Consider the following 135004-nt stretch of genomic DNA (forward strand, 5'->3'; position numbering starts at 1 on the left):
GGTCTTGTTTTTTGAAGAAATTTGTCTGCCATGACTGAATCGCCGTCGTCAAAAGGAAGCATCAAGAAGCCGCTCTTCCCAACCGTGTCTTTGTCCGACTAGGCCCCGCGTGAAAAGCTGAGACACAAAAGTCACCGCTCCGTCAGGGGAAATACCGATGAGTTCCTTACATGTGTTAGTCGACTTGTAGGTCGAAAAAGTTGTCGACTCCTGTACACTTCACACCAGACTTCCGTGGTGTCGTCCACTTCTGCTCGGGTCAACCAGGGGCTCGGCTAGCCAAGGTGCACAAAGATATAGTTGATCAAGGTTATGCACACCTTCGAGGCAGTGGCCACGGACATTTTGAAATGGTACGCAAGGTCTCTCTCAAAAAGAACAAGGGTCAGACGCACAAGCACTAAAAAGGAGTGTTCCTTTGATGACAGGAGTGGATTTCTGCCAGCATTCGTGGTTTTTTCGCTGTACGTTGTGGCCCATACTTTGTTGTTTTTCCCATCTTCCCCTGAAGCCAAGAACCCCCAGAGCTAAAAAAAATGTCAACAACTTAACATTCCAGTGTAAAATTGCACATCCGCAGGGTGGGCTTTAAAGAATTCCGTCGAAATATTTTCGACTCGCTCCTCTAGAGTCCATGCACCGTGCTTCCGCGAACTCCCAGCTCTCGTTTTCTTCTGAAAAGAGCCTGCTTTGTGTCTTGAAGCATTTTTTCTTGTCTATCAAAGCGCTTGCACTTGGAAAGAGCAGTACGAAGCTCTGAGCGGGCCTTGGACAGTGCATCTTCAGTGCCTCTCAGTGGCTCGTTACACCTCTGGAGCTCGAGCTCCAAATCTTTTATTAGCGTTGCCTGTGACTCGGTGAGCTCTTGTAGGTCTTGGAGCATCTGTGTTGAATCAAGCAGGCCACGAGTGCCAGTCTGGCATGAAACTTCATTGCCAGCCCGGTCGACAACTGCGCCGCAGTCGTCGATATTACAATCGTTCGCTATGCTGTCTTCATTGGAGACTGCAAAGCGCCTGAAGTTTTCGGTGAAATATCCCATACAGCGTTGACAGTGACTATTTCGCCACTTGCTTTCTTCTGGCTAGATGCCCCGCGTGTCGCGTGTCCACCCGTTGGATAGGCGAACGCGTTCCTTGCATTTTCACTAGCGGGTTCGCTCGTCGCGTCTTGACTGCTCAGATCGGCGGTTGCATCATTCGTCACTATGGCATCAGCGGCGGTATACTTCGGCTTTGACGGCGGCACCTGTCGTACTCGCGGTTTCTTTCTCAGTGGCCTTTTTCGCGACCTTGAAAGCGAAGATGCTCGGCACTGCTTCCTGTCTGAGCTAGAGACCGTTACTAGAGACGCTCGGGGAATGCAGTCACCCTCTTGAAAGTGTCCTGGGCAAATCTTAGTTTACTTCGGTGAAGTTCTTGCCTTCGTCACGTTTTATCGCGACAACCTTTTTTTTTTTTTCCTTTTTTTGTTTTGTTTTGGAGAGCGGGATCGGATTGGACGGCGAACAAAGGTATTTGTAATGAAGAAAGTATACTTATTCGCGAATGGTCACATGAAACGACCGAATGCTGGCGTTACCTCGATACCCCTAGCCCAGCAGCATCGCGTCTGTCAGCGTTACTAAAACACTCAGTTGGGAAACTCACCCTCGAAACCTGATCCGCTGGCGTCCACCGAGAAAGAATTAAATACTATAACAGCGCCACCCTTTAGCGACGAGTTGAAACATGAAAGTTGCTTTATATGGCTACTGCCATAGTCACTGAATATTCCCAGAGTACGGAAACTCCTAGACTCAAAATGTCAAAATAGCAACTCATTTCTTTTTACTGTGGTTATTACGAGATTTTGAAATCATGCTTTAGCGTAAAACCAAACGGACAAGAACTTTTTTTGTAGGAACGTTTATTGGAGATTAGTACAAAATATAACAGGCGTGTGATGTTTTCTCAAATTTTTAGTTCACAAGATTTTGCGGCACAATTAATATTGCTTTTATACAACCATGCCTCACCGGTGATTTCAGGTAGCGCGTCCCAACCTGGGCGCGTCCTAACTTCGGTAGTAATTTGCGGCGCGTATGCGCTTGGGGGACGGAGGTGGCATCCCTGAAACCCCTTCGACCGCATACATTCGGCGCCAAATATGGCCGATTAAAGCCAAAATAGAACAGTCAGAGTGGACGCTATCGAATGCGATACTCCCGAACCAATACAAGCAGCCGTGCAGTTCCCCGAGTGGTCGCAGCGGAAGAAATGGCGGCGTTGCGGTCGGCATTAGCTCGGTTCTCGAGTACGCATCGGTGCCACTTTTTCAGTTTCCCAACTGAGTTGTTCTCGTAACGTTGGCGTCTGTTTACAAAGAAGAAAAAGGCGCAGGTGCATGCCCCCTTTCGTCACACTAGCGCTTGAAGAGCAGCGCGAGACGGCTTATATCATTCCATGCTACTAACCTGGCAGGACCTCATCCGTTTCGATCGTCTCCGCGGTCGCGTGCACCACTCAGCCGCGAGCGCAGCGGCCCAGCCGGGACGCGGGTTTAAGCGGGCTCACCTTGTTTCCAGAGGAAGCTTTGAGTCCTTTAACAGCGAAGGTGTCTATGGCCACGGTTTCGTGGATTTTTCGTGTGCGTGACAAAAAACTCTACGCTCGCACCGCAGCACGCGCCACCACATGCCGCACACCTTCCCCGTATAAAAAGATTCGAAGTAAATAGGGAATTGTAGTATACCGTTTCCGCAGCCCGCTAAGCACCGGGATAGCGCTCCGTAATCCGCCACAGGACCTTGAACTATGCAGAGAAGGCTGGCGGCGCGCATGCGCAGCTGCGCCGTTTTCTTCGGGGATACCGTAGCGGAGGAGAAAAACGATATACTACAACTCCCTATTGACCAAAATAAAGCGTTGACGAACGCGAGTGCAAGATGCCATTTGTTTTGGGCTTTTGCTTTAGAAGAGTTACTGCTGCAGACGCCTGCACGTGTGGCGTGTGGAACACGTAACAGGCTTGAGCTGAGCTAGTTGGTTCATAGTTCACTTACGGCCAGCTGAACTAGAAAAAACATACACATAAAGAAAAGACCATTCACACCGCTGGTCTTTTCTTTATGTGTATGTTTTTTTTCTAGTTCAGCTGGCCGTAAGTGAAGTGTGGAACACCATCCCCTGCATTCTCCTTGATGTTTGGGTAATTTAGTAATAGGCCTATTAAGTAGATTGGTTATCAATAGGCACCATTTTCAAGATCAGTAGACTCTCAGGTAGATAAAAGAAAGGTTTCTCAAAGATTTGCCGCTGTGGGACCCGCGTCGGCCATTTCTACGCTCGCAGCGCCCTCTCTTTGTCGTCGTTCCAAGCCCGCTTGCGTGCCTAGTTTCCTTTCCTTCCGCTCTCCCGGGGTGGCGGTCCCGTCGGGCGTGTCTAGATTCCTCCGGCTCCTCGGGGCAGGTTTGTGACGTCTGCTAAACGGCTTCGCTCGTTCAACTTGGTTTGCATTCGGACATGGCGTTTCGCAAGCCATGATCGCGAGCAGTTCCGCCGTGCCCGCTGAGCAGGAGGATCGGGGGATCCTCACTAGAGCACTTCCCGTTTCCGCCGCGGGAGGGCGAGCGTCGAGCTGGAGACGCGAATAGTCTCTAGAGTCGCGAATAACCCCACTCCATCCTAAGCACGGTCCTAAGTCTAGGCAGGCCCTAGACTTCACGAAGTTCACGAAGATATTGAATGGGTGCATTGCAATATACGAGCTTGCGCTGACTTTGTTTCCATGCTGTGCCGAGATGCACCGTCAACGGGCAGAACGAAACCGAAACCACGTCCCTCCTCTCGATGGACAATCAGGTCCCACAATGCAACGCACGCAGTGCTGCGCGCACGGCTTTTTGGGTGTACTCTATTAAGGCGGAAACCGATCTTCAAAGTCCTTGAGCGAAAACACGTCGACGACACGAAAGCTACCAACGGTACCAAAACCCACGGTTCGCCACTGGACCACGACATGGCGTTACTTGAGCTAAAATCGGTGAAGGCGCTATATTCCTCCAAAAAGACTTTTCGCTCTTGCCCCTCGGCTGGCCCAGCGACCTCTCGTTCAGTAGTCCGACGCGGTACCGCCACATCCGTAAATCATGTGTTCTGTCATTAATTCATCGGCGCTTGGGCTAAGAGACGCCGTGTTTTTTCTTCGATGTTTTGTTCCTCTTGCACCGCACGCGAACGGTGGTTCACGGTCGCCCTCACGAGGGCAAGGGGCTCGCGTCTAGGCCGAGCTCCATAACAGCCTTGCCGGTATACGCGAGTTTGTGTACACACTCACCGATGGACCTAGTGTTCCTTTAACCGGAGCCATCCATAGTGGCGCGTTTGTTATCGGCACCTCGTGGGCGAGGCGGTGTGTGCGTACAGCGCCGCCCCGCATGGGCGGTGCTGGTATCTCCGTCGTGGGAGCAGGAAACCGCGCGCACCACGCAGTTTGGGAAATGGCGAGTGGGCGAACCGGCAGAGATCAGTTTGCCGCCGCACGCACCGCTCTCCTGTGTATCCGCCGACTTTGCGCGCATGCCTAGCGTGGGCGAGACCCAACGGGGAAAGAGGAGGGGGGGGGGGGGGGGGGGGGGGGGGAGCAGTGGCGTCACGCGTGGCTCGGTAAAACCACGTGATCGTTTCTTTAAAAAAAAAAGGAGGGGGGGGGGGAGGTCTCCGCATTTTGCCCCCACCGACAACATAGAGCGGCGGTCGGCATAACCTAAATTGTTTTTTTTTTTTTTTTTTATTTCCCTTCTTCAAGGGTATATGATATTACCATATTACTCGGTTCCTGCAGTCACATACGTCATACGAAAGCCTGTCTAGAGACTGACTGAGTGTCGTCACACGTATGTATGAATCAAACGTGGTTGAGTAAAGATTCTGCCATCGTGCCCGCAGCGAAGACCGAGTCTTTTGTTGCCCGAGGTGTATGGGCGGAGTGAGCTAAGGCTCAACATTTCAGCTTGTACGTTTTACGAGAGTCCACGACGTGCGTACTGTTGGTTTGTAGTGTCACAGTACACTTTTCTCTCTCTCATCAAATTGAAGAGTATTTCGAACTGCCTGAAATAAAAACGGCGCCGATGACTTCATGCGGGGTCGGTTATCAATTTTGGCGCATTTATACGGGGTATGTAATTTTAATTCAAGCCTTTTTTTTCTTTCTTTAATCGGAGGTGAGAGTTAGGCGAGTTCTGGGGTCTTCACCATGTATTTGTCAGGCTCGGCGGACTTCAGACGAGGGCACATTCGTCACGGTACGGTGGGTGTACTTAACTAAAATGTCTTAATTAAGTTTTTTTTTTTAATTATTGGTTTTAGGGGTTATTTTGGAACCGCAGTGTCGACGCAATTACTATCGCATGCCAAACCAATTTAAAGAATTGGCAAAAAAAAAAAGGGTAACGGGTTTTGAGATGTTAGTCTATCAATTTTCGCGTTTTCGGGCCCGATTTAAAAATGGCGCCGAAAAAGGGCGTCAAGAGCCCTGCCCACAATCACGCTTGGGAGGGTGACGTCGTCGTTTCATGTCGTTTCGGCAGCGTGTCCACGCGGCGCCGACGACACACGTGACGACGTGACGTAAACGTGACTCTTCCAAGCGTCATTATGGGCAGGACTTGATGCGCTCCTTGCGCGCTCAAATTTTATATAAGGTAAAAAAAAAAATTGCGCGAAAATTTTACGAAAAATATTTCAAACACCATTACCTTTTTCCGCAAGTTCTTTAAACTGACTGGTCTGGCCTCGAATAGCAAATGCCGTCAGTACTGCAATTCCAGGATGACTTCTAAAACCAATAGTTAAAAAGTTAATTAAGAGATTCATTAGTCAACTTACCGCGATTATCCCCTCAACTAATGCACGCCGGGCCCGATAAATACATGGTGAAGACAGAACACGTCTAACGCTCACAGCCATTTCTTTAAAAATATGTTTGAATTAAATCATATTAGTTAAATTAAATTAAAAATCTAATTATCGGAAAAAGCAGGAGCGTAAAAGACCCACCCTTAGTTTCTTAAGCTGCCGCCAGGGTGGAAAAAAGAAATCATGATTTTTTAATCAAATAACTTTGATCGATTTGATTTAAATCAGATTATAATTTGAGTTTGAACCACTGTAGCTAGAATATATTGATTTTTAGCTCTATGTTTATATTGTTCAACGTGCCAGATTGATACTATCCATAAGTTCGTTCACTGATAACAATGCGGAAAAAGAGTTATTGGGAATGTGAAGTAAAGTTTAATTAACAATGTTTTGTTGTGGTAATCCCCTACTTGAACGAAATCAGCTTGATTGTTTTAATTAGTTATACAACTTTATTTCATTTTTATTTCGAGTTCTGACTGGATTGCCCTAGAGCATTGCTTCTCTAGTTTTCATTTCGTTTCCGTTTTGATTTCGTGCCATAGGACGTTACGAAGCCGACGTACTAAGAGTAAGTTTGAGATCAAACTCAGCGCTTCGATTTGCTCGGAAGAGTACTTCTTTTTGCTCGTGTAAAGTTTGATATGAATCTTGCTTAATAATTCTTTGGTTTAAATACCAAAAAAAAAATGTACATAGAAAGCAACAAACGACAGGCAAACGTTAAACTAAATAAGATATGTTCGGTATTATTCTGGTGGGAAAGGTTCGATCTAAAACATCAGAGTAAAACTGGTCTAATTTAAATAACGATCTAAATAAGAATGCAAATAACCACTGATATCATATCGATTTTTAATCTCCACCCCGGCTGTAGATATGCATCTGCTCATGGACACGGTGCGCTTGACTGCAACCATAAATATATAAAGTTTTTGTTTGTTTGTTTAAAGTGTGATTAAAAACTTTATTTTATTCTTAATGCGTCATTAGAATTCCTCGATTCGTATAATAAAATGGACGATGCCTGACGCGAACGGTGGAACGTTGCCAGCTCCTGACGGACACCTTCACGTATTGCACCGACTGTGGCACAGTGAACGTAAATTCGCAAGATGTTCTTAATTTCCCCCAGGAATCGTGCACGGGCGACATCTCAAGCCCCCCTCCCCCCTTCCCCTCTTTCCTGCGAAATGTCGTATGTCGGTGATGTCAATATGAACGCGCTTCGCCTCATGAATGACTCCGAAAATGAGTTCATCGACGCATTGCAAAACCACGCGGCGAGGTACGCAAAGCGTGCAGGGCCGTATACAAAGAAGAAAAACAAGTGGAAACTCGAAAATGTGCGTCGTGTTTTGAGCTGCACGGGGGTGTCTTTGAGCTCTACTGAGATCGTCGTACTTACATACGACGAGTGCAACGGGTGTAACAATATAGCAACGGGTGCAACCAATTGTTCTCGCTAATTCTATCGTTAGAACTCCTTACACCTGTTGCATCTCCGTTACGTACTACTACGATTTTGAATATGTTTGTTATCAACCGCCAACCCAATGTACATTCCGTGTAAAAAAATCTTTTTTTGTTTTCGTTTCTATCGTACGGATTATGTTTGGACGGCGGCAGCGCCCGTGACCTTGACGGCACGGTGACACGTTGTGACGTCACGAGACGTGGTCGCGTGGTTGGTGTCATGTGATTACGTCATGTTGGTGACGTCACGTGACCACCGCCTCGCTGATGTCGTCACGGGGCCGATAGACCTAGCAGATGACGTCACTTCCGTGTCGCTTTTTGATATTATTTATACCGATATATTGATCCAAAACCTATTCTACCTGAATATGAAGTATTAAGTTCTGTGGTGCCAACGTTTTTCACAGTTCAAAAAAGAGATTACTTGGAAGGTAAAAGATGCAGCTCACACACTGGCGTTTAATCGACCGAAATCACGGCAAATCTACGCAATAGCTTTAATAAATTGACACTTTTAACATTGTGAAAATTATTGCGTACCCACGGTGTACAAAATGATGCGTAAAGTGAATGGATGGAGCGTAAAATATATGGAGATCGAAATTGTTCCAGGGCTGCTCGATGGATGGTGCCAGTGTGTTGATGTTGATGTTGAATTCGTGCCCAAACGCACCATTCGAAGCACGAATCCGCTATTTAGAGATGAAAAAAAAAATTGTGCTGAACATGACTATTGCCAAAACTTCGAATTCGATGTAATGGTGATTCTTCAAATTGCTTGTCGAATATAGAACGTTTCGCAATGCCGCGTGAATTTAGCTGGGATACGCATAGCTTTGTGCTGCCCAAAAGGTCCGGTACATCAGTATGAACTTGAATGAGTTTCTATAAAAAAAACATCACATCTCGGTAATTCTTACGGTTAGTTTAAACTGCTGAGATTCAAAACCCTAACAAGAGAATGGTATTCGAAGTATATTGTCTCGTGAAAATGTCTATTATATACTATGCGAACCAAACGCCTTTGTACAGCTTCAATACACTTACATCCACTTTCCGATAAATTGTTCCACACGGCAGAAGCAAACTGAAGTCGGGGCCCAACTGATGCACGAAAAAGACTAAAAAGGACACCTAAAAAGATAAAAAGACACTGACAGGGTATTTATGCTCGCCGAGGGTTTTACTTGTGCGTGACATATGAGAGCCCAACTACCCAGAACAGAATTCGCGGCTCGAAATTCAGTTTCTTTCCGCCCGAAAACCGCCGATCGAGAACTGGCCGGTTCGAGTCTCGCTCACTCTCTTTTCCGTGGTCACGGGGCCGTTTTCTAAGATTTAGACACGACCACCAAATTTAATCAAAGTCGTGGGTCATTGAAGGCACACACTCAATATTAAAATAGAAAAAAAAAATGAAACCAATTTTTGTTGCTTCTAAAAAACTGAAAATACATTGATTGAAAAAAAAAAAAAAAGTTACCCAGAGAACCGGGAGCATTCTGTGCGTTCACTGCGTAATTCTCAACATGGCGCCGTATCGCGTGTCGTGGGACTTGTGGGCTGGACGGCGATGGTCGCGGACGACGGAGGTGGGACCTCACTTCAGAACTGTCGTTCGCGGTACCGGAGAATTTGTCTTCCTTCGAAAGAGAACACGCCCCACCAGCAAGCCGATTCGCACGAGCGCGTCGCCGAGTCGTCGCCCCTTCTCGTGGCTGAAGACATCGCTCGGGCAGTTGCCCCCTTTTTATAGACCTTTTCCGCATAACCTCAAACCAGCCAGTAACTGACGTACCCTCGACCTGGTGCATTTTTGGATTACCCGCTGACACAGGGTATGCAACCGCCAAGGGTATGGGCGAAAAGGCTTAAAAACGGACGTCGTGCATGAGTCAGTTCCGAGTGCTCCTTTTTACCGTGCTGCAATTTCCGGAAATCTACGCTTGTCTGGCTACCACTGCGCGGTCGATGGAAAAATAATTTTAAAAATCATAAGAACAATAGCAGCAAGTGTGCCATGAGCACAAGAAGCTGCAGCGCGAGTGTGGCTGCAATGTTATCAAGCTTCGCATATTCCCCAAGAATCCTTATTTATGAAGTCAGTCGATTGAGAGCTTGAATCGCGAGAGATTCGTATCAGAATCAACGTCACGTTTAAGCTCACGACCACTTCGCCTACGACAAGAGGACCGATTTGAATTCCCGGTGCAGGTGGTCCAATTAGGTTATCGCTGCAAGCCCCATGGTATGTGAAAGGTATGAAAAAGTGCACATGACACCACTCAAGATGGAGCTATCAAATGTCGAGAGCTTACCTCCATAGACTACATTAAACTACTCATATATACTAGAGTCACTAAATGAGCTGCGCTTAGAGTATCGGCACTCCGTTCCCCGGCATTGTTGTGGGCGCCGCCATTTTGGCTCGTATGCAGAGCAGACGCAACTGCCGATCGTCATGATTGAAAAGTGCGACTTCCTCAGATTTAGATTCGTTGTTAAGAAGGTCACGCAATATTGCTTTACTCTGTTACGAACTGTTTAAACATTTGTGGAGGGCGGAAAGGCGTTTCCTGTGATTTCAGATAAAGCTTCAGATAACTGGCAACCATGATTTTAAGACACAATATGGCCAAGTGTCGTTACTCTGAAGCGTAGCTTATTTAGTGGCACTAATGTATACTTCGCTGTGGAAACTCAATCAGAACACCCCACCGTCTTCGTCCTCGTTTTCTCGAGGAGGCAAGGTGATGGCCTGGGAGTAGCCAGCTGGATTCAACCGGACAAGCTCCAACCAAGTTATTGCAGCTCACCATAGCCAAGTCTAGCCAAGTTCCCCCCATACCCACACCGTTGCCTATACCCAGATAGCTGTGCTGCCAGAACTAGCTGGTATTTCTTTTTCTAAGCCGACGGCGTCGTCGGCGCCGCAATTCTCAAGATGGCGGCGCCGTTAAAGAAAACGTTTATAAAGTGATTTGTCGAAGCGACTATTTAAAACTGTAGAGTAGCTCAGTGGAAAGGTGTCCGCTTCACACGAAGCGGACCGCGGTTCTATCCAGAACCTGAATAAAGTTTTTTTTCGTTCTTTTTTTTTTTTTTTTTTAAATTTTACAATGTTTACATTTTTTTCTTTTTTTACAATTATCATTGAGAAAAAATGTTGTGGGCGAAACGTCGCTGAACTGAATGGTGTGGGATTCCCTTTTTGGCACCTGCGAACTCAATGCAGTCACTTGCCACAAAATGCAAGGAGCATATAAATCGGGTAGAGTCCGCTTTCCGAGGTGCCCGTCAGCAAGACATTGATCCCCATCCCGTTGACCTTTCGGAAAGTTGTGCAGACTCTGCCGCACAGTGACACTTAAGGATGCAGAACCTGTGAGGCAGCTCTTCACACAACATCTTGGGGTAATTTTTTCGGAGCCCATCACGGGCATTCACCACGGGCACTCACTACTCATTTCCAACTCTTCAATGTATAAAACAACTCATCTTGAAGTAGAGAACAGTCAGCTGAACAAACATAACTGCAAAGCAATCGCACGGCAAACGGTACCCGCAACGGTGTAATAGAGAGTTTTCGTAGACCGCGTTTCCCTCTCCGCTAAGCCCTCCGCAACGAAGACGTTACTACTGCACCTGCGCGCCGATAGCCACGACTGTAGAGTTCTGGGTATCGTAGCGGGTTGCGGAGGGCGTTGCGGGACGGCGAAAACCATCTGCGAAAACTCCCTAATAATGTCTGCTGCGCGCGGCAAAAAAAAAAAAAACTGAAAAAACTGAAAAAAAGCGCATCGGGTGTAGCCACGTGACTTCCGGCACTCTCTCCTCCTCCGTGCGCAGGTTTCGGTTTCGAGCAGTTGCGTTTCTTGGCTTTATTAAAATATACGTAACTCTGTAGCAAAAATATTAATTGGGTAGTCTTCTGACACCATATTAAATCGCCTGGCAAAAAAAAAAGTTAAAAAAAAATGTGGGGTGTGTTAGTGTCCTTAAGACTGCTCACGTGTAGGAATGCGAAAGCATTCCTGCACGCAGCACATTCCTTCAAGCAGCGCGCCACGTCTTCCCTTTTCACATGGAGCTTTGGCGGTGACGTCACTGTCCCCTACTGCGCAGGCGCCGCGAACCCCGCCGGCTCCACGGCTTCGGTGACGATGCATCCACTTGCTGTGCTTTTCTTTGTGTATTATTTCTAAGGAGCGACCGCTTTGACCTCGAGCGGCCTCGCCGGCTTCCATGACCAAGCACCTGCGTTGCTGTGCCTTTGGCCAATGGGAATTTAAGTGCCGTTTCGCTGGCCAATCGGAATTCAACTGCCATTTCGCTGCTACAGATGGTTACAGACAACGCTGGCTTCGCTCTATGGGACAGTTGATGCTTTCGCTTCAATAAGCGCAACACAGCATCGTGTGCACGAAAGTACCGAGTCATACATGAAATCATGTCAAGCAATTTAAGAGCGGTGCTACAAATGTTAGTGACACAAGATTTGAACGTGAGTTGGCAATCGACTAACACACCAAGGTCCCTAATCCATATCAGCTCCAGCAAATTTCATACAATTTGAAACATCATTCGTAAATACGAGGAACAACAACGGATCTAATGCTGAGCCCTGAGAAACTCCTGGGGTGGGATAAAAAGTCATTGATAAAACATTTTCAACCCAAACGCAGTTTTTTTTTTTGTTGTTGTTGTTTTTTTTTTGGTGACAGATAGTTAGAAACGTGACCACAAAGCTTATGGGCTCCAAGTGTTCCAATTTTTGTGCAAGCACAAAATGGTCAACCTTATCGAAAACCTTAGAAAGATTGAAATAAATTGAGTCAAGCTGACCTCTATTTGAAACAATTTGGGCTACGTAGTCCACAAATGAACAAAGGATAGTTTCAACCGAACGTACTCTAATAAAGCCATGTTGTTGCTGCGTCAGGTACTTAGATAAATGAGCGATACTTTTGCATAGCGGTTTTAAATACCTTAACAAAACCACCGAGTAGTGACACAGGACGGTAATTCGTTGCAATACGGGCATCACCATTTTATGACACGGCAATGGCTTCTTTCCACACCGCGGGAAATACACTTGTACGCCAGGACAGGTTAAAGGTGTGAGCTAAAGATAGGGGCCAGCAACCCACAACAGCCTTTAATAATAAGTGAAATTTTATCCGGGACAACTGACCACCTCTTCGTAAGCAAACAGGAACCTTGTACTACATAATAAAAGTATGTGTCTACACAAGGATTTTAAAAATGCGGGTGAAGTCACGCAGAAAAAAAAAAAAAAAGGTTCATGCCGTCGTGGTGTGTGCCAAGGAGCACATCGTGGAAAATTATTAGCGTTTAGTAAAATTAAGTAATTAATTAATTTTCACTAATTAAACTTTTAATTATTAGTTTTAAAAGAACGGTCTTGATTAGAAACTTGATGCGAACCATCAACAATTACTAAATCCACCCATATTACAATGATATAAGGCAGTGGTTATCAAATTATGGTACGCGGACCCTTTGGGGTCCGCGAAGGCATTCTAGGGGCCCGCGAAGGCATTCCTCGTCAATTAAGCCCGGCAATAAAAGTTGTCTTTTTTTCCGATTGAGAAGAAATTTTCAATTCTCGTGTGTATGTCGAAGAAATTTCCAATTTTCGGGGGAGTTTTCTCGTATGTATGTCAATGGGACAAGTCTACTTCACACCAGCCCTTAGTTACATTTACTTATTAAATCATCATAATTAACCTATACCTTTCCCTTTCCCTCGCCGCAAACGGGGTCCTCCATCATCTCTGTAGATTCACAAAGGCTCCGCGAAACGTCAATGGTTGAGAACCAAAAGGCAAGCGCAGCATTTTACGGCGTTCAGAAGAATTGCTTTTAATTTGAACGAGTATCTGACGTGGAGATCCTCTCCGATAAGAAACAGAAACCGAGAAACACGTCTAAATTGAGGATTTTTTTTTCGGAAAGCCGTAAATGGCAGCGCACTCCTTAAATCATTGTGGGGATTTAGTAGTTTTCGATGTTTCGCTTCATGTTTCTAACAAAAACCACACCATTACAATTATTCGGTTAAAATCTAATTACTGAAAAGTATTTCATTAACCAATTATACTGATTGTAATCATTTTTTTTAATGGGCCGTTTGGCATAAACCACTAACATTGTTTTTCTGTGCGATCTATAGTTTTTACAAGACCGATTTGACCCGCGTTTCCAAAAACACCCTGTACCCTGTATATATATATATGTCACCTTTGTTCCCTCTCCCCCAACACCGTTTCAGATGACTACAATCAAACGACACGATGGCTCATTTCATTTTCACGTAAATAAAACGTTTAAAAAGCAGCAGTATAGTCGGAAGCGGTTGACGGCAGTCGAGATCACACTTTATCGCGAATGCATGAATCATGCCTTCTTGTCTATATATACTTTCAACAAAACAGAAACCTCGAAGAAACCGCTCAAAACAGCAGCACGTGGTAACCCCGGGTCTTCTAAACTCGGCTCTGCCGGTCGTGGCGTGGGAGCAGAAGGCGACGATGGGAATTCGGCCGACTGGCACACTCGGCCAGATCGATCGATCCACGGCCGGACTTATTTCGAGCTCTAGGTCGAGTCGAATTTAGACAGGCGGGCTTTCAGCACGCGTGTCGCTCTCACGCCAAGCTTACGGGTGCGCGATAAAAGAAGATAAAAGAAAGAGCGAATCCCGGGCACGTTTTTACGCATGTCTCACGACGCGTGATAATACGCTGGGTTCGACGGGTTGTCGTAAGGAACAGGGGGGGTTCGGTAATCGAATGCACGTGCTAACATATGCCTCAGTTCGGCGGGAGACACACCGCCTGAGCGAAAGGGATCATTGGTTATTTGAATGAACCGCATGAATCGGCTTCGCACCCTATCGCGCTAGAAATCAACACAGAGGTGCTTGAAGGGGGCGGACTTCGTTTATCTAAATTTCACCGAACAAACTTACCCGAGTATAAGTTGGAAATTAAAAAGCCTCGAGGTACACCTATTAACCTTTCCAAAAAAACACTCGACCCCAGGTTCAACAAAACGTTTTCGAGCCCAGTCATTGAGTTTGAGGCTAGACTCTCACCGGCGTCCCTCGCAACCCTAACCGAGTGGACTGTGATTTCAATAGGCGCAGCCTGCGTAGGCGCAGTTTCAAACGCTGCTGGCGGCTAAATTCTCGTCTTTTCCCGCTATATTTTGTGTTTCGTTTTATATGTATTTTCCCGAGGACATTGAGAAAGCATTGTGCCACATTTGAAAAAACAAAAAAAGCAACAAAAAAAACTGTAAACTATTTTTGTTGGGTGCGCGCGCGACAGACCGAATGCGACTGGAATGTATAGGTCTAGTCCTTTTTTTTTTTTTTTCTTGCGATAAGCTTTGACGGCGCCGCGGGATTCGCCGCATGGGAAACGACAAAGCGCCTTGCTGTCAAAAATAAATTGAAACAGAAGAGGGCCGAAAGGCATGCATCTGTCACGCTCACAAATAACGTGTTTACCGATGGACAGGACACGGACATACAATAGACCTATCTCACTAAGCGTTCGGCGCATGCGTGACGCCGCCATAACTTTAGTTCAAAGGAGGCAGACGGCAGTGAACGAGAGGGCTCGTGCCGTTTCGTGCTCTACACGAGCAGTGCTCCAGCGAGGTTGTCGCATGTGCAAAAAGACTAACGTTCCCTCGATGCATTGCGGCAGTGGTGGCGTAGTCAAACTGGCTGGTGAGATCGGCCTATTGAGGAAGTGTTAACATTCGAACAATATATCGTACGTACCACACGATGCAGCGTTATCCGAAAAGAATTTATTTGAGAAAGATCTCAAATAACACAGTCACAGTCGACGACAGTCACATCTCGAGTATCGGACGGAATCCGAGATGACTTCGTTTTGGGGCATGTTTTGGGGAGAGCTTCCTTTTTTCACAACCGCACCAAGGCAAAGAAACGAACCCGACTGACCCGTTTCTCACTCCCAACCCGAACAACTATTTTTGGAGATGACTGTGGATTCTACGCGGATTATCTCTGGGAGGGGGGAGAACAATGTTCGCAAAATCGCGTCGAGGGTCGTTCGACGTCCTTCACCCCCTTTGCTTCCCGTGAATGTCGAGCAGAAAAGCTTGAATCGCAGGCACTTACCAGCCTTATTTCTCACAGTGGAAGATAAAACAAAAAGGATACGCAGCACGCATAAAAAAAAAAATTAAGTGGAAACTTTTAAGAGGGGCGAGAAAACGTCGAATGCAAAACCGCAAAAACGTAGGTAGGGAACCGCGCTGAGCGGGTCTTCACAGTTCAAGAGAGCGGCAGAAAATTTCTAGCTGATAGAGGGCGCGAGAGTCGCACCAGCCGCATCAGCATCAGCAACATGGCGGCGGCCTAGGAGCGTTTTTCTTTTTTTGGAAAGGTGTATAAGCACTTATGAGTTGTGAATGCTAAAGCACGCACGCCGCTCTTCGCTTGCTTCTTTAATGTGCGGCGTACAACGCGCTGTCCTTGGGCGTGGAACGATGGAGCCGTTGCCTTGCGGACACGCCGCGCCATCGGGTGAGCGATCGTTCAAACTGTTGTGTGCCTTGCGGCGCGAGGAAGGAACAGACAGCAACGTAGTTCCCAGCAGAACGAACCGCTTGGTTTATTCCATGCGCCGTATATATTGCCACGCGCCGTACAACCGATAAGAGGCGAGCGAACGCGGTGATCACTGATAACACAACAGCGTGATAACACAGTCAGGATGACAGCGCACAAACTGACGCGCAGCGGCCAATGGGAGCCTCGTCGACGCGCGCCAGCCAATGGGACCGAAGTGTAAAAGGTGCCGTTGGCTAGCCGACGTCATCAAAGCTGATGACGTCGGCTCGCTCCATGAGACAGTTAATGCTCTCGCATTAAAACTAACCAAAGGCGCCTGATTAGTGCGACTGCCGACGGACATGTCATGAAACACAATGGCGAGTTTTGGAATAGCGTACGCAAACAAACAGCGTCGTCACCTCTGCGCACACGCCGAGCCCAAACCGCGTTTTGGATTGGTGCACGGTGACGACGTCATATTTTTTTTTTTGCCTACACAAATTGTGTTTGTCCTTTGTTCCCTTGTTCCCCTTCTCCAGGAATTATTTTCGTCATTCTTGTCCAGCTCGCTTCCACCTTTGCATTTAATTGCATTATAAACAAATCTTTTTCGTACGCTATTCTCGCTAATAATAACGTCTGCACTTGTTCTCGTGCATCCTCTGTCTTCGACTATAATTCGTCGGATGATAATCTCTTGATTCTTTCGTGCCATATTCCAAAGAAAGAAACAACCTACGGATGACAAAAAAAAAAAACATATTTTTCGTGTGATCGTCAAAATATGAAATGCTGGGAAAAAAACAGCCATCCGCGCTAAGTCCTTATTTCAAACTTTTTGTTCCCGTTCTGCCCCTTGAAGAGTACGGCGAAGAAGCACAGGTACGCACCTCTCCTCCCGCACGATGAAGTCCGTCTCCTATGATCACCGAATGCCAATAGACGCACACGCGAACGCAGCGCCTGAAGAGTCGCGCCATCTTCCGAATGCTATCATGCTGCCGAGTCGGCGTCGCGCTAGCTTGGGCTCCAAGCTATGCCGAGCGAAAGTTCGTCTGCTTCTTGCACAGGAGTTTGGATGATGTCAGAAAAAGGATCATAAAAAAATTAAAAAAAGATAGTGGGTAGACTTTAAGGCATCTAGCATTGAGATCTACCCACTATCCTTTCAATCAAAGCCAATCAGAGATGGGCGTCGTTCCGAAGTCACCGCAACTCCTGCCCAAGAATTAGACGACTTGGTCTCCGGATAGGGTTCCAAACAGAGCGCGCAACGTGCATTCACTTCTCTCTCCGCTTCGCTCGGAGAAAATTAATTATAATCTCAGTCCGGAGCCTGCACCAAGTCCCCTCTGAACAGCCAACTTGCCAGGCGACCGGTTCCCGCTCTCGGCGTCGACCTCTGCAACGGGGCGTCCGACTTTGGGTATAGCGTTGCCGCGTTCAGTTTAGCAGACGGCATATAGGAAGATGGCGCCTGCCGTTGCTGCCTTCGACACAGTATACGTTTCAGCGCGTTCGTCCACGAAGAAGACGCGCTCCATTACCATATGGCCACGCTGACCATAGCAGACGGACTTTATCTTGCGGAAGGAGATGGCGGGGTGGCGGTGCATACTCGGGCTCTTTTGCCGTGATTTTCAATGGTCGGAACTGGAACTGGTGTAGAAACAAATGGTTCCGGAACTAATTGTCCCGAAACAAATTGTCCCGGAACAGATGGTCCCGGAACAAATGGTCCCGGAATAAATGGTTCCGGAAATACTGGTCCCAATTTCAAGGTAGGAAAAAAAAATTGTCCCGTAATAAGATCACTTAGAAAATATAACACACTCATTGCACTTTATCTCTTTATGCTCTCTACGTACTTGTTTGACGGTGGAATGAGGAACTTGGTCTCCTAATTTGATACCGGTTACCTAAGAGCAAGTTGATAAGGCTTCTATAACTCTTTTATTTAAAATTGCCGGAATATTGTCAAACAATAGAAGAGTCAGTGTTATTTTATTGTAATATTTAGTGATCGTATACTGAAGGTGTCACTGCTATTAGCATATAACGAGCATTTTGCTAGTTATGTTTTCAATGCCTCGTTTTGATAGGGAAAATAAGCACTTTTATTCATGTCATTGGTGCTTTGCGACTTCAATGGCATTCATCTCCGCGTGTCTCTTGGTTACGGCCCACATTAGGAGCGGAGTTGGCCGCCTTTTGAGGTGCATTGGGTGCGTGTGCACGAGTGGCGTTCCTTCTTGTCTCTCTAAACAAGTCAGTAATTACACCACCTAGGTCGAAATATATTTCACGGGAAGGTGTTCAGAGCTCGAACATTTTATTGATGCCACATATATAAGCATGCACAAATCTTACGTCTGAAAAGGTGAGTACCGAATGGTTAGGCTCACACTTCGAAGGAAGTCCTACATGGTTTTCAAACCGTGGCTGTACTGGCGGAAAGATTCCACAGCTAAAAGTCGAAAACTAATAATTTTTTACGATATCTTTCGAGTGGGACGCCATTAACATTTTTTTTTATAATGATGTGGTCTGAAAGAGCACAGCAAATTACCGCACTTTCACGCGTCATTCGTTAACTAAAGCTAAATCATGAGGTCAATCGTGAATGTCTGTGTTGTCGCTTGTCTCACCAGCGAAATGAGAAAGCGCCCCCCCCCCCCCCCCCTTTCCCGCCCTTTTCTTCCCCTTTTCCGTTATTGGATTTTAGAAGGTTCTAGTGGAACAATTGGCACGAGCACCGTTACGAGGCTTTTAAAGGGCCGATACTTTTTGGTACCATTTCTTCCGGGACCATTTGTTCCGTTTCCCAAATGGAACAAAAGAATTCGAAACAAGGACTTGGGTCTTGTACACGTTACTAACAAAAAGTGATGGATTACAATTACAAGTAGTCTCGGTTAAAAATTATAAAATTAGAATATTTGAAAGGAACAGTAATTGACGATGACTTTTCCAATTACTCGAGATTTTAAAAAAGACAGATTTTTTTTTTTTTTTTTTGCCGGCTTAAAAAACTGGCTTTTCGTACTGTCCATTGTTAGATTAGAATTACGGAAGAGAGGAAAAAAAGAAAAACGCGGGCGAGCTGGTCTTCTGTAGTAAACCCGAGACCGAGGAATAACACGAGAAAACGAACAGAAGAACAAAGTCTCGGGGAGTTTGTTGTTCTATCCGTTTTGTTATTATTCCTCCGTCTCGGGTTTCCTATGGATGACTCGCTAAGAAGACTCATTTGGATCGCCTTAGCGTCGGCTGCGGTCGTACTTCGTGTGAAACGGAGCATATGAGGAGTCCTTCTGTAATCTCTGGGGAAGGCTATAGAAGAAGCAGATACTCTACGCGGCATTTGCTGAAAGCGTCGATACGCACTTCCGGTCCGCGTTTTGCCGCTGCATCCACAGCTGCGTTATGATAACGTAACCCGCCGCCCCCCCCCCCCCCCCCCCCCCCCCGCTCATCTCCATCACCACCACCGCAATCATCGCAAAGAAAAAAAAATCCCCAAATGAAAAACCCGTAACACAACGTCGGATTGTTTTCCGATAGTGCTTCACCGCGTGGAAAGACAGAGCGAAACGGAGATTGGCTCAGCTGTTTTTTGTTCCTTTCCGTACGCATAATGGAGATCACAGCAGCGAGTTAAACAGACAAACAATAACGCGGAAAAGTTTTTTTTTTTCTAGTTTTGTTTTTGAGTACGGAAGCCGCCCTCCTCTTGTCGTCGCCGCCACCATTCATCCGCAAACCAGCTTATCAGTCTCGAACTAATCTCGCAGGAAGGAAAAGATCGCCGCGTCGGCATTGTCGTTGTCGCATGCCGTGGAAAAAGACCTCGGGCGACGCCGCTGCCGCGTTCGCAGTGGCAATCGGCCTCCGTTCGCCCCTACGGCGACGACAGTGCGCTGGCAGCTGTACGTGCTCGCCCGACCAATCGACAGCCTCCTTTTCGTCGCATGACCCCAATCTCCGCGCGTGGGTGCGGGAGGGAGCCTGATCACGGGGCGAAAGCTTAACTCCGGACTGGCTCAATAGGCAGGTAGCATCCACCGCAGTGACAGCTTAGGGGTGAACACCCGCAATGGCGTGTTGCCAGCGTTTTATACAGTCCACGGTAGAAATCTTTCCCGTTTTTGTTTGTTTGTTCGTTTTTGTTGTCGCTTCTTCTCGAGTGAGGCGAAGCAACGCCCTTGCCTCTTAACTGTCGAGTGGTTGCACCGGAAGCCGGGTATAAATTGCCCAAACTAAGCGGTCGCCTTATCTCGCCGAGCTTTCTGGCTGACTGAGGTGTCGGGCAGAGAGTGCGTGCGTGTAGACCGACGAACACAGATTTCTTTTTTTAACCGCCGTCACGTAGGAAATAAAAACGGCTTCGTAACGCATATGTTGTTTTGTAAAGGCGAGGCGATCGAACTGTACGGCGGGCAAGTGTACTAAAATGCGTCTTTGGCCAACACCACCTAGATAGAAGGCCTCCGCATGGTTTTCTCTTCTTCTATGAAACGTCATCACAGTCGGATCGCGCTCGGTCGGCTATTGGACCCGAGCCCGACCTTCGACGCGCTGATTGGCCACGAGCCGCAGCCGAACACTGACGCAGCACTCGTGCCCAATCTCTCGCCTCGATCGATCTGACTATGATGACGCGTGTGGAGGCCTTCTGTCTAGGTGGTGTTGCTTTGGCGCGCGTCGAAACGCAAAGAGGGACACGCCGACCACGGGACAAGGTGGAGAACGCGCGTAGATAACGCTCGATGAAGAGGCCACCGCGCCTTTCTTAGTTGAGGTCGGGGGGGAAACAAACGTACCTGACCGCATTCGGGGTGCTAAACGAACGCACGAGGTCCACAAGGAGCAGACGAACTTGCACGTTGTATACACCAACTCGACTCTATGACGTCACACCGCTGCTTTCATCTCGCGCGAACCTGATTTCTGCGCACGCGCAATGCCCCGACACCTGGTTTTGGACAAACGCGGGATTGTTTGTAACCGGCGTGTTGCGTGTTCTTCTATGGACGCTTCTAGGAAACTGTGTATGGGCGCCGCCATAACTGACCTTCACTTCTGTTTCCTTTCATTCGATTCGCTGCGCTTCGTCACTATGGTCGCACGACAAGTCGTTGACCTTCTAAACATCACAGTGTTTTTCTTGTCCTTGGGGCAGGCTCTGTATATAGATTTGTCCCTGCCTATTTCGTTGGCTGGGCATCTCGGCGAGACTGCAAAAGATCAGTTATGGCGGCGCAAATTTCGATATGGAGGCCGGGTGTCTCTGTCTAGCTTGATTTCACACAAAGCTGGGTCTTTACCAACGTTACTAAACCACTCACTTGGCAAACTGCCATAGAGGCTGCTCTGAAAAGTGGCCCCGATCTGTCCTCGAGAAACGAGCTAATGGCGAACACAACGCCGCCATGTCTCCCGCAGCGGCCACTCAAGGAACTGCACGTAACTTCTAGTTTGGCTTGAATCGGCCATTTTGGCTCCAAAATAGATACAGCGGAAGAGGTTATAGGAGTCCCACCCCCGTCTCCCCAGCGGACGCGCCGCGTCTTACTACCGAAGTTAAAATGCAACTCGGTCGGGACGCGCTACCTGAAAGCACCGCTGAGGCATGGTTGTAAAAAAACAATATTAATTGTGCTGCAAAACATTGCAAACTAAAGATTTTAAAAACATCACACGCCCATCATTTTGTACTAAACTCCAATAAATTTCATACAAAAAGAGTCTTTTCCGTTTGTTTTTGCGCAAAAACATGCTTTATAAAAACCTAAGGTGTCCACAGTACAGAGAAATGATAAAGAGTGGCGCTGTTGTCGTATTTAGCTCGGTCTCGGTGGACGCCAGCGACCCAGGTTTCGACGGCGAGTTTCCCAACTGCGTGTTTTAGTAACGTTGGTCTTTACGCAAGGCATGTAGAGGGAATATTTTTAAATGTCATCTTCCGCGGTCGAGCGCGGAGCACATAACATTGACGCCGCGTTCCGCAATACGTCAGCCAAGCGCTGCGTCGCAAACACGGACAAATAATTCATCTGGTTGTCGTTACACCTGTTTTACTTCACATTTAACGACCACCAGTTTAGTTTCGAACCCCCTCGTTCAGCCCTGACCCGAATGATAAAAAGAAAAAAGAAAATAATGTGACCACCCGTGACCGACTGACTGACCAACAGCGTGCCACTGTCCTCCAGGGCTGCTGTCATTCCACTGATACGGGACTGACAACACAGGCCTTGCTTGGAGTAACAATTTCTAGAAAGCGGTGTTTTTCGGTTTTGACCGATTTTGTACCTTTGACACCGGCGAATGTTTGTCGGTGTTTTTCGGTTAAAATAGCAAAAGCTACTGCCTATAAACCTATCATTCAATGTTATCAAAACGCTCGACGGTGCATTATACTGCGTTTAAAAACCATGGCGGAAGCCAAGCGTAGAGTGTATTACATTCTATTTCCGTCAGTGAAAGCAGAATTGATCACTTTTAAGACATCATAGGCTGAGTTCCAATTCTCGCCCAAATAAATCCGAGTTACTCCGGCGCGGGTCGTGTCACGTGACAACACAGATGAAGCTACGCTGGACTGAGCGGGTAGGTTTTCGAACGTGGAGGTACAAAACCCTTACCCCATGGAGTAACCTCGAGTAAATATTGGAAGACGGCAATATAGCGATTGTTTGGCGAACTCTGTTTGAAAGGAGAGTAAGTAAACGAAAAAGCCTGTTGCCTTTGTTTCTAGTCACTTTTCGAACGCGAGACACAGCGAGGAGCAGACGACGCTCTTGTTTGGCCCAATTGGAGGGAGACAGTGGGTTGGGACAAAGGCAGCTAGCCTTTGCATGTGTATACCCCTCCTAATCATTCCATTCAGAGTTCGGCCCTACAATGCAATACCTCCGAGAGGAGAAGGAGGCCTGCGCATGACTTCACCACGAGTGGGTCTCCGACGCGCCCCCAGCGGCAAACGCGCTGAAGCTCAACTAAGAGACACAGCAAAAGCGACAGACGCGTGTCCATTTTTGGCGTCGCCGTGTGCTGGCGTCGCGCTCATAGGGAGGCACTGCGAGACGCGCTGCCGGCGGCGCACATGCAAGCGACGCGGCGCTGATCCACTACAAAATCATAAATCAAAAAGAGGGGAAAAAAATACTGGCTAGGTGGCGCAAGCCGCCGCCCAATTCAAACGGTTGAGCCTCGTCTATCCATCCATCCATCTACGCAGTGATGACGTTTATAGAGGAAAGGCGCTGGCCTTCTGGGAGGTGCTATATGACGTCCCCGCGCCCTTTAATCTCCCCCTCTCCTTCAATTTCTCCCCGTACAGGCAACAAAGGCTCGGAAATTTGTAGGCGTTCGTGGGATTCTTGGAACGACCGCGGTGACTGCAACCCGGGCACATTTTGTTGCGATTCTAGAAAGGCTCGAAACATTTATAGGCGTTCCAGGAATTCCGGAAACGTCCGCGGTGACTCGGGCCACCACCTGCGACAACTGCTAGCCGGCACCAGAAGCGCATTCCTTCAACAGCCACGCTTGACGTCACCATAAACGTCACCGCCCTGTAGACTGCGGATGCGGTGTGTCACGCGCAGCTGCACCGCTTCCTGTATGCCTATCTGTCATCGTTTTCCGTTCCGTCCGAGGTATGATGATGCCGCGTCATGAACCTGATGTCGGCCGTTTGCGGAGAACGAATTGTATTAATGGTGACGCTTTGACACTTCTTGGACAGAGTGATGATCGCAGATCGTCGACACACTTTTTTATGAAACCCCATAAGGTGAATTGCGAAGTCTAGCTCGTATTTTATTGCGTTATCGTTTCACTTTCAAGACGTAATTCATGGTTTGCTTTACGCGTGTACTAGTATATCTCTTTCCAAAAGTCGCATGAGACCTCGCGGTCGTCCCACATTGCAGTACGTGGTGAGGGGAATTGTGGGGCTGTTCCGTACGCGCCCTCGGGATTCACTTGGACGCATTTTGTATCCTGGAAGGGGCACGATTCATTGTATCTCTTTAGTGACAGTTCAGCTCATCACGTATACATTAATGACAAGGTTGTATGCTTTTCTTCTTCCTTCTTTATGTACTAAAACAAAACAAAAAATATTGTTACCAAAACTTTGTTTTCTATTTAGACCATTCCAGAAATACGCAGGGCATTCCATTTTCTCCTCGACACATTACGGCACTCCGATGTTGGGCACGTGAAAGAGTATCCACCACCAGAACAAGCGATTCGTGTTCGTTTAGTCCTTTGCGATTTCAGGACGATAAGAAAACGGGGCACGTATCGACTTTGGTGTGTGTTCGTTGTTTCCTTTATGTTCTGAACTCCCTGTGGTGAAGGAAGTTTAGCGTTTTCAGGACGTGCGGGGCTGTCAAGCCGGCTTCGAGTGTACATCGGAACGTCCCCACAGTTCCCCGCGCGGTACAATGTGGGGTCGACGAAAGGCCCTGTGGGATTCTCCGAAAAGGTCTGTTCTTTAACGGGATTGTCGTAATGCGTCAAGCAGACGGTCTTTTCACCCAAGCCGCCAAGCGAAAGATGCCGACTCACTTGACTGTGGATGCATGCGCAGTGTGAAATATTACGCGGAAGAAAGGTCTACTGTGCATCCTTAGAGTGATTAGAAGGTATCAGAGCCGTATATGTAGAGAGTTTGGTCAATGGGAGGCGCGGGCAGAGTCAGGGCATGCGGCAGAGTCGGAAAGAGGGCTTGGCATGCTCTCTTGACCAACCAGAAGCCGAAAAGAATCCCCTAGCGGTGGTAGTGGCAAACAGTTCTGATCAAAAGTCTATGTTCGTATATGGTTTTAATAAGTGCGTAAGAGTGAAGTGTAGTAACTCTTTGTGGTTAAAAATAGGGTTCACGTGTTGTTTTGATCATGATCATGCAGAAAGATGTAAGAAACGAATGCGCCGCGAAACTCTGTTTTGCGGGAACAGAGTGTGACCGTTCGGACGGCAGATTCCCGGCACTGGGCGCCTGGCGTAAGGATTATATCGATCGTTCCGCTAGTCGCACTCTTCCACCATCATTTTGGATTAACGTGATTGAAACATCACGTGTACCATATTTTCAGCCATCGAGAGTTACTTCAATGCAGTTATCAGGTTTCCTTCTCGCGACCACCGCCAGGATATTATTTCCGGCTTCTGGTTGGTCACATTCAAATTTCCGAAGACGCCCTGGAACACGCCCAGCCCGCTTTCGGCCAATGGCGCCTCCTCATTTGTCTCCTATACTTCTCAACGAATGGCCAAACTCTCTACATTTACGGCTCTGGAAGGTGTCAGAGCACACAAGGCGATTGGTCACTGATCTCTATGACGATTGGTAGGATCGCTGATGCCCGCTCTGGAGACCATTGTGGCCACCGGTCAGCCATCTTACGTCACCTACATGGAGCGTTCTCAAGCCTGGAAAGCTACCACCTGTAGGGCACACTTTGTGCTCAATCGCCATCGTTCGACGAAGTAGTTTCGTAAAACTTGTAAACTTTAAGTGTAAATGGACGAGCTACTACACGCACGTTCATTCGACCAAACGCGATGAAATCCGGTAGCTTTGCAGGAACATTGTTAGTAAAAAGAATTAGTAAAGGAAATGGCACTGTGATGAACTGGTTGTAATATGCCGTGCACAAACCGAGCAACGACGTCAAAGACGGCGTCTAGGACGACGTAGAGGACGACCTCTGGGAGGACGACCTCAAGAACGACGTCGAGAACGATGTCAAGGACTTCGTCGAGGACGACGTCTAGGACTTAAAGGCACACCAAGCTCCCTATAAGGTCGTCCTAGAGGTGAACCTCAAGAACGACGTCTAGGACGACGTATATGATGACGTCAAAGACGAAGTCTAGGGCGACGTCGATGACGACCTCTAGGACAGCCTCTAGGGCGACCTCAAAGACGCCGTCTAGGAAGACGTCGAGAATGACGTCCTGGAGGAAGACGTCAAAAATGACGTTTTCGACGACCTCAAGGACGACCTCTAGGGTGAACTCAAGGAAAACCTCTAGGACGACGTCGAGGACGACGTCAACAGGTCCCGTCAGCTTCAGCTACCGGTGCTTCCGAGCTTACGCGAACGGAACTTACGCCACCGACGCTTACGTGACCTTGATTAAGCGACTTTGCACTTCAGCCACGCTCGGTACATGATTTTGAGGACATGCCCTGGAGTGTGATTAAGCCTATAAAGCTCACTGGCAATGAGTGTTGTTGATCAATCCAGTTTTGCTCGAACCTGAGGTGAAACTATCTCAGGATACCAAAATGCTTCGGTTTTCTTTGACAGTTTAAATAAAGTTTAAACGAAACTGCTTCGACAAACGACGGTGATTGAGCACAAAATGTGTTCTATAGATGCTAGCTTTGCAGGCTTGATAACGCTGCGTGTAGGTGACGTAAGATGGCCGACTGGTGGCCGCATTTGCGGAGGTGCGATCAGCAATCTAGCAAATCGTCATAGAAATCAGTGAGTAGAAGGGTCAATACACCCCATAGTGTTATTATAATGTACGCTAGAGGTTCAACTGGCGCTAGTGTGCTGTGGCAAATAGAGCTAGAAAGTCGGAAATTGACAATCTTGGTTTAAAACAACGCGACAAGACAAGTGCAAAGTAAAGACGAGACAGACGACAGCGCACTGCGCTGTCCTTATCTTTACTTTGTCCTTGTCTTGTCGCGCTGTTTGAAACCAAGATTCTCATCAAGCCCAAACATACATTTAGCGAAAATTGACTTCCGGTAATGTATTTCTATAGGAAAAAGCGAGTGCATGTTTTCCCTGCACTTGGTTATAAGAGCAAATATCACGATTGTTCGTACTAGGTAGATTGAAACATTTCCCAGTCACGCAAACGAAATAATTGATCAGTTACAGCGGTTTTATCTTAAATTCATGGCATTAAAAACACTCGTAGTCCCCTCCGAGCCATAGCAGTGAAACGCTCCGGGGGGCTCCCTGCTCAAACGGATTCGTATACATGTATTTATGTGCACTGTCGGAGACTGTTAGCGCGAACACGTCGTCGGCGCTTTCCGGCATGGCGAATGTACGTGCCAAACGAACGAAAGACATGTGGAAAACCAAGAGGGACGGCAGGAACTACGCAGTAACACTAGATAAGTAACTCCTTGTGCACGTAGACGATCAACATAAAATGAAAGCCACGCAATATAGTCCAATTTGCAAGAAATAACTACTGCATGATTTTTTCTGCCCGTGCATATGTGTGAAGATTCCTGTTCTGCGTTCAAAGCATCACCCGCGCATGCTCGAAATCTTTTTAAAATAGGGAGAAGCCAAAGAGTATGTTCCCGATAAAAGCTGCCCGACATAAGAAATAATGAAACGACACATCTTTCATAGCCCACGTACTTTATCCTTTACGTTTCGAATGTTTTTCAACCACTCGTAAAGATACACGACGAGGTCATTTTTAAATAGTGACAGTACGGCCTATGAGCAATATATAAGCACCACCGGAATACTGGCAAACCTTGAACACACTCTACATTCCTTTAGATCTTTATTTTGATTAGAATCCTCGCTCGTTTTTGCACACCTGCCATGGAACAGGGGTTTAAGCCTGAAAATATAGCGGAGTTTAACATCGTTCAGAAGAAAAACAAAGCTGTAAGCAGTTACACTTTTACAGCGCGGTAATAAAGGTAGACACTATTCTGCCCGACCCAAATAGCAAACGTTATCCGAGTTATTTTCTGGCGAAGAGACAAAATGCACGAGCGTTTTCCCATAGGAATTAAACTACAGGAGCACCGCAAAAGTAGACTCGTTGCTGTCTGCTTCAATTTGCGTCACGGAAGTCGCATAGACACTAGCGCCAGTTGGACCTCTAGCGTACATTATCGTAACTCTATGATAGACTCCTTCTGAAAGTGACGTGTCGATTATTAGAAGGTTGGAACCACTGAGCAATCGCGGAACAACTGACATCGTGGAAAGTGCAAGTCATTCCGTAAGATGGCGAACGTCGGAGCGCGACCAACGCTAGGAGCCGACGAGCCAACCATACGGCGTCGAAAGTGCCGCGTCACTGCGCTCATCACATTTTTGTTGTGGGTGCGTTTTGCCTTCTAATTAAACAACAACAAAAAAAAAGACGCACAAGTGTGCCGTGTCGTTGCAATTTTAGTCCGCCACTGTGCAGGAATTCCACAGCTGCCATCATGGGGCAGTTTTTAGAAAAGGGTCTATGCGGACTGCAAGTTCGTCTTGCAGTCCGCATAGACCAGGGATTGCGATGATATCAGAACGGCCGAGGCTCGTATTGGCTAATTACAAAAAATAGTGGGTAGACCTCGAGGCATCTGTCATTGAGGTCTACCCACTATCCTTTCAATCACAGCCAATCGCAGCTCGGAGTCGTTCTGACGTCACCACAATCCCTGCGCAAGAAGCAGAGGACTTGCTGTCCGCATTGACCGAGGGCTTTTTTTTTTTCGGATAATCACTCGCTGAAGCGTGCGCGTCCGAGTTGGCAGTGGACGCTGCTTGAACGCGAAGCACCGGGCTCGAACCCCGCGAGCCTGGTTTTCACCTCACCTTTCACTTATCTTCTCGATCTTTCCAGAATCATCCTCACAACGTATTACGTGTTCTACTCTCCAATGTTCTCGACAATATAACCCTTACAAGAGTAGCTGTATCTGACAACATACAATTAGTCGCACTTCCGCCGCCGTCGCAGTACCTATATATGTTTGTTTTTATTTACCCTCAATGTACAAAGCCTACATATGTTTGTTTTATTTACCCTCAATGTACAATATAAATGACAGAATGGAGTGAACACGCGAAAAAAAAGAGGCAATTAAATCAACTAAAGAGAGCTGCTAGTAAGACTTCGTTTAAAATGAGCAGTGATTGAAGCGGGAAGATGTGCCGGCTTGCTAGAACAGCAGCATGAGACTGGGTGAAAGAAAGCACTACAAAGGCTGGGGTGCGCGAGCGTCTTGAGTTGCGGTTTAAGTCCCGCTCAGCTCGTGCGCTGGCTTTGCCAGTGTTTTCTTTCACCGACTCTCAGCTGAGACGCTGTTTCTAGCAAGCCTGCCCTGGTTCTAGGCATGTGGTATTTGAGGTATAAAGGAGATGTTGAATATGTATACATCTTTCTTGTTTTAGTTTCAGGCGCAAGTTCGCCTCATTAAGCCTTTATTTCCAGTTCTACGTTATTATTTGTTCATGAAAAGATGAGCACGTAAATAGCGGGTGCTTGCCGGGAGAAAATGCGAGCGGTGTTTTTCTCACAATGGAAATAAACTATACGCGTCGCTATACTCTTGGTCTTCCAGGTGCAGTGCTATAGCTGGTGTTGTCCAGGTGCCTAACTTTCAGAACTTGGCGTTACCTGATTCAATGGTTATAAACGATTTATGGAAATTTTTCAAATAGAACATGGTTGCTCACGCGGCCCGCGTCTGCATGCATGGAGATGACAGGGGTCTGCTATCGGGAAATGGGCTTTCTTCTCAGTGGAGATGACAGAACATTTCTTACAACTTTTTAAATCAAATGATATGCAGTTGTGAAACTTTTGCGCGCTGCATTTGCGAGGAGTGTTCGGCAAGGCGTAGCTTTTTGCCGGGGTCACACTGATACATCATACAAAAACTGTCTATAAACACGGGTCCATCTCACGTGAGCGAATGACGTTTTAGCGAACATCGTCATTTGAGCGAGTCGACGTTTTAGCGAATGACGGGGGCGCGTCTTAACCCAACCCCTCATTCTGCGCGTTCGCGACTTCGCGGCTACAGTCCGCGGTGGCTCATGAGTCATAACAAAAATCTGAACCCACATGGCCCGCCCGTAAAAGCCGCTTCACGGCGGCCAACTATTAGCTAAAGTGCCGTTCGATGAAACGTGGGCTTTCGCTAAAACGTCATTCGGTCAAGTGAGTGCCTCCCATGTAAATCCGAGTCAACGCAATACCCGTGGTTCGAATGCCGCGTGCAGAGTTTTCTCCTTGAACTCATTGCCATGCGGTATTCGAAGGACGGATCTCGAGGTGACTCGCATTGGAATCTGTATGCAGACTGTAATTTGTTTGATGTTTAAGCAATGTGACCCCGTCTTAGAAGGATACTTCAACGAAATTTGAAATATACCCGTCGTGTTCAGAAATGGGTTGAATATGATCCACAATATCCGTAAACGACAACCGTACGTTTGTATTTTGAGCCTGATGGCTGTATTTTCCGGTATAAACGTCCCACTCTGGCAAGCACTTGGAGAGCAGCCAGTGGAGAGCACGTCACATCCGGCGCAATCGTGACGTAGTCTGTCTCGGGAGGAGCAAAGCAGCGGCGAGGCTGACGTCGTCAGGATGCCCCAGCCGTTCCAGCCAACGAAGCGGTCGAAGCACGCCGATCATAGGCCGACGCAACTGACCGCAAATCTGCTTTTGTGTGAATTTTGAGTGTCGGGTTAATCTTTTATAATCTTGTAGAGGGAGAATAGCGACGTCTCGGACACACGAAAATGAGTCCCGTTGAATGGGGAGTTCCTCCTTCCCAGGGTGTAAGATAGACACGTGGGGAGACGGTCCATAGAAGCCTACCGCAGCGCCGTGACCGGATTGTGTACTCGTCTGCTTGCGGGTACCCCCGACTTGCGACAGATGGCGCTGCGGCGAGATGAAAAAAATCGGAATCGGATTTGCGTGGAACTTTATGGGAGAGTGCGCAAAATAAACCGAGAGCACAACAGTCTTTCATTAAAAATCCACAAAAAACCATCTCCGTCAGCTTAGCTGGTCGCCACCGGTCGCCCACCCGGAGTGAGAGTTCGCGGTGCTCCACATAGATGGCGCCACAGAAAAAGAGAAAACCAAGGGGGACACAATGCGGTCACTCATTTGGCTCTCGTTTCCCCACCTATCTGTCTTACACCCTGCTCCTTCCCCTCGTCTCTTGTGCTGGCCGTAGAGCTGTCGGGATGACGTCAGGTTCGAAGCGCCACTACCTGTCAAGGTTCAAGGGCATTACAAACGAGGCTTGAGCGACATCCACCAAGTGCTCTTTGCTGATGGTTTAATTTGTTTTAAAATTACTTTTCGTGTCTTTTTTTAACAAGATAATTGATGTGTCCGAAATTTCGTTGTAGTACCTCTTTAAAACAACGGTTTTGTTTTGCCTAACACAGACTTACAACCACGCGTACGCACAATATTTTTTTTTTTATTTTTTTTTACAATTTATGTTAGAAATTTCTGCGTTTAAAGCATGCCGAACCCTTAAAACCGGTGACACACTGCAATAAAATCTAAAATTCTAAATTAACTAAAAAAAATACATTTCTAAGATTTGTGTCAACTGGGACGCGAGAGCGTTCGGAACCAAAAAGAGTGGACCGTCTGTTGAACCAGCTAATACATTTTTCTACACAGACCTCTTCTACGGAACTTCTGATAGTGGCATTTACGTAACCCTTTTGAGACTGTCCGCAAAAATCAGATTCTCAACGTATCGCGCTGCGATTTACTGCAAAGGTCCGGTGCATGGTGGAAGCCTTTAAATTAACGTATCGACAAATCAACTTAACTCGTTCAGAAAAAAACAAAAGAACTGTTTTAGGTCATTTTTGATGACTTTCGCAGACGGTGTCGCGAGTCAGGAACGTGCTTGTTTATGCGTCATTGACAGATGTTAGAAGCGTCGGGCTCACCAGACGATCTTCGGAAACTTGTCGCTATGCGCGTGCGTCTCTATAATGTACAATTATAAAAATGAAATAGTTCATTCATAAAAAGAGAGAGAACCCAATAAGAAAGCAGGGATTTATTTTCCTCGTGGCTCGCCATTTTTGGCACGGAGATGATCGGTCAGGGCGCCGCATTGTTTTGTATCACGTTGCGCCACCTTTCGCAGCACAGACAGCTAGGCGAGCACGGTCATGACACCGTCTGCGAATGTCGCCGCACATTGTCCGAAACTGCTTTGTTTTGTTTTTTTCTCTTTTTTAAACGAGGTAAGTTAATCCGTTGAATTTTTACTCCAAGCTCCCACCACCTAGCCAGTAAATCACTGCGCGATACGCTGAGAAACTGGTCTTCGCGGACCGTCTAAAGGCCCCAACGTACAGTTACGTTTGAAAGCGTTTGAGTGTGTTTGATTGCGTTATGTCAAGAAACGAAAGCGACTCACCATCGACACATCTCCTCTCCGTATGAAGTGTAGAATACGATTCAGGGAATAGCTTGGGACGCGACATGAAAAGCAGGGATGTCCTGGTTTCTCGCAGCCGCAACGCAGTCAAACGCATTGAAACGCTTGTGCATGCTACGCTTAGTATAACGCGAGCAGTCGTAGTTTAGACCAACAAACAAAATTATATTACGAAAGTGATTAAAAAACGATCCGCGGTTCGGTTACATTACTACTTCTGTTGGTCGCGCTCTCTTACTCGTACCTTTTTAAAAGTCCGCAACATCGCATGTCCGCCATTGCCCGATCACATACTCTGAGCATGTATTGGACACGAGGGTGACGTCAGCGTTCGGCGAGGACTCGGATCCAAACACACGCTTCGTGTTCATGCAATGGCGACCACCAATGTTGCTCGATGGATTTCTGGAAATGCTCTATTAACGGCGCTTTTCGTACTTCGCCCTTGCCTCTCCAGTCGCTGCTGTGCAGGTTTCAACGTGTTAAGTCAGTTCAGTTGCGAGTCTTGCGACTGCGGTGCTTAAAACAATGGCTGCTCCAATTCGCAAAAAAAAAAAAAAAAGAATACAACTTGCCGTAATTTTTTTTTCTGTTTCTTTTTTCTTTTTCTTTTTTGTGGTCTGAGAGTGTGTATGGAATCGATATTTTGTGCACAGTGTGGAGAAAGTTTTGCTGCCAAGAAATTTCTTTGAGTGGGTGCAAATGTTTAAGGAAGGACGCACAAGTGTCAGCCACGAAGCAGGCGGTGTCCGCGTCCATGACAGTTGTCAACATTTAGCTTGCACGGGAAGTAGGTGGCGCAAGCTACCGCCTGTTGTGAGAAACAGGACGTTAACATCCATCTATCCATCCATCCATGATCCATTCTGACTGTGTTGGATATACGAGTGACGGTAGATGATGCGGCAAACCATCTTCAAATCAGCCAAGGATCTTTTTATGCAATAATCCACGCCAGACTTGAATTTCGCAAAGTATGTGCGAATAATTTTTTTTTTGTCATTTTCGTAGTAAGAGACTATTTCGATTAAAAAAAAAAAAAGAGTATGTCGTAGACAAGAACGCGCAAAATCGCGCTCCTGTGCTTTCGATGCTTTCATTTGCTGAAACAGAAATAGTATAGCTGCAGACAACAGACGCGAACTCGCTAACGTGTTGTCGTAATGTCTCTATTGAGAAACAAAACAGTAATATGCAGCCAACTGATTTGCGGATCACGTGCAATAATTATGTATATGTCGTCTCTAAAAAACAAAAAAGGAAAAAAAAAAGCCTTTGTTCAGAGAGCATGGGAAAATCAAATGGGGCAAACGATTGCGGGTGTAGTTCAGACAAAGCGGGGGAGACAGATGCGAGTGTACGGCGCCAGGAAGGTGCAGAGCGACATCGTTTTGCCCTGTCGCAGGCTGTTTCTAACATATATGACGTACGGAAAAACTGTTTTCTTCGATTTCGGACAGAGCTTCCGATGGTGACCGCCAACAATAGACAGTTTTTGTGGACCATACACTATAGCTTTGCGTACGCAAGGAGATTGCGGGTCGTGAGTGCGCATGCGCAGAACGCAATAGAAGGGCTAGCGTATTGCGTACGCACGCAACGCTGGGGATTTTGCGTTGCTGGCTAGCGGGCCTTGCGGGACGCTCTCGAGAGATCTCGGACCCAACGAGAGCGCCAGTTTCAAGATGGCGGTGCCTCGACTGGCGCAGCAAGGGCAACGTGGTGTTTTCGAAGTTCTGTGTTACGTGACATTGCGTGGTGTTCCGCTCGGCCATTCTTTCTGGGACCTACCGCTGTCGAATCAGATCGCCCTGCAGCTGAAGGAGTGCACAGTGTAAATGTTCGCCGCTCGCAGTGTGCGTCGACGCTGCGATCTACTCTACGCTAAGCCTATTCCCACAGTTCATCGCCGACGGACGAATGACTCTAAAAGAAATCGCCGAAGGTCTCGCTATGCACTGGACATCGGGGTCATGAATTTCATCCCGCGATAGCATTGATAACAGGTGCCGTTTCCACGGGACGACTGACGGAGGCTCCGTGATCAAACTTGGCTACGCACTCGTACTCGTAGCCTCTGTACCCCGCAGAAAAGCGCGCTTGACGGAAAAAGTAAAACATTTGTTGGGCGCGTATTGCATAAGTGTTTCGCATTACTACCTAAAGGAACCATTGAAAGTACCTCTGTATATATTTTTTTTTTGTTTTTTTTTTGTATCGTGTAAGCATTAGATATCACTCATAGACTTAATGAACTACTTTCTAAATGATATGTTTCCGAAAATTCGTATTTTTCGTGCTCTTCTTCAGTTTACTTTGTGTTTATCTCAGTGTTAGACAAAATACTCGATAAAAGTATTTAAGTTGCTACTAAATGCCTGCTTCATAAAGTGTTTAAAATACAACTCAAGTTGCTTTCCCTGTAAAGTGTCTTGAGTAGAGTACAAATCCTTAGCGATGTAATTCAATTACTTTTGAAGATACTTTCACATTGCGTAATTTGTATCGACGTCAGTGACAAACACAGTTTCATTTCATTTATTTAACCCTTAAATGCCCACAGGGGGCTTTACATAAGGGGACCGGGGGGGGGGGGGGGGGGGATTTAAGCACCCAAAAAAAAAAAGACTAGGATGTTTATGAACGCGTGCAAACTGGATGCTAGGTGGTGACGAGAGAGGAAATGGCAGATCTGAAGTTATTGCATTCTGTGATTCTCACAATAGGTTCCGGGAGGTTGTTTCAATCAGTAATAGCCAATTGTAAGGGAAAAAAATTGAATAGGTTAGTCCTAGGCGTAGTCAGTTGAATTTTGAGTGGATGGTCAGTGCGGGGTGAGATGTGAATGGCCGGTGGGCAGTATTCATCTTTTTTTTAAAGGAAATTTATAATATATTTTGTGCAGGTGGGTAAGACGTGATACCTTTCGCCTGTGTTTTATAAAAGGTAGGTTTAATTTTGTTTTCATTGCGGTAACACTTGTAGACTGATAATTGCGGAGAATGAAACGCGTAGCCCGGTTCTGTACAGCTTCCAATTTTTCTGCCAGATACAACTGATGGGAGTTCCATACAATGGATGCATACTCGAGTTGAGTACGGATGAGAGAATTGTATGCGATGGGGGGAAGTTTTGTTTCTTGCGTGGCCTTATAGAGATGGTGCTTTAAAAATCCCAAACTTCTGTTTGCTTTCGCAGATATGTAGTTTATATGAGGCTCCCATGATAAGTTATGGTTAAAGTTGATGCCAAGATACTTGTAGGATGTTACGGCTTTAATTGGTATGGTAGAAACTGGATAGTCAATCTAAGTAAATGTTTTTTTTTTCTTGTAGTGAAGTTAAGAAATTTTGATTTGTCAACTTTGATCTCCATTTGCCATTCTCGACACCATGCTTGAATTTGTGACAAGCCATTTTGCAAAAGGGTACAGTCGGGTTACACTTATTATTTTTCTATAAATCACGCAGTCGTCCGCGCAGAATCTAATCCTGGAATTCAGAAGATCCGGCAGGTCATTTATGTAAATTAGAAACAACAATGAACCCAGTATGGCTCCCTGCGGCACTCCCGATTTAACAAGTTTTTGTGAAGAACAATTGTTGTCTATAACGTACGTTATGTGTTCTGTTTGAAATTGATTATAATGCAATTAAATGTAAAGGTTCAAGCGAGCTGGACAACAATGACGAAAATAATCCTTGGAGAAGGGGAACAAGAGGGACAAAGGACAAACACAAATCTCCAAACACATCTAGGTGACTGGTGCGCGACCGAAAAATCCGCCTGGTCCAGGTATCGAACCCGGGACCTCTCCGGTGGCAGGTGATAAAACCCAGTCACCTAACTGTGTTTGGAGATTTATGTTTGTCCTTTGTTTTTCTTGTTCACCTTCTACGGGGAGTATTTTCGTCATTGTTGTCCAGCTCGCTTGCACCTTTGCATTTAATTGCATTATAATACTACCTTAAATTGCAAGCTTCACCCTTGTTTGTGTTAAACTGGTGGCTGCTGATAAAACCCGTTTACTCTCCTGACGTCTAACCCCTGGTTAGCTCAGTTGCTAGAGCGCTCAGCCTGTAATGGAGAGGTGCCGGGTTCAATACGCGGTAAAGGCGTATTTTTTCGGTCGCGCACAGGTCACCTAGCTGTGTTTGGAGATTTCTGTTTGTTCCCCTTGTCCAGGGATTATTTTCGTCTGTTTGAAAGCAAGTTTTCAATCCATCTTATAACGGTCGTTTCTCCTTCAGTGCTTTTAACTTTTTGGATAAGACGGCAATCTGGGACTTTATCGAACGCATTTTTAAAATGAATGAAGATAGCATAAATTTCATGTTCTTTCCCGAAGGAAAAATCCATCAATGTAACCCTGTTTGGCAGTCAATGTTTTCTAGTGGACCGCTGACTGTGCCTGACTGTACGTCAAGCATGTCTGATTGGCCAACAAGTTACTCTGACCGACAGTCAAACTCCAGTCAGACTCCACTTGTCGGCTTTCTGATGTTTTCCTGGTGGCAGTCGGCCGCCGCGAAATGCCATCAAGATGTCTTGGTGGCGATTCTGATTGTACATCGATTGTCTCTGAATGTACGTCAAAAAGCTTGGACGTGCAGACAGACGTACGGTCAAGGGACGTAAAGTCCGTTCGGATACCACTATTTCGTCAAATCTATGAATACGAAAAATAATCTATGCACAAGAAAACGATTTCGGGACGTGAGCCCATAAAACCGCTGATGTTAGAGATATGACACGCAGCCGACCGACAACCTTGATCAGAAGCCCGCCGAAACGCCGAACACGTCACTTCGCTTCGCCCATAGAGGCTTCGCCGAGCTTTCATGAACGATCGCTCTCGACTCGTTTTGTTTGCCCGCTTGCTCCAACCTGTCGATCCTGCCCGGGCTCTACAATGTCTTATGTTTTAGTAGAACTTCTACTCGACAAGACCCAGCCTGTTGTGAGTTCCGACGATGTAAGGGACTTTAGCGGTGTAGTTGAAGACGACAAGGTGTACCAGGTCTACTGGGCCGGAGACGCGCGAACAAAAGGATCGTTCTACTCCGCGAAAGTACTCTACATGGCAGGTGAGTAGAACTGAAGTACGGCGAGTGATGTACGAGTGCTTTGCATAACATGCTGAAGGCTTAACTGCATTTGCAGCCGAAGCATCTCGTATAAAACGAATAGTCAAATCGAGTTTCGAAAGCGGTGGCATAGCATAGGGGTTAAGGTGTCCGATGTGTACGCAAATGGTCGCGGGTTCAATCCGCGGCAATCCTTATTTTTTTTTCTCGAACATTTTGTTTTATCGAGGCATTTGGCGATATTTATGAGTGCGTATAGCTTTACTCTTATATAAATGCTGCCCTTGTTGATGAAATTCCCTTGGCAGTGGCAGTCAGACGTCATCTGATGGACCATCAGATGACGTCTGATGGCCCATCACGTTCCACCAAGGCTTCTGACTGGCAGTCAGTGTTCCAAATTACGTATCTTGATGGAATTTTCAATAGGGCTATGTAGGTTATGGTGGAGGTCTGTTAAAAATTCAAAAAACTGAAATTCACAGGAGTTCGACCGCCGGAAACCGTGCTGGTTTGTAAAGAGCATATTATTTACACATAAATAATTTATTACATTAGAATAAACGACATGTTCTCTCAATTTACTTACAACAGAGGTTACAGATATGGGTCTGAAATTGGTAGGGACATCTTTTGCGCCATCTTTAAAAATCGGGAGAACCATTGCTGATTTCCAGTCAGCCGGAACAACACCAGATGCAAGGGATTTTTTAAATATGCGGTGTAAGAGTACACTTGATATGTCACTTGTAATCTTGAGCAACTTTGTAGTTATAAGGTCAGGACCGGGAGCCGAGTTAAATGGTAAATTTGATATTAATTTTGAAATTCCGTCATTTGTTACAATGATCTGATCCATTTGGGTGGTTATAAGATATTCTGGGCAGTAAGAGGGTAATGGAAAAACTTCATCAGTGAACACTTCACCAAATAAAGTACAAAACAGCTCACAAGTCTCGGCTGTATAAACTTTTTCCATGGGCGTCAGTCAAGCTGACCAAGTCCTTTACCTGCTTTGGATTTACAGCGGACCAAAACTCTTTGGGGTTTGTTCTCAGTGTATTACAAAGATCATAGTTAAAAAAACTTATATTTCGCATTTTTTATTTTATATTTGCAAGTTAAATAACATTCCTTGTACCTGAACCATGAAATAGCAGTCTGAGACGCTTTTGCCGCGGAAAAAAGCCTATTCTTTTTATTTAGCAACCTCTTCAACCGTGTTGAAAACCACGGGTTCAAAAATGACGTGTGAATGGTTAGTTTCGGAATAAATTTGTCACACCAACTCAAGCAACTTACACTTAAACAAAACCCAGTTTTCATTCAGAGACCTGGAGTCTAATTCCTCTAAAAACCAAGCTGAAAATAGCGAAATGTATTGGTTAATAGCGTCGAGGTTTGCCCTTGAGTAACTGGAAATTGTTTTTGCCCGAAGAGGTTGCTCACTTGTTGGTATGAAAAGTTCAACATTAATAGATATGTGATAACTTAATGGTTTCATATACACAGTATTTGCAACTAGATCGGGTTTTGAAATAAGATCGGGTTTTGAAACAATTATACTTGAAGAAGAAAACGAGAAAAGACGGACAACCACAAACTTCGCTCGTTCTGTCCTTGCATCGTGAACGTGAGCCTTGTTTGTCTCGTCCTATGTCTCTGACCAGGCACGTAGCCATGGAGAGCCCCCCCCCCCCCCCCCCCCCCCGAAATCTTCCATTTTGCTGGGGCCTCTCTCCCCCCCTCCCCCTCATACAGCATTTTGTCATGCACTCCCCCCTCCACCCCCCCCCCCCCTCCCCCTTCCCGAAACAAAATCCTGGCTACGTGCCTGTCTCTGACCCCAAATGGAAGTTCGTGGTTGTCCGTCCCTTCTCGTTTTTCTTCCTCAAGTTTAATTTTCCGTACCAACCCGCTCGTTCTGTCGCTAAAGTTCTACGATTGCGCAAATCTGGTTTACCAGAGTGGTTTATTAACACGCAACAAAACAAATTGCTAAATAAATGAGAAAAACAACAAACAACAACAAAAAAACAAACATCGTAAGATGATTCTATGCGGTCCAACTATAAGAGCAGGGTAAAAAAGTCAAATTTGGGTGTTTAACGTGCCAAACCTACGACGGGCATCTTGCACGCCTTAGCGGAGGACTGAGGAGTAATATCGACCACCTGGGGATCTTTTGACGTGCAACCGAACGCTCGGTTACACGGCGCCTTCTCCGCAATAAGCCTCCGTCATATTGCGGGCACCTCGGTCGGGGTTCGAACCCGCCACCCGTAGGCCGGCGCTCTCGCCTTGGAGCTACCGAGGCGGCACAAGAGCAGGATATCAGTGATGCATGGTACAAAGCATTTCTTGGACAAGAAAAAAAGAAAGAAAAGGTCAGTTTGCTTCAAATGACATCGTTGAATATCACGTCCTGCGGCGAAGCTTAGACGCATCGTTTAACTACAACCGATATTCCCTATATGGGGAGTTCACTATAAACTAACTTGGGTACTGAAATGATAATTGGATAACAAAGAGAGCCCATATAATAGCCACAGCACTGGTCACACCTTCTTCAATTAGGTTGCGTTTAGAAAGGCACTCAACGTTGGGGGACAATTTGTTGGCCTTTTGAGAGGTCTTCCTGCTTGTAGTTCGTTTCTTGTCTTGTTCTTTGCTTATCGATGTTCGCATACAGACAGTGTTGGCGAGAGCAATAAGTAATGGACTGATAACAAAACGAAAAAAAAAAACTGCACGTTTTGCCGTAGCGGGGTCACATATACAACAAGCAAAAAAAAAACGTGTTTTTTGTGTCCACTTTTTATTATCCTATCTGTTATTTTCTTGACACTGAAGTCCGCAGTGCTGTCGTGGGTTCTTTCCCGTTCTGCGTTGCGCCTCAGTGTGGCAATATTTACTTCCGTAAGACCACCCCTTTTGTTTAAGGATTTTTTGGGAGAAACACTATAGTCAGTTACAGGTTAAGAAGGTAGCGGCAAATGCCCCTCTAAAGGAATCAGATATCCCTCCGCCACCTCCGCATCCAATAGCGTCCCAGCGTTTCCGTGACGTCGCGGCCAACGCGCGAGGAAGGTCTTGCCTTTTTGTACATATTTGCTTTATCTTTCGACTTTGACTTAGCATTGTGGAAGCCACGAGAGGGAGATTAGAGTTCTCCCCCACCGTCAGAAACAAAATACGACTTTCGGGGATTAGCTTCCCCCCCCTCCCCGATGGATACAAAGGCTGCTTTCAGGGGCACGGTTCCCTCTCCAGTGAATACAAAGGTCGCTTTCTTAAAAAGTGGGATCGGAGACAAGTTGGAATCCATTGAAGCGGAACAAGGAGCGTTTCCAGTGAACTCTTCTTTCGACTGCGGAGGGATTTGAAACGGGCGCATCACGCTTGTGGGAGGAGCTTCTCCTACCTTCTTGACTTGTAACCGACTATCGGAAACAAAAGGCTCTTTAGGGAAGGCGAGGGGAAAACCTCCATTGTACGAACTTTGGGGCGAAATATGAGTCACAATCGGCACGAAACCGATATTTTCGCGAGCTCAATCTAACTCACCGTTTCTTATCGGAGCTAGCAACAGGATATGGTTCCTCGAAACAATGTTCACGTTTGCTCGTCCACGCCCAAGCCATTTCAAACCAAAAAACTCGGAAAATGGCGGAATGTCAAAAATGTATTTGAGACAATGAGTATAAGATACTCAGAAATGTAATTAAAATACAGTACCAAATAGTCTAGATCAAAAGTATTTGCAAGATACCAAGATACATCAAAAAGTATTTGAAATGCAGTATCTTTAGTAGAGTATTTGAGATAGGCACAAGCCTGGTTGATCCTTTGGTAAATCTTCAGTTGGCGTTGTTTTGATATTTTATTATTAATTTTTCCCCCACTGAACTGCCTTGCTTTGTTTTTATAAAATATTCCAGTATATTTATGTCACCTCTGTTTACCTGTTAGGGGGCTGGGAGCCAGACAAGCTGCTTAGATAGCTTTTTTCCCTCAGCCCCACGATATGTCTTATGCATCTAATAAATAAAGATGTTATATTATATTATATCAGGGGGATCGGTGGCCGAGTGGTCTAGCGCACACCAGCTCGGAGCACGTGGAGCGATAGCTCGCGCTGCAGAACCCAGGGATCCTGGGTTCGAGCCCCACCCCTGCCCGTTTCGATCTGGATGAGCATCGTACCGGCGTGCGGTCGTGTATGACTACTGCGTGGTGCACGTTAAAGACCCCAGGTTAGCAGTCGTTCTGCACTGGCAAAATTGCTCATCTACAGTGTAAACCAGTGTCGCCTCTACTGGCAGACCAACCTTACGCTGTATAAATCACTAAAACGTCCAATTTGACAAAAAAAATTATATCATATCATACCATATCATATTAATACAGACGCCGGGAAACGTTGTCCATAAGCCAAACTTAGTCGAAATTTGCAAAATGTTCGAAGGTTCGCCGAATCTTCGAATATTTTGCTCATGCCGCAAAGCTGATTCGCTACAGAGCTAGAATGAGATGTTACCACACCCTGCGTTGCGTCTGTTTTACATCTGGGCCGCAAGCCCGCGGCGATTTTCCCTGCACATTTAAATAGGAAGTACCTCCCCACTTCTCTGCTTCGCGTCTTTTCCGCCGTATGGTGTCCCCTCCTATAAAATGACAAAACTGGTAAACTTTCATGTGTAAAAACTACGAGATGAAGAATGTACACCAATAAAAAAAAGCCAAATTAAAAAAAAAATGGAAACGTTAAACCTTATTTTTGAGGCTTTAAAATGAAAAATCTCGAAAGAACTGCTCCCTTCAGCGTGCGCGGTTAAATCTAGTCCGAGGGCCAGTGAAAGCAGTGTCGAATAGGCGTCGGAAAAATCACACGGTCCGACTTTCACGTTCAATCCGGAGCGTAATCTCTCTCCTAGGGAGTTCCTCGTTCTTTCTTGCATCCTCTCACGCGCCACACCGCGAGCCACAAACCGCCACCCGGTCTGTCAGCTCACCACCACCCACAAACAGGATAAGGCCCGCGTATGACATCATCGTTGGTGCATCTCCGACGCGCCCCCAGCGGCGAACACCCCGAAGCTCGGCGAGAGACGCCTCAAAGACGCGTTCGTCTTGGCGTCGCCGCAAAAGGCCATGCGAAGCGCAAGTTCGTCTGCTTCCTTTGCGGACGTCAAAACGCCGAGGTCTGATTGGCTCCGCTTGAAAGGGTAGTGGGTAGAACTCAATGCTAGCTACCTCGAGGTCTACCCACCATCCTTCCAAGCGCAGCCACTCAGAGCTTGGCGTTCTGACGTAACCGTAACCCCCGGTCCAAGGAGCAGACGAACTACCGCTCCGCATTGTTGCCTTTGTGTCTTTCAACTGCAGTCGTCGAACGCCTTCGAACACGAAAACCAAACGCCGGACGCCGGCGTTCCGCGTTCTAAAGCGTTCGACGTAGGTCTCCCCACTAATCGTTCCAACCGGGGCGCGGCGTTCCCTATCCTCCTCTCCCTCAGTTTCTCGCCGCATAGGCGGCACTGCGTGGATCCACGGGTGATGACGTTTTGTGCGACGGAAAGACGCCGGCCTTCTCTACCGCAGGCGACATCGGACAACTCGGTTTCACTTTCTCTTTTTTTTCCTCCAATTAAAACTTTCCCACGTCGCCTTTTATACGTCTCCATAACCGCCTTGTTTTCGCACACGGTCCTCCTTATACGGCGAACGGGGGCAGTTTGCAAACGCCGTAGGCGAAAAGCCGCCCAACGGATACATATACAACCGCCACAGTCCAACCGCACTATGCAGTGGCCGTTTTCTTCGTTTATTCATTTATTTTTCTAAAGTGGGCCGCCGGTCTGGCGATTGCCACGCTGGCCGCCGGTATATAATTACACCGTTTCCGCCGGTCAGCTAGCCAACTCCACCGCTTGGTCAGTCGCAGTACGTGTCTTGTGGGCTGCGTCGTTTAAAAATGCAACCCCCCCCCCCCCCCCCTCCCCCGGTCTTTTCTCTTAATTCTATTTTTCGTTTTACAGACATACAAGGACCCATATCAAGACCGTCATCGAGGTTTTAGGAGGTAAAAAGTCGTTGTCTAATTTGTGTGCGTTTAGTCAGCGGCAAGTCAGTCAGTCCCAATGGGCGTCTGGTGTGTCGGTTGTAGATGGGGAAAATGAGCTGACCGTGCAGTACCACTGCCATACGGCATCTGCTGTGAGCCTGTGTCCTGTTTGGACTGTCCTCCAGTCAAGCGACACGCGTTTTTTTTTTTTTTTTGTTTCTCCCTCCCCATTTTCCCAGGAGGGAAACAACAAAAACGAAATTCAATGTTGACACACATACACACACGCGCACACACACACACACACACACATGTACGGATATTGATTCTGCCGTACAGTGCACAGTCCTGCAGTTGTCCCATTCGACTCAATGAAGTGTCCGGGCTCTCGTCACGTGATGCTTTTGGCGGTCACGTGGTACTCTCCCCCACCCCCCCGGCGCTGATTGGGCGGGGGGCATTATTTATTTTTAAACTTGCGCTAGAGGACCGGCCGGTCGGCGTGTCCACTCGCTAGGTAGAGAAAAGCGACCGCGTTAAACCGGAAGTCACGTGCGCCGACTTCCTCCCCGTCACTTCCGGTTTCCCACGGCCTCTCGTTCACTCAACATTTTTCGTTCGTGTTTTTTTTTTTTTTAAGTTGCTGTTTTTGAGTGCTTTTACGATGATGGAGGACGGTTGTTGCCGGTACAATGGCGTCGAGATTCCGACTTTGAAGAGACCTTTTTGTCGACGTGCTTAACGGATAGGCAAGTACTCCGTTGGAGTTTTCGGCAATCCGGATGTGAAAAGGGAGGAAAAGGGGGCCGGGGGGCGGTGTTCACAGATTACAACTACTGCCAATTTAAGAATGCTTTTAAACTCATTTTTCTGGAAAAAAAAAAAGAAATGATACATATCAGCCGACACGTTCCTTGAGCGGAAGCAACTCACAACGAAGCTATTTCCGGTGCTGCACCACTGAGATGGTATGGTTACGGAACCTGGAAGATGTCTCCCACTGGTGGTTCCTCGACTTGGACGTCATTTGTAGCTCCTTCGGGACCACTTTTGACGTATTAGTGGGACGGTACGCTAAACACACCCGTCGAGGTACCGTAGTACGGTGGGCTAGATGGAGAGGGCTGAGGATCACGCGGGCGAAAGCGGCACTCCGCGATTCAAGCTATACGGAGTGCAGCATAATTTGTATGCGGGGTTGTAGCGTCACCTTGCCCAGAAAGGCCTAAAATACAAAAAAAAAAAAGCTTCCACGAAGAAATGGGCGAATCGAGCATTTAGGTTCAGTCGTAAGACTAAACCTAAATGCACTACCCTTATATATCTCACACCTACAATTACTGAAGGGGTCGTGAAACGTTTTTGAAAGTTCTGACCTTTATGCTTATTTGGATTCATGGCCCTTCGTTACATAGACCCTTTGCAGCAGCTGTGCATAGGCGCCGCCGTTACCGACCTGCAATTTTTGTTTCCTCTTAAATCGTTTGCTTCACTTCATCATTATCGTAGCAGCCCAAGTTATTGCCATTTTAGATTCTACCGTGACCTTCTGACTAGCATTGGCCTTTGTTAAAGCCCATCAACGCCCGCATCACTGTCTCGACACCTGGATGTAACAAGAGAAAATCAGCAATGGCGGCTGTTATCTGGCACATGTGCAGAGCATCTATGACGCATGTACATTCCTTTGATCATCCGGATGCATCTACTGGCATAAAACAGATCATTTCGGCTTCCGGGTACCTTCCCTCTCAGTTGTTTACATACGTCACTATATGTTACGCAATCTGAAATTCTGTTGGCTGTGCAAGATGACGACGTTGACCGGACTTGACGAGGGAAGTAAGAGCGTCAGATATCGCTCCAACGGAGGAGCCATGATGACGTAGCGCATTCAAGTACAAGTCAACGGGTGACATCGGACGACCGCTCTATTTTGCTCGGATTGTTCTGAGATGGCCGACGATCTCTTTGAGCTGCAGCATGGCATGTTGCACCGAAGATGGCTTTCAGGTTTCATTCGAGCCGTGCGCCAACCCCGATGTTGCTTTCGCTGTCGCGGAGGAAAGTTTGGGGGAACCGTTTGCAACTTGGATCGGCCGAGCCACATCCACGATACGATCGTCGAGTGACTAGCCGCGAAGGCGTCCTTACTTCGACCGGAAAAATGCCGCTCCGCTCGCAGGAAAAGAAACGAAGAGACTGAAAAATACGAGCGAAACAAGTTGCTTTTGCGTCAAGGCACCGCTGAGGACGATCGCGGAGAAAGAAAACCACAACGCCGTAGATCGACGAAAATAGAGCATATTTGTCCTGAAAGACCAACAACCAGTTCGCGCCTTCCACTTTTCCCCCGCTTCCTCCTCTCCCCCCTTCTACCCTGTCGACCGTTGCCTGTTTCCTCCTCCCCCAGGGGGAGGAGGATCTTCTGCCTGGCAGAATTTCGTGTTTGGCCGTCGGCCTTTAAACCGCTCAAACTGAATGTGCCGGTGTTATTTCGCGGTCACACTCAGGAGTCAACAGCTTTTTTTTAAAATGAATATAAAGAAAAATTAAGACCAAAAATTTATTTTCTATTCGAAGAACTATTTCTTTTTATTTTATTGACTGGTCCTTGTAGTTTACCAATGTGATTGCGACTCAAGATACCTGCGGACCACTGGCGGTCGCTGTAAGAATCAACCCATCCTCCCCCCCCCCCCCCCCCCCCCCCCCCTCTTCAGAGACGGTGGTTCAAAGATGTGAATACGCTGTGACGTCAGTTCATCGTGACTGTGTAATCACGCACGCGCAGATGACTTCTTCTTTAATAAAACAGGTTTTTGCGCACGCGTGGAGCCCACGGTTCCTGCGGGCCAATACGCATGCTTCTGAAAGAAATACGTTGAACTTCTACAGTTGGTGACAGGTTAAGTCTTCGAGGAAGGCTCCTCTCTCCTCTTTAGCAAAGTTGACGCTGGAGAGGAGGCGTTATAGGACTGCTAAAGCGGAAAGGGCTGGGAGGAGGAATAGATTTAAGACGAGCGTGTTGGTGAATCGATACGAATACACGAAAGGATAAGACATCGAGGACGGGGTCGGAAACAGGACATCTTTCAGCTCGAAAAACGATGGTAGTAAGAATTGCATTTTTAATTATTACTGCCAGCGTCTTTTGAACTAAAAGAAGTCCTGTTCCCCCGAACTCCTCACCTGTCGCCGGCTATACTTATTTATGTACTCGAACTCTTTAGACTCTACAGATTCAGTGTTTAACCAAAATCCGCCAAAGAAAAGTCTTACATTTGCGACAAGCATTGGCCGGTAAAATTGCGTTGTTTTTTTTAAATTTTTATTTAGGGTTGAGTTAGGTTTAGCATTGCGTTCAGTCACAGCGCTTGTCCTGTATACGTCTTTCACTTGTCCCTGTCGTTTGCATTGCAGTGTGTATGAAGTGACGCCTACTGCTTGCATATTTGCTCTGTTTTTTCTTTTCCTGCGGGCTCGTACTATTTATGAACAACGCCCTCGCGTCCACTTTCCCGCAAAACATGAATGGATGTTAATGGCTGTACCCTTTGTAATGGGCGGTAGCTTGCGCCACCTAGCGTACACTATGGGGGGAACCCTTTCCGGCGTTTTCCGTCGCCTTCCGTTTTACCCCCTCCCACGCGGCTTCACCTGTTCGCGCCGCCTGACGTCACATCACCTTGTTACCGAAAACGGGTTCACTACGGTTGATCGAACGCCATTTCATCACACCGTTTCAAAAGGTTTGATGAAATGCCAAACCGTTTTAGAAAACGGGCACGTTTTATTGAAACACGGTTTAGAGAAAGCGGAGCCTCAGTTTACAAAAACTCCTTTTATCGAAAAGGAACGCTGTTTAAAAAAGGCTTTTCTGCTACGAACGTGTATCACTCAGGCGCTTGTTAACACACGCCCCCCCCCCCCCCCCACACACACACACACAAACACACACACACACGTTTACGCCGCTTCGCGGCGGCAGTCGCGGCGTGTACGGATTGTTCAAGTGAGTTAACATTTCTAGTTAATAAAATAACAGCTCCCTTGAGTTAACATTCTAAGGCATTTGGTAGGGTATCCCATACCCTACTGTTGCTTAAACTAAATCAAATTCATATTCTACCATCAGTGATCTCATGGATCTGGCAATTTTTAACCAATCGTACTCAGCACACCGTAGTTAACGATTCCTCGTCTTGCTATCGTCCTGTAACATCCGGAGTCCCCCAGGGCAGTGTTCTTGGGCTCTTACTGTTCATAATATTTGTAAATGACCTCCCTGATCACGTAACATCCTGCATACGGACTTGTCGCAGATGACTGCCTAATTTACAGATCCGCGCCTCACCTGGACGATCGAAAATCTCGACATGCTGACCTTAACATTATTGCCGACTGGCGTAAAACGTGGAAAATGACAATTAATTCTTCTAAAACGCAACTCATTTCCTTTACACGTGCTCATAGTCCCTATCACTTCTACGTATACAACCTGCAACCAGCCCATTACCAGGAGTCCGTCCTACAAATATCTCGGTGTACACTTATCTAACGATCTCGCATGGAACACGATCATTTAGCATACATCCTGTCTATCGCTAACCGCTCTTTGGGTTATCTTTGACGCAATCTAAAACTGATATTAGTAAAACAACTAACACTAAACTTGTGAGGTCCATACTCCACTACGTGTCATCCATTTGGTCTCCTTGGCGGCATTCATTGGTAACAAACGTAGAGGCAGTTGAAAATCACGCAATCAGATTCATATTTTCAGTCTGCTCACGAGACGCCAGTATCACTTCACTAAGAATAACCTTAACATCGTTCTACTTTCATCCAGAAGAACATTATCAGGCCTGTCCCTTTTTGACAAGATCTACTATCATATAACAGTGACATCAGAACTTCATTGCTATTTCCACTTAATCGCCTATTTCCTCGCATTGATAACGCGTGTAAGGTACGCCCGATTTTCGCTTCATCTGTCTGGTTTCTTAACTACAGTTTGCCGTTAACAATAGCAGACTGGAATAACCTGCCTAGCAGTATTGTGACCCAGATGGATCATACCACGTTCATATCGCAACTAAGTAACCATCTGCAACTGCACTAATAGTCTCCTTTTTTTTTAGTATATTATTTATATGTTTGTTTGAGTGCTGATTTCTGTTTTGATATGCCTTTATCGAATAATGTTTCAATGCCCCCTTACCTCTTGTGTAATGCCCGTAAGGGCCCTCAAAGCTTAATAAAGGGTATTGATGTGACAACCGTGACAACTTGAAGGAACACAGGCGTCCATCATGGTTTTTCGCTCGTTTTTAACCAATCAGGAAAGCACCGGCAGCCCTTTCCATTTTTTCTCTTGCCCTGTTTCACTAAAACGGCCTATACGTCACAACAGAATTCAACGATAAATTATGAAGGAAAAATATCAACATAATTTGTCACGAATATATACTGTAAGCGACGAAATCTCTCTGTTTACCACATTATGGTGGTTTTGGTTAAACATTGTGAAAGCAGATGTAGTTTAATGTTTGTTAATCCTTACATGATAAAAAATATCAGTAGAAGGTTTAAAGGGTTAAAATCGCTTTTAACCTTTTAAATCATCATGGACCAACTAGCTCGAACCAAACACTTAATTCAGTAGAAATCACGTTGGTGTTATACGAGTTTTTGGACGAAACTAGAGCGTTTTCCGACATGTATCTTTTTGAAAGCGCGCTTTCAAATACAATCTCCGCACCATTATGTTTTACGCTGTTTTACTTCCGCCTTCTAAAACGAGCTCTCTCTCGCAGCGACCCACGCTACAGCCACCACCCCCGTACCGACGAGACCGCGAGCCTCCGACTAACGTCACTTCCCACGTCACCCGTCCTCCTTATCTTGGCCAGATAGCCTCGCCTATTTTCAGCCCCGCAGGGAAAAGAACACGCCGCGACGACAGGAAACGGATCATGTACCACGTGACGTCGTCCTAATGAGTCATCAGAACCTCCGGTGAGCGTTCGATACGTCGCCCCCACGCGTCCTTCCGACTCTCCCATCACGCCAGACCGAATCACGAAACAAGGAGCGTGGTCGTATCAAGCCACGGCTATGCCACGGCCTTCGTGCACGCCGTCAGAGACGTATCTCGGTCGTCGTAGCTCGGGCACGCCGACGACATTCGACGTACGCGAGCTCTTCCCGTCAGATTTCTGTCCGGCGACGGCTGCTCGTGTCGGTCGTGTCGCCACCACCGACCGGTCGTCCCAGACAAGACGACGTCGCCGACCTCGTCTGTGTCCGAACGGCCCGTAGCAGCGGCCACAAACAACGTGACGCAGCCAACGCAGCCAGCGGGGAGCTTGAATGGCTTCCGCCTGTACTCGTTCATTCAGGAGAACGTCACTCCATTGATGGGCAGCGCCGCCTCGCGGACGCACCTCGCTACCCCTCGCCCACTCTCTTTCTCCTCCATCCGCTCGAACAACCTCCCCACCCCCACGCCGAGAACACTGTCCTGCTCGTCGTTGTGGGGCCGGCGCACGAGAGCCGACAGAACCCCACGCGCTCCTTTTATTGTTGGCTTCTAGCCGCCCACACCCGCACCCGAGGCAACAACAGTTCCCCAACGAAACAAGTTGAGGGGCGCGTCGAAGGACGTGGGTAGAGCTACGCGCAGAGCTACACCCCCGGACGCCTACGCGCGCGCCGCCATCTTGAATTTGTTTTTTTGCTAGTTTTGCTTTCTCTTGCTACTTCTCTCTCTGAAAACCTTTCACCCTTCGTCTCTCTCTCTTCCGCAGTCGTGACGTCGCGCGAGCGGCGTCCAATCGGAGGGCGCGCTCGTCCGCGCGCCTCGCTCCCATTGGCGGAGCGCGAGAAGCAGACAGCAGCGCTACTGCCGTCTGCTTCCCGAAGCACGCGTCGGCGTCGACGCTGCCGCCGCTGCCGCCGCCGGGGAGGACGACCAACATAGCCCATAGTCGGAGCAGCAATGGCGGTGTGGTGATGATAGCGCCGGTTGTTGTGTCGTTCCCTCGCGTTGCCTGAATCCCGCATCGGACTCGAGTCGGGGCCTCCCATGCCGCCGACGTTCCCCGCTCCAGAATGCCGTCGCGCGACTACTGTACGACCGTGATGAGCGGCGGTGGCGCTTGCCCGACCGTGGATCCCGACTGGGTAGCCCGGCGAGTCCGCGAGTCGGCGTCCGAGCTTCTCCTGCTCGACTGCCGGTCCCCGGACGACTTCGCCCGGTGCCGCGTGCGGGGATCCCTGGGCGTGAGCCTCCCGGCCTCCGTGCTCGTGCTTCGGCGGCTCTCCGACGGCAAGCTGTGCGTTTCCAGCGTGCTCCGAGAGGCTCGCCAGCGGGAGTGCTTTCAGTCGCGGTACCGGGACGTGCCCGTGGTGCTATACGACGCCGACGGCGCGTACGGCTGCGACGGACAGGTGACTGGAGTTCTCGTCCAGCGATTACGTCAAGATGGCTGTCAGGTGTACTGCCTGAGCGGTGAGTGTTCTTTTCATTTTTTTGGTGGTGGTGTGTGTGTGTGCATTTGACCCGACTCCACGGCCGCACTCGTAAACAGATCTATTTTACGCGCACTATAAGAATCTGAATGGAGGAGGGGGTTGTGGCTTATCAACGCAGCGGTCGATCGTCCTGCGACGCTCTTTTATCTCTTTTTGTTTTATTTTTCTCCGGTACTGCTGATTCAGGAGCGCTGGGCGAGCGCGTGTGTGTGGTCTGTGCGTCTGTCTGTTGTTACGGTATCGTCTTGGGTTCGTCCCCGCGTTGGTCGAGAGGGACGGCTTTTCCATTAATGAAAGTCGAGCCTCACTTCCTTTCCTCGCTTGGCGCGAATGCGGACGTGTGGCCTTGGGCTGGGGAACAGAGCGAGAGAGCTTAGCGTATCGCGTTGGCAGCGCGATTCTGTCTTTCTTTTTTTTAACCACCTTCTTATATTTTTTCTTTGTTATCCACTTTGATTTTCGTCCTTGCTGTACAACCTACCCGGCGGAGATAGAGCTAAACCAGTAAACATCGCCGCTCTTTTTTTTTTTTTTGTTTACTTTTGCAGGTGTGTGTTTTTGTTTTAATTTGTTCTTTTTTAGCAGCGTGAGTGAGCGGCTCTGAACAGCAACACTTGTCCCTTCGCCTAGAACGTATTTTTAAACCTAACCCCCTTCTTTCGTCGTTTTTTTTTTTTCTTTCTTTCTGTTTGCGTGTTTGACTTTAGGCTAGGCGCGCAGTTGTTTAAAAAGAAGCACTCAAAGCTAGAGAGAAGCAAATAGACAAACGGTAAAATGACGAAAGAAGCTTTTTCTCCGAAGCGAAGGCTTCTGTCGTCTCCTTCCATGCAAGTTGTTCGTTCGGAATTTCTCGAGTTATGTCACCCATTCACTGAGAGGCTCCGATGGGGTGAATGCACGCCGGCGTGCGGCAACGCGTTCTCGACACTCCGACGCGCGTTTTCGGCGAAAATCCGCGCAAACAAGAAAACGACGCGTTCGCGTTGACGCCTCTCTTTTTCAACCGACGACGACCGAAGCTGCGTGTCGCACTTTCTCTGCGGAGCGCTTAGTCTATTAGTTTTAGTGAACTGGCGCCAATTAAATGTGACAATCCCAGTCCTGCAGGGTGATTCATTTTAATGTGCACACCGTCGGTTTCTTGCACTTCATCTGGTAGATCGTGTATTTAATTGAGCGGTTACTTTTTACTCCAAGGATTTCGACGTATATTTGTTGAAACTTTCAACGTGGCAGATATAAGTTATAGATAAACAAACAAAAAAAAGGTTTTGTTTTGGTTAGAGGTGACACGGGTGCTAGGCCATTTGATACCGACCGGATGCTGTTCGCAGCGTCACTTCCGGTCGCCAAATTGGCGCGTCGCTTTGAGCGTGGGTGTCTATCTCGATAACCTTTCTGTGAGAGCTGAAAAGCCATCCGAGCGCCCAACACGTCGCCTTTTTCTTTTGCGTAGCATACCCGCTAAGACGCATATTTGAAGGGCTCGCAGTGCCAATAATAGATTTTTTTTTTTTTTTTTTTTGGCAGTGAATCAGCAATTGCTACGGCCTATCCAACCTGAAGGGGTACGAGGCCCCGTTCCCATATCTCGAGCGCCACATACGCCATAATTAATAGTTCCATGCAGTCGACTCATTCCCGCTCGAAAAGGAGCTCTGCTCATATAACGTGTTCACACATTTTGCACTGTTTTTTTTTTTTTTTTTTGTCGGAGTATTACATTGTTTGAACATTTGCTTCACAGCCCTTTCTCATGTAAATCAACCGAAATGGTGGTATCAATCAACCATGGGTAAATAATAGTGTACTTTCAAAATGTAATTTAGTCAGAATTACTTTGCTTCAAAAATAAGTTAACTACAATTACTACTGCGTGAAAGTAATTGATTACAAACTTTTAAAAATAATGCAATACTTTACAATTACTTATTTCTGAGAGTGACCCGACTTGGGCTATTTAACTTAAACGAGTTGTATAGAACGCAACATACAGTATTTGTTCATTTCTTGTCCGAATGTTTGAGGAGGCTTAAGCATCGCTGCATAAGTGCCCCGTATTGTCCTTTCCGTTTTGTGAATTTTGTTGAATTCATGATAGAACTTGACAGTTTGAGGCAATAAAATACTACTTATATTTTTTTTTTTATAAATAATAAATTACTTCATATGGGGGGCTAGAAGACGCATGGTCGCTAAAGAAAAAATTGGGTTGACAGTTATCTTAGCCCGGAAAATAAAAATGCGACAATTCTTCATATTATATTCGACAAGTGTTAATATAAAACTAAAATCCACACGCGCTAAGACGGCCACATTCACTTCCAAACATCATGGTATTGTCAATTATTTACACAGGGTTGAAATAATAATTGCTCAGAAATATATAATAACCGAATCGAGGCTCCCGAATCATTGGTGGCAATATTCACAGGTGCGAGGTCAGTTTCCAAAATGCTTATGCAAAAAAATATACGAAGTAAAACCAGCAGGGAGTGAACTTGAAAAAATTTCAGAGATACAAATATGCGACAGTACCGAAAGAAAGACGTAAAAAAACTGGCAAACAAATACTTCGTAGATAATTAAAATTCCCTAGCTCAACTAAAAGCTGAAGCTCAATTTTTTTTCTTTTATTATTTTGGCATGTTTCGGCTATTGTTTTCTGATCGCACAGCAAACGACGCAACACGGCGCCGTTGAGGTAGGCTCCAAAAAGGATTGTCTCTCAGCCCGCAGTGTAAGCAAGGAAACAACCAATGCGACGCTAATTATGTTTTGTGTGTGCGTGTCGTTGTGCGAGTGTTTCACCGAGAGCTAGGCCGCTTGTGCGAGCGCTGAGGCTTTTAGTGAGGATTCGTCGGCGCTGCAGTCTTGCAAAAGTAATTGTAATTGTGCCTGAAATATGGCAATTACTGACGCTAGAAAGTAATTAAAGTACAATTATGATTCCTTTTGGCGGAAAGTAAATATTTACAAAAAAAAAGTAATTAAATTACCGTAATCCAATCACTGTAATTCAATTACTACCCAAGTATGATACCAATACTAAGCTACAAGGGCGAGATCTTTGCTCAAGGAGGCCCCTCGGCTGCACGAACTCTTGCTTGCTCAGCACAAGCAGCTGCCAAAGATGAATTTATAAGCTCGGGCTTGTAGCTGTGTTAGAAAATACCTCTGAACTACATGAATTTTCTTGTAATGCTGCAATAAAAATGGCGACGAAAGCAAAAACTGCAGTATGAAGAGATATTTTTCTCTATGCCTGTTGAGCACAGTGAATTGTGCGACAGGTAAAGACGGTGTGCTTGCTTTCGTTCTATCGAAAACTGCCGGTACGTTCGCGTTTTAAATCTTCTTGTGACATCAAGTTTGGGCCCAAACTTAGTCACATATGCAAGTGAAAGCTAAAGATGGCAAAACGGCGAGCTTACAAAAAAAAGCAGAAAGCACGAAGTTCCTTCTCTAGAAAATTTCTGGGATGTTGCTGGGACAGTCGGCTGCTTTGCAACGTAAAACACCTTTGCTCCATGTCTGTTTTTGTTCCACAATAGCAAACCATTGCACCCTTCCCCCCTTCTCCGTTGGCCCTCGTCTTTTGGGGGTGAGCTATCTGGCCCCCAGACTCTGATCAGTTTGAGACCCCGCCTATACCTTAAACCGGACGTTGGTCATCTGCGCACTGGTTTGTGAGCTTGCTCCCAGGTGGTAATTGTCCGTATATTTCGTTAAAAGTATTCGTTATCGCGACTCACTCATCGTCAGCCTCTGCAATGGAATTTCGGCGTTTTTTCGCGTTCAGCAAGCCATCCGGGAGCGAGCTCATAAACCAAACACACGGCCTCCAATTCTTATTTATTTTTTAATATTTTACTACACCAACATTGAGCTCTAAATAGATGGACATAAAACTTCTTGCGAAACTAGATTCGCGTGTTTAATTTCACGTGTGTGCGTTTGGAATTCGAATTTTACAAGGCGTGCCAAATGCGTTGGTCCTTGTTTGTTTTTTGAGCCGTGAGTCAATGTTTGTTGCTGAGTTTGCGGCTCACTTGTTTAGGACGCACCAGATGTTTGTGTGTGGGGATGGGCAAAGGCATGACGTGTTGGTTGTATTTTTTTTTTGTGGTATCTCGCCGTTTCTGCGGATTTTCCACATTCCGGTGGTGCTTGATTTTCGAGAACTTCCAGTTGAATATCGCGATCTCCTCCTTCCCTCCTGGTTAAACTAAAAAAAAAAAAAAAAAAAAAAGTTACGTACATGGCTTGCATTAGCGTGACGTCAGCGGAACATTTTGGTGACCTCGCTGCCGATTGCGTACCTTATGCGAAGTACAATTCACACAATCGTTTTTTTTTTTTTCGTTTTTTTGGCAAGTAGCAACGATTGCCAACTTAGCGCTATGGCGGCACGTGCGAGCCATGTATTTGAACTGACCACTTGCGTTCTGGTTAACATTGTTTTCGTGTCGGGTGCAAAAAAAAAATATATATATATTATTTTTTTTTGTTTTTGTGGTGCTCATTGCGTCGTTGAACTTGCATCGTGTGCTAGAAGAGAGAGGGAGAGAACAAAGAATTTTGGAAGTGACCGCCGCCAGTTGTTGTACCGACGTGCGTTCACGCGTGTTTCGGCGTGAGGAAGTGACGTCATAGGCCGCTTTAAGACGATTACAAAACTCCCATCCTGCGGCCAAGGTCCGGCGGCGTTCTTTTTGAACGGTTTCCAGGGGTTAAGCGCATGTCCAGTAGTGTAGATGTGGAAAAACGTTTGTAAACGACCGGGTGCGGCTGAAAACGTCGTGTACGTTCGTCAGAAGAGGCATGCACGCTGAAAAACCGTGACACGTGTCGTATATATACCCCCCCCCCCCCTCAAAAAAAAAAAAAGGAAGACAAAAAAAACCTGCGCAGTGGCGTTGCCAGAAACCTTTTCCGGAGAGGGGGGGGGGGGGGGGGGGGGGACTGCATTCAGTTAATTAATGTTAATGCCTATACCCTTTGTAACGGTCGGTAGCTTGCGCCCCCTAGCCTAAGTCTCAAAGGACAAACATAAGATTCCTCCCGCCCTCCTCAACCAATTTTCTCCCCCTATCACGAGGCAGTGTGGGGTATCAGCAGGATGACCTTCGGGGGATCGGGCTGAGGTGGCTGGGATGTCCATGACTTGGGGTGCGAAAAGGGGGGGGGGGGGGGGGGGGGGGTCAAAATGCGTGTGTATAATATAGACCGTTGCAAAAGAAGCTCTCTGGCCGCCGCCATTTTGCGAACCGAGCGACCCCTATCAACCAGAAATTTCTGCCACCTGCCTGAGCTGTGGAAACCCGGTCAGCGTGACTCTCCACCTGCATTGTGCATCAGGAGTTCGCCGGCTTGGAAGTGTTTACTTTATTTGCCTGTTTAGGATGCTTACCCTTTGTGTGTTATCTTCCACTATGGAGAACCAGAGAATACCAGGGCTCGTAGCCTGCTCGGCCTTGGCAGGAAACGAACGAAGAGAGCGAACGTCAAGCAGCCCGCGACGTGGGCCATTCGACGTTCTTGGAGGATTATTTCCGTTGAGATAATCTCCAAAAAGCCTTCCCGGCTTGTGTTCCGGGTCTTCGCGAAAAATAGCTGGTACGGCTAGAGTGCTTTCATGTCCCTAGCAAAGTGCACATGAAGGCTCCCTAGGTAGGGCGGGTCCGGGGTTTGGGGACGGAATAGACTAGGGTGCCTACATGCGGAGCGCCGAAACATGTAGGCTAGAGTGCCTTCGTGTGAATGTAGGCACCCTAGAATATACACGTTTGTTCATTTACTTTGAAGCTGTACAAAAAAGCATCTCTTTTCTACATGTGCTCAAAGACACGCCGGATTCCGTCCGATCGTCGTGAAGTGACTATCGTCGACACTGTATGTTGGATGTGCTGTGTTATTTCAGACCTTTTTCAAATCGTGTTCGGATAACGCAGCACCGTGAGCTACATACAGTATATGCTGTTCAATTGATGAGACTGGTTGAATTTCATATTGTGGGCAGAGGATATCTATGCGGTTCGAATATTCTGTGTGGTCAAATATTTTTTTTGGTTAAGACCTTTGTAGATTGACACGGCTGTGTGTATGGTGCCGTAAAAAGATTGACATAAGATGAAACAAACATTTCACTTGCATTTGTTTTGTCGCGCATGGACTCAGCAAAAGAGCTTTCATTTCTTTGTTTTTGTTCCCAAAAATAGTAATATGAATTCTTAAAAACCCCGAGAAATTCTATTCGTCATAGAACACGAAAGAAAAAATAGAACGCGACATTTAAGCCTCCAACAGCGTCCGGAAGTGCGCCTACGCAGGCTGCCAGAGCCCGCTGACAAGAAACTCCACAGCCCAGCGCAGTCGGGCAACACTGACGTACCCTCTCAAACCAGGGACACGCGCTGTAAATCGCTTCGTTCGAGACTGCCGCTGGATTTCACCAGGGGAGGGGGGAGGGGGGAGGGAGGCGGGGGGGGGGGGGGGAGGCTGAAGTCCCATAAGTCTCTCCTCTGACTACACCACTGAAGCTGCAGTACTGCGATTGACAGTCTTTCACTGTTCGGCCCTCCATATATTGTGGAAACTATGCTTGTTGTCACGTCATGAATATACGCCATCTACATGCTGCAAAACTGCGCCACTAGAACGATAACACGCTTCACACAGTGGCACACACGCAGAAGAAAAAGTATTGCGGTCAACGAACTTCCATTGTTTGTTGCTCCATAAATAGTAGTAACAATGCTCGTTGCCACGTCACAAAAAAGAAAGAAAAAAAAACAAGTTTTTGCTTAGTTTGAAGTCAAATTATACGTCAGTTGTTTAGACAGCGTGAATTTAGCGTCTGCCTTCGGGGTATGGCGGCATTGTTACACGCCATGCATGAGAAATTTAGCCAGTGGGGTACACGCCGCTCGTTCAGATCAAAACGGGCAGGGGTGGGTATTGAACCCAGGATGACTGGCACATAGTTCGTATACGCTGGGCATATTACGTACGTTTGACTGTCGGAGAGGTATTATAGGTGTGCGCGTGAGCTTATTTATTCATTTATTTGCGGATACGACAAAATAGGAGGAGGCAGGGTATACGAATGGACAAACAACTGTTTCGTAATCAACAGAACCGTCCAACGGCCCACGTTAAAATGCAGAAGAAAGGGTTCTCGAGTGGCACGAGTGTAACAAGAAAGGATGTAACCCCGTGGGGGTGAATATGCTACGAGTAACTGACGAATTAACTTCGCCCGGCGGCACGCTCGCCTTGCGCGCGACGCAGCAGTTCCTGCGCTGATGCCACGTTCTCGAAGCAAAGAACGTCATACTCTAAAAAATGCCCGTGCGTTTGCTTTCCCGCACAACGATGCGAATGACGATGCCGAAACATGTTTCGACCGAAAAACGTAGCGTGAGTTGTGACATTAAGCAATGCAAAACGTCACTCTTGCATTGCTTAATGTCACAAACCAGACTGCGTTTTTTTTTTGGTCTAAAGATATTTTCGGCATCGTCATTCGCTGAGCTGCCTCCGTAAGTAGCGGTGATTGGCTCTCCGAGTGTTGTGCGGGAAAGCAGACGCACGGGCTTTTTTTCTAGAGTGCATTCTCTTCGGGGATTTTCACGTTGCAGAGAAGCACGGACAGCGGTCAAACAAAGTCCGGGGGGGGGGGGGGGGGGGGGGGGGACTTTGTTTAACCGGTTTAGTCATGGACATGTTTGATACGTGTGTGACCATGTTGACTTGACCCCGCGGTTGTCGGACACGCTCGAGTATTGTAGGTTCTCGACAACGAAACTTCTCGTGGCGCCCCTATTCGATCCTCACATCCCGCGGTCGAACAACACAGGTTTTGCGATAAAAATAACCGTTTCTTGGTCACAAATCGAAGATCGCTCACTGGTGGGAAACTGCTCTTATCCTGAAACTAGTCGGACGTTCAGCGATGACTGGGCTTTTCTATACATTTTAAGAAACGAATTGTCCAAATAGCAAGGAGCGTGCTTCGAGTTGTGCCTGGGTAATTTTCTCGCATAGTGTGGCGGAAGGTCTATCGAAGACGCCCGGAATGTTGGTTACAATCCTTAGTTCGGGTAACAAGCTCCGTACGAGCAAAACGATCAAAATAAACAATTTAAATCATCTCCGAGGTGGCGGTACAGGCACCCAGCATCATCACTGTGTAGATAAAAGCAGCTCCCCTCTTTCCAAAACTAAAATCTGTTCCAAATTATTATTATTTTAATTGCTCGTGCGTGTTATTTCGTTGAATTCACGGCAGCTTACTCGGGTACCGCGGCGACTTTTATTACCCCCAAAGCACCATCAGCTGGGGGCGCTTTTTTTTTTTTTATCTCCAACAGGGAGGTAGAAACTACATGGGGAGGGAGATGCCGAAAAGTCAGACGACGACTTGGCTGGCTCGCCTCCGCGGGTAGCTTTTCTGGTAGGCTCGGCGGCGTTGGCTCGGCTGGCTCGCTCGCTCGCTTGGCTCGCCGCTTAGCTTATCGCCAACTGATGTCCTTCCTCGCAGGGGGAGGAGAAAAATGAGAAAGAACGAGGGAGAGAGACTGGTTCACTCGGAAAAATTGTGCTTTTCTTTCCTTTCTTTGCAGTCGAGGAGCGGATGTTGTTGGTACTACGGCGGCGGGAGGGAGGGCAGAGGCGAAAGCAGAAGTCGGCTGAGTCGACGCACTGGCTTCGCTTTAGTATTTCGCCTATCTTCGTCTTTTCTTTCGGTTTGTTTGGGCGAGCTGCTGTTCGTCGAGGGATGCGCCGGCGCATCTCTCTCTCCACTTCCCTCTTGGTTTTTTTTTGCTTTCTCTCTGTCGGTCTGTTTTTATCTTTTTGTTTATTGCGAGGGAGATAGAGGAGGGGGAGGGTGTTGTTGTAGTTGTAGGTCTCCGAGTGTTATTCCGGAGTGAGAGAGGGTGGCTTTGGCTCCTGGCCACGTGCGTTGCGTTTGGTCTTGCTCGGCTGCAGTCCTTGTGTTTATTTTTTTTTCCTCTTCTTATTTTGCTTGTATAGAACACATCCGGTGTTTTTTTCTTTAGTTTTTTTTTTTGGTGCTGCATCTTCTGGAACTTTTTTTTTTTTTTTTCCTTGCGCGTAGCTCGGTTTCTGGGAGTCGTTGGATGTGCGGCGGACTGAACTGTCGACTCGATTGTGTCCGGCGTTTTGTTTTCTGCTTGGAGTGGTGGTGGTTAGACGGTGGCCATTATGCCATTATATATAGTCTGGCCCCTCGACACCATTTAGTGCCTGGTTGCGTTGGTGAATGAACTGCGAAATAATGAGTCCGTCGCGCCGACACGACCGAGTTCGACTTTCTCGGAACTTTCAACGCCAAGTTCGACAAGAGGGGTTCGGACTCTCGTGCGCGTGCGCATACATTTGAAAACGAGCTGACGCAGCCTGGCGGAGGAAAATCGCTGGTTCGCATTACTAACCCAAGCATTACAAGTGCATGGGTGGTTACATATTTGAAATGTAACACTCGTGTCGGAGAGGCTGTTTTGATTTACCTATATATATATATATAGGAGCCCCGCTACCGCAGTAAAAAAAAAAGTTCTTCTAAATTTTTTTCTCGAAAATTTCTTTCTTTTTACAAAAATTTTGAAGTGGAACAAGGTGAAATGTTATATTTCAGCTGTTTCATTTTCGTGCCCAGTTCTGTCAGTTTATAGATGAATAAAACGAAAAGAAAACACTAATTTTTATATGTCTAATGCGCGGCTTATTTTAGTTTCAATTAAATTTTTGTTTTGTATAATTCATGCCAGAAATATATATATATAAAAACACATGGCACCTTTGACTTTGTGGTGGCACATTTAAAGCCTTGTATCTTAAAAGATTCATAGCGCATATTGCTTACTGAATACTGTACACCTGCAATCGCCTTCATGGGCAATAGACTGGTACCAATTTAGTTAATTTATTTTTGCGAAGTAATTTATACACATTTTTAAGTTTGATCACAAATTAAATTTAGCCATATTTGTATTTTCTGTGGAAGAGGAGCGTGTTATGGTGCACGTGCCGCCATACCTGTCCAGTTTGCATCTCCACTAGGTCCGACCCCCCCCCCCCCCCTTTTTTTTTTTCCCCGGAATTTGTGTGTTTAGTTAGACGAACTTGTGACTGTGACTACTTAAGCGCATGCGCGTAAATTAGAGACCGATCTGGCACCGCCTGGCGGACGAGGGGCGCAGCCATTTTAGGGACCTGAACTATTAAAAGAAAAGTTACGTTTTTTTTTTTTTTTATATGTTGCGTAAATATTGGTAATTATTCCGAGATTTAAACGGACTCCGAAAACGTCACTCTCTTTGTACGCAGATCGTGAGTGTTACACAACTAGCCGATAGATGGCGCCATTGTGCTCTCTCGTCGTAAGCAGTGGGGCTAGATAATATTTGTCAAGAAACCCTGACGTAACCCTTTCATAAAAAAAAAAAAAAAACGTTTAACTACCACCAGCAGTGGGGAGCGGTTGCAGCGCAGTCGGATCACACTCAAACGCAAATGTCTGCTCCACCCTTCGGGGTTTCGCGCTTTTAGCTTCCTCTCGCGTTCCCGACAAGCATTTGACCCTTCTAGCTTTTGACCGGGATACCAATAAAATCTAAAAACTATCGTAAACCTATACTCCCCGTCAGGGTTGCCTTTGTGGGAAGTTTGAGATTTTTTCGACGCGTAGTTCATTTCCGCGACGCGAAACACCCTGCAACGTTTTCTTCGACACACCCTGGTACTCTCTGGACTCGAAGGAACCCGAATGTTTCTAGCCGGTTGGCCAGCCGTCGCTTTTATGTCGGTGGTCTCCGGCGTTTCTCTCGGTCTATTATGGCGAGAACTGCGTTGCTGTCCGTGTCTCCACGCTCACCAACAGAATGAGACCGCCCTGTTGTTGTCCTTCTGTCAGTGACTGTAGTGGCGTAGCAGAAATCTACTCGTAGCTGTTCTTTTCCACCGCCGCACGTGCCAAGTTGATCCCTGCCTTCCCCCCGGGGGTGATACCAGATAAACGCGGCGAAGTGGCGCCAGGGGAGCTTTTATTGTCGGTCTTTTGTTCTTTTTATACTTTCACGTGACCGCGAATAATGGGACGCTGGCCGCTTTACGGTGTCCAATCGAAGTGCCTATTCCTATCAGTTCGTAAACCGTTGCCCCGAGTTATGCGAGTAGTAATCGTATGTCATCAAAAAAAGAACACTATGCGGTATGTGCAGGTCTATGCTCTTCGCCACTTTTACGAGGCAGCTTGCGGTTTTATTTGTGTTGTAAAGAAAAAAGAAAACAAATAGTCGTAGGAGAAGGAAGCATTTGACATTTGTGTACATTGTAATAAGTGATAAGATTCGATGAAAGTTCGAGGGCTATCTGAAGTAGAATAACAGCCGTGATACGAGGCAGAAACATGATAAACTTGCTGTCAAGTTTCAAGTGCCGAGTTTTTCGTTTTTTTTGGGTCTGTCCACAACGCGAAGGAGTTGCCCCCGATAGCATTGCGAGCGTCGCTACATTCGAATCTTGCGCTAGAGCCATAGATGAATTGCTTTAATTACGAGTGGCTAACCATGTTGCCAAGTTATGTTCCCTGTAAAATAGAAATTCTGCAGGTGTTATGCATTTCTGCATGATTCACGCCTCGATCTTGCGTATCCACCTCTATGCCTTGACCAGCAATTGCCGGCCGGCGGCATTTTACGAAAGAATAAATAAACAAATATAAAGGCCTTCTACTCCTGCACCGATTGCGCCATTTTCCGCCAAAAGGATTTCTGGCGCTATCCTGATAAAAATTCTCAAAAATGCCCGAAATTGCGCCAAACTGCTCCGAAATCGGGGAATGGGAATTGGACGGCGTCTGGCGCCACCTATTCTTGTCAAGGTGAACTTCACTGCAGCAAACTGGAGCGCACCTAACGCTGCTCCGAAAATTTTTCTTCAAAGCGATGGGCGAGACATTTTGTGCTTTGTTTATTGACACGAAGGTTCGTCGTTACAGTCCTTGACGAGCGCCGCTGTCGTAGGTGCTTCTTCCTGTTTTTAGTCGAAGTGTTCATTGCGTCGTAGCGGCCGCCTTGTACGCCTGTGAGTACGGACGATTTTCGTGAGGACAGAACGGTGCGGACCGACGCTATGAAAGAGGGTGAGCCTCGGTGGCGAGCCTCGCTGCTTTGCCGAAATTTTCTCCCATGTTTCAGTGACCGTTCGGGTCCACCTGTTGTTGAATTAGCGCTCAACAACACGTCGGCTCCCTGTCCAAGGTGTCTAACGACCGGGAAAACCGGAAATCGTCAGGGAACTCTTAATTACGGCGAAAAATCGGGGAATTGTCAGGGATATTCTCAAAAAGCGAGCCCTGTCAGGGAAAATGAGCCGGAAATGCCACCGAGTTCTTTGAGCAAAGACTTGACGACTTGGGGGCAGAAAAATAAGCGATAACTTCTGCTCAGAGCTGAGCGCGGGCTCTGCTCACCCGATGTAGAATATGCCACCCGATGCAAAGGAAGAGCCGACGAATTGAGTTTTTTTTTTTTTTTTTTTCAGGGAAATATTAACATGACATTCAGGCACTTACAGTGCTTGGAACATTACAAACTTTTCCCAAGAAAAAGCAAAAAATTATAATTTTGGGAATGTAGCCCATAAGATTCAATGAAAAACAATAAAGAAAGGTGTGAAAACAAAACCAATATAGACGTTATTAAGCAGCTGTACATGGGCGCCGCCATAACCGACCTTGAGTTTTTGTTTCCTGTTAATCAGTGTGCTTCACTACACCATTATCACAGCAGGCCAGGTTATTGCCATCTTAGATTCTAATCTATCGTCCCCAGCACTGGCCTTTGTTGAGGCTCGTCAACGCCCGTTTCAGTGACTCGCCATCTCGATAAGACGAGAGCAGGTCAGCAATGGCGGCTGGGATCTGGTGCGTGTTTATAGCGTCTATACGCGCCCGGAAGTTTTAATAACTTCTCATTGATGTTTTATGACTGTTAGGTAAGACGTTCCCGGAGAACATCGCGACGTTTGTTGCTGTTCAGTTGAAATTATCATTTCAGTGCATGTGCGCCGAGGCGTTGATGTCCGAGAAAGTTGGGGACGTGCCCGAAGACTGCTGCGCGCGCGCATCGACCGTGCTGCCCTCTCTTTTCACGCTACAAAATTAGTTTCGGTGGGCTTCTCGGTGGCACCTCGTACCGTCTCCGTAGACGTACGCGCGCGCGTGTCGCGGACGAAGAGTATACGTTATTAGCGGATGCGGGAAATCGTACGCGCTGGGAGGGAAAGAGATGCGCGTTCGGTCCCCTGACAGCACAATGGAGGCGCCGCGCGTAATGCCCAAGGCCGCGTCTTTCAGGAACTTGGGGTGTTCGACTCGTCTGACGCAACTCTCGTTCAGACGCGGCGCCGCTTCCGGTTTGGGAACGCGCCCGGTTTCGCGTAGCCGCGCCACACGACGACGACGACTTCGGAGGAGCCGGGGATCACACTGTGCATTCGTCGTTACAAAAGACGCGGCGTTCGCTGCGGTCGTTGGGGGGTCCGGTACGATCTGCGCATGTCACGTGCGCAGTTCGTACCCGACGACCCATCGCGTTACCGTAATCGAATGTGCAGATACGGTTTCCTGAAACTCCCAAGTGTCTGCAGCCTGTATTTTGTGGGACAGCAGTTTGCACCGCGCGTTTTTGGCCGCGAACCGCCGACGACACATCGCTTTGCGGCGAGAGGGTTTATCGACGACGACGACGGGGGGTTTATCGATGAATGAGAGTGACTTAATCTCGGTGTCGTCTTTTTCTATACTGGTGTGTCGGGCGACACGCGATACTCCAGCTGATAACTTATTGCTGGGCTGTTTGGCGCCGACGGAGAAAAACAAACTGATTACGGAGCGCACCGCGGCGCCTCCAGTGACGCCGCGTCAGCACGTGTGCTGGAAAGTCTCCGCTTCCTTTCTTCGCAGCCTCCTGCAGGAGCGCGTCACGGTGTAGTATAATTGTTGAACGTTGTCGCCGCACCTCGAGGGGTTATTGTTTTATTTTATGTTGTGCGCGCAATGCGTTTGCTTTGAATCGTAATCTACTCATTGTCAGCGAGGATGTCGCCGACTCGTCGAATCGCGGGGTTCGACGGCTGGTTTCGGCGAACCTTGGAGCTCTCGTCAAAATTTGATTCACTGTTCGACTTCTCGAACGGCGTGTTGCCCGACTACGCAATTTTTGTTTTATTGCAAAAAAATGATTTATTTAGTAGCTCGTTCTAGACTTTAGACTTACGCAGTTTAGAAGCTACCATATAAACAGTTGACGTCGTAGTATGATATAAAGGAAATATTACACGCATGCGCGTATTACCCGAGCATTTGTCGAAATTTTGTCGAACTTGGCGTTGAAAGTTGCAAAAAGTCGAACCTGCGTGGGCACGTTTACTCGTTGTTTATGAGCAGAGGTGTGGTCAACGTGACAGCCGCGAGAGCCGCGCATGCCCTGGAATCTAAACTATTGTGCCTGGATCGCGTCTTCGACTGGTGTGTTTAGCGCCCTATCCCGCCCATACACCAAAAGTGGTCCCAAAGTGGCAACAAATGACGTCACAGAAGCCGGAGTGTCATGCTGTTGCCTGTCGCGATCCTGGCGGTTGGCCGTAGAAATGCTGGCGAAAAGCACGAGCGAACGCGAGTGTCGCTGTCGTCACGGCGTCCCAACTTACGGCTGCTCTAGCTTCCGCGAACTACCACAGTGGAGAGCGACCTGCAGCAAAACAGCGGTCTGCTATTTGTACTACAACTGTTGGGACGCCGCCAGGGTCGCGACCGGCGAGAGCATGACACTTCTATGACGTCATCAGGCGGAAATCGAGGGACCACTTTTTTTGGACACGGTAAACACACCAGTCGGAGACGCGTTCCAGGCACCATACCTAAACGAAGCCATTTGGGTTAAGCATGAAACGCCAAAGAAAGGTTATCATACTATTATTTACGTCTTTTCTTTTTTTTTTTTTTGTGGGGGGGGGGGGGGGTGGCGACAGACGATTTTTTTTTGCTTTGTCACATGGAATTGCTACGAAAAGCTATACACATAACTTTTTACGAAAAAGAAAAAAAAAAAAAACAAAACGGAGGGGGGGGGGGGGGGGGGGGGGAGAAAGCAAGCGATAATTGTTTGCATTGTGTATCGTTCTCGGAAGTTAGTAATGTACCGGGTCATTACCCCCTACAATAATTAATACGAATCAGACGCAAAAAAGAAAAGGCTGAGTCCGTCCTTTTTACGATTATTATAGTGCAATATATGGCGGTTGAAACAATGTCAAACGGATGTAAAACTGAAAAGAAACGTTGAATGAGGCGAACTCGTGCCTACCAACTAAAACAGACGGTATCGAGCATCCTAAGTCGGCAACTGAAGGCTGACTGCTTACACACACGGTACGTTTGAGCATGTTTTGGACCTTAGTAGGGGGACCCAGTGCTGAGGGTCCTTCCACGCGTCGATCGGAGGCGAGGCCCAGCCGCGAGCGCTGAAGGTAGCAGCGCTCGTATCCAGTCGGTGTCTTCGACTCGATCTAGGCGTGATGACGTCGAAATTCGGGTGCACCTAGACTTCGATTATTGTTATGTGGTGCGAACCTGCCGTGGGGTTCAAACTCCGTTCCTCCTCCTCCGCGTGGCAGCCGCGTACGTTGCCAAGTCCGGCCCACGCGCTCGGCAGATGTATACGAGATATGTGGGGCAGTGATTAGGAAACGTGCGCTGCTACCAAAAGCGTCGCCGTGATCGGCTTTCCACGATTGGCCAAATTACGGGCGTAAAAGAGCGCGTCCCTCGAAAATCGGTCCATAGGGATGCGAGGCCCCGGGCATCTATGTGCGAGGGTGTCGTGGTGTATGTCCGGGCGGCTCGTCCACGGCACTGGCCGCTTTCCTTTTGCAGCTGCGCCCCGAAAACACTTGCCCCCAGCGCTGCACTTGCTACCAGCCAGCACAGGCGATGCCCCCGCGAGGACCGGTCGCGTCCGTAACGTTGGCGAGGGGGCCCGTTTCCCGAAGGGGGCGATTCAGCCCACTCGCATGTCTCACTCTCTCTCTCTCTCTAGCCATATACATATATACAATAGAGAGGGTAATGCCAGAGACCAGTTGCTGCTCTCCATATCAAACAACTCTCCTCACTCCACAACATTTGCGTTTGTCTATATTTGTGTTTGTAGGCGAGGGTATTTGAGAGGGATGGGGGTAAAAGGGAGAGAAGGTCGTTGCGGTGTGGTTTGGATTTGTAGGGGGGAGGGGGGATAGGGAGAGAGCGGAAGGGGTTCTTGCTTTGCGTACTGGAGTGGAAAGGAAGAAAAGTGAATTCGTAGACGGCAGAAAACAGGAACCAGCGTGAAAAGGAAAAGCAAAGGAGGGCGAGGGTGGTGAAAAGCGAGAGCGGATGGTTTCAGGGGTGGCAAGGGGCTGTGCATTTAAAGGGTGAGGGTATTCGAAGGGAATGGGTAGCATCCGTGCGCGTGTTCCTCGGTTTTTGAGGGTTTTTTTTTTCCTTGTTTTTTTTTTTTCTTTTTTTCTGGGGGGTAGCAGGGTGGTTGAGAAATGCGTGTACGCGGAGTGCGTGAAAGATGCCGAAGATGTTTTTCGGGCATGGGCTTTTTAGTTTCTCAATTTTTTTTTTATTGTTGCTTTTTTGGTGGACCGTGGCATGTTTTGGCGAGTGATGTTTCTTGTTTCGTGCGTTTAGTTGGGCACGCCAGGGAGTGTCGAGCGGCCGGCTGTATTTACGACGCGGAACAAGGTCGTTTCTCTCCAGCGTGTTTTGTGTCGTCGAGCAGATAAATATACACAAGTAGTTTCCAATGGTCAGCTTGTAAACACGTGACATCGTGCGTGCACCTTTTCTCCGTGCGTAAACCAAAAAGAAAAAAAAAGAAGCGGTAAAGCTGCACGTTGCTTTCCGTCGTTGTTGTCGTTCAAACTGGTGCGTAACCAAGTTCCCCAGGACCCAGGCTTGCGCTTTCCTGATTGCGCTAATTCGGGGTGACGTCGTAGCAATGGAACCTTTCCATGTACTGAGAAAGCGAGGGAGAGGAGGAGAGAGCGCGTGGTGACTTCAGAACGTCGAGCTCTGGTTCGACCGATTAGTGGGTAGACTTCAAAATAGCTGCCTCTGTGTCCACTGCACTCGTCGAAAGCGTTCGAAGGCTAAAACCGGCGTTCCGCGTTCTAAAACGTTCCACGAGTGGAGACCAAGGCAGCTTTCGGTCTACCCCGCTCATCGTTCCAACCAGAGCCCCGCGCGCTCTCGTCTCGGTGCACCGAGGTGGCGCAGTGACGTCATTTCTTTTTGCTAAAGTTGGCGGGGAAATTGGTATCACGTGACCTGACGTCACGAGACCTATACATCAACTCGGTTTGCCCGCTACATCTGGCGAGGAAATTGATGTCACGTGGCACTTTATCCTTTCAGCTGAGTGTGCGGTGTGGCAGATACGCACTGGTTCCTCCGTTTCTTGTACACGGGTTGTGGTGATCACGGAACGCCGAACTCTTATCGACTGATTGAAACAGAAAATTATATATAGTGGATGGACCTCGAGGCATGAAGCATCGAGGTCTACCCACTATTCCTTTCGATCAAAACCATTCAGACGAACTTCCGTGCAAGAAGCAGACGACTTGCTCGATCTCCGCGTCGTCTGGTTTGCGGAGAGCAGATCGTCTGCTTCTTTTGCGGCAGTTGTGCTGACGTCATAACGACGCCGAGCTCTTATGGGCTTTTGATTGAAAGAAGAATGGGTACACCTGAACCCTAAATTCTATTTCTTTTCTATTCTTCACTCTTTTTTCCAATCAGCCAATAAGACCTCTGTGTTCTGGCATCATTGCAACCGTCGTGCAAGAAACAGAGGAGTTTGCGGTCCGCGTTGCCGCCGAATGAATGTGTATGCGTGCCCGCGGGTGTAAAAGGGCTATTCCGGGTCGCTTCGAAAGCTTCACGCGCGTCACTGGAGAGTTGGTGGGGGTTGCGCCCTATAGTATGTTTCGTAACGCTGCGCGCCTGTGTGTAAGCTGTGCGGGCGCGGCGCTGACAGGACACTGCGTGTGTTGGCAGGTGTTTTAGTGTGTGCGTGGGACAGACCGCGAGGGCGGGCTCTTACGTTGATGTTTCATTCGGGTGTGTGTGTGTTTTAATTTTATCCTGGTGATGTATGAGCTACGTTTACGCGATCGACTGGAGTTGCGTAATAGTTTTGGTTGTTTCTTAACGGTATTATTAACCGAATGCCTTAGTTCATTCAGCTTAAAATTTTTTTTTCAGATTTCTTTTTTTTTCCACAGATTGCATGTGGGACTGGTGTTATATATATATATATATATATATATATATATATATATAGCGCGCGAGAGAGATAGTTAAAAGTTAAGTGTAAGACGGCAAAAGTGGAAGCGGACTTAGGCCCCGTTATGTTTAGCTGGGAGCGTTTTCCAGCTAAATTTAGCGGGAAAATTGAATCGATGTGTAAATAATTATACACCGATTCAGGTAGTTTTCTACGATAATCTTAGTGTGTTTGTGGGTATGAGAGGGGGAGGGGGAATCCCGTTAAAGGCCGACGACCAGACTCGAAATTCTGCAAGGCAGAAGATCCCCCTCCTCACCATGGGGGAGGAGGAAACGGGCAACGGTGGATAGTGTAGAAGGAGGGAGAGAAGGAAGCGGGAGGAAAGTGGAAAGCGTGAACTGCTCGTCGGCCTTTAAATCGTCGCACTCACTTCCCTTCACATGAAGATGATCTTAGCGCGACGCCCAAGCCCAGAAAAGTTCGTATAGACTAGACCAGCTTGACTCTCGACGTCACTGCAGTGCGATAACGCTGCTGTCTGCACTGATCATGCACAGACGGATCCCCTCGTCCGAATCCGGTTTTTGCGCACGCGCATCACCCGGTGTGGGAAAACGCGGGCGTCTCTATAAGCGGTGTGTTGGTCTATAGACCATAAGGCAGCGTAGCTCAAAACGTTTCCGTGCCTTTCGACTGTTCATCCGTAGAACTAAATAAAATGAATTTTTTTTTTTTGTTTTTAGTCTATGCACGGCGTCGTTGTAAACAAATTACGAGGCCTCATGTTTTTCTTTACGGATTACGCCTCTGTTAAAAATAGAATGAGATAGATGTAGGCTGTTCTCCACTGCCACGTGCGCTGAGTTTTTTTTTCCTTTAATTGCAGTTGTTTTCCGTTTATGTATCTTTTTTTTTCCCTCGACTTCCCTCCGCTTGTTGACGGGAACACTAAAAATAAGAATTGTGCGAATGACTCCGATGTGTTTTCTTCAGAATAATTAGGAGTTTTTTTATAATTTTATTTACGTCTTTTGCAGCTCGGGCGTGTTAATGGTATACACTGTTTAAGTAGATTGCTTAGCTGACTCATTCCTTCGGCGCTCGAGCTGTTTTTCTTGCAAAGCCGCTCGAATTAAAAAAAAAAAAAAAAGAGAGAGACGCTGTGACGTAAGATTGGTCGTGTTACGTCACGTCCTCCCACGCGGCGAATTCTCTCGGAACTGAAGCGTAGGCGACGAAAATATGATTTTTCGCCGCTGAAAGCACGTCAGGGCTGTCGCGGTGACTCACGCGACGGATTTAAACCCGCTTGCTCTTGCCCTCCCTTCAAAACATGGTGGGGCTGTTTACGCGGGTGGCGTTGCCGCTTTTCCCAATTACTGGCTTTATATAAACCTGGAATGCTGCGTAGTGACGCGCGTAAGCGAGCAGAGCAGAAAGGTTAAAACGGGCTTATAGTTTACATAAATGTTGACTTCCGTTTTTCGCTTGTGTCGCAGAAATAAATTGTGTTTAGGTTCATACAGCCGGAAGTTAGTCTGCCTCAACGGGCGACTTTTCACTCAGCTGTTGATGAGCGAATGCGGTACAACGGCTAATCTGGGGTTTTTAATGGCCGATTCACACGACGGACAGATCCGCGGACGGGTTGATCACGTGACATGTCCGCGCGGTCCGTCCGCCTCACGAGGGCATCCACACGAGGGAGATGGCGAACAGCGAGGACGGACCGAACCTCTTCGCCACCGCACACAGTGCCGCGAAACTCCCAACATCGCACCGTGGCACCGTTGTCTAAGAGAGAAATCGACGTTTGCTACCGCGATAATGAATCGTACGCCGCTGTTACGCACAGATCGAGACAAAACACCGTGATATAGACTTCGCGCGAAGCGCCACTAGCTTTACTAAACCGAGGCATGACAGTGACACAAACATGGTCCTGCTCGAGAAGGGTTCGGCGTAGAAGCGACGAAGTTCTGGGCTCGCGGAGGGGCGTTTGGAGATGCCTTCACGCACTCCGCGCTCGTGCGTAACACTAAAGTACACCACGGTCTCAGGAAAGGTCTTGATCAGTGAAAGCTCGTTGCACGTGCAGGAATTATCGCGGCGTGCTGGACGAGTTTCGACGGAAGCTTCTTGACACGGACCCGGAGGACTACGTATATGTATACCGGAGCCTGCGCCGCGTCAGCCGGGCATAGCTTTTGCAGTGTCTTTCACGCGCGGAACCAAGAATTGCGCGACAAAATTATTAAGCGAACGCACAAAGCACAACGATGCACCTTTTTTTTTTATTCGTCAAGAAAATAAATAAATAAGAAAACATTGTACCGTTTCCTGACTGAACGCTTTTCGAGTCAGTCTCCCGGCAAAAATCGGTGAGTGAAAAGGCGCTCGACTTTGTCACTCCACACGTGAGCGGACGAGGCGCAGATCGCAGGAATCAGTGACGTACCGGTCACGTGGTACACGGTCCGCTCACGAAAATCGCGAATCGGTCCGTCGTGTAAATCGGTTGCATAAAAAAAAATAAAAAAAAATAAAGAAAACGGAATGCGGGTGAGAGCCACACGGTGTGCCGTCTTTCATTCATTCTATGTATCAATCAATCCATGTGTACCCTGAGAAAGAAAAGCAGTGTCACCCAGTGCTTGACAGGCCTCGTCACCCTACGGGGAGCTGCAGTAAAACGTGGTACAGAAAAAGTAACGGAATGTTTTTTATAGGCAAGTTTGACTGGTTGACAAACAGATTTTTATCGACCCTTTTTCTGTTTACAAACGCTCACCGGTCGCTCCATTTCGGCAGGCTTTCCGAGCCTGTGTGGATGTCGAAATTCCTCGGACGTGGAGGTTCCACGGGGATCACGAGGTTGGGGACGTGGCGAGGTCCTTGCGTTGTGCCATTAAACGTATAAGAGGGAATCTGTCGTCTTACGGAAGTAATAAAAAAAAAATTTCGAGAAATCTCTCGCCCTAACCGGTCTATTAGCAATAACCACCTGCAGAGCTGGTCATAAAATATTGCCCGAATTGACGGAAAGAAATGTGTATTTATCGAACTTCATGTATTTATCAGGATTGACGGGCATTACACGAGAGAATAGCCGTTGGCATTTTGAAAGCTATTTCAATAGGCCAATCTCACTAAGTTTTCCAGACCCGCGTGACGCCGCCATAACTGCATGTGGGAGGCAGGCGACAGTACGTGCACGAGGACAGTCCGTGCCTTCTCGTGCTCCGCCCGCGTCGCGCGTGTATAGGGAGTATTCGCTAGGCGGCCATATTTGTGGGTGCTGTTTAGAGCGCATGCTCAGAACGAGCACACGTCAATAGGCTGCTAAGACCGGCACATTTGATAATGCGAAATGCACGTTGCAAAAAAAAAAAAAAAAAAAACTTTGGAAGCTCGTTATCAGCACGCGTTCAGCATTCGCGCACACAGCCATGGCCGCCAGTGAATACTCCCGCATGGTGGCAGTGGTGGTGTAACGCAACTGGCTGGTGAGACGGCCTGCAAAAGAAGGAGACGAACTTATGCTCCACATTGGTAAGCCACCAATCGTAACTGCCGTCTAGGCGGCATTCGGAACGTTACCCGTAAAAGCAGTACTAAAAAAATAACCAATATATATATATATATATATATATATATATATATATATATATATATATATATATATATATATGTTGGCTGTCCACCTGTGTTTGCAGTGTTGTCATAGTCTTAGGGGCGCGTGCTATTTTTTTAATTTGTTTATATCTTGGACTGAAACACTTTTTCGTGGTGTAAAATGTTTAAGAAGCAGCCTTTGTTTACCCCGATGTCATTGCAGAATCAGTACGTGTTGTTCCGGTTTCGTGATTTGTTAACGCGAATTTTTTGTATAAAAGAAAAGAATAAATAAAAGTTAAAAAAAAGGCTTCGCGATTTTTTTCTTTTTTCGTTGTATCATTATCATTTTTTATTTTACAACTTCAAAGTCGTAAAGTACCACAGGAAAAGAAAGAACGCAGTTGAAAAATTCAGTACTTTCCGTTTTTAATATTCGCTTTAAAGTTCGCGTCGTCCACGACCTTTCTGCACCAGGGTCAGTACATAAAGTTTATGCGTAATCCCCCCTCGCTTTCTTCCTCCAAGGACTTTGCGACGAAGCGAAAAGCCTGCTCTTAAAAAGCTCTTTCATCATTACTTGTTGCTTGCTGCAGTGAAAGGCTGCGTTTGAATGGCGGATCTTGGTTTTGATAGCGGCATCACCGCTTCGCTGGAACGATGCTACGCACCCACTTATATATACATACACACACACACACACATATAAATAAAGTGAGAGAGAGAGAGCGAAGAAGGATAGCTAAAAAGGGAGCGCATCTCCCGCTGGGATATTACCGCGCAATAAGCTGACCTCGCTTTCCATAACAAAACCACTAGCCTCGATATCTTTTTTTTTTTTTTTTTTTTTTCTTTTTGGTGTTGACGAGTACTCTGTCTCTGCTCGTACGTGTGAAGCGCAGTAAAGGTTACGATACACAATAGAGGACGTCAGCCGTCTTCGTTCGCTTGGTCACGTGGCACGTTCCCGGCACCGGATTGGCTGGAACGGTTAGCAGCGTACGCTAAGGACCATTGTTAGGGAAAACGGAGTCGACATCGTGCAGTCAACGCAAAGAGGGTCGAAAATTTAAAAATAAATCAATAAATAAAAAAGAGAGCGTATGATGGATGCTTTTGGGGGTTGTGCGGTTGTTTATGGAGAGGGGGGGGGGGGGGGGTATATAATAGAACCATGGAAGGCAGCCCGTGGTGTCGGCCGCAGAGCGGCGGGTATGTTCCGGTGCTAATCCGACGGTGAATGGGGCGTGACGAATGGTTTTGGGTGCGAGAGAGTCGCATGCGATTCTATCGCTCTTCGGCTGTAGAGGTCAGTCGTCTCCTGCGGGCTGGTGGTGGAATATAAATATAAAACTATTCGTTTTTTTAGTACTCGAAGAACGGTGACTGGTGGAGGAGATAAAAAGCTATTCAATGTTTTTTTCCGAAAGTGCCGTATATTCCGTGGACTCCGCTTTGTGTTATCGCTGGTGGTCGGCCCGTTCTGAGGCGACACAGTTTCGGATCGGAACTGAGCTTTATTATAACTTTGAAACACTCTCGTTGCTATCGAAAGTTGGAGTTTTGTACCCAAGCGCGAAAAATTAAGAAGAAAATTGTGCGTTTTTATGAACTAGAGCATTTGTCTCCGGGAATTTGAGAGCTAAGCCTCTCACCTTCTACGTTGCAGCTCTGCTCGTTTTTCACCTTAAGAACCGTAGTAAACGTAGTCCGGCTAGTCGCGGAGTGTTACTAATTTCCCCTTTTAAGAGATAATTAAAATATTTGTAAGTCTATTTAAGATTAGGTGTATGTCCCCTTATCAAGACGTACACTTTCAAGCCCCAAAAGCATCGCTTCTTACACCGACAACCAAATCTTGTTAGAGGTACTTCGCGCAACGCATAAACACTGCGCAAAACTTTTTTTTTCTCTTTTTCTTGAGGTTGCAGTAAACCGCATTCCTACGTAGCAGAATGCTGCTCTGAACCCTAGCTTTGTGGCTCTAACTACCTAAAGTCCAGGGAACCTACAAGTTCCGTCTCATTCTTTTTTTTTTGCCAATTTCTATCTCTCCTACAACTGCTTGCAACCGTGACTTTTTTGTTGTTTACATTTTTTTTTATCTTTTTCCTCTTCTCTGGTTCAGTGTTGATTCAGCTGATTTAGTGAATTCGCAGAACTCATCAGACCACTCCTTGCAAAGTTGCTCCCCCCTTGCCTGATGATGACGCTGTCTCGTGGCGCGGATGACTTGGGCGCTCTGGGAATGCTTCCCGGGCCGGCCGGGATTCCCGGAGGTCTTGCTTTGGCCTCTTGCGGTAGTCGTCGCAAGACCGGAAGTGTCTCATTACGGCCGAGGGAGAACCGCCAAGCGGCCTTCGTCGTGTCCGTATCTGCGATTCGGCGGAACCCGGGGTTTACTCTTTTCTTATTTTTTTTCTCTCTCTTTATAATGCTGTTTTTGTTCGTCACGGTGAATATCCGGGTCGTCCCGATGTTAGTGTTTGGAATGAAATGTTTCTCTTTTTGGTGGGTTGCTGCGGAATGCAGAGATACCTGTCTCCATTATGTCGGACTGGAAGGTGGGCGGCAGAAAAAACAAACAATCTGAGAGGGTGTCTCAGATAACGTAATAAAACCGATAGTGAAAAAAAAGAGAGAAAAAGAAGGGGGGGGGGGGGGGGGCTAAACGAGTTTTTGCCCATACTGAAAGTTACACGATTTTTCAAGATGGTGGCGCCCTTGTGGAAGGGGTCTATAGTAAAAACAAAACGGGTCATTTTTTTAAAATAAAAAGCGAAAAAGTTGTTATTCAGGTTATAGTCCAAGCTTAAAAATTGTTCGGCAAAACTGTGTGTAGACATCAATTTGTTTATTACCGAAGGCACTTTTTTTTTTTTTTTTAATTGGAGGAACATGGCGCCTGCTTAGAGCCCCGCTTTACTTTTAAAAAAGCGAAGTATCTGCGCACGTTGCGTTCGGCCTCTTAGGCATGACGTAAGAAGCAGAGGATGACGTCATCACGCCGAGGCGATAACTCACTCTTCAGGGAAGCACACACAAACGCTTCGCCCGAAAAAAAACACAAAAAAGTGGTTTACGGGCTTGCGTTGAGCACACAGTCCAGGTGATTAGACGGGCCTGTTCACCAACAACGAGTTATCAACAATGAGCGGCCGGAGTTACTCCCATCGACTCCGGAAGAATCGTCAGCGCCATCTTTGTGTGACATATGGGGAGCACTCACTACTGCCGGCCATAGCTGTGCGCGCGACTGCTGAGCGCGTGTTGACGGCGATCTTCCGCAGTTCTTTTTGCAACGCGCATTCCACACCGTCGACATTGTCGGTCTCAGCGTGCCTATCAGTGCGAGCTCGCTCTGAGCGTACGCTTGAAACGGCGCCCTCAAATATGGCGTCCAGTGAATATACTCTATATATGGGCGGAGTGAGCTGCGTCTTTTCACACGTAAGAGAGAAGGGCTACTGTGGGACCGCCGGGAATCGTAACTGCAATTCCGTGTTTTCGGGTTTTATTTTGCCTCAAATTTGAAGAAGCGTTTTTGCCGTTTTTCTTTTCTTTTTTTACGGGGTTTGTGTTTTCTAAAAATAATTTGGCGGCGGGCAAAAGAAAAAAAAAAAAGTCGTTTATGGGAACTTTTGTCGAAGGCCAACTCGTCGAAGGTGATAATTGTTGAATAGGACAACTCGTTGTGTGCCAATTTTGCAGGATGGGCAACTGGTAGACGGATGCAACCTGTCGAATTGCTGTTCGTCGAATGGACGTAAGAGGTTTCAAAGGGGAAGAAAAAGTTCGTTTTATTGTTGTCCTTCCACTCTCTTGCCTTCAAGTTTTTCTTTTTTTTTTTTTCCTATTTTTTTTTTTTTATTGTATGCCGCGTGTAGACCGTCTGTCAGAGTGTAGCCAGCTATCTAAAAATGCAAAAAATCGGTGTCAAACGTTTGGCATTCAGCCGTGAAATATGTGGCTCGATTCCTGGAAGATTCGGGAGTTCAGCTAACAAGAATCAACACTTACGCGGGTTCGTGCCGAATATTTGAAAACGTGGTTGCGTTTATAGACACGGTCACAAGGGAAAAACAGGGTCCATGGACAAAATTGACAGTTTTGACCGAGCGTTTTTGTCATTACTACGTTTGCTAGTGGACAGATACGGGAGCGGTTGCCGTCATTATGTGAAGCAACGATACAGCTTGCAGCGCAAAGCCCGCAATTTACAGTGTGCGCAAACCTAAAAATCGTCTATACGTGGTGCGCAAAATGGCGGTGCAATACTATGTTGTTTTTTTTGTTCGTGCATGAAAACTAAATCGTCACGTGTGTAAAATAAAAAAAGAAAAAGTGTCGACGAAAGGGCCTGTTCGACAAACTGCTCTTTGACGAGTTAGCCGCTTCGACGAATTGGCCTTCGACGGGTTGGCTGTCGACGAGTTCACCTAGACCCGGGTTTCCCCATCCTCCAGGCAACGTGCACGTGACCCGAATGCTTCACGGTACCGATAAGAGAACAAACTGGGAGCGTTGTTCCCTAAAGAGAGTTTTAGTAGATCGTTCAGATATCTCCGATACCCCCGATAACGATCCGATGCGTGCGTAGATGCGGAAGCGGGTTATCGGGGTATCGTTATCGTAGTCATTCGGAACGATCTACCAACACACTCTGAACGAAGCTGCCTCGCAGACAGTTCGGTGCGGACCGTGTTCCGAATCGACGAAAAATAAAGCTGCAGATCAGGATGTCCTCCCGTTATGTTCTTCTCGTGCAAAGACAGCTCCCATTCGGGCTTTTTTTCGGTCTTTCCCGAATACGAGAGTTCGGGTTTTATCGGTATTTACCGAGAACACGGGACCTTAGACGTAACGCCGCGACCGTTTGTTTGCCCCCTGCAGGCGGCTTCTCCGAGTTCCACTCCCGCTACCCGGAGTGGTGCGACACGAGCGAGTCGGACCTGCTGTCGTCGCCGGTGTCCTCGCTGACGACCACGACGGCTCTGCTGGGCCTCGAGACGCTCCGGATCTCGACGGTTCTGGGCCCGGACTGCGGGTCGCCCAGGGACTCCTCCGTGGACGACCCGGACCGCTGCGACAGCGGACTCGCCAGGGACGACAGCCCCGGGGGCGCCGACCCGCCGTTTCCGGTCCAGATCGTGCCCTTCCTCTTTCTAGGTGAGCCGTTTGGCGCGTCGTTCGTGCATACCGGGCTATAGATACCGGGTCGCTTTTTCTTTTCAGTCGTCTGCGGGATTCAGTTGTTCGTTGTAGGGAATTCGTTATTAGTTATGCGTTAATAATATGAATAGTTTGGTGCAATCCTTCGTTATCATTCATTCCTTTGAAGTAATTTGTTATCAGTCATTCGTTATGGTCGTTCATTATTAGAGCTCATTCGTTAGTATAGCTCCTTTGGAATCAGTTACTTCGTATCAGTCATTTTGGATGAGTCTTTTGGTGCCAGGCATTTGGTATAAGTCATCTGATGTCACTCACTCGGTGTCATTAATTCAATATCAGTCACTCCTCGTGAGTCGTTTCATATAGCTTATCAGTCAGTCATCATAATTCACTCGTTATTAGCTATCATTTACGAGTAATGTGCCGTCATCGATCTGACATTAAGCACAGCAGTTTTCATCGGTCATCCATCACCAGTCTTAGTCATACCTCATCGGTCATCTGCCATTTGCCATAAGTCACGTTTTGTGGTTTATCCGCCACGAGCCATCTGGTGTCCTTATCAGTCGTTTTCCATTCTTCGTCAGTGAATCGCCATCCGTCATCTGTCACCTGCCATAAAAGACGCACATTTTTCTGTCATTGATGTTCCACTGATTATTAGCCTTCCCTTTGACAATCATCGCCATCAGTAATCATAGGGCGAGGAAAAGGCAGGCCGGGGAAGAGAAAGTAGACAGAACTTTGGAGAAAGGAGTACTTTCCCCTTTTCTCCAGCGTTCCGTTTGCCTCTTCCTCCTGAGCCATCGTTTCCCTCGCCCTACCTTCTTGAGCGGTGACTTACCTTATATCAGTTCATTCGCCATACTACCAGCGTCGGGCATCATCCAGCCAATTCAGTAGAGGGACGATGCTAACTCTGTGTGAACAGGGTATGCAGTTGACCAGTTGTCTACAAACGTCCGCAAGAAAAGACCCTTTTGCATTCGATCCGACCATCGCATTGTGCCGGTGTCAATAGGAACGCGTCTCCCTACTGGTGTGTTTAGCTTCCTATCCCGTGATGTCACGAGAGCCAGGTTAGAGTGTACTTTTTTTCTAGCCAGAACGCCGTTGGACGTCGCGATCTTGCGTCGCTGTCGTCGCGGTGCCTCCACTCCTGGCCGGTAAAGCTTTTGTGGACTGTCACGCGGCTAGAGAGCGACCCGTAGCGAAACCTGCCACGACCGCTGTTGTGACACCGCCAGGATCGCGGCGGGCGACAGCGCGACACTTCTATGACGTCACGAGGCGGAAACCGATGGACCGCTCTTTTGGACGCGTTCAACTTCACACACACACACACACCAGTCGGAGACGTGTTCCAGACACCTTAGAGCTGAGTTGGCGAATTGTGCTGGTTTTCTGGCGAGTTGGTGCTGAATTTGAGATACACGGTACATGTGTCTGAATGACAGATTACGTGAACAGAATCTAAACGACCATCGGGACGGTCATTACCTTTCTGTTCATTGTCACGACTGTGACTGCGCTCCCGCGTCCCCCCATACCGTGCACTGTCCTTGTCAGACATAAGGATGAGATCGTAAGGACGATTATTAAAGCTCAGATAAGAATTCATAGGGTTTCGTGTTATCTCTAAGACGACTTGAAGGCGAAAGCCCAGGCGCCGATGCATTAAAGACATACACCCTCTTAATGTGTGGAGTCATCCTCAGTGTGCTGAGTCATCGTCTTAATTCGTTTAGTAATCCACTTAATTCGCCTAGTCATCCATTTAATTCACTTTAATTCCTCTTAATTAGCTTTGTCGTCCTTCTTAATTAGTTTTGATTACTCTTGTCTTTAATTCCTCCTAATTCACTTTAATTCTCTTAATACACCTTAGTTCTCCTAATTCACTTTGATTCCTCTTAAATCACTTTGATTCCTCTTAAATCACTTTGATTCCTCTTAAATCACTTTGATTCCTCTTAATTCGCTTTATAGTCCTTAATTATCGTTGATTTCTCTTCCTTCTCTTTAATTCCTCGTAATTCAATTTAATTCCCTTAATTCACTTGGATCCCTCTTAATTCGCTTTGTCGTCATTTTTAATTCCATTGCCTCCATTCGCCTCAATAGTCACGTAAACGTTTTAGTACCTTTCGTGTCGGCGACGTGTTTTCGCTCAAGGACTTTGAAGGTCGGCTGAACGATAAGACATATAAGGATTTCGCCTTAATGAAAAAAATCCGGCTCAGCATAGCCTCCATTAAACTTGCAGATAAGGAAATTGTGTGCTGGCAAGTGGGGGTGGTGAGGCACTGGATTGGCTGACACTGGTGCGGTGGCACAGCGTATGTATGGTGTCGTCTCTTCCCGTGAATCAGCAGTTGAACGTCAGCGCACAGTCGATTCCAGCTCGCATTCTTTTTGTCCTTGTCTTTGAGCGCTTACCGTGTGTTCCAGGTCGGCTTTGTCTCGGAGACTCGAGGAATTAAAAACGTGTCTCGTCGGACGCAGGCAACGAGGAGAACTCTACGGACCTAGAAGCCCTGGAGCGCAACAACATACGCTACGTGCTGAACGTGACGCACAATCTGGCCAACACGTTCGAAGGGCACGGCTTCAAGTACATGAAGATCCCCATCGAGGACCACTGGTCGCAGAACCTGGCCAGTTTCTTCCCCCAGGCCATCGCCTTCATCGGTGAGTGCCCTTCTCCCATCGGATAGATCGATAAACGGTAGGGCTGTGAGGATATTCGAATAGTACATTCGAATAATACGCTATTCGATGTTCGCTTCAATGTACTTTTCGAAGTGTTGATCGCGGCGGGTTAGCCCCGTTGAGTGCGCTTCGCACCGAGCACCTGTGCACAGCGGGAAAGCAATACCCGCGGAGGTCGCGAACCCTCCGGGAAGTACTTCCCGGCAGTCCACGCGCGTTCGGCGAGAAGCGCACTCGACGGGGCTAACGCTCCCCGATTAAGCGACAGTGTATGTTAGGCAGCGATGTCTTGGCATGCCCCGTTCATCATTCTTGCTTTTTATTTTTATGACATGTTTAGTACGTCCGTAGTTTTGTCAGACTATCCCTCGAGACACGTGCCCAGCGGCTGTCTGTCTCCGTGTGTCCGTCTCTTGGGTAAAGCGTAGATGTGGTCCGTAAAAGGGCGCCCGTCGCGTGTCCTCGTAAAATGCGTTGCGCCACCTAGAGTGCTCTGCGTGCCGCCGTCTTGACGAGGTCGCGTGGGCGGCTGTGAACGAATCGATACTGCGAGAGGAGCGAGCGGCTTTCACCGCGGGCACGCACACCCGTCCGGAGTGTCGGCGTCGTGCTTTCTCTTCTGGCGCGTTTTTTTTTTTTTTTTTCCCGCGCCGCGAAAGAACGGTCGTGCTACGATGGTTAGTCGTAGCAAGGAAAGTAACAGAGTTGCGTTGTCCCTGGTGGTAAGGATAATTAAATTGTCAAAGGTGGAAGGGACAGTGGAGGAGGGTAGGCTGTCATCGTCGGCATTGAAAACTAAATAAACGCATCAACTAAGCTTTAAACATCCTCTCCTTTTATTTATTGATTTCTTCTTCTACTTTTGAATTTTGGCGTTCACCTCGCATTATACTCTCGGGTCGCTATTTTGCGTCGTGATAGACTTCCGCATGCTGGCCTGCACTTTCTTTTTCTACTTTTTGAATGCGCAGTGTTTATGGGACTGGCTTTTAGCGCTTTCCTGTCGCGCGGAAATCATGATATCACGTGACCCGGTGCCCACGTAGTGTCACGTGGTCACTTGGCGTAACGTCTCGCGATACCTTGACGCAAGGTGAGACGGTGACGTAATGGAGGACCTATAAATGCAACCCGTTTGGAGCGCCTTTGGGATATATCCAAAAGAGGCAATTTATAAATTTTTTTAGTGAAATTTACAGTTACTCGAGTTGAAATATAACGAAGTGAAATGCACACGGTCCCACTCTTATGACGCTGCCTTTGTGTCGGTGACTTTTAAACGCAGAAGCGTAAATAAGCTCTCGCGCCTTCTTTTTTTTGGTAACGTTTCTTGCGGTTTACGTGCGCTGCACCTATGAGGGTGTTCATTTCGATTTACAACAGCGATCACGTCAGGGGTTGAGGTAGTAATGTCATTGACGTTGACGCTAAATCAATGTGAATTCGCGTATTTTATTGTCAGCAAAATTTTGAGAGCCGAATAGCCGAACTAAACACGCTACAACTTCTCCGAAAAATGTAACCAAGCTGCTTTTACTTATAGCTTGTAACCGAATACCGTCTCTTAAGTACTTTTAGTTAGCCACTAACGACTCAAGAATTGCTGGGCATTGACCTGTAAGAACGTCGATAACCGGTTTACGAACCAATAATGCGTGTGGACATAATAAGTTTCTTAGGTTGTCTGTGACAGTTATTTTACAGCTCTCGCTACTGAGGGTAAAGCCAAGAGGAACCGCAGTTTAGTTTTGGGCGACGGGCCGAATAGAATACCCTCCCAAGTACCCCTCGGACGTTGTTGTCTTTTGAACATTTGTAACGTACAATTTACAGTTAACAGTTAAGGTTACAGTTAACGGTCGTTACGGCTATTGGATATAGGTTTCGAACGAGGGAGTCCCACCCCCTGTTACGCCTAACCCGCGTCGGTGATTGCCGTAACGGTAGAATCAAAATCCGGACTTGCGACAAAAAGCTGCTTTGTTTCGTAAGGTCGCCAAGGCGCGAGCTGATGGGCTGCAAACCCCCGGGTAAGGGATTGGCGAAAAAAAAAAAAAAAAGAAACCGAAGGAAATACTGCCTCAAAGCCATCTGGCCCCTAGAAAGTTCGAAGACGAAAACAAAATACAGCCAATAAGTTGCGCGGATGAAATTGGAACGGATTTTCTTAAACGACATTTGAGCATTCCTCTTCTGTTTTTTTTTTTTTAATATTTTGTTGACGCGTCTTTTTCTTTTTTTGCTGTGTTCTGAAGATTACGTGTGTTTCTTCGCCGCCTAAAAGGGGGGAGGGAAGAAATAAAAAAAGTCGGTAGACCGCAGAAACCTTGTTGTGTAATTGCCACAATCGATTATTCTTTGTGTAACTCTGGGCCAGTTCTATTTTTCCTTTTTCTTTTTTTCATGTTTTGCGGGGAAGCTTTTTCTTTTTTTTTTTTTTTGCGGGTGTACCGTTTGTTCGTTTGACATTCGGAGGCAGTAAGTAGTTTTTACTAGGGGGTTTTAGGGAACCGTTTTTGCACTGTACGATGGGCCCTCCGGTAGGAACCGCGCATGCGCTATAAGCACAGAAGACTCGGTCATGCGCAGTTGCTACTAGAGGACCCCATCGTACCCTATCGGACGTGCAAAAACGGTTCCCTAAAACTCCCTAATCAAATCAGGCGTGTGTCCTTTGGGACGTTGGGGGGTTACCAACCAGAAGAGACCAAACACGCTTTCGATAGTGCTTCGGCGTCTCGCGGGCCTCGTGCGTGCTGGCCCAGCAAAAGCAGGGTATCACCTTGCCGGTGACTATATTGTCGCAGTATACTTGTATAGCGGCAGCAGGTGGCAGGTTCGAATCCCGGCTCGCTCTTTAGGATTGAGCGTTAAAAAGGGAGCCCGCAGGTGGACGAAATTAGTTATTTAGTTCCCGACTGGGAGATGCCAAATATCCATCGTTAAAACAGCAAAAAAAAAAAAAATTCGAATTTTGAATGTTTTATATTACAGGGTGTGTCAAATAGCGTCCGGGCTCTTTAAATCGACCGCAAATATTGGTTTCTTATCCTATCGCGCTACGATTTCGTGCAGCGTTGCCCACAGGTGGTGCATCTTTTCTGCAAACTTTTGCAAAGAGCGAACTTACCTGAGGCAAAAGTAAAACAAGAAATGGGCTTAACTCCTATGGAAACGCAGCGAAGCCACCGGTCTTGAAACAATAAGGCGCCCTATTATTCGAAGACCAGCGTGGTTTCGCTGCACTCCTAGGACGCCTTCGAATGCGAGAGCCGGATGCCGGCGTTCTATACACGAACTCATCTCTGTTACGTCACGGCGCGGTGGTGGCGCGTCGGTCGCACTTCCGGTCTGGGGCTGTGGGCAGAAGTCCCCATGCCAGACGTCTATTCTTGCGTTGTTTTGAAAGGAACCAGACAAAAACGTGCCTTCTCGTCAAAACGCCGCGACTGGGGCCGTACCGAAAGTGGCGAGAAAGGTTTGAAGGTCAGTTTTCACGTGCTTGGTTCGTCCGAGAATCTGAATATGTGCCGTGAAAAGCAGACGCCGTCGGACAACGATTGCTTGGACGGGAAGCTCTTTGGGTTGAATTCATGGATACTTGAGGTCATCAAATTTATTTCTTTTGTTCCAACATGAACGCCAGAAAACTGTCAAGTTGTGCCGAACACCTGCGGACTACGTTCAGTGTACCTTCAAGTTCAAACGGCCGCCGGATCGTTGGAACTGTCGTCTGCTCTTTGAAACGTTTCTGCTCGTCGTCTGCTCGCATAGACGACGCCGGCCCGTAGACCAAATATTGGTCCAGTACTTGCGATAGGAAGTAAGTGCAGGCCTCATAAGACTTAAATTTGAAGGTTGGTAAGCAGGCTCGATGTAAACAGTAGATACAAAAAGATGTTGATCAATTTTACCAGTGACCATCACCGACTTGTTACCCCTAATTCACTTGGTCCGATTCTGCCTGCGATTTTCAGTATCGACGTCGACTAATCTCAGCTACGGTTCACGCTTTTGCAGCCCGAGCGGCGTCGCGACTGCAAATTGCGAGTGAAATCTCACCATGTGAATCAGGCTTTAGCGTACATATTCATTCCACAGCCTTGTGGAATGAAGCGCCACATGTCACATTATTCACGCGAAGTTTTGCGGTGTAACGAGCCTCGGTAATTTCGCTGACGCCGCTCAACTAGTCAGACATCGCCAGGAAGACGTAGAATCAACAATTCGAATCCGAAAAAGGGCAGGGGGACTCACAACGACGCCGACAACATCGCATTTCAATGGTTTGTTTATGGGCGACGGCGAGCTTCTTGCCCACACCCCCATCGCGCATGCGCGGCGCCGGTGGCGTCCGCTAGGGGCGCTCTGGTTTGTTTGTAAACCAGAGCGCCCGAGCGTAAACCAGAGTGTTTGTTGGCTAGGTGGCGTAAGCTACCGCCCGATCCAAAGGGCTCAGCCGTATTCATCCATCCATTCATCCAAACACGAGTTGGTGTATAAGTGCACTTAAGAGAAAGGCAGCTAGCATGAGGTCTACCCACTAATCATTCGAACCAGAGCTCTCCCGCATAAAACAGTACCCGCTTCCAATATTTGTCGGTAATAAATCCTCGCTTTTTCGGGGGGTGACCGGGGTTCTATCACGCGTATCTTGTGCGCACCTTTTAATAGTCTGTCTAGCGTTTTCTCGCCCTGCAAGTTACAGGTGCGAGCTGGGATCAGAATGGGTGTTTGTGTTATGCATGTTCCCCTCCCGAAGTAGCTAAATACGGTTGCTCCTTACTATGAACAAATGTAACGAAGGTACGTTACTAGTCCCTCTTTCGGAGAAGGAACTAGGTCGTTACAATGAGAATTTACGCGTGTAAGGGGAAGGGTACTGGACAACCAACGTTCGCGAACATTCTTGCGGGCCTCTGCCCACTTGGAAACAACAACAACAACACGGCTTGAAATGATATTTCGTGCCGCGATCGCTGGTTTCAGCATCTGCCCCCTTGCTGCAGGGCCCCCCGCTCGGCCCCCTCTATATGGCTTTAAAGGAGCGTCTCTCTCGTATTTTTACCCTCGCCTTCTGCCGCCTTTCTCTATAGTGCACTTTCCTTTTCTCTCGTCTGATTTCACTCTCCCGTGAGGGGGAAGGGGGGACGAGATGAAGGAGCGGGCCGGATGGCCAAAGCGGCGAAATTGCCCACGCAAGTTGTTGGCTTTCGTCGCGTGGGCTGAAGGAGCCTCGGTTGTTCGCTGCACTTCCCCCCCCACAGCCACGGCGCCAAAAACCTCCGCTACGCCTTCGATGTGTTTTTAGTGTTTGTCTTTTTGTGTTTATTAAGCTCGCTTTGAGTTGCTTTCGTATCACTTCTTAACTTTTCTTGTTTGCTTCTTTTGTGGGCGTGTTTTTTTGTTTTTGCGTTTATCGGTCTGTCTTTTTTATTTGATTTATTTTTTGTATTCTTTACTGCTTCGTTCGAGCGAGCCAAACCGATCTGCAATTTCTCTTTTACCAGGTATTACTTTTTGTTTTCCGTGCTCCCGTCGTCGATCGTTCTTCGCCTCTATTACCTCTATTTATTTCTCTTCAAATATCTTTCTTTCTCATATCAATTTCCCCACTCTCCTTCTGCGTTTTGAATTTTTCTTCTCGTTTGTTTTGTGCTCACGTGGGCAAGTATTTATTTTCACGCGCGCTATATTTTTTTCAATACTTTATCTTATTGTTGGCTCGCTTTCACAGCTCTTTCTCGATTAATCGATTAGTGCGAGCGCAGAGTAAACTCGGGCAATTTTCCTCGCTTTTTTTTTTTTTTTTACGTCTTATACAGTTGTATGTTCATTGAGCGAATTTATCCGCCATCGACTCGCTATGTTCTCAGTAAAAGCGGGAACTCGCCGCTACGGGGAGCCACCACCTCAGACACACTAGCGCTCCTTACCCACTCTTGGACGCGAGAACGTCTCGAATGTGCACCACGCGCGCGATGCCGGCGTCGCTTTGTCACTCTTTTCTGTCCACCGGCTCGCTATTCCCTCAACAAATGAGCGCGTCCTCCGCAAGGGCGGCGCCACCACCTCAAAAGACACCAGCGCACGTCCCCCGAACCCGGACTCGTGAACGTATTGAATGTGCTTCGCACGCGCGCCGACTGTGCGCTTTCGGCGTTCTTTTCGTCGCCCACTCGCCGCTCTCCTCCCAACAAATGAGAGCATTCTCCGCGAGGGGGCCTCGACCACCTCGGAACGAACTAGCGCGCCTCCCCTATACACTCGGGCCCGTGGGCGTCCCGAATATGCGTGCCGTTGCACGCGCAATCCGAATGGTTTCGGCCTTCGTAAAAAAAAAAAAAAAAAAAACCGCCCACGTTGCACCGTGCCGGGGGGACCCATTCGTCCGCATTTGTTGTTCACGACCGTTGTAGTTGTTTATCGTGTTTTATTACTCTTTTTGTTTTTATTTTTTATTTCCCGTTTCTTTTTAGGCTAAGTTTTTTTTGCTTGCGTGCGAAGGGTGCAGGTTTGAATGCTCCGGGACCGTGTGGGAGGGTACGTGGGACGCTGATTATCACGTGCGAGATTCGTTTTATGCCCACTTCGAAACTCCGACGACGTGATACCTCGTCGCCCTGCTTTTTTAGAGGCTTGATTATTTCTTGCGGAAGGTGTGTGGGTGATTCGGGTCGTAAAAAAAAAAAAAAAAAATGCTGCTAAAAAATACTATAATCACGATTACATTTCGATGGTAATCAGCTGTAGCTCGCCTCGATATGGGGACCAAAACAAAATGACGTGTTAACCAACACGCGGTTCTGACGTCATGCCCTTGAGGTGGCGCTACTGTCGGTAGAGCGCACGGGCAGTTCCCATACCTGGTGTGGACGAACGCGGTCCTGTTTGTATAACAGCGCTTTAACGTACCTATATGTTTAAAAAAAAAAAGCGTCGGTTGCGTCCGTGCTTTCCGGAATGTCTTGTCGGGGGCCGCCATTTTGGTGCCTATAGTAATGGGCAGGCGGAGGTGGAGAGATAGTTAAAGCAGCGATGCAACAATTTTTGTACTTTGCGCAAATACCGCTTAAAACGGATCCCTAACGTTAATGACCTATAAAACACGCGTTCGTTTTTCACCCCACGCAATAGAAGTCCCAGAATAAAAATAAAGAAAAACGAGCAGCGTTCACCCCCTCACCTCGCACCCAGAACAAGCGGCCATCCCTCTACCACTGTACTTGGCCATGTCCTTCCCCTGTCGGGGTAGGAGTCATGCCCGTTCCTAACCGCACTACAACCTCCTGGGAGGCCGCTCTACTCAGCTCACGCCCCGAGCGGCAGCGAGCGCTGCTCGAACGGGCTAGACGGGTAGCGGTGGCCTGCGGGGCCTTGGACTTGGGGACCTGACCCGGGGGGCGTCATCACTGAACATACTGAATTAAAGTTTTTACCACCACCACCAACAAGCGGCCACGTGATCTGGAGCCGATTATATGCCGCCAGTGTTGATGATAGCCACGCGTTGGGGTTGGCAAAGCGCAGGACACGCGCTGAGTTCCAGACATTGTTATGGCTCGGCTGTTGTCGTCGTTGCAGCGATTGGACACGGGTCACTACCCGAATGCTTCTCGAGCTAGCAATTGTCACGAGCCCAAGTCGAGTGCCCACGCAATGCTCGGGTCCAATCTATGAACCGCATTCAAATATCGTCACTTGGGTGTACTGCGATCCCCAGGTTACGTCATCAAATTTTGCAAAGGAGAGATTGAATGAAAATGATCGCTTTTGTCCTTGAAATTACACCGCAACAAAGGAGTTTCTGGGCCAGTGGCGTTGCGTGTGAGTATCCTTGAGTCCCAGGTGTGCCAGTAAGCTCGTGTAGAGAGAAAAAAACATTTTAATTGAATATCGTTGCACCGCTCCTTTAAAGGAGCGGTGCAACGATATTCAATTAAAATGTTTTTCACTTGACACGAGCTTGCTGGCACACCTGGGAATCAAGGATACTCACACGCACCGCCCCTGGCCAAGGAACTCCTTTGTTGCGGTGTAATTTCAAAAACAAAAGTGACCATTTTCATTCAATCTCAGATCCTTTGCAAAACCTGATGGCGTAGCTGGGCGGTGGCAGTACCGCCCAGTGACGATATTTGAATGCGGCTCATAGATTGGGCCCGAGCATTGCGTGTGCACTCGATTTGGGCTCGTGATAATCTATAGCTCGAGAAGCATTCGGGTAGTGTCCTGTGTCCAATCGCTGCATTGACGACAACAGCCGAACCATAACAATGTCTGGAACTCAGCGCGTGTCCTGCGCTTTGCCAACCCCAGCGCGTGGCTATGATCAACACTGGCGGCATATAATCGGCTCCAGATCACGTGGCCGCTTGTTCTGGCTGCGAGTTGAGGGGGTGAACGCTGCTCTTTTTTCTTTATTTTTTTCTGCGACTTCCATTGCGTGTGGTGAAAAACGAACGGGTATTTTACAGCTCACTAACGAGTGGAAAAAAAAAAAACACTTCCCTTTCATCTTTTTTTTTTTTTTTTCTTAAAAGGGGGGGGGGGGGGGATAAAACGAAAACGAATATTTGCTCCGGGCTTTATGAATGTTAAAGGTGTATTCATACGGCGGACAAATTCCGGGAAGGATGTCCGCGGACCTGTGAAATATGCGTATCACGTGGCTTCGGCGTCACAATGGACAAGTCCGCGGACATGGGCAAGTCTGAGGACATGCGAATTAATACTCATGGTTGCCGTGAACCAAGGCGAGAACTGCGAGTCCGAGCTCGTACCTTTCTCGCTGCCTTCGCTGCACGAGCTATGCTGTTCAGGATTGGTATTGCCCAACGCTTTCACCTTGCGCCGAGAGATTTGGTTGTGCTTCTTTGCGCTCCAAGCTACAAGAGAACGGCCACGCAACGCTACGTGACGGTCGGTCGATTCCAATCCCGCCAGCATCTGATGAACGAATGAATGGTTGAAGACGACAACGATGAAGGCCTTCAGCGATGAAGCGACGCTGTTTTCAATTGCACTTGTGGAAGAGTTTCCACAACCTTGGTCCTTCAAAATGACCAGTACCGCAACAACGACATAAAATCAGAGCTCTGGAAACAAATTCCACGACTTCCTCATCCGCCATCTTGAGTGCACAAGCCACAACAACTCGTGAAGCCTTGTCTACCTCCATGTTCGAAATGAAAACATATTCCAGACGTTTTCTTTCTTTTTCTTTTCGGCTCCTTTTTTCATTACGCACAGGAACCCTCGAGCATCTTCCACAGCTGTAGCTCGTGCGTACTAATCGTACTGAAAAATGAGCAAAGGCCCATCCGTGTACGAGAAACGTGAGAGGCATATAAAAAAAAAGAAAACCGCTCGTGCAACTAAGTACCACGAGCACTATCACGCAATCGGTTCTCGGGGGTCCGCGGACCACAGCGGACTCGAAAAAAGACGGAATTGGATCGCTTCTAAACCCTTATAATCGTGGTCCGGCAGGTCCGCGGACATATTCTGTGACGTTCGCCCACGTGATACGCAAAATACACCAGGTCCGAGGACACGTTCTTCAGGTCTGTGGACATGTCCCTTGGTTTTGCCTGCTGTTTTCGCCAGAGACATGGCCGATTTCATACCCCAGAAGAGGTGACGTCACGCCTTTCGTGGGAACTTGTCCGCGGACAAAGTCCCTCGTGTGAATACACCTTAAAGATTCAACAAGGTTCTGATTTGAAAAAAAAAAAAAAAAAAAAAAGAAGCTGGAAAATCATTATTGTGATCCCTTCACACTCGGCATACATTGTACAAAAGACAGTCTACAAACACTGGTCGCCGGAACATCCTTGGTTCGAATGCCGCCTGCCAATCTTTCTCCTCGGACTCATTGCCGTGCGGCACTCGAAGCACAGATCTCACCGTGACGATTGTGTGTTCTTTTTTTTTCATAACGTACAGAGTATTTTTTTTTAAATTAAAATTGCGTTCTTTTTTTGTTTTTTTTTATTCCACAAATAAATTAGGCATCGCCGAACGCACATTCTTTGCCCAAAGATAGCGCTAGAGGTCACAACCAGATGCCAAAGTTTCAGTCCGATCCGTTACCTTATTCAAAAGTGATAAATAACTTTTTTTTTTGTTGAAAATTTCAATGAGAAAACGGTGGCCGACGGAGCTCTCGAAAACATAAGAGCTTTATGGCGCCAGAAACCGAAAACGAGCGAAAATGGGCTCCGTTCTCCCATTGAAAATTTCGGCAAATCACTTCCAACTCTTGGTTAAGAGAACGGTTATTGCTTGGTTGAGATGACGGTTATTGCTGAAACTTCGGCAGCTGGTTCGGATCTCTAGCCTACATTTAAACGGAGAATGAGGTTTCGCTGATAAATACTGTGTCTTGCGTTAAAAAAAAAAAAAAAAAAAAAAGTTTTTTGGGGAGACACCTCGTTCGAAGTGACATTATACTCTGGGTGGCTGAAGCTCAGACTAAATATACTTAGTTTCCCCGTAAAGGTTGTTTCACACTTGGGGGAGTCCGACCAGGGGCCCTAATCGGGACACTTGGCGAGAAAGTCGGCGAGGAATCCCTTGGCTGTGATTGGCCGGCGCCAAGGTCAAGTGCGGCGTTGGCCAATCACAGCCGCCAGATTTCTCGCCGAGTTTCTCTCCAAGTGTCCATCTTAGGGCCCCAGGTGTAGCTGCAACGGCTAGCGACGTACAGGTTGGCAACAGCTCGGTCTGCTCCAACAAAACGGGGTACAAAACCGGTTTTCTTGGAGCAGGCGCAGTGTTGCCATAGCAACCCGTACGAAACAAGCCGTTGTGCAGCCGCACTCTTTCTGACTCGCCCTAAGTGTGTGAGTCACCCTCGAGTCCAGATGCATCCCCACGTTATGAGCTCATGGGACCAATCGGACGGCGTCAAAAGCGTACCATCATGGTGTTCGTCATGTTTCTGTGCGTGTTCTATCATCGCTGAACCAATCATGAACGGAAGAGGCCTAGTGACTTGCGCTTTTGCCGCTTTTTGATTGGCCCAATACCTCGAAGTGTGGGCTACGTGTGGAGGTAATCTGAAACGAAGTAGAGAACCACTAAATATCTGCTAGGTACCCTTCCAAGTAACGGCATTTCAATCCATGGGGGCTAAAGGCGGGAGTAGAACTCGACAAGTCGTGAGCGCTGACATGGGTGGTCCCGTGGGAAGTTGTTCCAGCGCTTGTCAACTTTAATATTTTTTTTTATACAATGCATTTTTCACTATACATCGCTTGGGCTTAAGTTCAGACTCAGCCGATGCTACAAGCGCGTGCGTGTGACCACGAAAAGTACTTGCACTTGGCGACCGCACGTGCTTGGCAGGGACGCTGAAAGCCCGGAACTCGCTCTTGTAGCTTCTGCTTCGCTCACACTCGAAAGTGAAACGGAGCATAAGCAAGTACGATAGGTACAGACGTTGCAAGTTACGCTTTTCTGCTTCTTTGTCTGTATGAAAGCGTCGCTATAGAGATCTGGGGCCATCGGGACTACCCAATTAAGCGCGAAACACATGTACGACGAAACCGTCCGATCCGACGTCCGACCGCGCAATACGACGGTCGGAGGCGAGGGTTTTCAACGCTCTCCGATGCTACGAAAACCCTCGCCTCCGACCGTCGTATTGCGCGGTCGGACGTCGGATCGGACGGTTTCGTCGTACATGTGTTTCGCGCTTGAAGGCACCGCGATGTCCGCCCGTCGTTCCAAAGCGTGGGTCCTTTCCCTCAACGTCATTCCGCTAACTCTATGCTTCAGCCGTCTTGCCGCCGGGGCTTAGAATTATTGTTGCCAGCTAATCTGGCAACAGTGGGCAACCTGGCTCCCTGGTGATATCCCACACTGCCTGGTGAAAGTTGGGGGAGAATATTCGCTTAAAGAGCGGGAGGAATCCTACGTTTGTCTTCTGGGGCTTAGTCTAGGTGGCGCAAGCTACCGCCCGTAAGAAAGGGTATAGTCATTAACATCTGTCCATCCATCCATCCATCGATCCTGAAATCGAAGAAAACACTTTTCCGTCCTCCAGAAGTATGTTTTAAAGACTGTTCGCGACAAAGAGCAAAACGTTTTCGCCCGAATTTTTCGCCGCCGTAGTAAAGCTAGTAAAGTCGCCTTTTCGAACCGTTACGATCTTTTCCTGCCTGCTCTGCATCAAGGACCGAAATGGCGGCGCCCGCAAGAAAATCGGGTGCCGCCATTTTGGTCCTTAGTATACGATCCTTTCGCCGAATAAAACTCTCTAGGATTCGAGCAACGTGCATAGTGTTTGAGAGGAGAGCTGGGGTTGGGGAGGGGGGGGGGGGGGTCCGTTTAAGTCGTCACACGACTTGGACATTGTTGGATGAATTTCTCCCGTGTAAAACAACAACTAAACAAAATCCTGGCGATTTTTTTTATTTTGGTTATCTGTTGAACGCATCTTCCGGCCACAATGTGCCGGCAGCCATGACTGTGTCGGGCAGGACATCCTCTCATTACGCATGGCGTAGAACGGAAACAGCGGCGGTTGGCTGTGTTCTTATATATATATATTTTTATTTATCTTTTTAGCATGTTTCTCGTTTTGCTTTGTTTTTTTGTTGGTGCACACGCCATCGGAGCTTCGGCAGTTCTCCTACTAGCACACGCGGCTGACTTTCAACGAACCGTACCGGAAGTTTCGGAACGATGCGCAACCGCTATTTCCGGTCGCGTTTTTTTTTTTTTCTTTTTGCGCCCGGACCGGAAGTGACGTCGGTTGTGATGTCCATAACCGCGGAACGCCGTGCTTCGTTTCCGCCTCAGGTGTAGGGGCGGTGACTCGGTGCGATCTCTACGGTGACTGCATCTGTCGGTCCCCCCGTGAGAGCCTTGGATTACCGAAAACCACCTGTTGAAAGAACTGGAGCTGTTCGATGTTTTCATTCAGCTTCGCTGACTTTTTGATTTGATTCCAACTCGAGATGTCGAAACAAGTCCCGCTCTTTTAACGAGTCTCAAATTTCTCTCGTGGCGAGGTAATATATTTTTTTTTTGTCGATTACGTACTTTTAGTGAGCTAACGCGCGTTTGTTTGTGAGCATCATGTTAGCGTCACTGGCAGAGTGAACACAACAGTGAGGTCTTTCCGCTGTTCCGCCTCCTGCGCGGGCTTCTCGCCTTCGATGACGCTTCGTTGTCTCGTAGGATTCGACCGTGCTCGCACAGCCAAACCACGGCGGAAGGCAAATGAACATGTACTGGAGACCGGCGGGCATCTCAAGCTGACGCCCTGTCGTTTTCATTCTGACAGCAATTTATCTGAGTCTTAACAGCGCCGAGAAACGCACTGAAGACATCTCCCGAGTCATTTGAATGTATGGTTGACTGAATTATTTCGTATAATGATATTGTACAAAGTGTTCCACGAAAAAATTAAAAAAATACAAAAAAAAAACAGGGTTATGTTTTAGATGTTTATTAGAACTTGTGCGAGCCCTTCTATCTTCTTTTTTTGTAAATGCCGAAATTTGTATCGTAATGCGCCGTTATGGCCCTATCACGCGGCAGCTCCTCTTGCGACTCCAAACGCCATTGAAAACGTTCTTTTCCACTCAGCCGCCGGAAGGGGGCACGTGACACGTAGGAGGGGAGGGAGGGTTTGAGGGGTCAGGATACAGCCGGGGGGGGGGGGGGGGGGGGGGGGAGTAGGGAGGGTGGGAAGAGGGGTGCACCCGATCTCTTCTTCGAATACCGGAAGACCCCAAGAACGCAACTCGGAGCGATTTTCCCACGCTCTAGCCCCCATGCAGACCCCGCCACCACCACCCTCCCTATGTCGTTCGTCGTCGCCTTCTGCCACTTCTGCTCCGGGGTTCTTGCTTCTTTCTTATTTACCGCTAACATCTTTTAACGCTCGCTGTGTTGTCCTCTTGTCGTTCTATTTGGATGGGTTGTTGTGTTTTTGTTGTAATCGTTTGCTTTCTTTTGTCCCGAGGTTCGTCGCTCCCTCCCTCCACGGGTTCACTTTCCTTCCCGATCGCCAGGTGGCTCGCGTTCCGAGTTCGTCTGCCATGCTTTTTGTTCGTCGTCTGCTATTTTGGTGCGTCGTCGTCTGCGATGCTTTTGTTCGTCTTTTTTATTTTCTTTCCCCGCTCGGCGCACTCGCGTCATTCGTCTGACGTGGTCTTCTTCGGCCGTAGGGTATGGAGTACTCTCGCATTTTATTTTCGCTACGTCATCTTTGAAAAAAAAGAAATAAGGGATGTTTCGCGTGCCTTTTCCTCCCCCCTTTTCGTTTTCTTTTCCTTGCCTTTTTTTTTTTTTTTTTTTTGTAGACGTTTTGTTGGCCTGGTTGCATTTACTTAAAACATTTTTCTACCGTGTTTTTCTTTTTTCCCCTTTTCTTTGGAATATACGTTTGTGTATCCGTGTTTGTGCGTTATGCGTCGCTGTAGAATGATATCATTCGCAGCTGTTGAGAGGGTTAATTCAATGAACGGAGGAAACAAAAATGAAGCTTGTAATAACTGCTGCAAGGGCGTGCGCAATCGAAGTGATGTAATGAGCCTCCATTTGCGATAAAGATCAGTTGCAAAAAAAAAGTTCTGAAAGTTCTGAAAAAAAAAAAAAGTATATATATAGGCAGTGAGTGTCACTTCTCTAAATCTGCTAAACTTGACATCAAAACATTGATCTCCTAACCTTCGATGGCATTGATCAACCAACGAATCCACTAGTGAATCTGCATGTGAGCTGGTGATAATGAATCGTAGCGTAACACATAAAACTGTGGCGCGGTACAGTACACTAGGAGAACGTTTCAAAACTTAGAAAGTCGCAATGGTGCTTGTACTGGGGCCCAAATCTCGACACTTGGCGAAAACGTCGGCGAGAAATCGGGCGGCTATGATTGGCCGGCGCCAAGGTCAAGTGCAGCGTTGACCAATCGCTGTCCAGATGATGGCCCCTGGTCGCTCCAGATGAGAGTTGAGACTCGATCAGAGGCCTCCCGGACTTCCTCGATCCTCTTGCTTGCACCCTGTAGGACTTGATTATCTATCTCTCGGAACTCCATGGGATTCCTGATGACGACAGATGTTTGAAGAGTTCTGGATTCACGTAGCGCTTCCTGGGGCAAATTCGAAAGAAAGCGACCTCTGCCCCCTTGAAAATTTAAGAATTTTCAAGAATTGTGTATGCTTGACGGACAACGGTGGTCGGTGTCGACATAACCGCGGAGCCATGGGAGAGAGTAAATGGCCCTGCTTCGGGGACGAATAACGAAATAAGAGTGAGTGTGTGTGCGAGCTGGGGATGGTGAATCGTGATCTAACACGTGTTGAGACTGGTGCTGAAAAATGAAGGTACTTTTAATTTTAAGTCCAAGCAAAAACACAACAATGGGAGAACGACTCAAGTTCTACTGTTGTCCTATTCTTCGACGTAAAAGTTTCCTGATTTTTACGTACGACATTATGACAGGTGTTACATTATGATTGTCGATCAACTGTCCGTTGTTTTCGCCCCTCTGCTATAAAGAAGGTGCTTGCAAAACCTCCTTGTCTAACTAAACTTCCCCAGGTTGGTTCACTTCACACATTGGCGTTCGAGCGAGGGTAGCAAACGCGTACAACGAAAGAACAAAAAAAAAAAAAAAAATTGAAAATAAAGAAATTGAGCTTAATTGGACGCAATGGCGCCATCTATTGAGGGTCTCTGGAACACCACGAGACAAAAAGCAAGTTTTGCGTATTCTTCATACGCCGCGCCAAGTAATTTTTTTTTCCACAGTCAAACGCCAATATTTTTACCAGTGTCTTCACTACTGTACTGAAATGCTTTTTTTTTTAATTATTATTTGAAGTTACAAGATCTCGCAATCAAACGATGCCCGGTAAGTGATTCGTGTGGTTTTTAATGCGTCTTTTAAAGCCGCTTCGTCATACCAAAAAGCAACGAGAAACCCACGACGTTTATAGAGACATTGTTGCAATTATATATAATGATGGATTTCCTCGGCGTTCCACGAGAGTTCTCGGTTCTAAAGTTAGCATTCAGTTATCTTTCGCCGCCTTTATTTCAAAGTTGAAAAGAAACGTATAGTCGCGTGCTTTTTGTGTGTACTAATAGTTTTTTTTTTGTATGAGTTTGATTGAGAAATGATACACGTAGCAGACGGTACTGCGCGCGTATCTCGAATAACGGAAGCAGACGACAACGTGCAAAAGCAGACGACCGACCGAAAACCCGAGACGAACGCTAACGGAAAGAAAAACAAAAAAAAAAAGCTGTACTTTGGCTTTGTCCGTCGGTTTGTATGTGCGTTTGTAAAGCAACTTTGGGGGAGGGGAGAGAAGCCACTCCTAACCATACGTGCTTTACAATCTATATATATATATATATATATATTTTTTTTTTTTTGTGTGTGTGAAGGGGGTTTGGCAGGGGGAGCTACAGATGTGTCTACTGTCTATCTATGTGTTTAATTTTTCCTCTTTTCGGAACGGGAGAACGGGTAACGGAATTCCGAAGGGTCGTATGTTGTTGCACGTGTTTCGCTGGGAGAGGGAGGGAGTGGTTGATGGGGGGGCGTACGGGGATTTGGGATTTGAGTCGACGACGGCGGCTGCCGAGGCTGAAAGATGTGCGCGCTCCGTGAGAGGGCGTGAAGCGGTCCGCTTCCTCCACACGGGGGCCCCCCGGCAGGGAGGAACGGGAAAGGGGAGGCGAGCGTTTCTTCGGGTGCTATGGAAACCAACTTTGCTCTGGCGGTTTTCGAGCGCGCCTATTTCTACACGTGTGGGTGTGGGCGCGCGTACTTTCATTCGGGCGTTTACGCGGTAATAATGGAATCACTAAGTGATGTTGGGTTTCTGGAGTGCGTGGGTTGCCGTCACGTTAGACATTTGTTTGCCGACGGTAATACATCAGGTACTCGGCGGAGAAAAAAAAAGAAAAGAACGGCAAGTGATTGTTACGCGTGGCTTTCTGTTTGAGGTTTCCTTGTATGAAGACACTGTCTTCATACCGCTCGATTTACTCGCGTTAGCAGACGAACAGCCTGCGAACACTATCTCCTTCTCGCGCTGACTAAAATCGGAACCCCTGCGACCATGACTTCCATTCGCGTATCGCGAGCGGTCATTTCGCGAAAGCGCGTTTCGAAGCCGCGATCTCGTGCCTGTGTAGCCTTGGCTGCACCCGTAAGCTGAATGGAGTGCGGAAAGGCGCGTCTCAAGGCAACGGGCGCGTACTGGCAGGTAGTCGGTTGCCAAGGGCTTTCCAGCACGGCTTAGCGGCGTCCACGACAAGTGTGGCCTCCAAGAGGCGAAAGGGACTACCGTTTCACAGCGCAGCCGACACGTCGGTTGAAGCGACGTAACCTGGCCGTTGGACAAGTACCAGCTTTCGCCACGTTTATCAGACGCGCAAGGGTCAGGTGGTCAGAGGGAGACGCCTCATTGGCCCTTGCGAGCGCGTAGATCTCCCAGCGCGCCGTCAGCTCAGGGGCGAACGGAGCAAACCCCGCAAGAGCTGAAAGAGGCGTAACTGGGGGCCACTTTTCCCGGCTTCCGGCGTGTGCAGCGAGCGGCGCGAGTTGAGGTCTCCACGTCGGGCGACTGACCGCCTTTCCATTGTTCTCGACCTCCACGGTGGTGCGCGTCTCGGCTGGCAATCGCTCGAGCGGTCGCGACCTTGCGAGACCGCGCGCCGTTTACCGCCTTGTCGGGAGATCGCGGCGACCTCAGCAGCCGGCGGTTTTATAGCCGTTTTTGTCCCTCGCTCCCTCGACTGACGAGAGGTGACAACCTTCGCTCCTAACGAGCCAATCAGGGTGGTGGAGCGAGCCACGTGACGAGGAACCGTCGGCGTGTACCTCTCAACGCCCTCTCCGTCTCACACACGTCTGCAGCGCTGACAAAAGCACGAGCGTGTGGCTTTGGCATCCTGCTGAGCTGGTCTCACGCGCCCTATAGTCTTTGTCTTTACTGCAAACGGAGCCTCTTCTACCTCCACTTTGACCTTTGGCGACGCAGTTTGCTGGCGTTACAGGAAACAAAGGTGACCCGCGACGCATTTTTGGCGTCCATAGCAGCCTCGTACAGTGTAAATTCATTTTTGTAAGTCGTTTGCTTTCACCCAAAAATGGGAGCCACCATCTTTTCGTGCTAGCGCAGCAGCTTTTCTGGAAAATATCGATTCGGCCCGGCGCCGAGTGCCGTTAGACGCACGGACTGAGAATAAGCGAAAATTCCTCGTCTTCTTTTAACCCTAGACAACAATGTAAGGATATTCAATGGGCCGAGACTGGGCAAGCGCTCAGTGGGCAGTCACGGTGTGGCCCCGTGTCGCTTGTTCCCGAGGTACCCGCAAACAAAAGGTGTGGGCGCTGAAAAAGGCGGACATTGGGTGCGGAACCACGAGCCCATGAAAGGAGAGTCTTGTATAATGCAACGATGGAAGGAAGGGTCCCCATCGGACAACGGCCGGCGTGAGCGTCAACGTGCGCTCTCGGCGCGACGAGATCGTCCCATTGATCCATTCTTCCGAACTCGCCGACTCCGTGTTCGCGTCTTTTGGGACGGTAAATGCCTGCGGGGCCCCAGGTGAAGGCTCGGTGAAGGCTCTTCCTGCTGCTTTCACCATGGCCACGGACTCTCTCTTCTTCCACGGTGGAAGAGAGGCGTCCGAAAGGCACCGCCTCCCTACTAAGCAAGTGTGTCGAAGATTAGCTCCCCTTTGTGACAAACGCCGTGAGATGGCGCCTAATCAAGTTGGTCCTGGGCGCAACACATGACATGTCCATGCCCACGCGCGTTCAAGGCCACAAGGAACGCGACCTTCGAACCCTCCGAAAGGGTCTCTTCGCGTCCAGGGGAAACGCCCATCCCCTCGACAAATCTCCGTGAAAATGAGCCCAGAAAACACATTATGCGCTAAAAGAATAGACAGCGTCGTGTCACTGAGCTTGACCTTCCACTCTGCTCAGTGCCACAACGCGGTTGCTTTTTTTAGGCCTAAACATATTTTCAGTTCCATCGTTCGCCCAACAATTCCTCCATAGACCGCAGAGATTGGCTCACCCAAGTACTTGCGAGAAAAAATAGACGCTTCAGATTTCTTAGTGTGTGTGCGCAGTTAACATTTTCACACTCTTTATTGATGCAAATGACTCGTCGATAACTATAGTAGGTTACAAGAAGATAGCGGCAAATGCCCCTCAAAGAGATTTATATATCCCTCCGCCACTTCCGCATCCAATAGCGTCCCATTATTTCCGTGACGTCGCGGCGAACGTGCGAGGAGGGTCTTGCCTTTCTGTACCCATATTTGCTTTAGCTTTCGACTTTGACTTAACATTGTGAAAGCCACGAGAGGTAGATTAGAGTTTTCCCCCTCCGATGGAAACAAATACGACTTTCGGGGATTAGGTTCCCCCTCCCATGGACACAAAGGCTGCTTTCAGGGGCTCGGTTCCCCCTCCGATGAATACAAAGGTCGCTTTCTTAAAAAGTGGGATCGGAGACAAGTTGGCATCACTCTGTTGCCAATATCTATCCATTGAAGCGGAGCAAGGAACGTTTCCAGTGAACTCTTCTTTCGACTGCGGAGGGATTTGAAACCGGCGCATCACGGTTGTGTGAGGATCTTCTACCTTCTTAACTTGTAACCGACTATAACACCCTTAATAGTGTGAAAAAAACTTTCCCCCTCCCCCCCAAAAAAGAAGAAAACAAAAGAGGTGTATCTTTTTACTCTTAAAAAGCCCAGCAAGCCTTCTTAGATGGCGCGTAACGGCTGCAGTACACCCTCGTTGAAGGTGTACTGCGGCCAATCACGTTGCATGCTCCGTGATTGGTTTTGGTTCCTCGGCGTTTTTGTAGACTCGTGGCGTAATCTGACTGGCTACACTGCGTTAATGAGATGCCGTGGACATGCTGTCTCGTGACTAGCGTGACTAAGTAAAACGACTAACAACGATAATCAGGGCCTTCGCGAACTTTCGTTGAACCTGCGAACTTTTGGTGAAATTCAACCAGGTTCGACTTGTTGAGCAGCTCGCTGCCCGACTTCTAACGACCCCAAAGGTTGAAAGTTTGGGAAAAGATGTATGTAACAATCGTTTGTCTGTGTTCAATTTTTAACGGGGCGATGCAACGGCTTTTGTACTTTCCGGGAATACCGCTTAGAACGAACCGCTAACCGTTAATTACCTACGAAACACGCGTTCGTTTTTCAACACACGTTATAGAAGTCGAAAAAAAAAAAAAGATTAAAGAAAAACAGCAGCGTTTACCCACCTGAACTCGCAGCCTGAAGAAGCGGCCATGTGATCTGGAGCCGATTATATGCCGCCAATGTTGATCAGAGCCACGTGCGGAGGTTGGCAAAGCACAGGACACGCGCTGAGTTCCAGGCATTGTTATGGTTCAGCTATTGTCCTCATTGCAGCGATTGGACACGTGCCACTACCCGAATGCTTCTCGAGCTGTCGATTATCACGGGCCCAAATCGAGTGCTCGGGTCCAATCTATGAACAACATTCATATATCGTCTCCGTGGGGTACTGCGACCCAAAGGGAAGCTACGGAGCTTCTTGAAAAAAATGAGTTAGAAGTGAATTCTAGTGTATTTTTACCTCGTGAACCCGAATACCAAAACCATTTGCCGCGAAAGTATTGTTAAATGCGAGAAAAACGCGAAAGATAGTCGCTGTACGTGACGTCATCGACGGATCTTTTGGCTTGCCAAGGCTAGGGAGGCGGGGCTTGAGCCCTATTTTCAAATTGCTCTTATGGCTCTCCGGCGCGACGGATTGAAACATAATTGTGATATCTGTTATTCTGAAGGTAAAATGAACGCAAATCAAGCGTTTTTTCTTAAATGTAGAAGTGCCCCATCTTCCCTTTACGTTTTGCGAAAAAGATATTTAAAAAGATATTAAAAAAAAAACCGCTCGTTTTTTTTTTTTTTTTTTTTTTTTTACACAGCAACAAAGGAATTTTTTGGTCAGTGGCGTTGCGTGCGAGTGTACTTGCTGGGTTCTCTAGTGCCAATAAGCTCGTGTAGAATTAAACAAAAACAAACAAAAAAAAAAGAAAAGAAACATTGCAAGCGAATATTGTTGCACGGCGCCTTTGAGGAAAATTTTTGCCAGTGTTTACAGAACAGGGAGGCGAGGGTATGACCTTTTATTTGATGTAGATAGCTCGCTAATGTGAAACGGTGTATTTCCACACCCCATGGCAAGCGCGTGTTCGTCGCTTCGGAAAGCGAGCAAAGCGTGCGCCGTACGCAGGAACGCTCTAAAAATGGCACCGGCCAGAAGCCCGTTCCTGGAATGGTGCGTACACGAATGCGAGCAAGCACGTGCAATTGCAAAGCTCGCCCAAGCTCTACTCTCCCGCGCACGCTACACTCGCTTGGGCGCGTGACTCGCACGAGACGTCACTGCGTGGCGCCTGTGCTCATATTGTACGTGACGTCGTCGGTTTGTGTGTGTGACGTCATTGTTGTGACCACTGTTTTTGAGAGCCGCTATATCTAACGTTGGGCCGGCGCTTAAAATCATGGTTGCCTGCCACTTATCGGAAGCCTTGTTGTATCTGAACTCGGGAATGGCCCTTCCATCCTCCGGAAATTCTAAAAGCAGTCCGTGACGCCGAGCGAGACGCGCCCGAGCTTCCCGACGGGAGTGTGTGAAGCTGATGAAGTCGCACGTTCGCGAATCGTCACCGATTGTGGCCGATGTGCACTAGAATAAGCACCATAATGGCGGCGTCCGCGAGGGAATTGGTGGAATGGAGTTCCGTTTTACTCTATGAGCGTCGCTTACGTGTATCGTAAGTCGTACGTGTATCGTAAGTACGTGAGTCGGGGGTACAGAGCGTCGCTCTGTACCCCCGACTCAACTTTCTGACGTCACGGCACCGGGAATCTATGGGTAAAACGCCGACTTGTTTGTAAACAGTGTTATTGGTCTATGTAGTCGAGGCCAAGTTCCCAGTCGGGCCCAAAACTTCCCACGAGACTTGGAAAAATTATAGTGCGTGGGGGACGAAAACAAAAGAACAGAAAATAACGAATGCGGTTGCGGTGATCGATGCATTTTGTCTGCGCTGTACGTTTTCTTGTACAATGGAGTTTAAGAGACCCGAGGACGCTACGGCCTTTCGAAATAAGCGTAATGGATAGAGTTCTCAAAAAGGACGTCGATTGTTGTCAGGAGGCGTCGAGTGAAATGTCGAGCGTTCGCATTAACGCAGCAATGAAAGCAGGGTTCATAGCTTCTGACAGAGTTCACTGGCGCCATCTATAAGCTAGTACTGGAAAAACACGTCCGAATTACGTTATAATTAGACAAGGTTGTTTTACAGTGCTTGCAATATCTACGCACCATGAAAAAAAGAAAAACAGTCGCTTATTACGTTGTCAAAATTGTGTAAGCCCACAATAAAAAAAAAGATGCGTCAGGCATTGCTTTTGACAGAGTGCGCACACGTCCTGATTGCGTTATATAACTGGATAAGGTTGTTTTACAGTAGTTGCAAGATCTATACGCACTACCTACGGAAGAAAAGAAAATAGTCGCTTATTACGTTATCGAAATTATGTCCAGCCCACAGTAAAAAAGGATGCTTAATATATATATATATATATATATACACACGCAGGGCGGAAGTGTTTTTAAGGCTAGACGATAGATGGCGCCAGTGTGTTCTCTCGTCGCGACGCGTCGCGTTCTCGCTCCAAAGGCAAGTGCGGGTGCCTCGACGGGCAGCCGAGGTTAACGACGCAGGAAGGGGAGGAGGCTGCGCTGCTTTGCTGTTGGCGTTGCACGCTGCTCCGATGCGGAATATCGATCGTACACGCCGCACCTGTCGCCGTACTCCGGGCTTGCTCTTCCCGTTGCGTATACACGTACTCCAAGACGTCGGCACGAGAACAGACCCCCCACTCAAGAGCACGTCTAGTAGCTGCTGCGCCGATTATCGGAGGGCGCGCTATTGTTCGGGCATGCACCCTGGGTACGGTGGGCTAGAAGGGCTACCCCTCTTCTAGCCCATTATACCCTGGGCATGTGTGGGGGACACCAGGGCCGCGTTCGACGCGAACTCGGCTCAGTTGGTATCGAAAACCAGTGCTGCGTCGGCGTTCGGATCCAATCGTACGCCTCGTGCCCAACAACTGGCGACTGTCAGTGTTGCTAGATGGGGTATTGAGGATGGTCTGATTGTGGCGGAGTCTTCTCCATCTGTAATGATTCTGACGGCGCGCAACTGTGCCGGTGTTTTTTTTAACGCTATCGCGTTAGGAAACTCGCGTCGCAGAAAAGCCGGCGTCGGTGGCGTGCGCCAAAAAACCAGGATTGGTCGATGGGCTTATGACGTCACAGCCACTTGACCTCGCGCGGGAATTTCGAAACCACAATGCTCACGGGAAACGTGACGTCACGCGTGGAATGAAAGCGATTAAAAGACGTGACACGTAATGCAAGTTAAAGGGCGCCGCACCTCTCAAAAATAATTTCACTCTTTAAAGGAGCTGTGTAACGATATTCAATTGCAATGTTTTTCTCTCTACACGAGCTTACTGGCACACCTGGGACTCGAGGATACTCACACGCAACGCCACTGGCCAAGCAACTCCTTTGTTGCGGTGTAATTTCGAGGACAAAAGCGATCATTTTCATTGAATCTCTCCTTTGCAAAATTTGATGACGTAACTCGGGGATCGCAGTACACCCAAGTGACGATATTTGAATGCGGTTCATAGATTGGACCCGAGCATTGCGTGGGCACTCGACTTGGGCTCGTGACAATTGCTAGCTCGAGGAGCATTCGGGTTGTGAGCCGTGTCCAATCGCTGCAACGACGACAATAGCCGAGCCATAACAATGTCTGGAACTCAGCGCGTGCCCTGCGCTTTGCCAACCCCAGCGCGTGGCTATGATCAACACTGGCGGCATATAATCGGCTCCAGATCACGTGGCCGCTTGTTCTGGCTTCGAGCAGGGGGTAAAGCTGGGTGAGGAGGAGTGGCAAATCCCGCGCGCCGGCATCCTGGGTCCCGAGTGAAAGATCGCGAAAGAGAGCGACAGAACACGAGAGAAAGAAACCAATGTTGCCAGCTGAAGGACGACAGTCGCAATGGTAATCGCGATATAAACAGTGATATAAACAGCAATATAAACAGTGATAATTTAACGTTGAAAACTAAATTTTGAGCTAGTCTAAGGATTATGAAACGCAGCATACTCATTACGCTGCATTAACTTCCCTTCTGTCGAAATCTCGAAAATCTGGTAGTTGCGCGGTTTCGTATTTCCGGGCGCGGCCACCCGCGCCCGGAAATACGAAACTAAACTAGATAACCGAAGCCGGTTATCTGGTTTAGTTTAGTGTTGACGGGAGGCCGTACATCTGCGTGCTATGCAAAAAGAAAGCTTCGAAAGGAACGGGAATATCTTTCCACCGGTAAGTTCGTAGATTAAGTTCGTGGATTGTTGAAGTTCGTGACAATGCTCTGAAGATATACTTGTGAAATCGAAGGCAGTTGGTTACCATGTGGGACCCCGAGGGTCTGCCTGCATACTCCGCCGCTTGCAGCAGCCAGAATGGATGGGAAAATGGCGGACCTTTTCCTCTAGAGTTAGTATGTATGATCTCTATGGCTGCGAGTTGAGGGAGTGAACGCTGCTCGTTTTTCTTAAATTGTTTACTGGGACTTCTATTGCGTGGGGTGAAAAACGAACGCGTGTTTCATAGGCCATTAACGTTAGGGATCCGTTTTAAGTGGTATTTGTGCGCAGTACAAAAATTGTTGCACAGCTCCTTTAAAGTAACTCATTTGCCTTGAAAACAAAAAACTTGGAGAATGTCGGGCAAGATTCGAACCCGCGATCCTTCGGTTACGAGCCAAACATGCTCCAGTCTAGGCCACGCAAGGCACGCTTGCAGGGCGAATGAGAAGGCCAGATAATGCTAACGCCCTTTCACTCTTAAAGGGGAAGCTTAAGCGTCCGTTAACTTTAGCTGTCGACATCTTTGTTGCGAAACTTTTTTTTTTTTTTTCATTGAATCATGTAACAGGCCGCACTGCTTTCGACTGTGTCATTTCGTAAAAACAAAAGGTAGCCGTCAAAACATCCGTAGCGCAATCGAAATCCCGCCCCCTTTTCCCTGTCAGCCAACTGGAGCGCACACAAAGGGGCGCGCGTGAGCCTTGCACAGCGCGGCATGTTTTGTACTCGCGCATAGACATAAACGCGCAATTTGTAAAGCGATGTGCCCGTGCTTTTGTCAGTTGAGCAGATGTTTGTGAGATGGGTGGGTATGGAAATCCGATGAGCCGGCATTGTTGTTGAAAAGCCTTTATTTCAGGAAAGTTGGGGAAGGGAAGTGGGTTGAAAGGAAAGCAACTGATGCACCTCAGTGCCTCTGAGTGGACTTCCTCGACTTTTACTTATGTATTTGGAAATTCCGCGGTGCACAGGTGGTGCACCTGGACGGTAACATAATCAGTCGCGTACATGTCGCATGTCAAAGGACTGCTAAAATAAGTACGCACGCGCCTACACACACCCACGCGCGCGCACGCGCACAAACACACGAACGCGCAGACACGCGTGAAACAATAAATTTCTTAGCTTTTAACAGCTTAGGGAGTTTGTTTCAGGGTCCATTCGCCTCTTTTTTGTTTGTCCACAAACTCAGTGGCGCCACCTATTGGGTAGCCCCGGCACAAGTTCCGGTTCACGCATATCTTCAAATATTTTACTCATATTTCGTTTATCACAAAAGTGAAATTGTCTGACAGTGGAATAAGTGGCCATTTTCAGAAGATGGCCGGTATATCGGAATTTTAGTCTCGCAAATGCTGCGGAACCCGCTGTCTAGTTCGGAGCTGGAAGTGTTTGGGGGCTATTTTCACACTGGCGCCACCACGAGAAAGAGCGAATATACCCTTGCAAGTGGGATCCCTGCTTAACCTTCAAGTCGCGAGGTTAAGGTAGGCGGGCGTACTCTCCCCAAACAGGACGTTTGCCGCTTGTCGTACAATGTTATCAGGGGTCTCTTGCCGAAGCAGCCTCCCCTCAGCGTCGAGAGATCCTCTAGAAACTATATATATGAAACAGGCAGGTGTTGTCTTCGACCGTGAAAGAGACCGAACAGGTTGTTGTCTTCGACCGCGAAAGGTCCGAAACACTTAAATAAAATACCCGAACAACTAACATATCGAAACATGCATGAGGGAGGGAGGGAGGGAGGGAGGGAGGCGGGGGAATCTATATCCCTAGAGCATATTAGAGCGCAGAATAATCTTTCCTACACCCTCATTGCCTCGAGCGTCCCTCCGCGATGGCAAATGGTTCCCTACCAAGGCGCACGTCGCGCCGACGCAATATATAGCACCACATATAAGACGAGGTTTCCGCGGAAACCGCGCCGGGAGTCGACGTGGATCGCCGCAAAAGCCGTAGTACGAGACAAGCTGTCCGCAGAAATTACCCCCCTTTATCCGAGGAAGCCCAGCAATCCCTTGCCGGGCCCTGCCCTCTTGGGCCCTTGGCCGCTCCAAAGTCTTCCACATGCCCACACGGAACTCTGGTAATTGCGGAGGCACATATACCATCGAATGAGTAGTGTCTTTCAGTTGTCGACTCTAGATGAGGCGGCTGAGCGGTCAACAGGATCGTGATAATGCAACCGCGACTTGAAGGGTGTACTATTTGTGTGTGTGTGTGTCTGTACTTTTTGAAAGAGGAATATCTCAGATCTGAGTCCGCCCGTCTTTTTTCCGCGTGTTCGCAGACGAAGCCCGACAGAAGCGGGTCGGCGTCCTGGTCCACTGCCTGGCCGGCGTGTCCCGCTCGGTGACGGTCACCCTGGCCTACCTGATGCAGAAGCAGAAGCTGCCCCTGAACGACGCGTACGACCTGGTCAAGAAGCGCAAGGCCAACATCGCCCCCAACTTCAACTTCCTCGGCCAGCTGCTGGACTTCGAGCAGCTCCTGAACCTGCGGCCGCGGCGCTGCTGCTGCTGCGACACGCCGTGCCGGTGCCGGGCCCTGCACTTCACGTCTCCCACGCGCTCCACGCCGGACTCCGGGATCGACCTGGACCGCTGGACGTAGCAGGAGTCCCGCGGGGACGGCGCGGTCTTCCAGTTCGCCGACCCCGCGGCATCCTCCGTGGTACCCGGAGACGCCCGAGGCGCCGTCGTCGCGCCGGACGACGCTGTACCGGTCACCGCGCCGCCGCCCAAAACGACGCCAGACGTCGCCCTAAGAACAACACCATCCTCATCGACATCATCATCATCATCGGCGGCGTCGCCGCTTGTGGGAACGCCGTCTGAACTGGCGCTCGCCTCGGAGTCGACGTCGTCGCCCGGTGGTCCTTGAGTGGGGGAAAAGACATTGCCCAGTACCGTCTAGAAGTCGAGGATCGCGCACTCTTCATCGTTAGCGGGGTCCATTGACCAATACCGCCTAGAAGACGAGGCATGTGTGTTAAGCCACGATTAGAAAAGGGGGGGCTTGCACCTGACATCATCGCACCGTACCAATGGCCATTCTTACTTGTCCTTGCAGAGGAAAACAAATTTAATGGCGCAGAACGTATGCCGCAGGGGGAGTGCCCGCAGCAGCGGGCTCCTTCACCATGGCCGCCGACGGGACATCAGTGCGAGCATGGTAACACTTGGTCGGAGCGCTGTCAAAAGCTAGAAGACATGTATACAAATGCAGAAGTAGGAACTTCACAAGGCCGTAGTGCTATGGTTTCTACGTCAGCTATAGTAACGCAGATTAAAACACGAGCGTTGCGCAAGAGTTTGGCTCGCACTCGTGTGCCGGTTGAGCGCTGTCGCTGCGACTCGTCTCCAATGTAATGCCCCGCGTTGACCCGCAGGTCTCGTCTTCTACGTGGTGTTGCGTCGACGCAAAAACGGACTTGACCACGAGTGAACGCTCGCCCACTTTTCATTGTGCAACGTCGCCGCGCACCACGGACTCGAATTGTTGTTCTCCCTGCGGTGGGGAGGGTGCCGGTCGGTGTGTGTTTTGGTGGTCGTTGTTATCGTTGTTGACGTCGTTCGGCGAGGTGGTCGAACGTGTTTTTCTTTTTTTATCATTCATCCTAACCATCGAGGCAGACTGTGAGGGGGAGACGGTCAGTGGCTCATAATTGTCACGTGCCATTTTTACTTACTGGAATATTTTTGTTTTCTCGAAAAACAGTTGTTAGGTTAGCTTTCTTTTTCTTTTATCTCGGAGGGTTCTTTTTTTTTTTTTTTTTTTTTTAGCTGAACAGTTTGCTCTTTGATTGTGATTGCCGGGAATTCGGTCGGTTATGAGAATTGCCCATAGCTCGCAGGCCACTTGTCTCAAATGGTCGTTTCAAACTTTTTTCTTTTTTGTTTTATCTACATTAATTCAACTGTACACGGTCACTCGCTGCTTAAGAAGAACCGCGGGGCGTGGCCTAGATCGAGCATCTCATTATGGCTCCGCAGCCAATGAGAGTGCAGCATCGGCCGATAAGAACGACAAAAAGCCGATCGCGAGAAGCGAGGAGCGTTAACATAATAGGCCCCACCCCTAGGTTTCTTATGCTCTCAGTGGCGGAGCCAGAAAGAAATACTTCTGCACCGATCAGAAACGAAATGCACATATCTGCAGTTCATCAGTCTCGTAAAAAAGGATTATTATTTTTTTTTAGAGGGAAGAGAGAGGAAGAAGGGGGGGGGGGGGGGGGGGGGCGCTGATTATTTTTTTTTCTAGAAAAGGAAAACAAAGCTTTTTGTAGTGCTCAGCTAGATTTTTTTGTAAGCAAGATTTTTAAGAATTGCTTAAAAATGCTCGCCTGCTACCGCCATGGCGTATCCGCTTCGAACCTTCCGAGTAGAAAGAGAAATGTGCGGCAACGCTGTCGACCAGCCAGCCGTAACCAAGCCTCTTGCCAAAGCGTCTCCAAAATCAAGTACAAAGCCCTTACTTCCACGGCCGAGTCCCGGTTTGACGGCGTCAAGGTTCAAATACCCACGTAAACTCTAGAGTGGTTTAAGAATTGCCTTGAAATTCTTCGAACGAACAGGAAGGGTGGGATCGAAACTCTTAAATTATTTTGGTAAAGAATTTTTTTGTTATTCTTTATAGCTTAACATTGAATTTCTGAATAGTCGAATGGTAAACTGGGATAAGAAAGAAAAAAGAAATGGCTCTGTTAAACGGCCAGGAACGATATTTTAAAGATAAAAGTTCTTGAAGATCCGAGCGACCCTATCCCCATCAGGAACCACTGCTCGTCATTCTCGCGTTTGTTTTATAAATATGGCTTACTGCGTGACATCAGCCTATTTATAATTATATACATTTAATACCATTTAAAAGAAAGAAGACCAAGAAAGAAAAAAAAAACTTGCCTAAAATATAGGCCCCAAACATCATTTTTTTTTTTCGTGGGGATATTAATCGTAGTCGTTTATTTGCATGCGATTCTCATTTACGTTCGGTTACGTCTTCTTAATTTTTAGAGAGTGATTCTGTAAAATGATGCTGTAAATGGCACTAAAACCTAGGATGTCTGCCAAAGACCATTGGTGTATCAAAGAGTTGAGAAAACTGCGGTGTTCTGGCATGTTAGTTCATCGTACAAGCAAAGCGTAGTTGCCAGATTTCGAAACCTGACGTCCTGTCCTCCGTTCGCAAAACCCCGCGTTCAAAACCAGACCGGCCGCGGTATAGATGAGGCATAGGATTAGAGATCACTACGGCAGCACAGTGGAGGTAATCCGTGCCCAAGAAAGTGCCAAAAAAAAGGAGACGCGCACCAGTCAACGTTTGCTCGCATGCACGACCTCCATCCCGGCGGTCGTCGGGACGCTGATGCAGCGCTGCAAGACGCCGGTGCAACTCTGCTCTTGCTGCAGCGTGCTCTTTCTTTGGACGCGTATATACCGCGAGAGTCTTGCAGAGCCCGCAGTCGCGATGTGTAGTTAATCTTTGCAATGGGCATTCTTGTTTTACAATGCGTATGCTGTTTCGGTTGCTGCGTGGTTTCGTCTGCTTGCATGGTTTCAGGGACGTATTCGGGGCAATGCAAGACACCTCCCTGCCGTTCTCCTCTTGTAGGCGACTATGGCAGTTGTTGTTTTAGGGCGTCGTAACGTCCTGCGGACGTCCGTAAGACCGTGCGGTTCTGTACGGGAAGTGTTCCACCCCCTGTGGAGGCGATTGTGACCTTCTGCACCGTTCCTCCGACCCACACACACACACACACACCTCCCATTCATTGTAGATAGTTTGCTGCCGATTGTTCTGTTTGTCCTCGATCGTGTACATATTGTACATTTGGTTTTCACGCCTTGAGACGATATGCGACAACGCATTGACTGCACTCGGTGTTTTTCCTTTTTTTTTTTTTTCAATCCCATTTTTTTTAGACTGTTTTTGCTTGTTCGTTTGTTGGCTTGTTTGTTGGGGAAAACGCGCTCTGTTGTTGAAGATTTTGAGGAAGAAGAAAAAGAAACGATCGAACCAGTGTTTGGAGCCTGCGTTCGACTTGCGCATTGTGCAATTGCGGATGTTTGTCGCTGACACTCGCCGGAAACGAAATGGCACGGTCTATTTCAGCTTTTCGTGCACGAATCGAAATTCTCAGAAGGTATTTGCTGTCACCACCGATGATCTTAAATTCTTGGTTTTTAACTAAACGCAACTCGGGGGACGTTTCACCGAAACATTCGATGCAGTGCAGGTGCGATATGCGAACCGGTTCAGGGTTCCCATGTTGGGCTATTGCTTTAAAGTTTAATAAAACACAACCGAACCCTGCGGAGCTCGGTAACCATAGGCGAACGCCGTTGTGGAAGAGATGTTCCTGCTCCACCTGTCCCTTGGTAGAGACCACGTGACACGAAGCGAAAAATGGCCCTACCCTGCGTAGTAGTCGGCGATTAAAGCATGATGTCACAATCACTCGGATGTGCTGCGTTGTTACGGAGAGAGAGAGAAAGAATTGCAATTTGTTAGCCACCATGTTGTTCCCTCTTGCTCACGAAAACGAAAGGAGCGTAAGCGACAGTGCAAATTTGTGGTGGCTACGCTGGATTGTACGCTGTAAAAGGAGTCGGAAATCTCGGCGTCTGCGCATAGAATGACTCGAACCTTCACCGAATGTGCATTTGGGTGGTATGCTTTATACCTTGTGAAATTTCAAGGCGTGGTGTCTCTCTAAAAAAAATCGAGAGCAACAAACCTGCGAAAAGTCAACAGTGGACGTGTTCGCAGACGGCCGGGTTGGCGATTTTTATTTTATATTATTTATTTATTCCACACCAGACCTAGGGGATGGTTCAGGCTGGTAGAGCACAAAGGGAAATGCAGAGAAAACAAGCAAAACACACAAAAAAAGTGTGTGTAACTTGTGCTGCCACTCCTCGATGGGCGGAGCGAGCAGACGACGCACTCTGTTGTCTGCTTGCTGCGGTTATCGGGAGATGGCGCCACGAGTTACATTCAGTAACCGCGAACGCGTTCGCCATTGACTTCAAGTTTGTTGGTCTCATTTCTTGCGGAAATAGAACTCCACTTTGAAATTTCGCAAGGTAAAAAACTACCGCAATGCACACTCGGAAGACAAGTTTGAGCTCTCTCTGAACAGGCGCCGACTTTTTCCGGCTGGTTTTGCAGCGTAAGATCCACGGTAGCCACCCTTTATATACATATATATTATATATATGCGTGTTTTTGCGAGTTGTTTCCAATTTCCGTGTTCTTTTTCTACGACCCAGTTGATGGGGGCCAAGGGCGCGCTGTTGACGCCGAGTTCACGTTGACGCGTTGCAGTGCAAGTGTTGGAACGACTGTTAATTTTTCTTTTTTTTCTGTGGTAGACTTTAGGAGTTTCGTTTTCCGGCTTTTTACTCTATTAAACGTGGAAATGTACAGGCTGGTCTCTGGCACATGTTCCCGCGTAAAACGGATCGCGCAGGTCGGCAGACGGAAAGGAGTTGCGTCATGAAGAGGTTGACGCACTGCAGCCAAAATCTGATTCTTGTCAAATTCACAATTAAAACGAAAGAAAATAGTTTCAGGTATTGACTTGTTACAGCTTTCTGATGGAACAGGCTGGTGGTTATAGCGGCGATCACAGGTGGCGCCACAGGTCGATTCTTGAGGTCCCCACGTCTGGCAACAGTGCAATTCATCGACCGGTCCGCCATTTTCAAGGTAGCATTGGCGTTTTTGGGCGCCATTTTGTTCGCCGCTCTAAAAGTTGGACCAGTAAAACTTCCACTATAAATGGCTCCGATTCGGCGTGGTGTCGAATTTCTCGCATAAGTTGCAAAGCAGTCAGCGTAGCTCTGCGATCTGTTTTACGATGGAACAATGGACTCTAATGCTCGCTGTATAGTTTGGCGCAGCGCAACAGCTCCACAATGTACAGTTTTTTTTTTTTTTTTTTTTTCGAAGTTTTGTGTTTTGGGTGCTCGCGATCGATCGCTAGTTCGGTTCAACCTTAGTGTCACCGATTACGAAAATTAACTCGTTCTTACTTAAGTTTTGATATTGTGAAGAGACTCGTATAATGGCCGGACCAAATGTAGAATCTTGTTTTTAAATATTTTAATTTTTTTTTTTTACACGCGGAATGAAGTTTTACGAGGATTGTGCAGTGTGTGAAAAAAGGGTGTTTTGCGAGTTCTTTTTTTTTTTTTTTTTTATCGAGTGCGTCCCCCAGGTTGGGGTTGGATGACGTCTGTGAGGCAATTGTTATCGTGGAGAGTTTTCCATATACACCTGGAAAAAAGAGCCAATAAAACGTGCATATTTTCATTGATAGAACATATGGCCTCCTTTCACTTCTTTCGTTGCTGGACCTGGTGCAGTCGCACACATGTACTGTCATTACAGTGAATGTAAGCTGACACGCGAGTTGACTGTCTTTTTTGTATCGAAGATTGAGCATAATTCAAGGTGCAGATGAAGCGCGCGAGGGAATAATATAGACCTGGATAGATGACTGAATGCATACGCCTGAACCACCGAGGCGTCCTTAGTCACACTAGGCTCGTACTGTTCGTACGAAAGACGCGCTGTTTGCTGCAGGCACGATGACAGAGTTATTTGCAAACACACCTCAATCGTGTTCCACGGATGTTGGCTTCATACATGAACATGCCTGCAGACAGTTTTTTTGTGTCGAATGTGACCGTCGTACAAGGAAAAAACACGGAGACTGTCTTTCGCGATGTAGTAGCAGTGTGACCGCGGCTTGGAATCGGGCGGCGGCAAGCGCCACCTAGCCAGTTTTAATGCGAAAGCATTAACTGTCCCATGGAGCGAGCCGACGTCACCAGCCGCGCCAAACGGCAGATAAATTCCCGAAGCCGCGATCTGAGGCATCCCAGCTTTGAAACCACGTAGAAAGCCACGCAAAACGGCAATGATATGAAGCCGCCGCGCGTCAGTTTCAATTAGCGCCACCCCATGGCGCTGCGTGCCTGCACCGGAACAGAAACGGCCGAGGCGTCCACTGAGGCTCAGAAGTGGCCTCGGTGTCGATTGGCTGAGAAGAGGCCGCGGCGCGAAGAACGACATTCACGCTTTCGCATTCACAACTCATAAGTGCATAGGTGTATTTTTTGTTATTTCTACCTTTTTTCTAATGTACAAAAGTGTATAGCCCAGCGTTTTAATAACAATACTAGTAAAAAAAAAAAAACGGGATCCGTGTGTCGGGAGCGCGTCTTCGACACTTTTCACCGAACGAATCGACGGGGAAAAGAGAATATTTATTCTTTCCCAAACTTGTGCCTCCATGACGGATAACCTTTGCTGTGTTATCTCCACTTTTCCAATATATCTTTCTCGCTGTCCTTAACAAAGGGCAGTGCAACGATTTTAACGTTGAAAAAATGAGCAGCTTGTGCTCTTTTATATTACTCATCTCGACACCAGTGAGAGTGAACAACCGCCTTCTCCAAAAATACTGCAGTTCCTCTGCGTAATAGAATAAGCAAAAACGCATTTTGCTTAAATTTCCGGTTGCGTGTGGCGATCGAGGGAACATGCATGGTGTGACGTCGTTGGGAGTACAGAAGTTTTCGTGACGCCACCTACCGGAAGTATAAAAAAGAAAAGGGCGTTTCCTCTCTGCCACTATCCTCCCCTTTTTCCCGTTGCGTCTTTCGTCTTCTTTTGTCTCGATCGCTTGCCGCAACTTTCAACGACCCGGCTGCGGTGTTGAGAGGTCGACAATCGCGTAGGCAGAGCTCCGGGCCCTAAACAAAGAACCTACCACTCCCAGTGGCATCACTGAGCACCTACGCCAAATACTGCCGTAAGAGTTGAGCCCGACCTGCAATTAGTTTCATAAAAAGAAAAAGAACTAATAAGCGCACGAAGAAAAGTTGTTTTCGGTTCCCTGTTTTGTAGGCAACATTAATTACCACATCTAATTGGCTAAGAAACAAAACTCGTTCCACCGTCCTTTATAAAAAAATTGAGATCTTTTAATATTAGTATTAAAGATGTCGCAAACCTGCCGAGATTCGAGTTCAATACAATTTTTATTCAAAATAATCACAGATCACACTGCATAAACCAACTGGATCCCTAAAACATATTTGGTTAGTCTTGGCTCCATTCCAAATGTACAAAAATAAATATTGCGCCGGTTACCCGGCACCCATGCATGTGCCGTACAAACGTATTTGTCAGTGAAACGTTGTTTCCAAATAAAATGTTTTAAGTACACTTTTGAACGTTTTGCTTTCTTTTATTAGGATGCATAAGGAACTCCATATTTTTGTTCCAGTATACTGTGTCATTCTTTGATCATAAACATTACGAGACAATGGAATGTTAAAATCGTAGGGCGAAAAAATTTCTGGTGACTCTTTCCGAATGTGAGAAAATGCTTGATAATAGTGGTGTGTTTGTTGTCAAAATATTATGCATCATAACCACAGCTTTGTAATCTCGTACCAGGTGAAATAGCAGTATCAGGTGGCTTTGAAATGGTGGAACGGAATGAGTATTATATTTTGTGTTGGCTGATATTCTGATTGCTCGCTTTTGAAGTGTCATAATTGGTTGTATGTAGCTTTGATAGGTGAAACCCCAGGATTCCACACAGTATTGGAGGTGAGTGTGAAAGATACTAAAGTATATAAGCTTAAAGGGGCGATGCAACAATTTTTGTATTTTGTGCAAATACCGCGTAGAAGGGACCCCTGACGTTAATCACTTATGAAACACCAATTCGTTTTTCACCCCACACCAATAGAAGTCCCAGAAAAAAATTTAAGAAAAACGAGCAGCGTTCACCCCCTCAAATCGCAGCCAGGACAAGCGGCCACGTGATCTGGAGCCGATTATATGCCGCCAATGCTGATCATAGCCACGCGCTGGGGTTGGCAAGGTACAGGTCACGCAATGAGTTCCAGACATTGTTATGGCTCGGCTATTGTCGTTGTTGCAGCGATTGGACACGGGTCACTACCCGAGTGGCTGTCGAGCTATCGATTATCACGAGCCCAAATCGAGTGCTCACGCAATGCTCGGGTCCAATCTATGAGCCGCATTCAAATATCGTCATATGGGTGTACTGCGATCCCCACTTTACGTCATCAAATTTTGCAAAAGAGGGATGGAATGAAAAGGGTCGTTTTTGTCCTTGAAAATACACCGTAACAAAGGAGTTTCTTGGCTAATGGCGTTGCGTGCGAGTATCCTTGAGTCCCAGGTGTGTCAGTAAGCTCGTGTAAAGTGAAAAACATTCCAATTGAACATTGTTGCACCGCTCCTTTAAGCGTTTTACTATCAAAGTATTGACGTGTTTTGACTGTACTTCGTTTCACCTTATGCTGTACCGCAGCGAAGGCTAGAAGCGCGAGCTCATAGCGTTGGCAGCTGCCCTTGGTGCACGAGAACCTGTGCCGCCGAGATGTGCCATAGAGCAAGGAGCTCGCGCTTGTAGCCTCTCCTGCGGTACAACACAAGGTAAAACAGAGTATAGAGTGTATATAGAATATCCTAGTTTTTTTCGACCAAGTTCGACTTTTCAAGCCTTTAAAGGGATACTTCAACGAAATTTGAAATATTCCCGACGAGTTCAGAAATAGACTGAACAGGATCCACAATATCCATCAATGACAATCGCAGGTTTGTGTTTTGAGCCTGGTGGCTGTATTTTTCGTTATAACTGTCCCACTCTGGCAAGCGCTCGGAGAGCAGCCAGTGAAGAGCACGTCACATCCGGCGCAATCGTGACGTAGTCTGTCCCGGGATGAGCAAAGCTGTGGCGAGGCTGACGCCATCAGGATGCCCTAGCTGTTCCAGCCACCGAAGCGGTCGGCCGCTTCGGTGGCTGGAACAGCTAGGGCATCCTCAACTAACCGCAAAGGTGCCTTTGTGTGAAGTTTGAGAGACGGGTTAATCTTCTGTAATCTCGTAGAGGGAGAATAGCGACGTCTGGGGGACACAAAAGAGAGTCCCGTTGAGTGGGGAGTTCCTCCCTCCGCTCTTCTTTTGAGCTGGCCGCAGAGCTGTCGGGATGACGTCAGGTTCAAAGCATGTATAGACCTTTTTTGTGTACTCTCGTCCCCAGCCACCTAATAGGCGTATCCGGTATGGGCGACGAAAAAAATACTAAAACGTTTCAACCTGTAAATAGTAAAAGGATAGAGGGAGGCAAAACCAGAATGTGTGACGGTTACGCCTTCTATTGGCGTGGCGTCCTAAATGCCTTCTATTGGCGTGGCGTCGGCAAAACAATGTTTTCGTCCATACTGGAAGTGACAATTCAAGATGGCGGCGCCCTTGCGGAAAAGGTCTATAGTTCTAGGCAAGACACTTAAGCTCCGTTCACATATATGCGACCGAGTAAGACCGAGGGAGACCAGACGGGTTTTTAAGCCTTTTGCGACGTCTTAGGACCAGCTCCACTGCAGCGCATCCGGTCTTAAGACGTAACAAGAGACTTAAAAACCGGTCTGGTCTCTCTCAGTCTTAAAGGGATACTATAACGAAATTTCGGCGCTTATTTTATGGTCTATATGTGTTCAAAGGAGCAGTATCACACCGAACGCACCAGAATCTTGTTAAAGAAGCCACGAAAAGGAATTTTAAAACGAATTAAACGATTAGCAAAGAGCACCGGGTGGATGTCGCTAACGCCTCGTTTGTAATGCCCGTCTAGGAACCTTGATAGTCAGTGACGGTGAGTGTCTCGCCTCCGGCTACGAAGACAGAAGAGGGAAGGAGGAACCCTCCCGTCTTCCCGAGAATCCCCTTTGTGCGTTCCAGAAGTAGCTATTGTCCCCCTACAAGATTATAAAAGATTAACCCATCACTCAAAATTCGTACAAAAGCAGCCGCTTCGGTGGCTGGAACGACTAGGCCATCACCTCGACGTCAGCCTCGCTGTAGCTTTGCTCGTCCCGAGACGACCTACGTCACGACTGCGTCGGATGTCACGTGCTCTAAGCTAAGCCTTCTCCGAGCGTTTGCTAGAGTGGGCCGTTTATAACAAAAAATACAGCCACCATGCTCAAAATGCAAACATGCGATTGTCATTTACGGATATTGTGGATCATATTCCACCTATTTTTGAACACGACGGATATATTTCAAATTTCGTTGAAGTATCCCTTTAAGGCCCGTTCACACATGTGCAATCGAGTAAAGCGCCGTTCACACATATGCAACCGAGTAAGACCGAGAAAGACCAGACCGGTTTTTAAGCCTCTTCCGACGTCTTAGTACCGGATGCGCTGCAGCGGACCTGGTCCTAACTCCTAAGACATCGCAAGAGGCTAAAAAAACCGGTCTGGTCTCTCTCGGTTTTACTGGGTTGCGTATATGTGAACGGCGCTTAAAGGCTCGTTCACACATTTACAACCGAATGCGACCGAAAGTGACGAGACCGGTTTTTAAGCCTCTTGCGACGTCTTAAGTCCCGTTCACACTTGCGACTTGGGACAGTCGCTGGAGCGACTAGCGACAAGCGACTGGCGACTACCAGTGTTCACACCTGATTGCGCGACCGACGAGTCGCCAGGCTTGCCAACTTAACGGATAGTAATCAACACCTTTTCGAGCCGGCTGAAAGGTTTTTCTGATCAAAGGTGCCGGCATGAAAAAAACCAAGAAAACGTAATGGTTCTTCGGAACGTAAAACAACGGCTATATGTGCGCTCCCTCAACCGTAATATTGTACCTACCTGCCATGCCGAAAATGTCGCCGATCTCGTTTTAGGCCTGTAGCTTTTTGCCTCGATCCTTCTGGTAGGTGTGCCGCTTATTGTAAAGAATTAATGAGAGCTTCCGCGGAGAACTCCATGCCAGTGTCCGCCGCCGTGCGCGCGTCGCTATTTCCCGCGGGTAGCAGTGCCGGATGTAAACAAACCCACGCATCATTTCCGACGAGACCCTGATTGGCTCCGCCGTCCGGCGACTCGGTTTTGCAATTTGAGAAATCGGTCAGGGAGCGACTGCCCAAAATCGGTCGCAACCGACCTGTTTTGGTCGCTCCGCGACCAAAAACCAGTCGCTAGTCGTTGGTCGCTCCAGCGACTGTCGCAAGTGTGAACGGGCCTTTAGGACCGGATGTGCTGTAGCGGAGCTGGTCCTATAGACCCGTTCACACTCTTGCGACCGAGTGCGACCGAGAGAGACGAGATTTGTTAAAACTTCTTAAATTTTTTTAGGACGAGGAAACACTGGCATTCTGGCGCCATCTATGCGGTGACCCTGGAACTGCACTTCGCAAGAGTGAAGGTTCTGCAGCATTTCCGCGGTCAAATGTGCGTAATACCTATAAGAAAGGCTCGTTTATAAAGTTTACAAAAGTTTTTCGAGCCAAAAAGAACGGATAATGCGCGGGAGAAATATAAAATATGCGGACCGCGAAGTTTACACTGCTGCAGGGGGGGGAAGGTGCCGCCGCTTCCAATGCACCCTCCTCAGAATTTACGGCGCTCCGTGGGGGCCGCCATGTTAAAACTTGAGACCAGTGTTGCTGCATCTGTAGGTCGTCTTTAAGTTAGCGCTGACGGAGAAAATCTGGCCACGGCGCAACGCCGATGTACGCTGGAAGCTAGAGCCGGTTTGCTTTCGTTTTTTGTGTTTGGTCGGAGAAAATCTAGCAACAACGCACGTTCAAGTTTCAACATGGCGCCGGTATTGCTTCGGCGCTTCGGTTTTACCACGTTTGACGCGGTTTGCCAGCACATGTAGCGAAGACGTGACCGGAGAAGTGCCCCTGTGATGGTCCCGGAAGACGGAAAGTATCATTCGTAATCGTCGTGCGTGCTTTGAAAGCGAAGGGAGTCACAGGGTCCACGAGTGCGCAACCACAAGCCAAGGTTCACGACAGCGCTCCGTTGACTTCGGCGATCTTGTTCTGTTTGGTGCATAGAGATAGGTTTGGTGCAACACGGCGATGCGACAAAGAGTTGAAACGTTCGTGGTGTGTCGTGCGGTGCTTGGAGGTAGAATCCCATACTAACACGAAGCGCAAATTGGTTATTGTGGCGTTAAAATTCAACGGGTTCAGTTCCGTCGTCGTCGTCAGCTGATCCGGTCCAACTGGTCCGGGAGGACGCAGCGAGCGCTTTTAAAAGTAAATCTTCCTTCGTTCCGTTTCAAAATGTGGAAGATTCTCGAGGCATACCGTGAGTAAAAAGCTGCGGGCGTTTTCAACAAAATTACGTCGTTTTAATAGAACAATGGACTACGGATTCTTGACATAGACCTGCCGTTGTTATGCTTCGTGTTGTTGGCGTTTGCACAGCGACGCACAGCGCCCGAGTAGATGATTCGGTCCTGCAAACGACCGGTCATACAGAATTTCAGAGAAACATAAGTCACCACTGATATTTTCTTGTAAATCTCGTGTGAATTTGTTGCGCTCGTCATGCGGTGTGAATAAATTAGGGCAACGTTTCCTACCTGCCTACGGATGCATGAACTGAGACCATTCTTTACGTAGTGAACATAGCGTTTTTTTTTTTTATTTTGGAAAAAGGTGTTGGTGAATTTATTATGGTACAATCACTTGAGAGTTCAGAAATTGGAGAGAGCGAGCATGCTTTCTCAACTTTGTCACTTTTCTCTCTGGCATTGCCCCTAGTTTCAAGTTGCAGTTTCACTAGACATACCTACTAGCAGGTACAAACTGCTCTAAAGCAAATAAAAGACTGGTAAGTCAGGGCGGTGCGGACTCCGTGTTTCGCGCTTTTCGCAAGGTTACTGGGTGAGTGCTTTTGTGAGGTATGCGGAATACGCAAACGATTTTGTTATGCCCGTCGGTTGCGTCTCCAGCAAAACGAATAAGATGATCTACAAAGGCGCAATCACAAGCCAATATTTACGATAACAGTGCATTTGATTCGGTGGTACGTGTAGTTGTATTTTACCCTGCATTCAGCAACAGCGTGTCATGACGAAGAGCTGGAACGTTCACGCGGTTTCTGCTGGGCTACCGGTTGACCCAGGGGCGGATCCAGAACTCCGTTTTTTTTTTTCGTTTTTCTGTTTTGGGGGGGGGGGGGGGGGGGGGCGAGGGGGGAAGGAAAATCTAAACTCTAAAGCAAGATAAACAGGACTCCGGTTGCGCCTTTTGTTTTAAACGCCGCTGAACCACACTGCGCCGACGGCCCCTAGATGTGCGCCGCTGCGCCGACTTTTGGTTCTAACTTCTGCCGTGCTTTGAAACCGCCGCCGCGGACTTCAGTCTAAGCGACGGAGTGGTTCTCCAAGTGTGTGCGCCTGCTAGGGTGCGGCCTACCCTATTTCGAACCCTCGTCCTTGAGTACCGAGCTTCCTACCACCTGGCAGGACGGGAGTTGGTTTTATTTCGGGGAATCCACCCATGTCAAATCGCCCTCCAAGAAGGGGGCAGGGGTCTGCCCCTGGATTGACAGAAGCCCGCGTCGCCCGCATCGTGAGTGCACTTGGGCTGTTGTAGTGGCTCTAGGCTGTTGATGCTCAAGCCTTTCATCCGCGGCTTGCCGTCAGCTGATCCGGCTGCTCGACGGTGAGGAAGCGGCGAAAGTGACCTCTGAAGCAAATCTAAATCCTTGTTCATCTTGTGGGATGCTGCGTCGTGGTGACGAGCGAATCCCAACATAGAAAAGAAACGGCGGTTTTATTGCCTCGGGGGCGTCGGTCGACGGACGTTCCTGTGTCCCGCGTGACTGTGTAGCGGGCGGCCGTGCTTCCCTGAAGCAGACGACGACGAGGTTTTATAGCACCAAAATGCTGGTGATTGTGCGTCGCCACAATCTAGTTATCCGGTGTCAAAGTGTGGAAGGTGTCCAAAGTGTACTGAGGGCGGGAACTACGAGCGTTTTGCCTTGCTTTCGTAACCGAAACCAGAACAACGAGATAACTGCCTTGCGTACTCCAAAATGATGGAAGCAATAAGTTGCCAAAACCTGTTTTTAGGGTTTCAAGCCGAGTAAACAAGACAAATATATTTAAACTTCGTTGTCTGTATGCAGGAGGACTTATATAACACAACAATACATTCTTTCCAAAACGAAAAAGAAAGTAAAACTTCGTCCGCCGTATATGGCAGCAACTTCTCCACTGCGAAACCTATGCTGGCAACGTAAGCGGTTTTAATATGGCAGCCTCCGCTTTGCGCCGCGTTCCCTTTTCCTCCTTCCCCCCCCTGCACTGCTGGATGGATGGATGGATGGATGAATACGGCTGAGCCCTTTGGATTGGGCGGTAGCTTACGCCACCTAGCCATTTTGTTTTACCATTTAAGCTTAGAATATTTAAATGTGAAATCTATATTCACTCCGCAGTGTAAAGAAAGTGGAGCTATGAAACCCCCTTGCCATCAGTGAATAAGAAAATACCTAGTTTTCTCTCGATTTCTGCCACCATTCACTTAAGTTTTGCGCGGTAATCTCTACAGTCTTGAAATCCACTCTCCCTTCGCTGTCTCTAAAACCCAATGACTTTATTAAATCTATGTTGTCTTCGGTACGCATAGGGTGAAGCCCTTTACAGTAGAGTATCAAGTGCTCAGCCGTCTTGTCCTCCTCTCCACAAGCAGTGCACACTGTATCCATTTCCTGGTACTTCACTCTGTAGGTTCTGGTTCGCAGAACACCCGTCCTCGCCTCAAACAACAATGAGCTTCCCCTAGAATTGTCATAAATGCTTTCTTTGACAATAACTGTTTTGTTTAATCTGCAGCTTTCCAGAGCCGTCTTTGTCTGCATTCCCTCTAGCCACCGATCTCTTTCTGTGGCCTTAACTTTCTTCTTAACTGAGACTTGTTCTTCCGTATCTTCGCTATAGCCCAAAAACTTTCCTCTTAATTTCCTAGTGCGCTGTCTCCACTTTGTGTCTACACTCCTCATGTATAAATAGCTGAAAACCTTTCGTGCCCGTTGCTCCCCATCCATTTGCCTCAACCTATCCTCAAATTCTATCTTGCTCGCCGCTTCCCTGCTCTCAAATGACGCCCATCCCATGTCTCCTTGTACTCCCTGGTTTGGTGTTTTGCAATGTGCCCCCAAAGCCAGTCTACCTACTCCGCGCTGTTTTATTTCTAGTCTCGCATGCACTTCGGATTTCATGCATAGCACTGCGTTTCCAAAAGTCAAGCCCAGGCACCATGACCCCCTTTCCAAATCTCTCTCACCACCTCATACCTGTTGTAATTCCACAGTGCTCTATTTTTCATTACAGCTGCATTTCTGTTGACCTTACCTATTATATACTTTTCATGCTCTCTGAGATATTCTGCACCATCACGTATCCATACTCCAAGATACTTGTATTTACTAGCTCTCTCAACTGTAATATTCTGTATCTTCAGCCTCTCAACTTCAACCTCGTTATAAATCATGACTGCTGATTTTTCGCTACTGAATTCTAAACCTAATTCCTCTCCTTCCCTACCACAGATGCTCATTAATTCCTGCAACTCTGTCCTGTTGTTAGCCATTAGTACGATATCATCCGCATACATCAATCCCGGTAAGGATCGCTGAATTTTTTGGCCTAGCTTACTGTAAGAAATGTCGAATCCAAGCCCACTCTTCTCTAGTCTATCCTCCAATCCTCTCAGATACAACATAAACAGCAAAGGCGATAACGGGCACCCCTGCCTAAGGCCTCGTCTTATCTTTATTTTCCCTGTCGCCTTTCCTTCCCGTGTTATAATCACCTTGTTATCTTTGTAAATGTTCCTTAATAGTGCTGTTAGTCCTTTATCTAGGTTTAAGCTCTCCATTATGTCCCACAGGTTCCTTTGGTTCACATTGTCATAGGCACCCTTGATATCCAGAAATGCCAGCCAGAGCTGTCTGTTTTCTTTTTGCGCTATTTCTGTAAACTGTGTTAGAGAAAATAAATTGTCCTCCAACCTTCTTTGTTTCCGAAACCCGTTCTGTAACTCGCCCAGTATGCCCTCGCAATCTACCCATTCCTCCAGTCTGTTCTTTATAATCTGCATTACCAACCTGTAAATAACCGGTGTCACGGTTATGGGACGATAATTCCTAATATCAGACTTATCTCCTTTTCCCTTATATATCATACTCATCCTACCAAGCCTCCATTCATCTAGAATATTTCCTTTTGTTATCATGGTACTCACTACCTCCCTTAGTATTGCCTTAGATTTAGGACCCAAATTCTTCACCAGCTTGATAGGGATACCATCTGTGCCTGTTGACGTGCCACTAGGGACTCTTCGTTCCGCCTTTTCCCAATCTCTTTGTCCAAAATCCGCGATGTTACAAACTAGACTGCAACTTCCTTCGGTTCTCCTATCTTCCACATGTACCCGTTCCCGAAATTTCTCCTTCATCACTGCTCCTATATATTGTATCGCATCATCTCCCTCTAATTGATCTCCCTGATGCGAGAGTATGAACCTCTGTCTAGCTTGCGTCGTTTCACCGAGTGAGTTCAAGTGCTCCCAAAACTTCTTGGCAACGTTTCTATCTTTCTCACTTACATTACTCATCCATTCCTCACCCTTTCTCTGAATTTTCGCATTGATCAAACTGGATGCCTCTCGGCGACATATTATAAAATTGTCCCATTTTCGTTTTACTTCCGTTTCGGACTCCCCAGTACGCTTGGAATACCTGTGTTCTCTAGAGGCTTCCTGACGTTTTTGTATCGCTTGCTTCACTTCTTTGTCCCACCAGCTTTTTGGTCTATGTCCTTGCTTCCCCTTTCGTTTGCTCAGAACTTTGTCTAGTTCTAGAGTAAAAAGCCTAGTTAGGCTCTCATAGGTCCTATCTGTATACCGTTGCCCTGAAACTGCTGCCTCTATTCTTTCAACAACTATTTCCCACTCTTTGTCGCTGCAGAAAGTTTGCTTTGAATTATGTTGTCTAGTTTCAGCATTTAGTTCTCTGGCGAAATTTTAATACGTTTGTGATCACTACCAAGACATTTGGAACCTTCTTCGTCTATTAATTTTCATTACTTGTAACTTACCATATATTTTGTGTGACATGAGTACGTAATCTATAGTTGAATGTAGATTGCCAGTTTCCCAAGTTATGTGCCCGTCACACTTCTGACTGGTATTACATAAAACTAAGTCATGTTTTTCCACCAGTTCTAGTAATATGCTTCCAGTTGAGTCCGTATACCCATCCAGACCCTCAATATGGGCATTCATGTCTCCCATAATAATTATTTCGGAGCATTCCCCTAGTTCACTAATGTCTCTTGATATGCAATCAATCATTTTTCTGTTTTCCTCTTTAGCACCTGTGCCTGTTCATAAGTAAACAACTCCAAGGACTGTTGACTCCCCAGCGACGTTTCCTTTCAGCCACAAATGTTCGGTGCACTCCTTTCTGATCCTTTGAAAGTTCATATTCTTCTTAATAAATGCTCCGATTTCACCTCCCTTCCTCGTTCCCTCCATTCTGTTGCATTCTTCCCACACATAGTCAGGGTTGCAAGGTGGCTGCTCCATGTCTCTGAGATGTGTTTCCACAAACCCATACACCATTAAATCCTCCTTTCTTAGTTGCTCCTCTACCTCTTCCCATTTTAACCTATTTCTACCACCCTGCATGTTAATATATCCAATGTCTGATTGTGCTGTTTGTCTATACCTGTTCTTACGTTTCCTCCTCTTTTTAACCCTGGGTGCCTCTCCTGACTTTGTTGGGTTTTCAGTTACTTCAGTGCCCCCAGGGCCCTCGGTCCCCCCAAAAAAGCAGTCACCGTGCGGCCGATCCTATCCCCCACCCTGTAGCCCGTGGCCTCACTGTAGTGAATGCCATCTGCAAAAGGGCGGGAGCCAGCCTCGTACACTTCTCTGTTGACTTCCATTACGTCGTACCGAAGCTGCCGACTCATACCCTTAATTACTCTGTTGGCTTCGAAAACCCTCCTCTCCGTTAACCCGGACTGCCCCCGAACTTCTGGAATGGTGCACACAACCACATGCACATTCTCAGACACGTCCCTCAGCTTACGTATTCCCACGTTTTGCTGCTTTCCGAGGATCTGGCTCCTACCCTTGAGCACATCATTAAGCCCCGCATGAACTATCACTAGGTTCCTTCCCTCCCGGTTATCCCACACCCCCTCACGTGCTGCGGTCATAGCATCCACCATACACTTCCCTGGCTGGACCTCTACAGCTACCCTCTGGTCTCCCTTCACCCGGTTATCTACACCCCTCCAAACCCGTGCTACGTTAGAGCTCCCCACTACCAGTACCCTAGATCCCTCTGGTGCCTGCGCGCCTTTGTCCTGCGACTTATCTTCTGTCACCTGACTGCCCGACGCCTGCTGCTCGAAGGCGCCGTTGAGCTGAGGTTCAATCAGCTCTCCAGCGTCGTCGAGCCCGCCAGCCAACAGGCCGGACTCCCGACCACCAGGGACCCCAGCCTGCAGACTGGTGGTTCGTCTCGCTAGAACTGACACTTCCTCCTTTCTTCCCTCGCTACTCTCACTCGCTCGAATTACCCCTTCCAGGCGCTCTACCGTACTGTCACACTCCCTCTTACGCTCCTCTAAACCCGCCTTCTATACTTCCCCCAGCTCTTCCGCCTGCTTCTCGAGGCCGACCCGCTGCTCCCTCTCATGATTAAGCTGCCTAGTCAGCTCCTCTACCTGGGCCTCGAGACCCACCCGCTTCTCTCCTTCTGCCTTAAGCTGGGCCTCAATCTCCCGAACTCTACCCTCCCATTCCCCAGTTACCTGCTGAAGTTTCACACAAAGCCGACACTCGAAGCTCATCCCCGCCGCCTCCTCCAGGCTCCCGAAACCCGTCTCCTCTAGGTAACACCACCTCCCAGGCTCCCACACCCCTCGCACTGCACCAACCCGTCCCCATCCTTGTCATGCCGACCCAAATCTAGACCCATGTCTAGACCGAGAACAAACCGTCCCTTCCCGCCAAAAATTCAAACAGAGCCTACTTTGCGAAACTAACGTTAACTGCTGAAGTTCAAACCTAATACTGCTACCGCATAGTCACTTCCAATCAACTCTCAAGAAAAGAGAGAGAAAAGAAGAAAAACTGGCACTTAGCTTCGGATGATCGAGGAGAACCAGGAAACACGTCCGCTCACCACAACTGTCACCGCAACTGCATGCCCGATAGATGGCGCCACCTTGTCCTCTCGTTGTAAGAGGTTTTAAGGGACCAAGTTTTAAGAGGTCGCAAGGGTGTGAACGGGCCTCAAGACGTCGCTAGAGGTCTGGTGTCTCTCGGTCTTACTCGGTTGCATATGTGTCAACGGCGCTTTAATCGCCATTCACATATATGCAACCGAGTAAGACCGAGAGAGACCAGACCGGCTTTTAAGCCTCTTGAGACGCCTTAGGACCGGATGCGCTGCAGCGGAGCAGATCCTAAGACGTTGGAAGAGGCTTAAAACCGGTCTGGCCTTTCTCGGTCTTTCTCGGTTGCATATGTGTGAACGGCGCTTTGCCGTCACTACCTGTCAAGGCTCCTAGACGGGCATTACAAACGAGGCTTTAGCGACATCCACCAGGTGCTATTTGCTAATCGTTTAATTCGTTTTAAAATTCCTTTTCGTGTCTTTTTTAACAAAATATTGGTCCGTCCGATGTGATCCTGCTCCTCTGAACGCGCCATCCACTGTATCCTTTTTAAAGGGGAACTCCGCCGAATTTGTTTTATAGTCTTCGACTGGGCTGGAAATTGGCAGACCGCATCAATAACCCTTTCTCAAATGATAGCCAAAATATTTTATAAAAATAAAATTTTTTCGGGAAGTTAATGAATTTTCTGGTTACGCCGGCCGCGAGTGTTCCAGGAGGCGACTCTCTGCTGGCAACAATGAAAAATCCCTACTTTTCTCTAGCCGCGTACGTCACGGGTGGGCAGGCGGACGAGCGACTCGGGCAGTCGCCAAGTGGCTTTCCGGGCGCCAGCGATCGAGATGATTTTTTCACTGCTTCGAGGTTGAAAGTTCCTTTGCAAAGGGTAGCAATATGTGCTCCGCGATAGATTGTACAAACAGTGCCGGGAAAAGGCTTCCTTTTTACCCTTATTTTTGTGGGAGAAACAAATGCGCTCCTTGGCAGCAATGGAGGCCAGCCACGTCAAGGTGCTTTTGCGCGAGCCATGCATGCAGAGAGAACTAGAGTCACGTGAAGCATTTTCAGTTATGCTCGCTATTGGGGACGTGAGCGATCGAAAGCGTCGCTGTGGTCGGCCTGCCATGATTGGCCGAATGCTGACTATGACGTCAGCAAAGGACGTCTCATCGACGAAAATAAAAGGAATGCAAGACCTTTCATTCTGACGGTGTTGGCAGTGTTGCTTTGAGAGCGCTATGATTTCAGGCTTCCACCATGCCCATTACAAACACCATCGAACTTGCTGTTCACAAGGTAATGACGTCACGAGAGGTAACCTAACGAGGGCGCCACCGAAACATCTCGCCGCTGATACTTTATAGTCGTGTGCTGCGAGTTGAGTATCCTTGTACAGCTGCAACAGCTTCAAGAGCGGCAAGCGCAGACTCAAGCCGGATGTGGCCATTACGACATCCATTAAAAAAAAAGCGCTATAGTAATATAAAAAAAAAATAATAATAATGTGCACATTCTAGCACCATAGTCGACATTTGGTGCTAGATGTCTTTTTTTTCAATCTTTTTTTTTATATTCCGTTTGAACCCTTACAAAAATGTTCCCTTAGTTTCAATTGAGTTTCTAATGTGTGCCTATAGAGTCAATTAAAACTCAATATGGTCATAAAGAACTCAATATCGATTCTATTGAATTTACTTTTTAGGAATACAATTGAGTTTGGTCATAAGAAATAAATATCGATTCTATTAAATTTACTCATTAGAAATGCAATTAAGTTTGGTCACTAAGAACTCAATCTATATTCTTTTGAGTGTACTCACTAAAACTGCAATTTACTTTTGTACATTAAGAATACAATATACATCTATTATTTTGAATTTACTCATTAAGGCCACGGTCCCACTGAATGTGGCAGTTTGGGTACTTTTTGGCAGGTCATTACTCATCTCCTTTTAAATACTGTTTTGTGGGATTGATGTCATTCGAAAGGCAACGCAATCCTCTTTCATTTGATATCATGTGTGTGTTGGTTTTTACTGTTCATGCGCATTTGTAGCGTTGCGAGTATGATGGCGCGGACCCTCACTTGCTCCCCTAGTTCATGTTTTATGAACGATCCATGAAAGATAACACGGTTCCAATAAAGCAGTTTTGTTAAGATGATGTCGGAGCAGAATGCAACGATACACTTTTTTGGTATTTGCAATACTTTGTTTTTTTCATCCCTCCAAATATTGCCCTAAAATTGACATTTTTTAGCACAAATATGTTTTTAATGACAAGCGCTAGGACAATGAAATTAGCTACAGATTGGGTGCTTATAATTGGTAATATGCAGAAAAAAATTTAATTTTGTGTAAAATTTTTTTGTTTAGATATTTTATATCAAACGTAGCACTTTTTTGTGCTTCGAGGCATGGTACTTCAAATGCCACTGAGGAAATAATTAAACCATGATAAAATCTTTTATAACATTTAGAGCTACAATAGTTGCCCAAGAGGTGGACGATGGCTTTTTTTCATTTTCAAAATCATAACGCTCCTGGAGCCCTTCAAACTTACCTGTTTTTGACGTATATCTTTTTGACTTCAAACAGATTTATTGGCATCTAATAACATTTATTGTTTGTAATAGATATACATTGCGATGTATTAAATTTTCAAAATTATCTTGCTTTGGTTTTTTAATAGGTGTAGAGCTTAGCTAATTTTAAAACAATTAAAAACTGTTTGGGTGTTTTGTTGCGTTACCTGGCGGATGGCAGACAAACTGCTGATTTCTAATGTTCAAAAAATTTCCGAGGGCGGCGTTGGCGTCTGTATCATCATCATTCATCGTGTCTTTTTGCCTCCACATTTAAAAAATATATTGGAAGATTTACTATCGATAAATGAATGGTTTAAGTACTGGGTCAGGTTAATAAATCTAAGACAAATAATTACACAAGCGTAGCGTGATATAATGTGTTCATTATTCGATATGATTGAAATCAATAAGCAATAAAGACGAAGAGGAAAAGAATACACCCGAGTTCATGCCTATACTTCGTTTCAGCTTCGGTGCAGACGCAGCCAAAGCTACAAGCGCGAGCTCCGGGCTTTCAGCGTCCCTGCCAAGCACGCGCGCTCGTGCAGTGCAACCACTGTTCTGGACCACATGCTCGCGCTCGTAGCATCGGCTGCGTCTGGACCGAAGCTGAAACGAAGTATAGAGTCACTAAATGAGCTTAAATTATCGGCACTCCGTTCCCCAGAATTGTTTTGGCCTCCGCCATTTTAGGTCTTGTTCAGAGCAAACGCAACTGCCGATCGTCATGATCCAAAAGAACGACTTCATTAGATGCGGTGCTAGGAAGCTGATGCAATATTGCAATGCTCTGTCGCGGGTTGTTTAAACATTAGTGAGGGACGGAAAAGCGTTTCCTGTGATTTTAGATAAAGCTTCAGATAACTGGCAACCATGATTTTAAGCCACAATATGTTTAAGTCTTTACTCTGAACCGTAGCTAGTTTACTGGCACAAGCGGGAACAATGAGGAAGAAGCAGGAGTGAAAAGGTAGTGGCTTCTGGAATCCACGGGGCTTACGTCATGGCCCCTCCAGGTATTACAAGCCTCTTGAACAAGAGCATGAATAGTGTCATTAAATAAGCTACGCTTCAGAGTAGCAAGACTTGGCCATATTGTGGGTTAAAATCATGGTTGCCAGTTATTTGAAGCTTTATCTGAAATCACAAGAAACGCTTTTCCGTCCTCCACTTAAACAGTTTGCGACAAAAGAAAGCAACATTACATGAGCTTCCTAACACCGAATCTTATGCTGAGGATGTCGCACTTTTGAATCATGACGATCGGCAGTTGCGCCTGCTCTGCACAAGCACAAAAATGGCGGCGTTCACAGCACTGTCGGGGAAGAGAGTGCCGATACTCTAAGCGCAGCTCATTTATTGGCTCTAGTTCCCGCGAAACTGCTTTTCCCTGGTTGGAACTGAAAGTAAATATGAATAATACACCATTTTTATAGCTTATTTAGTTACAACCAACTACACATAATGAGAGGAGGAAGCGGCCGGGTAGGAGAAACGCGGGTTTTATGTGCGACCGTTCTAACCGTCTCAAAAGAGAGAACGCGCGAGCTTTCGCTGGTTTAAAAAGGGCATCCAAAGAAAAGAGGCGGCACGCTGTGTTCTTAGTCATTATGCGTCTAATTGCAAATTGTTGTGTGCATGTTTATACAGCCGGAAGTTAGTCTGCCTTAGTGGGCGTCTGGTGTCTCAGCTGTAGAGGAGCAATTTAGCCATTGCGGTACAACCGCAAACCTGGGGTTTTTAACGTGCTCCACGCTGTACGGATACACGACCGCACGCCGGTACGATGCTCTTCCAGATCGAAACGGGCAGGGCCGGGTGAGTTCTGCAGCGCGAGCTTTCGCTCGAAGTGCTCCGAGCTGGTGTGCGCTAGACCATGCACTCGGCCACCGAGTGCATGGTCTAACCCCCCGCCCTTGTGCGTCTAATTTATATACAGGTATAATAATTTGAAGATCGACGATGGACGTCGATCGCCTCGAGATAATGTAACGTAATAACATTATAAAAATAATAAATTTGTTGAAGGACTGAACGACTCAATTTTTCAATTCTTGGATTGTAATATGGCGGTAGCCTATTGTACTTACTGTTGATGAAGAGCAATATGAGGTGAGGAGGTAATGATCAAATGACGAGGCTCTATAAGGACGACGACATTAGTGGGTGTCGAACCACAACGTACAGTGCCAGTCTTGTTTCAAGTATCGTGTACTCAAAGACTTTCTTCACCCGCAACAGAATATGGTAGAATCAATCAGGATGCTGCTTTACAACTGTACGTGGAACAGGAAAACTGCACTGTGCAGAAGGGCGGCTTATTCGTTAATATGAGGGACGGATTTCTAGCAGCATTCCCTGATTGACTAAATGGCCTCGTTGACGTAAAGTGTCACCGTTCCAAAAGATTTTTGAAGTATACTTAAACCGCAGAGGAGTATGAGGCGAAAAATAACAAAAAGGAGCCTGGTGTGAAAGGTCCAAAACACCACCATAGCTCCTGCTATCAAATACAAGGGCAGTTACACAATACACAAAAAGAGTTTTTTTTATTTAGTTATATTTACACTCAAGGGCATTGATATCCAACGTATTCAGAGAGATGACACCTTCTGGTCAACCAACATAGAGCCTTTTCTACTCAAGTTTTACATAGAAGGCCCGACTTCCGCTGAAATTCCTCACGTAGACGAGTTGTCCGACCGAATTAACTGCCATTACTCCCAATCTGGGAATCTCTCAATCTTCGTTCGTAGGCCATAGTATCATGAGATCGAGGGGTATGGCTCTTCGTCCGCCGAATATTTCTTCGGCGGGTGTTTTTGCCGTGTAATATGAGACCGTCGCGTACTCCTGAAACAAGAACCTGGCGATTTTTCACTGAACTGCTTCTTCCGTAAGCATCAAAAGGGCTTTTTTTCGTTTCGCAAACCATCCCCTACTGAAAAAAACAGCTGAAACTGGTCTCAGCTTCAAGCTGGGTTATTGCCCCAGCATGCCCAGCTTGGCATGCTGGTCATGCTGGTTGATCTGGTCCCAGCTTCAAGCTGGGTTATTGCCCCAGCATGCCCAGCTTGGCATGTTGGTCATGCTGGTTGATCTGGTCCCAGCTTCAAGCTGGGTTATTGCTCCAGCATGCCCAGTTTGGCATGCTGGTCATAGTGGTTGATCTGGTCCCAGCTTCAAGCTGGGTTATTGCCCCAGCATGCCCAGTTTGGCATGCTGGTAATGCTAGTTATACTGGTCATGCTGGTGGACTTCCCAACCAGTTTAACCTGTTTAAGTTAATACACAGGATAAACAAGCCAAGCTCTTCAGAAAAGCCAACTCGGAATCCAATTTATTATTTTCGTACTTGCGGCCGCCTCACATGAACTCAGATGCTACATATCCTCGGCGCTGACACAGTACTAACCGGCGCACAGACAGCGGTTCTCGGTGCAAAGCCAACAATGTTAATAAAACCATATTGTTTATCTTTCAACACGAAAAATACTAGACACACGCCAAAAACAGGCAATAGCTAGCTAAAGAAAAAACTACTCGGATGAGAGAAGCGAACCTGGGTACCGCCAGTGATGGGGGCGAAGCGGCAACTTGCGTGGTCGGCAGAGGCGAGGAAATCCGTGTGGCTTGGATGGCATTGGCGATACTCCTCGGCACAACCGTCATTCACGAGCACAGACACGTTCGAAGACACGAAGTGACGCCTCAGTCGGGGCGTCCGACATCTTCCCGCACCAAACGGAGTGCTGCTCGCTGTCTCCTCAAAACCCACTTCGCTTGCATCGTCGTTCAACTTGTCTCCAAACAACGCGCACACAGTCGTCCCTTCGAAAGTCTGCCTAAGATAGCCAAACGCGTCCTAAAATTCTCCTTTCCTACCGCTCTCTCTCTTTCTTTTCTCACACACAAAAGTAGCTTGCAGTGCGCCTGATGCGCCCTGCCAAAAACGAGAGGACAAAGAACAGGACGTGGCCTCGCTCTATCCTAAGCCGACCTTGGCGCCCGCGCTCCCAGCATGACCAGCTTGACCACCACGATTATTAGTTCGACCAGATTCACCAGCTTGTCTCCCAGCATGACCACCTTGTCTCCCAGCTTGACCACACTGGCTCCATGGAAAACCAGTTTGGCCAGTTAGGACCAGACTGGCTCCCATCTACACCAGATTGAATCTAAAACCAGATTCTAGTTAGTCCATGCTGGTTTTTACTTAAGCCAGACTGACCAGCTTAAATTCTACCTTGCCCAGCTTAAACCAGCTTGATTTCCAGTTAAACCAGTTTGATTACCACATTGACCAGATTGACCAGCTTAGTTACCAGCTTGGCCAGTTTGATTTTCATGCTGGTTTTTTTAATAGGGTCTGTTCTGCTTGCCCGTTAGTTTCAGGATGTATGGTGCACTAATGTGATGCCTGATGCCGGTTTTTTTTCAAAAACTTGTTTATTTTATTCGAAGCAAGATTTGGCGCGTTATCCGAGAAAAGTATTTTTTGTAGGGCAAAAGTAGGTAAAAGAGACCGTAGAACGTCAATGACGTGTTTGCACGTCGTGGTAGGCATCGTGTAAACTTCCAGCCACTTAGAGTACGCATCGACCATGACTCCGCAGATGCGGATACGTTTCGCCACCCACCGACTGAATAGTGGATCGTTTTCAGTTACTGCTCATAATGGCGTTGGACTGAAGCAAAACTTCGAGTCTTTCCAGTAAGTTTCTGAAAACTATGATGTAACAACCTTAACAACATCTTCCGGACCCCGTGAAACAGAATATTTCGTGACCTTATTTTAGTCGTCATTAAAATGGTCAGGTAAGTACCGTAAATCGCGAAGCAGTTTACTTGACGTCCGCTCCAACTGGTGTCTTGGAAGATTGAGTCTACTGAGCGTGCATTCCTGCAGAAGAAATTTTCATTGATAGAATATTGACACGTCAATCAACATTTGATTACTTCTTGGTAGGATTTATTGCGAAAGCCCGTTACAACCGCCGAACCGCATCTCCCTATATCAGAGAACAATTTATACCCAGCCTGAA

General features: G+C 47.5%; 1 protein-coding gene and 1 pseudogene across 1 annotated transcript; one reads left to right on the forward strand and one right to left on the reverse strand.

Moving 5' to 3' along the window:
* Window positions 1-275: 275 nt before the first annotated feature.
* Window positions 276-38999, reverse strand: LOC120850634 (annotated as a pseudogene).
* A 10898-nt stretch (window positions 39000-49897) lies between these two features.
* On the forward strand, window positions 49898-113635 carry LOC8030903 (dual specificity protein phosphatase 7). Its single transcript, XM_040223199.2, has 4 exons — window positions 49898-50900; window positions 77803-78078; window positions 80590-80775; window positions 107598-113635. Exons 1-4 carry the CDS (start codon window positions 50501-50503, stop codon window positions 107918-107920), a joined length of 1185 nt encoding a protein of 394 aa, XP_040079133.1. The 5' UTR covers window positions 49898-50500; the 3' UTR covers window positions 107921-113635.
* Window positions 113636-135004: the final 21369 nt, after the last annotated feature.

This window comes from Ixodes scapularis, unplaced genomic scaffold (genome assembly GCF_016920785.2).
Source record: "Ixodes scapularis isolate PalLabHiFi unplaced genomic scaffold, ASM1692078v2 PGA_scaffold8__174_contigs__length_109621045, whole genome shotgun sequence".
NCBI lineage: Eukaryota > Metazoa > Arthropoda > Arachnida > Ixodida > Ixodidae > Ixodes > Ixodes scapularis.

What these genes read in the sequence shown, in the direction of transcription:
- LOC8030903 (XM_040223199.2), top strand. Translation starts at nt 50,501, where the DNA reads ATGCCGTCGCGCGACTACTGTACGACCGTGATGAGCGGCGGTGGCGCT. An exon ending in TCAGGTGTACTGCCTGAGCG is followed by an intron (nt 50,901 to 77,802) that starts GTGAGTGTTCTT and finishes TGCCCCCTGCAG; the next exon opens with GCGGCTTCTCCGAGTTCCAC. An exon ending in CCAGGCCATCGCCTTCATCG is followed by an intron (nt 80,776 to 107,597) that starts GTGAGTGCCCTT and finishes GCGTGTTCGCAG; the next exon opens with ACGAAGCCCGACAGAAGCGG.